General features: G+C 28.4%; 5 protein-coding genes across 7 annotated transcripts; 4 read left to right on the forward strand and 1 right to left on the reverse strand.

Moving 5' to 3' along the window:
- Window positions 1-55457: 55457 nt before the first annotated feature.
- LOC113374949 (ionotropic receptor 75a-like) lies at window positions 55458-63125 on the forward strand. The gene is made up of 11 exons (XM_026614907.1): window positions 55458-55506; window positions 57051-57211; window positions 57287-57419; window positions 57484-57614; window positions 58336-58472; window positions 58638-58808; window positions 58874-59079; window positions 59350-59561; window positions 61810-62016; window positions 62724-62800; window positions 62873-63125. The coding sequence occupies exons 1-11, from the start codon at window positions 55458-55460 to the stop codon at window positions 63123-63125; spliced, it is 1737 nt and encodes a 578-aa protein (XP_026470692.1).
- A 6636-nt stretch (window positions 63126-69761) lies between these two features.
- Window positions 69762-70583, forward strand: LOC113374950 (Wilms tumor protein homolog). Its single transcript, XM_026614908.1, has one exon. It carries the CDS (start codon window positions 69762-69764, stop codon window positions 70581-70583), a length of 822 nt encoding a protein of 273 aa, XP_026470693.1.
- A 4946-nt stretch (window positions 70584-75529) lies between these two features.
- On the forward strand, window positions 75530-82359 carry LOC113374951 (probable ATP-dependent RNA helicase Dbp45A). Its single transcript, XM_026614909.1, has 10 exons — window positions 75530-75650; window positions 75711-75904; window positions 75968-76179; window positions 76289-76424; window positions 76489-76655; window positions 76721-76948; window positions 77034-77164; window positions 77252-77405; window positions 77476-77621; window positions 82214-82359. The coding sequence occupies exons 1-10, from the start codon at window positions 75581-75583 to the stop codon at window positions 82357-82359; spliced, it is 1584 nt and encodes a 527-aa protein (XP_026470694.1). The 5' UTR covers window positions 75530-75580.
- Window positions 82360-88439: 6080 nt separating this feature from the next.
- LOC113374952 (ionotropic receptor 75a-like) lies at window positions 88440-91099 on the forward strand. The gene is made up of 9 exons (XM_026614911.1): window positions 88440-88469; window positions 88563-88695; window positions 88804-88934; window positions 89017-89153; window positions 89328-89498; window positions 89689-89894; window positions 90319-90554; window positions 90752-90958; window positions 91019-91099. The coding sequence occupies exons 1-9, from the start codon at window positions 88440-88442 to the stop codon at window positions 91097-91099; spliced, it is 1332 nt and encodes a 443-aa protein (XP_026470696.1).
- A 6338-nt stretch (window positions 91100-97437) lies between these two features.
- On the reverse strand, window positions 97438-114567 carry LOC113376830 (guanine nucleotide exchange factor DBS-like). Of its 3 annotated transcripts, none has more exons than XM_026616899.1 (17): window positions 114483-114567; window positions 112785-113015; window positions 109753-110009; window positions 108190-108310; window positions 107628-107778; window positions 107347-107504; window positions 107075-107263; window positions 106461-106655; window positions 106058-106300; window positions 105248-105433; window positions 104973-105164; window positions 103336-103461; window positions 102278-102475; window positions 101561-101769; window positions 101117-101345; window positions 99425-99551; window positions 97438-97548 (listed from the first exon to the last, which is right to left on the reverse strand). In XM_026616899.1, the coding sequence occupies exons 1-17, from the start codon at window positions 114555-114557 to the stop codon at window positions 97445-97447; spliced, it is 2991 nt and encodes a 996-aa protein (XP_026472684.1). In that variant the 5' UTR covers window positions 114558-114567; the 3' UTR covers window positions 97438-97444. The 3 variants fall into 3 exon arrangements, with proteins under 3 accessions (XP_026472684.1, XP_026472683.1, XP_026472685.1); XM_026616898.1 differs by having other exon boundaries at window positions 108190-108325; XM_026616900.1 differs by lacking the exon at window positions 99425-99551 and having other exon boundaries at window positions 97466-97548; window positions 108190-108325.
- Window positions 114568-119575: the final 5008 nt, after the last annotated feature.

The raw sequence follows: 119575 nt of genomic DNA on the forward strand, positions 1-119575 counted from the left end.
CTAGCTGATCAAATGAATAATTTAAAAAAGAGCTTCGGAAATTAGGTTCATTCGAAAGTATAAAGATAACTTACTCAATGTTTAATACCTCGATATCTCTTTTGTAGAGGATGTAATTAAAAATAGTAGTGCTAAACATCTAGCAAAAACTTACTGTCACCCTATTGCAACAACTCATTTGCTTGATATTTTGCCTACAAGAAGACTTTACAGGAAACTGCCTATAAACTATGCCTCAAAAATTGTATTCCATAGTCAACTGCATTGGCGCACATCCTACCATTTGTTATTTTGCTTTGTTTTTTTTTTCAGTTATATTTAATGTAGCCCTATAACTTATATAGTTAATGTACATAATAAGGTTGCTTGTATAGTATAGAATAAATAAAACAAAAGATTTTAATAAATTTTTTGTTGGAAGTAGCGTGCAGAAGTGTTTGACAACAGAGAAAAAGAAAACGCAAAGTCGCAAGTCAGGCGAATATACTGGAGCCAAAGCGGCCAATCCCTCTCTGTCTGTCGGACTATAAAGCACATATACCCCATACATTATATTGTAGTGTATCGGTAAGTCAGAACCTGAACCTACATATAATATAATTCACCATATAATTTATTATATATAACACAGAGTGAATCTCAATTTATCAAAAATATGCAAATAATATTTGTTGTATTTGAGCAGCGATCAGAACTAAGGATCTTACAAGCTATTTTGATAATTTACTTAAATACGTCGCTTTTTCAGTAGACAAACCAAACGATCCTATCTCTATTTGATGAATTTTTTATTGCAATTATGTATTACATGACCAATTTATTATTACCGTAGTAAGGCAATTTTCACATATTGCTATCTATATTTTCAACTTAAAACCGATATCACTGTTGCTTGACATCAGATTGTCCGAGGGGTATCCAACCTCCCACTAACACAGATCAACATGAAAGACCGTTTTAAAAATCTAAGTTTCAAATTAGGTGAACTAAAAATCCATAAAAATCACTTGACCATAGTGATTTATCTAAACATGGTTTTCAAATATTTATATAACATATCCGAAATGATGATCATGTTCTTGATGTAAACAGAATATTAACGCCGTTTCATCACAAAAGCTGATTATAATTCTGTCCACAGCTTCTGGGTATCTTTGCCGTCAAGCCGCCAAAGTAAAATAATTGAAGGCACGACAAATTTAAATAAACATGAAGAAGATTTGTTTGTTTGTATTTATTGTTACAAAGCGACACTTAAATTAATTCTCAGAAGTTTGTAATTCGTGGTGTAATCAAAAAGTGCAGAGACTAAAATGTATGTAAGAGATGTATGAGAATTTAGCTATTGCTTTCAACGTATTGATGATTTATTCAATATTTAAACAATATAAGTAAAATGGTTCTTTGCAAAAAAGGATATTTAACCTCAAATTATTACAAGAAGAAAAAGGCTCAAACAAGTCCAATATATGATTATTAAGTTAGTCGACATCAATATACACTGATTCCACACTTGCCGTGATCAATTGGTTTAATTAAATTATCATGGTATTATTAAATGCGATGTGAAGCTAAAGGAAATATGCTTCCAAACTGAATAAAAGATTAAAGAGAGAGATGTAACTTTTCTAATAATACGATCGAGTATTACCGACATAATTGACGCATTGTCAAATAAAATATAACAGTTTCCTTGCCTTGTAATATAGGGGTAGTCAAATGGTTCCTTAGCTAATAGATGAGTAGCCTACTACTCTGTCCGTGAATACATATTTTTTGAATAAAGATTTAAAATTCATTTATAATTAGTAAATATTTAAACAGTTGTTAAATATAAAAATAACTTATATAATGAAGTATGTAAATATATTCGAATTAATATTTTTAAAAAATATTCTAACTCACACGATTATTATGATCCCACGCAAAACCGTGAGGAGTGTTTGTTAATCAGTTAGATACAATGTGTTAATAATATACCTTAGATTCTTGTTACATACTATATTTAATTTCTTTCCAGATAATTCTGAATAATTTATTAGCGCGTGGGTTAAGTGTTTGGAATTGGAATTTTAAATAAGATTACTACATGGCGTTTTCAGTAATTTACTTTTAATGTTTGCGCTTGGATAGCTTTTATTTGACGTTTTACTTATATTCAGGTAACTAGTAATTAATGAATTTATAATGGTAATATAATAATTTAATGTTCGACAACTTATGTCGCGTGTATGTATGATACTTTGAAGAATAGTAATTCAGGAAAGTCATTAAATACAAGTACAATTTGAACTAACGATCTATCAAAAATAGATATTAGTATTATAAATGAATTAATGTCGCATCTGTGTAGAGATAATGATTAAAAATTAAACAATAGAAGACAAAATTAATATAATGTAGTAAACCATGTAATAGTATTGTAATAAACTACGCTGAACGTTTCATGTCGTTCGGACTGAATATGACATAAATAAATATATTAAATTTGTAAAAAAATTGAAAAAATATTACCTTCGTGAACAAAGTTGAAGTTCAAAGTGCTTGAAAATCGTATTAATTACCATAGTATTATATTGCAACGCCAATCCCACTAATAAATGATGTTACTGACAGAGGGCACGGCGCTCAGTCAAATAATTACAAGCAAATATTGCGAAAGTCAACAATTTATAGGCTCAGAAAAGCTAATGAAATAATGAGAAACAATTCAAATATGAAGAAAACAAATTATAAAATATAAAACTTCACTTCTTCAAAATATCAAACGCACTTAAAAATATTGCAAACTAGTAAAAGTTGAACAATTTGCCAAAAAAATCATATAGCTTTTTATTAGCTATGGGAGTGAAAGCAAAACAGAGAAATATAGTTACAAATGGAGTAGAATCTAATATGGAATATGAAAACATTCTACTAATTGTAAGTATCTGAGAAGTCGTTTTTGAATTCATTATTAAATTTTCAACTTTTTATCTGTTTTGTGAACATAGTATTCGCAGTCGTCAATTGTCTTATAATTAGTTCATAAGTTTGGAACATAAAATTAAATATTCGATTGTTGCTATTCTTTATTCTCTTAAAGATGCTGATACCAGTTTTTGTTATTTTTTTATGAATTTTGTATGTATTGGGATAATTATTGCATAATTATATATGCATTGAGATAATTATTTTACAATTATATATTGCTTGTACTTATGTGAAATTTACTCATAACTGTAAAAAACTTTTATAAAAAATTATGATTTATGTATGTATTAAAGAAAATTCTGAAGATCATCTAAACAAGTTTTTTTTTATAAAGCAGTACATGATATCGCAAAATTTACTAATAAATTATTGTTTAGCTAATATTACTCTATTGTAACTAATTTATTGAAGTGTTGTTCTATTACTATTACGTTTACATAAATTTAAAGTATTAAATATTATAGCGAATTTATAAACCACCACCTACATATTTGGTAAATCCTAGAAATAAGCATTACGTAATAACTGATACTGTGGAAGAGTATAAAATATGATTATTAATAGCAATAATAATTACAATATATGCAAAGTCTAACAAAGATGTTAAATGATTACAAATCACTCGCTCAAAAGAACGATGAGTGATTTATTTTCGTCTTTGTTTAGCACAGTCAATAACGTATGCAGAATGAATTATTACAAATTTTGCTCTCAGTCAAAATGTCTATAAATAAATAAAAATAATTAAATAAAAAGTAAAAATTTTAATGAATTTATATTTGAAGAAATTTGTAACCTGTTCATTAGTGTTAAAACTCGTTAATAAGTATTAAATTAACTCGCAAATTTAAAAAAAAATATTACTAATAGATTATACCATATATTTGTCACAATATTGAGACAATTATTCACATCAAATTCAATTCCAATTTTAGAAATAGCAATAATGAATATACTGTTATTCAATTACTTTTCACAGTTTCTCGTATATTAATTTTATTTACATGACGCTATATAATCAGAACTATATGAGTTTACACTTTTTTACTTGCCTAAATATTCGAACTGATGTAGGTGGCTTATTTTGTATGTTTATTTACATGTATATTGTTCGTTGCTATATTTAGAAGTGTTATATTCATACATTTTGAACATAATCGTGATTTTATCATTTAAAAACTTATATATAAACATATATATTTAATAATAATGACGAAGCATAACAAAATTTTTTTCTGAACGTTCATATAAAATGTTCTAATGTGTGAATTCAAATATTAAATCCAAAGACGCAAAACAATTTTTCTATATCAATTATTGAGAAAATTCTATATAAACATTTAACACACGAAAATAAGAAAATAAATACTTTGTTTATATTTTATATGGTAGTCATATTTATAATATTTTTGCGATTGGACAATAGATTCCGAATCAACAAAAAATTTTCCAAATTAAAAATAGTTCAAATTAAAAACGAATAGGTAACAACATCCCTTTCTCTACAAAACTACTATAAAGGATAGTCAGATATGGAATAAAAAGAGCCCGTTCTCAGAGCTCAGCTCCAACAAAGTAAAAAATCTATAGAAAAATTCTAATCATTTAAATATATCAAATAGAAATAGGCAAACCGTTGGGTTGACTTCTGAAAAGCTACTTAGGAGTATCATCACAAAAGTTCATCAAGGTCTAATTGCTCTTCAAATTAATAAAAAAAACTACAATAAAAAATTTCAACCTGACGCAGAGTTGGTATATATAGGCATATCAGTTGTATAAGTACATACTTAAATCATTATATAATATTTGCGTTTCTGTTACATAGTAGTACGATGTGATTAATAAGTATAAGGTCATATCTCATTTTAGGTGATGTCAGAAATACAAATATTGCATGTAATTTTAAATATTTACGCAACCAAACTGATTAAAATTCATTCCAATAACTCAATGTTTATAGTAAAATGCCACGTGATATTGTTACTTCTACGCGACTGTCGAAATAAATACAAAAATAATGAGTTTCCTAAAGATGGATGAGAATCTAATTAAAAATAGAGTTCAAAATAAGTATAGCGAATAGATCTTTTATTATCAGAATGTCGATAATAATATCACATTTCCAATTTTTATACAAAGTTGACTTTCGAATAAGAAAATAAAATAATAAAAAAAAAGAAAGAAAGTAAAAAAGACTACATAGTTCATAAACAAAAATTTGGTCTACAATTTTATTGCATGACTCACGATTAATTCACCATACACTTTGAGAATATTTAAAAAAAAAATCCATTTTATTTTTATACTCATTGTCACCTCTCTGCACATGTGTATATTTACATTTTGTACTTTTAATTATTTTAATTATTAATGGCTTGGTTTTATCCACTAATGTGATAGTATGATGCTCACATATGTTAATTAGTGCAAATCGCTGATTGTGTGTACTAGATTTATTATCAAAACTTTTTCTGTATTATTTAATTAACAATTGTGATTAATTAGATAAAAAGTTTTAGTTATTCACTGAATAATGGTCTCAATGTAGATTTTATGGATGAATAAAGATAGAATTTCTTAACTGGTTTAGATTTCTTTATTTGATGTTTTATCTGAATTAAAAAATTATAAACTTGTATAAAGCTTTAAAATCAACAGAAGAGTAAATAAACTATGTGCATTTATATATAAATTAGATTGTTCTCAATTTTGTATTGCTCAATTAGCTTTGCGGTAACAAGAGCATCTCATCAATAATTGAAAGTGAAGTTGCTACTATTACTCTACACAGACAATGAGCAGCGTTACTACCGTAAATTTTTAATCTAACAGTAAGTACAATGAACTAGAAAATAGTCCATGTCACAGTTATATTAACTCATCACTTATATAACTTGTGTCTCTAAAATTATCATTTAGCTAAAAAATCAGCTATGATATATATTGATCAATGTCATTGCCCAGTTCTTTGACAGTGAATCTAGCAGAATTTTGGCAAAACAAAGCATTCTAACCACATATGCGAGCATTTATATTTCAATGGTTTTCTGTTTTTAAAGTTTATTTTTGGATTCAACAAAACTTGTAGTTTGAATATTAAACTTACATGCAAAATGCTTTTATATACTCTCTGTAGGAAAACAAACATTTACATTATAATTTAAATGATTCAACACATATTAAATCGATATTTATGATTATTTACTTTTAGGTTAATCTCTCTTCTTCGCCACTCTAATACAATAAAATTCTAATTTCTTAACACGTAGTCCATTCGAGAAAAGTGTTAATAATATTTTTAATAGTACACTTTATAATTAAAGTTAAAGCAAAAACTATTCATTATTACTTCATTCATCAAATGCATCATAAACTTAATTACTTAAACCAAAATAAAAGCATTGTTTATTATTTGATATTACATACAATACAATGCTAATTATAGAGAACGGTAGCCTAAAGTATTTATATTATACCCGAAATATATAATATATTATATTATATTATGCCCGACATTAATCCAGATTTAATGTCATCATTTTTAATACTTTCAAATTGCATATTCAAATTACTATGTTATGTTACTAATAAAAACGGCGGGTTGGAGGAGCACGTACCATAATTTTTGGGTATTATATTTATTTTTTTTTTAAATTATTTTAATCTATATTAGCGGCGTAGTCGATAAGGACGTGGGCTAGCTATATCACAATTAGTTAGGCAACCGTGCGGTTGCTTTCTAATAGCGTTCAGAAACTAGCTGTAAGTGGAATTCTGTCTTAAGGCAATTAGGGCATCGTGCCTTAAGGCAAATTGCTGGAACTTCCCGTGCCAAATATTATTATTTTTTTAAAAACGATTAACATTTTTGAAAAAATTTTACTTCGAAAAAATAAGATTTTTGAGAAACTATAAATTGGACAAAAAATTTTTTTTTGAAAAAAAAAATTGAAAAAAAAATGTTTTCTATATTTTGACATATTTTGGAAGATCTGAACTTTTTTTCAAAGCAATCGTACTGCTTTAACTGCATAGAGACAAAATATAAAGCGCGTAAGCGCCGCGTCGCTGTCAAACGGGTAAACATTGGTACGGAACCCATAGGAATGTGAACAAAATTTATACTTATTGTTAAAATCTCTATAAAATATCTAATAATTTGATGTGTATATGTCTAATGATCATATTTGACCGCCAAATGGCATTTTTTTTTACTTTTTTTGTTAGATCTCCGAAACCGCTAGACCTGCCCTTATAAAAATTTGATCAATTCTTCATCTTGTCAATACAAGTAAAATGTTTTTTGAATTATTAAAATCGGACGCTCCGTTCTCTTAAAAACTGAGGTACCGTTTTTGGCACTTTTTGCCCCATATCTTCGGAACGGCTAGAACTACCTCCGCCAAAAACTAATCAGTACGTTTCCTTATCAATACGAATCGAATGTTTTTTAAATTATTCAAATTGCTTCATCCGTGTTCCCGAAATCGTCGACAAAAATTTGTATCCGAACACACACACATACACGCACACACATACATACATCCATTTTTTCTAAAGTATGCCAAAATGTTCAGAAGGTTTTGAAACGTAAAGATATATAAAAATTTTCATGTTTAATTTTTTTGCGATTACTATAACTTGCCCTACGGGAAGTTAAAAATAATGAAAAGTTTAGTTGTAAATAAGCAATAAGTATAGAAGATGTACAAAAAATTGTGTAGAATATGAAAATAAAAAGTTATAGGTGACTAATGCTAAAAAAATCTTCAATAAATAAACAGATAAAAGCAATATACAAATGATATTTCAATTTATTATACTCGAAAGCCCAATCACTGGATTGGCATTCGATTTATCCACTCTAAGTGCTACCAATTTGCTGATGTTCCAAAATGAAACAGGTGCAGATATTGAAAAAAAATCTATTGATTCTTGTTCTCCTTAACGACAATTGAAAAATCTTAATAAAATAAAAGTAAGTTGTTATTACAACTGAAAACAAAACCATTTAAACCATAAAAACAAACATTATTAATGATAAATAAAATAAATTCAATTATGTCAAAGACATCTAAAAATATTCCATTTAATTTCAATGAACTCTTGATGTGTTCAAAGCAGTGAAAGAATTTTTAGTCAAGTCAAATATCAAAGAAAACCAAATTACCGACTTCTATTCGGAGTAGCTAATGACAGGAAAAGCGCAAAACAAAATACATATGTACAATAAATCCCGCAGCAACCTTGCGCGGCTCTTCCACCAGCCGCGGAACGCTCAAAATAATACGAGGCAATTGTCATCAAAGAGTCGCGAATGAACGCGACGTGCCTCTTCTTGATTGCAAAACCTGTTCTTAATTGTTTTGATAAATATACCATGAAAATAGACACCGAACGTAAACAAGTAGGGTGAATGGTATGATAAAATTTACACGATAAGGACGCCAGTTAAATAAACTATGGGTAATGAGCAATGCGTTAATATTACGTGTCAACTGATAAAATTGCATAAATTAAATAATAAATTTGATTTAGTTTATACTGATGTTTTATGAAAAAAAAACATGGGTAAGTCGAAAACCCATTAATTTCATTATCATTTCCTTTGTATCAAACACTATCTCAACTCAAACATATTATTAGATAACAATACGCAGAATCAAGTAAGGGAATGGCAATACGTAGGCCGTTATCGTTTATTATTCGGCTATTATTTTTGTACTTGTACTCTGATTAAATTCGCCAACTTTTGATAAAACTTGCCATCACACATACATTTTTTATAAATAAGGCCCTCTCAATTGTTCAACAAAAAATCTTAATTCTTGAAAACTTGGATCAATTGTGATTTTTTACTGCTAGAAATGTTATACACGGTTACGGTTCCAAAAATTGCCATAATTTCGCCAAAGCTCTAGAAAAGCTCATAATTTTCAAGCAACGAGAATTTTTTTTCCTAATTTTTTAATCTAACAGTTAATATATATATTATACGTTAATATATATATATATATATATATATATATATATATTGTTCCTCAAAACCTATAATTTTCAATAAATGACAAAAATATAATTCTTGACTAATGGTAGTGTGACATAAAATAAAAATTCGCAGAAAAATAAATTCTGTATTTCAATAGCCCTAGAAAGTGTAATCAATAAATGCCTGAAACAGAATTCAGTTTTGAAGAATTTTATCATTGATAATAATCAAATTTAATAAAGTAAAAAAATAACAAAACAAGATCAATATTGCTGGTACCTGATCTACTAAATATTGCTGGTTACCAGTCTACCAAACTACAATATTGTAACCCAAAGGATCAGATATATTTTCGATACAAAAGTTCACATAATTTAGCAAACTAATAATAACTTTTTAAAAAATTATTATTGATAATATATTTTTGGTCCCCATTTAACTATTGTCCCCACAAACTAACAGTCGAATTTCTTGAAAAGTAGATCTGGCGGCAGGGAGAATTAAGGGTATAAAATGTTTATTGCAAAATTATAATAAACGTAATATCTTGGGGATTTTTTGTTCGACATTAAAACATATTGAAATGAATAAAACGTTAAATTTGTACGTTTCGAGACTAGATGTGTCCTATCATTCAGCAGACCAGGAGAAAAAACATATTAATAAAATAATAATAAAAATAACATAAAAAGATGAAAAATTCTACAGATCATCTGTAATTTTTTTCTTGCAATTATTTTTAGCCTATGAACTCATACGTACAGCAATATGATTTGATCATCGTACACATCCATGCAACATAAAAAGTATAGTTCATAGGTAAAAATGCTTCAGGCAATGATAATTTGATTATATCTAAGAACACTTCCTTACATTAATCGTTTGTTTATGACAAAATATATTTACTAATGATATTATTCCAAGTGACTTTTAATGCTAAAAGTAAAAAGCTCATATTGAGAAATTTACAATAATTGGTAAGAGAGGAGCATATAGTAAAAATCGTGCAAAGTAGTAGAATCAGAAACATAAGTATCATATTTGAAAATCTTGCAAGTTTTGTTTACATTGCTTGCAAACACTTATGAATGAAACATAAAACGAGCACAACTTTAAGTGCACACTTTAGTAAGATTTAAGATTTGCTGTGGATATTAATATTTAGACAGAAAAATAAGAAGAAAATAAAATCTTGTACCATTTATTAAATTTGCACAATGAAAGGTGAAAATGAAACATTAAAATATTGAAATCTTAATAGTATAGTTTTATAAAAATTTTATAAACAAATTTGTAAACATATACATATACAAATTCTCATAAAAAATAACAGAACAACATTTATAAAATATTTGACATATAATATATAATTACATCTTTTATCGTTAAGTCATTGTTATTTTTATATGTAACAAAAAATAGTTATAATAAAAATAAATGTTATTTAATTATCGAATACAACAATGCAATATAAAAAATGTAGTTAATATGCAAATAAGTGTCAGGTAATCACCATAATTGCATGCAATATCTAAGAATAAAAACACTTCCTAACATTACTTAATAAAATAACTGTAAGCAGAAACATTCATAATTTTCATCACGAACTTAGCTTAGCTCAAGCTTAATATATATATAAAAAAATCCAAGCCTATCTCACCAAAAAGTTTTTTTTGAAGTTTATTTGGAATTGTGCAAAACCGATAAAAATATAACTTTCATAATATTGTATATAAAATTTCGATTAAATTATGAATTATAAAATATGATTAATTATAAATATTTGACTAGAAAGAAAAGTTTAAAATTGAACATTTACAAACTTCAATTATATTTAGACTAATTAACAATATTCTTAATAGTAAAACGTCCACATCTGAGAGACGGTTGTGACAGGCATAAAAATAGGCTAAAAAACAATAGCTATAAACACCAAAATGTTTCATAACGACTTTTATTTTCAAAAATATGTAACGCGACATAACATAATTATTTAAACAAAGCTTATGAACAAAATAAAATAATATATAACAAAACATAATATTTGAACAAGTAATCTGTCTTTTTTCTTCTATTGTATTTTCCTTTCTCCTACGTAAACTTGTTCGAACAAACATACTTTTGGATCAGTTTTCTCTACTTTCGGTAATTTGATATTTTTTGTTAACTAAACAAGAAGCAAGCGGTATACCGCAATGTATATATATTGCTACAGTTAAGCTATTTCTAAATACATGTTATATTAATAATTGATCATTGATATCAAATAATAATTGATAATTTCAAGAATCATTACTGGCCTATTTCTATCAACAATAAAACACAAAAAGTCACGATTTACCTATCATAAAAGTATTTTTCATGAAATTTTAAAAATTGATTTTTTTAAATTCCTAATTTTGTCTTTTGCCATTTTAAACCTTGTTTTATTATATTTTTTGAATATAATTAAATAATTCAATTAATTAATTAATTTATTAATTGAATTAAGTTATTATTATCAAGTTAAATTTTACTCAAATGGTTATGATGTCTTTGCATGTAGGTATAAAACTATAAATTAAAATATTCGCAACTATTAAAAACTTTTGAAAAAAATAGAAAAGTTTGAAAAGACAAGCCGTTTGTTAAAATGATAAGAAGAAGTTTTAAACATTTTTAGTTATGATAGGAAACCAAAAACAACAAAAATTATGCATATATCTCTATATTTTCATGTGCATATCAATTTTGGACTATCAAACATCAATTTCCTGCTCTTTAGTACAACATCTGATTGCTAATAGCAATGAAATACTTATCTAAAACATAACAGATCACATTCGTGATATCAGACATCAATCAAAAATTTTGAAAAACATTTAAATTAAATATAAAATTAAAACTGCGCAATATTTTTTTATGTTTTCCACATATCTCGACTTATAGTTTGAATTATGAAGAAATAAAAACCAGTATATTACATGAAATTACACCTCCATATGTTTGCAATAAATGATGTCATGATGAATATAGATGTAGTTCACCTACGTATTGTATATAATAGATTTCTTTATAAAATCAATTGCAAGTGTGATGAATATTTTTTACATAATCTATAATTCATGATTAGTAAGAGAATACAAACATAAGTTACTTGACCAGAGAATTGATAAGTTAAATAATTAAGAAATTTACCAGAATATAGAGCAAAATAAATTAACAACAAATTGAACGCATGGTATTTTTCTATATATATCAACATAATGCATAAAAAAGTATATATGGTATTATACCCAAAACTAATTCTACTGCGTCGGAGACCAACTTCACGACAAGAATAATAAAGACATTTCCTGAATAATGACATAAATATGAACCATAATTATGTCTTCGTCTCTACAAATATATTAATTAGCAGAAAACTTCTTAATTATATTATAAAACCAAGTCAAAAATTTATTGACTAGAATTAACATTAGTGCATAATTTATATATACGTTCCGGCGTGAAAGTCTAGTCTTCTAATAAGTTTCATCTCATTAAAGCTATAACACATACATAATAATCTATGATCGTCAACTAGCGAACAAATTTTTGCATAATTGTATTTACTGATTTTAATCGTAAATACATAAAACGATGAAATTTGCATAAAATCTGGTTATCTAGGAATTTGCGATTTAAGCTGCGATACTATAACATAAATTTTATGAATAAAATGCTATTAAGATGATAAGTCAAATATATTATTGAAAAACTTTTTATGAATATAAAATCATTTAATTTAATTCATAGAATGCCTAAAAATCCAAATACACTGTTATTTCGCGGAATATAAACATTCGAAACTTTTGAATATACCATATATTTCATCTCTATAGCAGTTGCAGATTTATGTACAACAGATAATTTAAAAAATAAGATTTCTTAATAGAAAAAGAAATCTATCCAAGTAATATCTTATCAACAAAACCACGCTACTGGTCTTGTATAAAAAATATCTAAAGAACTGTTAATGAAAAAATAAAAAAGATAATTACCGAAAAGTATGTCCTAATGTGCATTTTTATGCAGTGTAATTTGTTCACTTGTTAATTTCCATACATATTCATATTGTGTTATCGGCAAAACAAAGAAAAAATCGAACCAAGGCCACCTATATTACATGAAAGATCTGCTCCAAAAACATTCCTGATTAGATAAGATAATTAGTGCTGCAGATGTGCTTAATTAAGACGTTAATAATATGTGTAAAGAAACTAAGGTAAGTTAATAAACGATTACTAGGCAGAGAAATGGATTGCAAAAAATAGAGAGACGCGGATTGCATAAAGTTCTATTAATAACTAAATTAAATGTAATTGTTACCAAACTATAAACAATTCTAATTATTATTAGATCTTAGATTATAATTTTATCAATGAGAAAAGAACAGTTTAAATGGAAAAACAAAACGAAAGAGGTGTAAAAAATCTACTAAAAAGGTTTTTTTTATTTGGCCTCGCTTACTCTGAGCATTTAGCCACCTACAACATTTTTTATTTATTTACATTCTAATTTTTATATCATTTTCAATCTATATACGTATGCTATTCTATATTCTTCTTATTTTCTTCAATTCTTGCTCATTTTCAAAATCCTAATTCTATTTATCTTCTAGTTTCATTCCATTTTTTTTTTCATTCTTCTTTTTAATTTCAGCTCAGTTGCAATATTTCTCTTCTTACTCCTAATACAATTCAGCTATTCGAACTCTGTTATTCCTATTCTTAATTTTTATTCAAATTCTACTTAACAACACAATTGTTATTTGATTTCAAACTAACTATACATTTTTTTCCTATATTTTAAGTCGTGTGAATCGAACACGCTACCAATGAGCTATGCTCGCCACAAATTAAAAAGGTTAAATTTTCTTTTAATTGCAATTTTTAAGTTTTCGTATAAAGCTCTTATTCGGCTGTTAAGTTCTAAATAGAATTAAGTACAAAACGAGATAAATTAGTTTCTTTATGTATACCCGCATTCAACTGAAAATCAAAAAATACCCTTAAAATTTGACATATTTAAATTAAGGACAAAACTTATATATTCTTAATTTTCTCAATTTAAAATTTTAAAGGTGATGTTTTAAGAATAGTTTACATTTTTGTGTATATTGTTCTGGAACATAAACATTTCCAAAATACAGGATTTCCAAATGATATCAATTTAAATGTTGCGGTTTTTATTCAGATTATAATAATAATACTAAGATACTCTGCTCAATCTAGATTAAAAATATAACCACTGATATTCCATTGCCAATGAGAAACCGCAATGATCAATCTCGTTACAATCAATTAGAAATGTATTTTTGCTCTATATTAAGTAAAAGTTGATATCATTGCGACTTACTACCATAAGCCATTTTAAAGTGATACGAAATCACTGATATATGTATCATTATTATAATTCATACTAATAAAAATTGATTCAAATGATAACTTGCATTGCTTTACAATCTATTGATTCCCTCCAGATTTTTTAATAATAAGAATGTTGGTTTCGATTATAGACTTCATTAATTCGGATATAACTGCAACAGCTGATATACATATTCTAGTGCATAATTTATGGGAAATTCATTTAAATAGAACTCACTTTGTTTAACCAAAATTGTAAGAAACGAGAGAGCTATTTAGAAGAAACTAAGGTAAGTTAATAAACAATTACTAGACAGAGAAATGGATTGCAAAAAATAGAGAGACGCGGGTTGCATAAAGTTCTATTAAAAGCCTAATTAATATTAGATCTTAAATTATTGTTATGATAAAAGTACTATGTATGAATACGACATTTCCTTGGCATTAAAAGCATTATGATTTATCTATCCGAAGATATTTTTATGAGATAGGTAAGGGAAGATACTTCAATGTATCTATCTGCTGAAAAATCAGTGACTGAATAATCTTTTAAATGCTCGTGCATTGTCTGCCACGAATCCCTTGATCGTCTCGGGTGCATCTTATAATAAGATTCAACGCTCTATTCTGGTAAAGTACTTCCTTAACCCGAGACAAATTACCCAGCGAAGCTATTCTCTGCGTTTCGACACGCTTCGCGTTCGATGCAAAATGTTCAGAGTTACGGTATGTTGAAAACAGATTCACCTGGCGTTTTGCATGAGGAATTTTCTAGATAAAAAGGGCTGAAGGAAATTCGAAAAAATTATTCTATAATAATGTAAGCACAATCAAGTGCGCCATAAAAATCAGTAATCTAGTAAATAACTGCCATAAAAGATATCTTAAACATAATATATTGAAATTATAAACTTGAAGTACAAATAAAGTTGCAACATGTAAAAAAATATTTATTTTATTATTGATGATTTCAATATTCCTTCTATTAAGAACGTAATCAGCAGAAGTTTAGAAAACCATCCAAATCATCTTATAGCACCTCTACTTATTATGGCTCCTTATTACCCTAATTATTATGATTATATTATGACTCCTTTAGACCAGACATAACATATTGAACTGTTCATTGGAACAGTTTCACAGTAATTATTTAATTTAGATTATAATTTTACCTTTATTTTTAATTATTGTTATGATTTGTAATTACTATTATTTTTATTTTTATTTTTCTATATTATTTCAATTATAGTTTCCTTTTTATATCAGCTATGTGACTCATAGAGTCTTTTTGACTCTGATTGTTATAATTAAATAAAATTAAAAAAAAAAATTATTATATAATAATTTTTAAACCTATCCTATAAGGGCACCTGCAAAGGTAAGTATTACAAAAATGGCTTTAAAAGTACAAAAACCTAAATGTAAAAAAATATAGTGTGGAAATTAATATCGCCAATTCGGAATTATGGAAATATCGAACAGAATTTATATATTTATATGTTTTTAAGTAGGAATCAGAAATAATAAATTAGTAGATGTATCTATTAACAAATACGTAAAAAAAACCACAACTTTCAAGATGAGCAAATTAGGACTAAATTTAATGGTTCATATTTGGCGCAATTTAGATCTTTCTGTAAGTAGAAGAGACATATCCTTCAAAATGTACTAGAAAAAATGGTTAAAATATAATATATAAACATGTCCCAAAAAATGAATTCAAAAAGGTTAAAAACATAAAACTGATATGAATATAATAATACTAAAGAAAAGCATCTGTAATAAATTTATATGCGAAAAAATGTCTATAAAAATACTGCAAAAATATGAAAATTATAGTTTAAAAATAAATAATTTGATTTGTATTTATTTATTAACAAAACAAAATATATTATGTTTCCGTATGTAGATAATTCAGAATGTAATTACTGATTAATTTAATTTTAGAAGCAATAATTGATAATTTTAAGAATGGAATTATGTTAAAATTCATACTATAATTCCCAATTTAATAATACCAATAAACCAATAATCTACAGTTATTTGAAATATCATACATTTTTATTATGTGATGATTTTAGTATACAATATAATTGTCATGGAAAATAAACGCGCTGAGATAACCTGTTTCATTAGTTAATCTTCAGCCAAAATTGTGATGGATTTAACGCAATTTTGTATTGTATTTAATATGATATGTATATGTATATATATATATATATATATATATATATATATATGTGTGTGTGTGTGTGAGTGTATGTGTGTGTGCGTAATTAAGTTAAAAAATTTAACTACTGGATGATTAAATTTCAAATGCCCGAAAAATCAACAATTAATATCATCCAATCTATATCAACTCATTAAATCTATTAATAAAAATATGAATAATATTCTTCATATTTCAAGTTCAAATATTATAAATAGTCGTAAGAAACATGTCGACAAGTATCAAAGATTACCGTGCAAAAACAATAGCACTTACATAGGTAAAACCAGTTCTGAAGTCTGATTGCTAATCGCATTGTATATTAAAGAAATCATTACATCACATCAAAGAAGTATTTAATATAAATTTCTTGATCGAGCAAATTTTTTATAATGTAAATTAAATGTATAAATTGAAATCCGAAAATTTGGAATAAAAATTGAACAAAATAAATTTAAAAATTACAGAAAAATCACCTTTACTGGATAGCATATACACTAACATTAAACAGTTGACTATATTATAAAACTTGGAACATTAGCCTAATTACTTATATCTTATTAGTGGAAAATTGAAATAAATACTTCAACTACAACTTACAGGAATAGCTAGTAAAGATAATAGCAATGATATTGAGTACACTTTTGCAAATATTTTTTTTAAAGAAAAAGTATAGTATTTTTTATTCATTGGTTAATATATAAAAAGAAAATAATTGCTTATTGCTTTCTTCTTAATAATGGAATTCCGCTATAAATTTCGTCACGGGTCCACGAATTTGTGACCTGTCAACTGAATGCACAAAAGTACAGGTTGCATTGTGAGGTGTAGTTGTGCCAAGGCACCATGACGGACTTCCATTCTATTCCAAATGTAACCCATTATCTAGATTCTCAACTTTTTTTCTCATGGCACCCTAAATTAATATATTGGCAGCCGCAGTCTACTTCCTAATAGAACGTTTTATAAAATGTACATACGGACGAAAGTGCAGCAAAAAATTTAATTATTTAATCAATATGAGGCATTTAATTAAATCGTTAAATCTTGTGTGTTGCAGTCAATATTTTCCTAACTGATTCCATGCCAGAAAATACTTTGATTTATTCTATTGTATAACTTATCCATTTTTGTATTCTTTTGTATTCTTCTCTGATAAAATATAAATCCAATGCATTTTTTATATTTCGTCATATTTTTTTTAACTTCCCGTAGGGCAAGTTATAGTAATCGCAAAAAAATCGAAAATGAAAATTTTTATATATCTTTACGTTTCAGAGGTTTCTGAACATTTTGGCATACCTTAGAAAAAATGGATGTATGTGTGTGTGTGTGTGTGTATGTGTGTGTGTATGTATGTATGTATGTACGTGTGTGTATGTATGTGCGGATACAAGTTTTCGTCGACGATTTCGGGAACACGGGTCAACCGATTTGAATAATTCAAAAAACATTCGATTCGTATTGATAAGGAGACGTGCTGATTAGTTTTTGGCGAAGGCAGGTCTAACCGTTCCGAAGATACGGGGCAAAAAGTGCCGAAAACGGTAACTCAGTTTTTGAGAGAACGGAGCGTCCGATTTGAATAATTCAGAAAACATTTCACTTGTATTGACAAGATGAAGAATCGATAAAATTTTCATAAAGGTAGGTCTAGCGGTTTCGGAGATACGAAGGAAAAAGTAAAAAAAATGAGCCATTTGGCGGTCAAAAATGATCATTAGACATATGCTCATCAAATTATCAGATATTTTATAGAGATTTTAACAATAAGTATACAATTTGTTAACATTTCTATGGGTTCCGTACCAATGCTTATGCGTTAGACAGCGACGCGGCGCTTACGCGCTTTATATTTAGTCCCTATACAGTTAAAGCAGTACGATTGCTTTGAAAAGAAAATTCAGATCTTCCACAATATGTCAAAATAAAAAAAAAAATTTTTTCAAAAAATAAAAACAAAAAAACAAAAATTAAAAAAATTTTTTTTTTTAAAAGAAAAATTTTTTCAAAAAAAAGTAATTTTTTGTCCAATTTATAGTTTCTCAAAAATCTTATTTTTTCAAAGTAATTTTTTTTTTCAAAAATGTTAATCGTTTTTAAAAAAATAATAATTTTTGGTACGGGAAGTTCCAGCAATTTGCCTTAAGGCACGATGCCTTAATTGCCTTAAGACAGAATTCCACTTACAGCTAGTTTTTAATTTTATTTGAACAGCGATCAGAACTTATGGGTTCTATGAGCTGTTGTGATTAATATCTTACAAACTACATTTGTTTTTATTACAGATGGCAACCCAAACAGTTGTCACATCTCTGTATGATAAATTTTTATTACAATCTCTGTAATAGGGCAAGTATGGTGCAACAATGCCGGGTGAGGACTATTTTCACTTGGAAACATATTGCTATCTATATTTCCAAGTGAAAATCGTTGTCAATGTTGCCTGACAACAGACTGCTCGAAATGGGTATCGAACCCGGGACCTCTGAAACAAGTCCCATCGCTTTTAACCGCTTACCTTCGGGCGAGCCACTCGTCATAATTTGACAACTTTAATGACTGACTTTAATTTGACCATTGAGAAAAAAGCGACACCGAGATCAGAAAGCAAAAACCAAATCATAAAGAATGACGTTTTTCGAAATTTATGAATTATGACGCATATTACTTGAGAATTATTAGCTAATTCACCGTAATTTGTGTCAAATAAACAAAACATACGGCGCTTTTTGGTTAACACCCACATAAAATCACTCTGATACATTTGTAATCTGTTTTGATACCTTTATTTGGACTTTGGCTAAACATAAAAGTATGCGAATATTAATTCGAAACTTTTGCGAAAGAATTCACAAGTCCTCAACCCACATATCAAAACATAGTTGAGATTCGATGAAAGATATTATATTAGGTGAGTGGGTTTAACAATGACAATATGCGAATATATACACTTGGAGTGTAAAATAACCTATCAGATACTCGTATGTGACAAATAAGACGCAGTATTCAAGATTGCATAACATTGACAAGAATGAATGGAGTTTATTAATTAGAAACATATCCACATGAAATGCAGTTTATTATATTTATATAATAATCAGTATATCATCATATAGATAAATTTATAAGGAATAAATACTCTAGTAAAATTAAACAAAGAGCTCCTTCCGTAGGTAGGTGGTTATAGCAACGGAATTTGAATCTGAGGTCCTGGGTTCGGTATGTGCTTAGGACAACTTGATGTCAAGCAGTAGTGACATGGATTTTTACTTATATACAGGAAATACAGAAAGCTATATGTTTCCAAGTGATAATATCCCCTACCTGGTATTGCTGCATCAACAAAAAAAATCATCAGTATTACAGAAATTGTAATAATAAAAACAGATCACATAGAGATGAGACAACTCTTTGCTTTGAACATAGAACCCGTAAGATTTAATCGCTGTTCAATGATAACAATAACTAATGGTGCATGGCATCGTGTTTTAAAGCAAATTGCTGGAACTTCCGGTACCGTAATTGAAGAAAAGAAAAATTAGAGTTCTAAGAATTTTGAATTTTTTAAACATTTCTGAAACCTTTGATAAATTTTAGTATTGAAAAAATGAGTCTGTTTTGAAAATTATGAAATTTTTTAAAAATAAAAATTGTTGAAATATTGAAAATTTTGAAAACTTTTTTTGATTTTTTTTTTTGAAAATATTGAAATGTTTTGAAAGTCTGTCGAAAATATCTGATTTTTGAATTTCTAAACTTTTATTTTTAGATCTCCGAAACTGCTGGACCTGCCTTTGCAAAAATTTATTCAATTCTCCATTACGTCAATACAAGTGAAATGTTCTTTGTGTCATTGAAATCGGATGCTCCATTATCTCATAAAATTGATTAACATTTTCTGCACTCTTTGCTCCGTATCTGCGAAACGGCTGGACCAACTTTTGCCAAAAACTAATCAGCACGAATCGAATGAATACGAATCGAATGTTTTTAGAATAATTCAAATCGGTTGATCCGTGTTCCCAAAAACGTGGACAAAAATTATATCCACACAAATAAACGCACAAAAGAAATAAAGTGCAATATTTTCGGTAGATTTTTGTATACTAAATACCAGGACGTCCAAGATGCGAACGGACATTTTTCAAATTTTACTTCATCTTACGTGATCACTAATTATTGGTTTATACAATTTACTGTTGTCGCAAACGAAAACTTTCTGTAAAAAATACTCTCTATGAAATTCTTGTCTGAGTCGCTGTTCTGTAGTTGCAGGAATAGATTCGTTTAGTTTCGTAGGCGACAATACATAAACAAGCAATCACTTTCCGAGCGCTGAGGTACAAAATTTATGGCTTCTGAAAAGTCTTTGTGGCATGATTGCGAAATATTGCAACATCTTGGACACTATAATTGTATAGAACAAGATTTATTAACTACGAAACGATTTATAACGAGAGCATTAATTTTATATTCAAAACAGGCATCACAAATGCATGGGGACCATAGAGACTTCCTTAGTCTCCCATGTTTATTTTCGTTAAAAAATTACTTAACACGATAAAACGATATTAAATTGATTGTTGTTCGTTTCGTTTACCAATTTGTTTCAAAATATATTCGGTTTAAATTTCGGTGTGTTATAGTGGAGCAACTAATTTGAAAAAAATACTCTAAGATTTATTTACGAATGTCATTTCTGAACCTACTGAGTGAGAAAACCATTACAAATTTATTATGTACAGTTGATATTTTTAGCACAAAGTTAAATAAACTCGTAACATATAGATATTATAAAATTATTATTCATAAAGTCACAATCGCGCCCAAGGCTGGAGTCTATTGTATTAAACGTTTTGTTAAATTGAATGCGATAACAAAATTTGCTTTATGTACACAATTGTATGAAATAGTATTCGTGATCTAAGTAAGGTTCATTTCAATTCAAGGAGATATTAGCACAGCTATCAATTTGTCAATAAGATTTAACTCGCTTATGAACACACCTTTTAGTATATAATTTCAATCGTCATTATATACCAATTTCCATTAACACAGAAGTATATATATATTAATTAAAAATATTATAAAATCTTTTATTCATATATATCAAGAGTTTTGTATACAAAAAAGCACAAAATGAGCCCAATGAAATAAGAAAAAACGGTAATCATAAAATTGAATTTTGGGTTAATTCCAAACTAAAATGTGATAAAATAAATAATGTAAAACTGAATGAAATATTTTATATGAAAATGACCCGACTTAATAACTGTATTTAGCAAAATAACCAAAAAATTTAAGTTTAGTATTTGATATATGAAATAGAATTTAAATAAAATTTATATAAACAATCTTCGAAGAAAAATATTCTGATATGCTATTGTTAAAGTTTTTTTTTAATCATATATTTATTAACAGCAATCATAACCCTACGCCCTATAAGCTGTTGGGCTGAAACTTCTTATATCGTGTTTTTTAGATGTTAACCCAACCCAAAAAATCCATATTTGGTTACTTTATTATTGAAATTTATCTAATAGAGTTATAGACTTATTATATTCAATTTGTTGCAGTAATGCCTGGGAAAGCCTAGTTTCATTTGGAGACATATTTAAGATCCACAACCCAAAGTGAGCATTAATATCGTTACTCACGATGTTAGGGTTGTTCGTGACGATTGATAAATAAAATATTAACCCTTTCCACTCGGATGCCGCCGCCGGCATAATACATATGAATCTCGCAAATCGTAAGTGGAAAGGTTTAAAATTTGATTCGATCGTTTGATGAAATTGCATATAAATGTGTGGCAGTAGAAGTTATTGTCAGTACAGGTAACTATCGAAGATAATAAATTTAGAAAATTTTGCGAATCAGAACTAATACTATATAAATATAATCATTGAATCAACTTTTTTACTAATTTTAATTTATTAATAAGAAGCTGAAAAATGAATAAATAGACTACTAAAACGATAAATCCGCAGAAAAGATTTGAAGACAATACTTCAACAGACTATCGAAAAGATTTAAAAATAAGTATTTAGAACACATATAGAGCAATAATAACAATGATTATCATACTTGAAAAAGAATGAAGCTATTAAAGCTATCGATTAATAAAATTTTATTCTCACATAACCTAGATTTCAAGTAAATTGAGTGATACATATAAATACGAACTATTACACGTTACTGAACTAAAAAGTAAATGTCAAACCGTCAATATTATTTAATAATGTTCTGATAAGCGCCGACCGCGGGTTGACCTACCGCCTAAACTTGTTGACCCATTTATCGTCTATATTATTTTACATTTCACATAACTCGGCAAAGTGCTAATTGCAGCTGAACGACCGCCAAAAGAATTATGCGCTTCTCGAAATTCAAACAACTTTGGAGAAAGTTATATTTCGAACGAACTAATAGGTATTATGCAATAATAATGATATTGTATAAATAGATGCATATCTGGTGTATTAATAGATATTGACGATATGACATAATTTTTTTTGTGTTGGTTTTTGAACGGTAATCAGAACTTGAAAGTCCTATGAGTAGTTGGGTTTATGTTTCTTAAATACATAGTGTTTTTAGAACAAAACCTTACATTTGGCCTATCTCTATTTTATATACTTTTATTAATAGAATTTCGATAATTCTAATGATTTTAATTCAACAATCAAGTGAAAGCCGATATCACTGCTGCTTGATATAGATATAGAATGAAGGATCTCATATTTCTATGATTTATAAGCTTTGCAAAATTAAAATTATTTACTTCAAGTATATAAGTGAGCTTTAGAATTTCAGCTAGAATTAAAATTAAAATCCAAATCATTCTCAATATTTAAAAAAAATACAATTTTGAATCATTCAAATCGGATGCTCTGTTCTCTCAAAAACTTAATTGCCATTTTTGCTCTCTTTACTCCGTATCTCCGAAAGGGCTGGGCCAACCTTTGCCAAAAACTAATCAGCACGTCTTCTTACCAATAGGAAACGAATGCTTTTTGAATATTTTTTGAATAGATTTTTGGGCCCAAAATCGTGAATGAAAAAATGTATCCAAAGCATACGCACGCACACATATATCAATTTTTTTCTAAGGTATGCCAAAATGTTCAGGAGGTCTCAAAACGTATAAATATAAAAAATGTTCATTTTAGATTTTTTACGATGATTATAACTTACTCTACAGAAAGTTAATACATATAAAACTTGTGAATTTAAAAATTTGTTATAGAATATGTATAGAAGAATAACAAATTCAAATTACGATAAGAACAACTCAAACGTATTTCATAACTTTACTGTCAATCAGATTATTAGATATCCTATCCTAGAGCTTAAAAAATCACTAGAAGTAGGTAATTATCCCAGCTGAAATAATAATTCTGGAAGTAATTATCACTGAGAAGAAAAGAACTGTATGAGAAGTACTATTGACATACTCTAAGTAATAATTTCACTTGAAAAAAATAATGAAAAAATAAAAATTTATTTATTTAAATGAATGATCATCAATTCATAATTTTCAATTTGCTAAATTATGGACATATTATATTTTATTCTATATAAATTATTTAGTTGTTTCCAAACAAAACTATTTGTTTATTCTTTACCGAACGTATAATTTTGTTAATAATAGTAAACATTAGCTCAATTAACACTAAATATTTTATTGAATGAATCTCTATTTTTAATTTGTCATTAAGTACTTTCATTAGCTATAGTATCAGATCTCTCAATTATTGTAATTACTAGAATTGAACTCGTGAGAAAAAACAAGGTGATTGAATCTTCGAGTCGTCCAGGTAATCCAGGTAATGTTTTCCATACAATTACTATCATAAGCAATATCAAGAATAAAAGTTACGCAATTAGAGGAAGAAGAACCACACCTGACACGTGATGCGCGCATGCAGCCTTGAAAAATGAAACTCTTTACATTTACTGATTTTCTTACAAGCCATATTATATTATTGAATGAACAATACGTTGATCTTGATACCCGTGAACTGGCTCTAACCATGCAATACGATAAATTGCATTCATGCAATTGCATTTGCATACAACATATATTATATTCGTAGGAAAAGAAACAGGAAATCTAGTTTTGTGAGATAATTAATATAACAGCTACTTATAAACAAGTTTTCCCATACTTTATCATAGAATAATTGGAATAAAAATAATTAAACGATAAAATTGAAGGCATAAAACACTTGGTTTTAGAATAATAATTATAGTTTACCCAACATATATATAGTAAAACATATATATTATGAAAATATATTTTTTTAAAATAATCATGAATGTGCTCTATGTAATATTTCTACATATTGCAGTTAAAGAATATTCACTTCGAAAAATAGAGTAAAAGCTCCAAGCATAAAAAAGATCCACGAACAAATTGATGTATATTGCTAACATCTACTAAAAGCTACTGAAGGAGCAAACTGAGTCTCTACTTGCGAAAGAGACTAAAAACATAAAGCGCTATTTCTGAAAAAATGCTCTATACGGATTAGAGACGTGGACTCTAATAAAGGCAGACAAAACCCATCTGGAGAGTTTTGAAATGAGGTGCTGAAAGATCAATGGTGAAGATAAAGTGGACAGATAAAGTAACAAATGAAGAAGTGCTGAGAAGAGTGGGCGAATCATCATTGCGACCATTAAAAGGAAAGAAAATTGGATCGGAACCATTCTGCAAAAAGAGTGCCTTCTACACGACGTCATCGAAAGTAAAATAAAAAAACTTGGGAAGAAGAAGAATGCAGATGATTGATAACTTACGCGAGAAGAGAAAATACAGGGAACTGAAAAACAAAGCACAAGACCAGGAAGTATGTATGCAAGCATATGTATGGAAAAAGAAAGGCATAGAAGTGTATAAAAATGTGATTAATAGCAAGAAAATGGTAATGGCTATAATAAACAAGGGAGGGAAAGGTAATCATTGATTTGTGGTGAATCAAGGAGAGTCTCATACCATGAACCTGTCTTCGGGCAGACCACTGTTTATTATTATTATTAATACCACTATTTATTATTATTATTACTAACATTGAATTTTATCAATTCATTATTTTCTAACAATAAGACGAGATATATTTTAGTCATACATTTATAACAAAAATTTTTATAATAAATTTTATGACGTGCAAATTAGTAATAAAATTCAATATATGTTGTACTACTCATTTATAAAAATTGGGTTTTAATATTTTATTTAAATAAAGAAATACCATCTTATGAATGAATACATACAGATAGAAAATCAAGGAATTTTATAATAAGTCTATTTAATTTTCAAAACATTTATATAAATTAAATAACAAAATTTTATAACAAATTATTTAATTTTCAAAATATTTTTATTAGATATATTTATAAGCAATAGCACTAAAATAAATTAAATAATCAAAACAGAGAGTGATTGCGTGTTTATGAAATGTTCGTACGTGACTTTATACAATGAAAATATTAACACCTATAATGTTTATCGAGTATTTTTTTACCGAAATACACACACCCAAACAAATATATGTATATGTATATATATATATATATATATATATATATATATATATATATTTATATATTTCTGTGTGTGTGCTAGTTTATTAACATTATGACATTGTACGAAAGTTTTTAATATACTTATGTAGCAATAATTTCTTATACGTACTTTTCACATTTAGGTTTTAATATTGCTCAAAAACGAAATGAATGAAACACCAAATTTTCCAAAAAATTCTTCTAAAAACGATTTCGTATTGTTACAGATCTGATGAAAGTAGTTGATTACAATGGAGTCTGCTAGTTAACTAATTTTAAGATCTAAAAAGATTTAAAGTAACTTTCCCACTTCCCACTGATAACTGATAAGAAAGCTCTGAACCGCACCTGATTGATTTATACAATAAATTATTCATCTTAATCAATTACGGCTGATTTAGAATGAGCGTCTTCCTGTTTCACAAACATATTGATTGCTTTTAGTTTTATGTAGATAAAGTAAATGTAGATAAAAAAACATTAAGAAAAAGGTGGAATAAAATTGTTTTTCTAACTTTATTATTATGACCGTGCAACATGAGATATAAAGACAAGTTTATGAAGCAATTGTTCGTTCACCTTGGGCATCGTTACATGTTTATTTATTTATCAACTAATTATGAAACGAAATCAAACAGAGTAACAAAACTCAACTCATAAAACAATACCACTTTATGATCCATTGTTTTATTGTTTATAAAAAGATTTATAAAACAGTATTGCTTTCTATTGATATTTCTATTGTTGATGTTATCATATATTGCATTAATTAATAATAACCTGAAATGTTTATATATATATATATATATGCATTAATCAATAAACTAAAAGTAGTTCCCATAACAAATTTATAAAAATAAATAACTATTATTGAACACATTGTATTTATAACATTGTAATTAATGTACTGTTTAAGATTTCCACACTAAAAGCACTGCCAATTCGAGAAATTGCATTTTCATCCTATTTAAAGTAGACTGTAAATAGCGTAATTATTGACACAAATTGACAATTGACAAATTGAAATTGACATCACAATTATGCAAAATCACATTCAACAGACAATTGAGTGTTGGAATAATTTCTACCATCTTTCCTTTTAGTTATGATATAATCTAATAGAATTACTTATGAAAGATTTAATTATATTATAAGAGCTTTATAACGTACTAACGTATATAGTTTTTACTCGGATTGAATAATTTTATCAATAAAATTATATACATGCTTTGAGAGCTTCATAAAACTGATATAATGAATCCCTTCTTCAGCCCGTAGTATGTCTTATAGAATAATTTTACACATTTTAATCATAAAATGTAATGTATAAAATAATAGCTACATTTTTCAACCAAAAGAAAATATAAATTTCGTGAGTGCATTTTTACAGAGATAACACTGTAAATAACCCTGACTTGGTATTTTGTCAGAAATATTCAGCTGTATGGTTGGAATAACTATTTATTTAATTTGTCTCTTGTAAAATATCTTTTTTCATTAATTTACTTTTTCATTTGCTATTTTTTATTTTTACGCCTTTGCCACGGTAAAAGTTCAGTTGATCCTCTTTACCCCACCCATGCCTAAGCTTTTATAGAAATTATATAAAACAAACTTTTGAATCTAACTTATAATTAATAATACATTTTATATCAATTAAGCAACGTATACGTGAAAATCAAATTGATGGCTGGTTATACATGTTTTTCTCTATACTTTCAAATATTAGTAAAAATTCTTAACTTTACTGGTTTTTGCGATATTGGTGGTAGACCGTACCCACAGAGCTTTAAGCCCCCCAAAATTTTTTTACTGGTATTTGGAATAGGCCTTTGGCCACTATGTTTGAAATTATGAATCAATTTGGTGAAAATGATCAAAATTTTGAGAGAAGTTCAAAAGCAATACATGTTATAAGTGCTTTATCCACATATTGACAAATTCTAAAGGAACACAGAGAAAACACTAACGACATTAGATAAATTTTATGTTATTTTTGAAAGATCATAAAAAAGGCAAACAATATTTTTATCATCCGTTATTTTGAAATTTATTAATTAATATTTTAAGAAAACAGAAAAAAATAAAATAATAAGTCTCAAAAAGTTAGCAGGTGACCATACCCCTGGTTGTTGCCCTCCAAATAATCTGATAAAAAATCGACAAAAAATAAATACAATAATGTCGCATTAGTTCGAGCTACAGACAAATTAAGAAATATTTTTTCACAAAATAGCAACTGTCTCAAACAAAAATTACAACTTTTTTGCTTTATTTGAAATTATGAATCATTTTGGTGAAAATAATCAAAATTTTAAGAGGAGTTCAAGAGCAATACATGTTATATGTGCTTTATCCACATATTGACAAATTCTAAAAGAACGCAGAGAAAACACTAACATATCGGCAAAACACAATGGTATTCCAAAAGATTGGAACACAGCATAATCTAAAATTCTAAATGATCCGTTTTTAGTTTAGTTTAAAATAATCCGATAAACAAATAGACAAAGAAAATTAAAATACAATAATGATGCATTAGTTCAAACTACGGACAAATTAAAAAATATTTTTTCACAAAATAGCAACTGTCTATAACAAAAATTACAACTTTTTTGCTTTCTTTGAAATTATGAATCAATTTGATGAAAATGATCAAAATTTTGAGATGAGTTCAAGAGCAATACATGTTATAAGTGCTTTATGCACATATTGACAAATTCTAAAAAACGCAGAAAAAACACTAACGATATTAGATGCCTTTTTGTCAAAAGGCAAAACACAATGGTTTTCCAAAAGATTGGAAACACAGCATAATCTAAAATTCTAAATGATCCGTTTTTAGTTTAGTTTAAAATTAGTAGACATGCTAACTAAGTTTGAGATCCTCAGCAAGACGTCGTTAGGCCGGAATTATCACCAGTTTTATTACCCTAGGAATTCGTATGTTTCTTACATACCCTTCATTTCTCAATCAAAACATGTGCACTGCAAGTGTAAATTTGATTCGTCTGCATCCTGTCCGTCTCATCGTCGCATTGTATGGTTGATCGTGGTACGTCAACACGCGCGTGACTTACAGAATAATTGTTTAAACATTCAATTTAAACAATAGATGTTTTAACTTTATTAATATACTCAGTGTTAAAAACACATAGAAGTATATGTCTATTGTAAGTGGTACCAGGATAACCGAACATATTTTGTACGCTCTGCATTTATAATTGAAAAGTTTATACGGCTATTGGCTTTGTTAATGACTATTGTTGTCGTGACATGCAATATATGATGCACAAAAATGTAATAAAATAATTAATTCCAAATCATACAAGTATAAATAAAATTAATTTAATTAATGTTTTTTTTAAGAATTCATATGTAGAAAGATTTGGTGTTATATATTTAGGAGTCTGACTTTAGTAGCACTGACTTTGTGCTTTCTGCAGTAATATTTACTCGCATATTCAAAAACAAAACTCATGAGCTTAAGGAGATATTCTAACCTAGAGATGAATTTTATGAAAACTTTGAAAAGCCGTGAAAAATATTTTCACTATCTTGACTACTACTACTATATATAAGTTATTAATTAATGTTTTTAGAATACAGAAAAAAAATTAAAATAAATACAGTCAAAAAAAATTAAGCAGGTGATGGAGAATCAGTAGAGTCATCACAAAAAAAATTAAAGTTAATTAATATAGAATAATGTCGCATTCGTATAAACTACATACAAACAATATTTTTTCACAAAATAGCGACAACTAATAAAAAAATTACAACTTTTTGGGCTATTCTCGATTTTTTTTTAAAAATAGTAAAAATAGGAAAATAATGTAGTTCATACTGATGAGAAGCCTTTAAAGAAGACTGTAAAAGTAAAGAAAACAGAGGAGTGGTCAAACCGTTATATCTCCAAAAATAATTTAAATTCTGAAAAATACTCTTGTATACATATTTCTGAATAGTTAAACTTAGAAAAACTGTTTTTCTATATTTCTTAAAACTTCTAGATTAAAAGAATCTCCTTCAGTAATTGTCGTTATAAAATATGTATAGAACCATGATAACTTCAAACTATAAATTACAAATCTGATGCGATTTATGTTTTTTTTAAATGAAATAGCCCAATCGTTTTAAAGTGGTATGCATTATAGGCAAAAAATGATAAAAATGACTGCTAATATGTTTTTAAATGCTCATTAGACTGGCTGTTATTTCTCAAACTACGTCTACGACTTTTTTATATTTGCCTCATCTAAACCGATTTATTTCGCTAATATCACTATGTTTTTCACGATTTTAAACATATTTTGGAGAATTCACAAAATAAAAGTTCACTAGATAGCGAGGTCTTACTTAATTTAAAAACTGTAATTTAAGCACTGTTAATATTTTATATTTTTAACTAATTTAGATATGTAAACACTTACAAAATTACTTTAAAGTGTCAAGTCAAAAATAGTGAAAGAATTTAATAAAACAATTAATTTTGCAATACAGAATAAATATTTATTTATGAGAAAGCATTTTGAATCTACTACTGAGAAATCCTAATAACCTGAGTAACAAAAGAATGAGTATTAATATTTAAAATTAATACAAAGGTGTTTATTTTATTAAACTAAATATATAAGTAAATGTTTAAAATAAAATGAGTCATACCTTCTCAGAAAACATAATAGTTGAAGAGAAATTACACAAACAACTACGTATTGAACTTTACCGCTAGGAACGTATATGAAAATAAATAGCATAGAATAACAGGCAAATCTATATTTAAATAAGTCAGCGGGAGACTGACTGAGTTGCACTTCCGTCAACTTGACTTAAGAGAGAGGAAACTGTACAGAAATTGCTTGTTCAGGTTAACATTGACATTTGAAATTGACTCTTAGTGTGAAAGATAGATTACAGTCGATGCAATCGATAATATTCGAATGGAAAGCAGAATTTATTTTCTATTATTTATCAACCATTAAAATAACACATTAAAAACATTCATTATAAAAATCAAAGATATAAACACATAATTAGATAATAACATCAAATGTTGATCATTTTTAAATGGCAGTTTTTAAATATTATTTACTAGTTTGTATATTTTTAATATATATATTTATTCAATTATTAAGTTAGTAGTATAGTGGTAGTAGAATTTATCATCTGATGTGAGAAAAGCTATACCATCAAAAGAGTTATAATTTTATACTCTAAAACAAAATACATTAAGCCTACAAAATAGTGCCATTACATTTACTACAAGAACGCCAAGCATCGTATCCAAAAAAAAAACAAAGACCCATAAATAAAAGCATTTATTTCTTCTGTTTAAATAATGAGCTGTGAGATAATCATAAAGTTTAATATAATACTTTCAATGTCATCAGGAGACCTATAAAACTATTAATTTCAATTTCAAAAGAGTGCAAAAATACTGAATAAAATAAAGAAGATACGCATTTGTGCGTGATAGATTTTTAATTTTTTCAGTACAAAAGATATGTATTTTTTCTTCAAAACCAGTATTAACGCTTAGGTAATAGTAACTTACAAAAAATAAAAAGGTTTCTCAGCAAAATTTAATACATGAAGGTCGACATTATATAGAGATCAATAAAGTTCAAATAATTGATCGTAATTGGTTATTATTTTAATGATGTAAATACAAGTTTATGAAAACCACATATATGGTTATGGGATAATGTTTAATAGCAAAAAAACATTAGTGATAAATCTTTATTATTTCTACATTCTAACACTTAACTTACCGCAATGATCGTTTATTGCAAATATGCCAATTTTGGATTCAATATAAACCTATTTATAATTAATTATTGAAGATTTTGAACCATCTCTTTGTGACGTTTGTATTTGTGAATATTGGATTCAACATATTGGCAGTATCTTATAACGCAATGAATTATAAAAACAACAAAATTTGGTCATTATGAACAGAGATTTTTGCTATAGATCATATTATTGTTGTATTTCTATATATAGATATTTCTTATTATAATATTATATGACATTGTGCTAATATCATTTATCTATTACAGTCTTTATTCAGAAATGCTTGTGATTTTTTTAAAGAAATTGCTCTTCAGGTGGCCAATGCAAGTGCTTTTGATACGGTCAAATTTATTGAACCGTTTGGTCCGATTTATATGAACTTTATATAGCACAAAAATTTATCAAAAAAACTATAATAAAAAAACAATTATTGTAATCTTTTATTCTAAATAAAATCATAACTAATCCTAAAATGTATATTCAATTATTATATGCAAACACGTAAGGACAAAATAGCTTGCACCATACCACATTTTCATCATACTCTTAGGTTGAAAATACTCTTGCAGATTATGAGAAAATCTACTATAAAAAACAGAAAGAAAGGCGTCCAGCAAAACAACATGCTGCTTACGAACCCTTTTGAGTGCAATAATAGATTAAACATTCTATTAACTAACAATCGATGATTTCTCAAAAACTGTTGATTAATAAATAAGATCACGAGATTTAACCAGTAACAAAAGAAACATCTACATACTCTATATCAAACTTGAAATTATCTGCAAAAAAATGATGCTATTTTAGACTGTTAGATGTGAAGTGATAATAACTGTCGGAGAAGCTGCGATTATCCTGCCATACCATTAAGTTAGACATGTCTATATTTTTATGATTGTAAAAAATAATCAAATCTCCCCAATTAGCGATGTGCATAAAAATGACACAAAGTCTGGAATGACCGTCGGCTATAGGCCAAGGTCGACCACATATCGACACACGTCGAGGCTGTGACGCAGTCAAATGCAGCAAACTTGTGTAAAGCACATTACACGGCCCACGCAGGTTTTGGCCACACGGAGGCCCATATTGGGAGATATGTTAATCTACGCCTATAGATAATTACTGGTTGTATGTTCTGTAATGCTCACAGATCGCCAAGATAAAGTTTATCTGTGCTTAGATAAATAATTGAGCAAAAAATAAAAGTGTTTATTAATTCATAATGAAATATTGTGTCATGCATATTTTAACACACTCAATACCTATTGAAATAATTTACATTTTTTTTAAACTTTTAGCCTTATGCTTGAATTTAAACAAAATGTCAGATTTTTTACAATTTTTAACTTCCCGTAGGGTGAGTTATAGTAATCGCAAAAAATTGAAATTAAAATTTGTATTTATCTTTACGTTTCAAAGGTTTCTGAACATTTTGACATACCTTAGAAAAAATTGATGTATGTGTGTGTGTGCGGATACAAATTTTCATCGACGATTTCGGGATCACCGATCAACCGATTTGAATAATTCAAAAAAACAGTTGATTTGTATTGATAAGGAGACGTGCTGATGAGATTTTGGCAAAGGCAGGTCTAGCCGTTCCGAAGATACGGGGCAAAAAGTGCCAAAAACGGTAACTCAGTTTTTAAGATAATGGAGCGTCCGATTTTAATAATTCAAAAAACATTTTATTTGTATTGACAAGATGAAGAACTAATTAAATTTTTGCGAAGGCAGATAGCGGTTTCGGAAATCTAGTAAAAAAAGTAAAAAAAATTTGCCATTTGGCGGTCAAAAATGAATATAATACATATGCACATCAAATTATCAGATTTTTTTATGAAGATTTTAATATTTCAATTTTCTTTACATTGCTATAGGTACCGTAAAGTCGTTTGTCCATTAAACGGCGATATTCCGTCTCTATGCAGCTAAAGCAGTGCGATTGCTTTGAAAAAAAAAAAGTTCAAAACTTCCAAAATATTTCAAAATAAAAAAATAAGATTTCTCAAAAATCTAATTTCTTCAAAGTTCCAAAGAAATGTAATCTTTTTTGAAAAAAAAAGTTTGGTACGATCGTTTAAGGCACGATGCCATACACTACTAATTTTTTCGAATTTTACACTAGATGTTGGGCGAGGGAAGAGAATTAATTCTAAATATACGTGGTGATATTTAGAGCACCAAAAAAGATAGAGATACAAAAATTCCTAAAAAATCGCTCAAGTACTTAATGTACGGTCCCCAAAATCAATAAATAGTTCATTAAATTCAGAAAGCATTCTTCAAATGTATAAGATGGGATATCATACAATTGCTTCACGCGTTATAAAATAGATGTTTATATAGTATACTGGCAGAATTGAATTTCTCAAGTAGCTATCTTTAAAGGCTCTTAAAGCATTTACAGATTTTAAAACGAAATCAAGTAACTTTTTGTTAGTTTTATAGCATTTTGCAGAAGATTTTGGTTTATGTTCGCAAAACTAAGCGAATACAAAGTCATCCAAAAGTGAGAGGCCAATGCTCGGATAAAATAATTGTGATATGCCACCGATCTCTTTGATTAAATAGTCGCATGCGTTGTTATTCACGAACTATTAAAAACCTATATCAAACCTAACTAATATATCAAGCGTTTTACACCTTTACTTCTAACTGTATATGTATCTACTTCTGAAAGCTAACCTCCAAATGGAACGATTCATTAGATTAAAAAGCAGAATTCCAGACAACTTGATAAGAGAAATACAAACGGCTGCAAATTTATCGAATACAATTTTAAAGAAAATATTTAGATGATGGACCCTCAAATGCTCTGGTAAAAACAAACTGCAATCATATCTTTAATGTCCTAATAGAAAAACAGTTGTGACGAATAACATAATTTGGGCAATGAAATGGATACTACTTTTTTACATATGCTTTTTTGTTATATCATGAGTTATTTGTAGAGAAGCCCAAATTAAATGCAAGTTTTGACATTGACATACTATACCAATATATTCATCTACAGATGCCAAAATAATAATATGATCGGTAACCTCTTTGACTTTACATATGCTAAAAATCTGTAAAATTCATGAAGTAATATCTATTTCACTACACAAATAATATATATATATATATATATATATATATATATATAATATAAGTAATATCTATTTCACTACACAAATAATATATATATATATATATATATATATATATATATATAAAGTTTTGTAATTTGCAAAAGTCGGTGCAATAACAATAGCATTAAATGCATTTTGAAAAGAAATTATTTTATCTAACTCTAAATATTATAACACTCAATTATATACGTAAATATTTATAAAATTTACAAGGCTTTATTTAACTCTTACGATTTGTGACTAATGTAGTTGACTAATAATTTTGTTTATTGAAGTGAATAACTTTGATAACGATACCTCCGTCAAAAAAAAATAGAAAAGTGATGATAATTAAGAAGTTAATTATAAAGGTTGGATTTCATTAACATTGATCGTCACTGTTCAGCAAAAAATAATTTAATAAATTTTTAAATAGTTTTTTATAAACAACAGACTACTATTCATAATTTCACAATTTGATAGTTTTGTATAAAATATATATTAAATAAATTTGTTTATTGGCGTGAATAATTTTGATAATGACACCACCATAAAAAAATAATTATAATTAGAAAAGTGATGAAAAGCTAGGATTTAATTAACATTAATTAACATGCTGCTATTCATAATTTTAGTCCCAAAATACCTTTAAAAGTTATTTAATTAATAATTTCTCTTTAATGTATGATTTTCTTTTCAAATGTATTTCCAATTATGAAAGTATATAAATTTGATAAATACATAATAAGTTTCCACCATGACTCAGTTATCGATGTATATTTATAATTTTACAGTACGTGATATGGCAATTATTTAGAATCTGAAAACAATTTCTACCGGCCACGTGAACCACGCGAATACACAAATCAATGTAAATGAATATTTGACACCATAAATAAATAAAACTCTTGAAAATTAAAAGTCAAACTGTAAATATATATTTTATGATTTGTGACAATATATTTAAGGAAATGATGCTTAAAAATTTTTTTGCGAATTTAATTTTTAAGAACAACTAAAAAACGCTTAGAAGTTTCATACGATCATTTTCAGCAATTGTCGATAAAATTGCATAAAGTAATAAAATTCATCGTCGCGAGGCGACAATTCTCACAGCTTTCGTTGGAACTTTTATAGGTGTCTACTTTAAATCTGATATAGTTATTTGAATCGAGCATAATTGAACACCCACACTTGTTTATAAGAAAATACGTTCAATACAAGTCAAGATTTATTCTCCCACACTCAATATTAGCGACTCTATATAAGTCAACTTTCTCTGGACAACTCACGCTGCAACAATAAACTTATCACGCAAATTTTACATACTTACAAATATATATATATATATATATATATATATATATATATATATACTAGCAATAAACTTTGACTGAGGAAACAGGACTCTATTATACATAATATTACACTTGATATTCTTTCTCTCCTTTACTTTCAAACAAAGCAGTAGCTTATTGCTAGAATTACATGAAAGCCAAATATATTGTGTATTAGTAAGAATTATTGCATTTTTTCACTGCCAATATTAAGTGATGATACTGAATTCAGAGAATACCTATCAAACGAATTATATTGATGTTGTACATGGTTATTATCGTAAAACACAATTTAATGACACTTTGTCATAAAAAATCCTTCAGTGAAGTTTATATAGTACCTCTGTATTTTTCACTTTCAATTTGAGAGATTATAACAAGTACAAAATTTAATAATTTTACAAAATTTTGAATTTCTATTTCATAGTGCTTAGATTTTAATGGTGATTTTAATAAAAAATTTACTATTGCAAAAAAGTTAAGAAGTTATTAGGCCATTTTGCACTATTTATCAATACTATCAATCAATAAAAACAGTAGGGAAAACTGGGTACGGTTTCAGCAATTATTTTTTATAATTTACCAATTAGCTGGCAGAAAAGTGAATTAAAAGGTAATTTAAACAATGGATCAGTCATAAAATCAAATCATACAAGAAAAAGGACAGTGTCACAACCGTCCACGCCCGAGGGACGGTTGTGACAGGGGTGAAGAAAGAAACAATACCTATAAATACCAAGATGGTTGGTTTATGATGACTTTTATTGACAGAAATATATAAACAACACAAAATAATTATTTAAACAACTTTTCCTTTCCCTTTCTCTTTCATATTTTGTCTTAGATAAGTTAGATTTTTTTTTATCTATTTAAGTTTCACCCAAAAAGGATAAAAAAAAATACATATCACAACATACACATATCACATAAAACAAAATTAATTCCTGATTATTAACTACTAACGTTCAACTTAGAGTAAGATAACAAACAAAGTGGTCTATCTTTATACAAGCAACAGTTATTATTAGAAGAAATCGAACAAAAAAACTTACTTTTGGCTCTTTAAGCGCAATTTGGTCTACAGATCGTATTAAGGTAGATCGTGTAATGTATGAAAACTTGTTTGAACAATCATACTTCATCATTCTCCTTTGGACCCTATTTCAAAATCAGAATAGTTTAGCTATTATGACTACTATCACTACCATAACCTGGCACAACCGTACCCAATCTCCCCTATGTATAAAAAAATGGCCACTAAAAAAGCAGACATTACTGAAACCATTGTAAAAAAGGACCTCTTAATTGTAAGAAATAAGAACTAAAGAACGTGTATCTCGGCTAGAGCGAACACCATCTCTAAGTCGTGATTTCTTTATATTTTTGCCATCTTCCTCTTTTCTTTGAATTGATCTTACACAAAACATTCATAAAAATCATAACGATCATTTAGAAGTTCAATTGCTAACCCACGAACGCAAATATATATGCGCATCTATAAATGCATACTTTATTGTTGTTTCTATAACTAAGCGTTCAACAATAGCACTCGAGAAAATAGCGATAATCATTCGTTATTTATCTCTACGTATATAATAAATGCGATTCAATCTTTAATAATCATATCATAGCTGCGGGTATATAATCGAAGATATCCATAATATTATATGCACCTACTTGCATATAAATAATATAAAATACAGAAATGAAGAAAGTATATCAAAATCGCGTAGATCAATAATAACAATGCATAAAGCAGTGAAAGGTTAAACTGATTAGATAGCCCGCAGCTTTTCAGTGAAGAAATAGTGATTATGCAATAAACTGATGTTACTTGTGTTGTTTCGCTACAATTAACAACAACTAGACAAGCGGGAAGCGTAGTCCAGAACTTGGTGATAATAAGATGCTAATGAACTAGATGTACATTACTGTATTTATTTGTAGTAACATGCCTTCAGGTGTTTCCTTTATCAATTTAAAGAAAGTAATAAAGAAAATACTCGAAACAGTACTTTTCAAAAACTAGTTGCAAGTGGAATATTGCTTAAGAAATGTTGCATGAACTTACCGATGTGTGTGAGGCTTAATCAATAAGAATTCAGATTTAGCAACTTTTAAAATTGTGGCGATAGAAATTTGAAATTTTGAAGCAATCCATTATTCAAATTTTAATGATTTTTTATAATTAAACCACTTTTGTTAAAAACACCAACTCTATCGTCATTAAAAGTTTGAACAAAATCATCAAAAAAATGTGAACTATTACGAATAAATAACCCGGCCAATCTTTAACAAAAATTGATCACCACGATTAGTTGAAGTATTATCTTTCGAACGGTTTATGAATTTCAGAAATTCGTCAGGATTTTTTAGCTGTAACGTGACAATTTTTTTTAGCTAATATTAAAGAAACGGCTTAACTGTTGCAAAAAACTAATGAAAGCGAGTCTTTATCTAGTTTCATCAAATGTCTTAAATTTTCGAAATCAGTGCACCAGTTTTAGAGAAAACTGTCAACAAAATGCCAAATTTCAGCTCATATATGAGCTGCATATACATAGATACTTTTTCCAATTGGAAACAAAATAAACTTCTTTAGAAAGTTAACAATTTGCATACAAACAAATATTTCATAAAATAAAACTATTGTAAATAAATAAATAAGAGTATATTCAGAAATTATCGTTAATATCGCAAAGTTCAATATATATCATATCTAATATATATAGTTATATCTAATATTTTTGAAGTAATTTAGTTGAAAAACTATTTAATCGTATATTTAATTAATTCATTTTTAATAGACCACAGAAAAATAATATTAGAATAGACTGAAAAACTATTTCGTCAAACAATTCTTTTAAGCTTCATCCCTTATATCATATAATTGAAGCCCGAATTATTGAATTAAATGCGTTTTTGTATATTATTAGAATCTAGAAAAACAGATACATTAACCGTAAAACGGACTATTTCCCTCCTTACGAATAAAATTTTCTTAGAAAAGTAATAAATAAATAACTGTTCAATTCAAGATAAGATTAAGGATGACAGTTGCACGATACCATTGAAGGTGATATTGACATCAAATTATTGTAATTACAGATATATCGCAATATTCAGTTAATTTATTTACTTATATTCGCTATATAATAATATAATAATATAAAATAGATGTAAATAATCGTCAACAAGAATTCTTGTTGTCTCTCTTTTCTTAGGTGTGAATTTGCAAGTAACGTTCTTAATCTTCCTATTATCCACAATAAAATTATTTTTACTGTATTTTTTTATTTACTGGACTTACATTACAGTTTATTCCATATTATCATCATTGCAATAATATATAAAATAAATAAAATTTAACTAAAACCTTTTAGCCCTTTCGCGCCATTTCTATTCTATTCTTTGGGAAGAATTATTAGATAAGCATAAAACTTGATAATACATAAAATATAAAGATGAGCTTTCAACTTTTATAAGTTGAAATTATAAAATATTCAACTGTTTGCTACTACTGGAGGAACAAAGCAGATGAACCGTCAGCTGTTGCGGTTTGACGAGGAAACAGGTGAAGGAAAGAAGCATATTATTTTAACATTAGTCAAAAATAAATTGTATCGAGGTGAACAAAAGCGGCGTTTTTATGCAGCTATAAAACTTGTAAAAAAGTCATATGTAAAAAAATTAAAAAAAAATACAATTGGGTTTCAAAATCATGCACACTGACATAAATGCAACTAAGAGCATAAAGATATTTTTAATGCAAAGTATTATTTTTATGTAATGAAAAGCGTTTCAAATGTTATCGTATGTGAAGTTTCTATAAAAATACCTTGGAGAAAAACTAAGAATGCTCAAATCTCTTACATACTAACTTGGATTTCGTGCATTCATGATAATCGTCTTAAAAAGTAGCTAGGTAAAAATATTTTTAACTAAATTGATATTATTTTTATATAATAATCACGTCAAATAATATGATATTTAAGGCTTTGGGAAAACTAACGCTAAGAAGAAAAACTAACAATAAGTATGCTCAAATTCCTCAAATACATATTTAAGATAATTGCCTTAAGAATCAGAAATGTAACTCTTCATATTTGCTTACAATGAGTAAATTACCAATAATAAGTTCCAAACTCTAATGTGCTTTCGCCTAATTTTTCTATGCCAAAGTTCACTTCCCGCCAAAAACGTTCAACAAAAATTTAAAAGATATAATCTTGAAAGATACAATTTTTAAAGATACAATGAACTATTATGAATCTCTAGAATATCATAGTTACTGGCTCTGTACGTGTTGTTTCGTACTACTATAAACAGGGAGTTGTACACTGAGGTTCTGAAACAATTGCGCAATGTTAAACGATGTAAACTCTGCTGCGTTCCTGGTCAAGAGACGGCTGGCTGGCTTATTACCACGGCAACAAGCAAGCGATTCATCGAACCTTATGCAACAGTTTGCCAAAGACAATATTGTTGACCGTCTTATGAACTCGACATGGTTTCCTGCGACTTTTGAAAAATTCCTTAAATAAAAATGGATCTCAAAAAACTCAACTTGATGGCATCAAAAATATTTAGAGTAATGTGATGTGCAAGCTCAAAAACATTTCAAAATCTTCGTTCCAAGGCAACAGTAACCACCATGTTTATTGGATTCACATTTTGCTTGTAAAATTAATCACTAATGACTTTGTAGAACAATTTTCGAAAAATCAGTAAGATAAACAAAAAAACAAGCTTACTTAACACTAAAATAATGGAATATTTAAGTGTCCAAAGACATTCGAATCATATAATATCAAAATAAGAGAATAATAAGTATTATATTTTTTATATACTACTGTATTCCATGAAGTAATGGTTAAAAACACTGCCACGTGTCTACAACCTGACAATCGTACAGTAGTGATGTCCATTTTCACTTAAAAATAATAGATCAAAAATATGTTTACCATTGAAAATAGCCCATTTCGAACACTGCAGTGTGAAATAACAATGAGAAATTTGTCACACTATACTACCCTAAACCAAGTTAGATTTTAACTCAGCTCACGACCCTATGGGAAATTATATCTACACGTGTACAATGGGTATTTTACTTCATTTCAGTTGACAAAACTCATTTTTAATGTGATCTGCATTGCTATAATGTAAATGCAAAGGAATAACTAAAAATCACCACCGATATCTAAAAAACAAGTAAAGTTAAACATTTTTAACAACAATATTTGAAAGTAGAGGGAAAAATATGTATAACCAGCCACTACCTAGATTCCTACGACGTCGCTATAGGTAGATAAACGGCAATGTTGGGAAATTTATAACAAAAGTATTTTCTTTCGTTATTAGTTTTTTTTTGGTTGTTAATACTGTTGTTTAGTTTACGAGACCTTTATATAATTTTTATCTCAGATGTATTGTTAATTTTGAGTTAGATTCAATAGTTTTTTATATAACCACTATAAGCTTACAGTGAGTGGGATAAAAAGTACCAACTGTGAACCTACCCTGCAAAGGTGTAAACAATGAAAAATAGTAAATAAATAAGTAAATTATGTTAAAAAAAGCATTTCTACAAGAGGTAAATTATATATATAGTTATTCCAACTTTGCTGATTATTATATCTGACAAAATACTAGATCAAGGTTATATGTATTGTTATCTCCGTACAAAATGTACCAGTAAAATTTATATTATGCATTGGTTGAATATAGTGTAGCTATTATTTCGAAAAATTATTATTTCGCTCATTATTACTAATGTATTGAGACTTCCTACCACACTTTATCTATAAATTTCCATATTGATTCTTTCTTTTGTAGAATTTTAATTCGTAAAGTTTTGAAACTTTAAACTAATATTCTGCCACAATGCCAAAAAAGCATATATATATTTTACTCTATTCAAAATAATTAGCATAACCGTTGCCTGATAATAAAATGTGTTCATAAATTTGTTCATAATAACGAGTTAAGAATTATGTTTAATTAAAGTTATCGAACTACAATTTCTAAACAATAATTTAGCAGAAAACAATGTTAGTTCCCATTTGCAGTTTGTTTTATAAATGAAACATTGCAAGAATTACAAAATAATAACACTCCTTATGATTTCAAACAAATTACAGATTATTATACATTACTTAATACTGAGGCACGTAGACGAAGAAACCTTTGTTCTAATTGCCACGATTCAGTGAACTTCTAACATGTTTTACAGCTCGCGCAAACACATTCGAAACAACGAATTCACTTACAGCGACATGAAATATTTCAATTCGACTACAAGTGGATTCACACTTCAAATTTAATAATTGGAATTTGATTTAAATCGACAGAAATGAAGTCGAATAAATCTAGATGTATATTATATTTTCTGCAATTGAATTTTTCTTTGGCGATGCAGAGCCAATACTTACAAAACCAATAGAATTGAATCATTTTCATCTTGAACGCATTTATTTACAGTATTTCATATTGGGTGAAACATCATTACTATTATAATTTTCAATGCTTTTGAAATGTCACTTTTATAATCCTTACAATTTGCAATATTGTAAAATGGTATTTTAACTATAACAAATAATTTAAAGTAGATATTTTCTGTAAAATTGATACTTATTTGCTTAATTTTGTCATAATCATTTACGAAGAGTCGCATAATCCATGCCATTTGAAATGGATTATTGTGAAAAATGCTTAGGGTAGGGCAAAGCACAAAGGTCCAATTTGACTTTGAGCTATTATTGTAAAAACCAAACCAATTATATCATAACAAATAACACATATCAAAAAACAACTATCTGACTATGTTCTGTAAAACTCCCAGCTAATTCATTATTGTAGGAAAGTGTTTTTCGCGGATTTTCAAAAATACATCATCTGGTCCTTTTTACCCTATAGGCGGAGTAAAATGAGACGGCCAGGAGATAAACAAGTCCAATGTCTTATTTTTAATTTTGATGGAATTTTACGAAATAATAGCTACACTATTCAACGCAAAATACACTATTCAATGCAAAATATGAATTTCATTGGTACATTTTTTCTGAACAGAGATATTAGTGCATATAACCTTGATCTAATATTTTGTCAGATATAATAATCAGCAAAGTTGGAATAACTATTTATTTAACTTATCTCTATTAAAATGTTTTTTTTTTTAAATAATTTACTTATTTATTTATTATTCTTCATTTTTACACCTTTGAAGGGTAAAGGTTCAGTTGGACCTTTTTATCCCACTCACTGTGAGCTTTCATAAATGTTATATAAAAAAAACTAATGAATCTAACTCACAATTAACAATACATCTGAGATAAAAATTATATTAAGGTCCCGTAAACTAAACAACAGTGCTAACAACAACAAAAAACTAATAATAAAAGAAAATACTTTTGTTATAAATTTTCATTGCTGTTTACCTTCCTATAGGGACGTCGTAGGAATTAAGGTGGTGGTTGGTTATACATCTTTTTCCCTCCACTTTCAAATATTGTTGTTGAAAATGTAACTTTACTTGTTTTTGAGATATCGGTGGTGATTTTTAGTTTTTCTTTTGAATTTACATTATGGCAGTGTAGATCACATTAAAAATAAGTTTTGTCAACTGAAATTAAGTACAATACCCAACGTACACGTGTAGATATAATTACGGCGAGAAAGTGTGAAATATTAAATAATTGAACTGATGTTACAACACGTCGAGCGTTGAAGGTAACGGAAGGTATAACTGTAAGGTACAGCAAGTAATATTCTTTACGAATAAAATAAATAAATTTATTTAAATACGTAAAATACATACATGCATACATACATACATATATATATATATATATATATATATATATATATATATATATATTTATCCATATTAACATGCACACCTAGCCCATGCATGTAGTACATGTTCATAGGTGCGATAGTATAATCGAGATAATCCACCAAAAACCAGAATTCTTATTTTATCGTAGATAAATCTAAAGATTTTGGCAAAAGAATCAAAAACAATTAGAATCGTTCCAGTTAAAAATTAATTAAGAAGAACTTTCTCGTATATATTCAAGTCAAAATTTATACATATATTATGAATTCATTACATAGTCAGCTAATTAATTTATATGTACATCTAGAATATATCGCAAATAAACTGATCTCATATAAATGGATATTATTATGTATAATGAAAAAAAAATCCAAAAATATTTTAACTACAAACTAGAATTTCAACGTTTATTATATTTTTTTTCTTCATTTATCTATTATATAATGAGCAAACTATATTTGTGTTTACCAAATCTATAGGTTACATATTTAGACATCGCATGTTTTTTTCGCACGCGATTATATTCGATCAAACAATTTTATAAATATAAAAACCTAAGAAATAGAATAACTATATTCTAATAGTAGTTCTTTGTAGTTATTTTTAGAAAAAAACTAGTTGTATGTAACAAATTATATTGTTTGCTCCAAATCCAAATCAGTATCAGTATACCTCAATTAAAGTTAGCAATGAAATATAAATCATTTCTTTAGTAGAATGTAAAAAATCTAGAGTTCAATAATTGGTATCATAATTATATTAATGAAACTATAAAACTGCCAAAATGTGAAAAATGTAAAAATAGTGAACCGAATATAGTGTCAATTTTAAAGAGAAGATGAAACAAAATTTAATTAGTAGTAGTCTTTAAAAGAAACCCTGCGCCCAATTTATAATAGACCTCTTCAAAAATTATGTGTATGTTATTGTAAGAATTTATAAGTATGAATATATAATTGCTTTTCGGTTCTTAAAACAATTTCAAAAGATCAAAAACCACATGAAAATTTCGCTTATATATTTTCCAATAAAACAAGTTGAAGATTTAAAAGTTGTGAAGTTAAAATATTTCATCTATCAAATAAAGATTGCTTATATTTGAATTAATTGTGTTTTACAAATAAGCTCATGGTATTTTAAATTAAATTCAAGTCAAGTAAGACTATTTATCTATTTGAGATTCTGTTTTTTATATGCAGAGAGTTAGGCAAGGTAAAATAATTAAATATTCTAGAAACGTAGTAGTGAAACTGAAAATGTAAACAAATTCTAAACTTTAAAATGAAGTATTGGATATATATATATATATATATATATATATATATATATATATATATATATATATACATAACACTAGCAATAAAAATAATGAATAGTAATAAAAACGACTGATCGTATATTATTTTCAATGCCTCTTGGCGCATCTTACATGAGAAATCCAACAAGATTATTACTTGACGGTAACTATTATATATTAATTAAGTCTCGTTAAGAATTTTTCCGATGTTTCTTTATAGCTCTGAGTTGTGCATGTGTTTTTTTTATTTCACAAGTAAATGAATATAACATTAATTAATATAACATTATTTTTGAAGAACCATAGATGTTATTGAAATACAAATATGATATATATTCCAAGTTTGTATTATATAATTTGGTGGTTGTTATATTTTTTGATATCTCTATAATTTCTTGTAAATTTAACAAAGTTATCAAAATTAGTAATTAAAATCATGTTTAGTTAATGTTGCGAATATTTCAAATATATCCAATTGTATATATGATATGAAATTACATAAAAAAAACTTGCAGAGTTGAAAATTAACCCTTTCCACTCGTATGCCGCCGCGGAAAAATTCATATAAATCTCGGAATTAGTAAGTGGAAATGGTTAAAAAATAAATTTCTGATTTCTGCAGTTGTCTGATGCAATTGAAACAAATTTCAAATTATCACGAAAACATTTCTGTTAATAGAAATAGAATTTGATATGAATTACTTCTAAAGCAAAAACCTAACAGAGTTTAATTATTTCCTAACAATATTTCCTTGTAAGTATTTTCAATAACCGCATGATTTTCACATAAATAAATAAATAAAATGCAACTTAACACAACAAACATAATGTTTGATTTGGTATGGAAATAACAATTTCAAAAAGGACCTATAAAAATAGTAACGTTTGGTTCTCTGCCACATTGTTTTGATTCTAATTAATTTATCCTACTTTTTTCCGAAAGTAAGAATTAAATTATATATATATATATATATATATATATATATATAATTTAATCTTACAGGAAAACATTACCTTAGAACAAGAAAACATTACCTCGTATAAGCTTGCCGTATGTAATATATACGAAAAAAAAATTAAATAGAAAAATTAATAGTATGTAATAGAAAGAAGTGAGAAACATGTAAACATGTAATCTAAAACTTCTGAGAACTCTAAAAATAAGATCGTTGTACAAATTACCCTTACCGAAACTGTTAATACAACATATGTGCGGAATATTGACAGTACCTAAATAACCTTCCCAGGTAGCAATTGCACAAAACAGGTAAAAGTTTCCTTACAAAATTATATCGTAAGTTGAAAGGTTCTAAAATATACTGGGTAAAAGCATTTAAGACTTTTTTGCACAAGTAATAAATTTTATGGAATGCACTAAAAATAATAATCGTTATTTCGTTTTATAGTTTGCGCTTCAAAAATTCTTAACTTTCACTGGAATTAGACATAAATTTTTGTAATGCATCTTCAATAAAATTGTTGATTTCGCAGCATTGAAATGGTATATTAACGAATATTAGTATAACAAATTAGTATAACAAATTGGAGCCAATACTGATAAATAAACAATAAATCGATGAAAAAGAAATCGAGCATATTAATGCATTTAAGTAACTAATAAAAAATGAATTTGCATTTTACAATTTAAAATATAAAGCTCAGTGAAAAATATCTAATAAAATTTTACTGATATATTAAATATTTATTATTAATTAGTATTACGAGTATGTAATTTTTATACTTTGAGAAATAATAAAAAATAGCGGTTTAAGGACTTCCTTTGTTTCTCAAAAATTAAATTTATAAAATTGATAATTATCTTTGAACTTACCTCACAGCTACTCTAACACAACTATCCTCGTCTCCCATTTTGAATCTGAAAGAAATAATTTTGTTCATTAAAAAATAGATAAAAATATTTTTAACCAACATACCAGAAATTCTTATAAACAATTTTATAAAGAATGTTGATTGAAAATAACTATAAAATAAATTGACAAAATATTGTATTTCCAAAATAAGTTAATTGTTCGTTATTTCATTCAATATATCGATCGCCTATGTATTAATCGTTGATGCAGTCAGCGTAAGATGATAAAAATATTAATCTATTAATAAACTGATAACGAATTACGCTCGATAATTTTTATTATGGTTTTGCACACAATGCTGATATGATTATAAATACAATTATTGATGTACATAGGTGATTGATAATCTTCAATAAATCCATCTTTTAAGAACAATGATATTTTTTATTTCTTTTTTGAAACAAACTATCATCAAAATTAAATTAAAATACTTTTCTCTAATTTGTTAATATCACTAAATGTAAATAGAGACTCAAAAACAAACTAAAAAAATAAAAAATAACAAATGTTTATTAAACTTCCTGTAGGGTAAGTTATAGTAATCGCAGAAAACGTTAAAAAAGAAATTTTTTATATATCTTTACGTTTCAAAGTCTTCTGAACGTTTTGGCATATATTAGAAAAAATTGATGTATGAGAGTGTATATGTTTATATGTGTGTGCGGATACAATTTTTCGCTGACGATTTGGGAACAAGGATCAACCGATTTGAATGATTCAAAAAACATTCGATTCATATTGATGTGATGACGTGCTGATTAGTTTTTGGCCAAGATAGGTTTAGCCATTTCGAAGATACGGGGCAAAAAGTGTAAAAAATGGTAATTTAGTTTTTGAGAGAACGGAGCATCCGATTGGAATGATTCAAAAAGCATTTAAAATGAAAGTCTGATTAAATTTTTAGGAAGGCAAGTCCACCGGTTTCGGAGATCCAATAAAAATAAAAAAGCGCTCTTTAGCGGTTCAAAATAATCGTTAGACATATGCACATCAAATTACCAAATTTTATAGAGATTTCAATAAGTACAAATTTTGTTTACAATTCTATGTAAATTTATAATATTTTTTTAATTCTATGTAATTTAATAATATTGTTACATTCTGTACAATGCAATTTTGTGTTTTTAAGTGCAATATGTATTATGCTATATAGTGTAAATTATCCATATTATGTACAATAATTATATTTTTAAGTCCTCTTGGAACTATCCTGTGGGCTATATGTTTACAATAAAATAAAAATAAATAGATAAATTCTATTGGTACCGTACCAATGTTCATCCATTAGACTGCAAAGCGGCGCTTACGCGCTTCGATATTTCGTCTCTAAAACGGCTACGCAGCGCGATTGCTTTGAAAAAAAGTTCAAAATTTTCGAAAAATTTCAGAATATAAAAAAAATTTCAAATTTTTAAAAAGTATAATATTTTCAAAAATTTCAAAATGATCAAGAATCTAATTGTTTCAAAATTATCAAAAAAAAAAATTGAAGCTTTTTTAAAAAAAAAATTGTTTCGGTACGGAAAGTTCCAGTAATTTTCCTTAATGCACGATGCACTGCACCACTGCAGTTTTAGTTTTTATTTCGTCAGTTAAGGGTAGAAAATGTAAACCTATGGGAAGAACGACAACTCTATAGAAGGGTAGACACACATGTTTACTTATCTATGGGTAGACAGACAAAAATGAAAAGGTGAACACATTGACAAAAGAACAAGTCGAAATCCCCTTCGGGACAATTTTCAAGCACATTATTAATGAATTTACTGCCAATTTTAAATTTTAAATTTTTGTTTCAAATGAATTATTTATATAATTTGTTTTGTAAGTGTGCAAGTTATAAACTAAATATAATATGAGAAAATTAGAGTATTTAAAAAATCATAAACAGCTTTTAAAATATAATATAACCTACAAGTATATAGCATAAAATAAAAACTAATAATATTAAATATTTAACAAAATATAAATCACTAATTTAATCTTTTTTTCATTGCTACGCTTTTAATGTTAATTTATCAGCTATTTGTGGAATAATTCTAAAATATAGTTGATTTTTGATTTGTTAATAATTTCAATAAATGTATCTTGTAATTAAAATGCAATAAATTTAATTAAAAATATGTATTCCAAACAATTAGTGAAATTTACGTTTGCAATTTCATTGTATTTATTATATTGATAAGTATGGATACATGTAATAATCATTTTTATGTTTATATATTGTGGGATATGTTATTTGCAGTAACATCTTAAAGTCAATTAAGAAAATACTATTTTATCGGTATAATTTTAAGTTTAGATTTTTTTAACATTTTATTGTAACACATTTTTCTTCTAAATATACTTCACGTCTATAAATTGCAGATCAAAAAATTAAAAACAGAGTAAATCTTGATCTTTTATATTTTTTTCTTCTAAATTATGTATGAAACAATGTTCAATTTCTATAAAATTATCAATAATTATATTTATTTGAATATTCAACTGACAAACCATTTGAAATCCGCGAAACTATTATAATTTTAATTTACAGACGCGAAGCATGTTTAGAAGAAAATATGCAGCTTTTTTTACGAAACTTATAAGAAAAAGCTTATAAATTATTATTTTGAGGTTGATTGTAAATGAAATTACATGATTTGTTAATAATTTATCCGGTCTGTTGATTTTTGCGCAAATAATTTCCGAAAAATCAATAAGTTTGCGAAAGATTAAACGCTACTGCAAACCGCACCATGCGACTATTGTTCTCCCAAAATAGTCATTATTTTACTGTTTCTTTTACTGACAGCTGTCAAAATAAAAATCACATAACGACCTACCTTAGTTGCACAAAATAAAATCCTTTTTATAAAACACAGTAAAATAATTTCACTTTTTCAGCACACATAATTTCCTTTACATAACCCGTACCCCCGAAAATTCACGAAAAAAATTTACACATGTCATTCGGTCCGAACGATCTTCCACCCAAAACAAATGTCTGACAATGAATTTTTAAAATAAAATTTAAAACACAAACAATTTACATAGTTTTTAAACGATATGGACCATTTTCGTGAGTTGTGTCTTTGACAGACGCGCAGCGTCTAAACACAACTTTGAACATATGATCACTGTGCTGGCCGCAGTGGGGTATCGCACTGCAGGGAAACAGTCAGGCAGGGATAAGGTGACGGACTTCACTAGCATAACTAATACAGCTCGTGCTGTATAGATGGCTGCCTGCATTTATCGGCGGCGGTTTTGAAATTAGTTTTGAACATGCTAATAGCATTGACAGAAAAAATATCACAGCAAATACCATGTAAACTAGCTGTAAGTAGAATTCTGTCTTGAGACAATTATGGCATCGTGCCTTAAGGCAAATTGCTGGAACTTCCGTACCGTAACAAAATGTTTGAGGAATACTGAATGTTTTCAAATAGATTATTATAAATATTGTAACATTGTCTAATATTTATAAGAATTATATAAACTGAATTGCAAAGTTGAAATTATTTGTAAAGTATATTAGAACTATAGTCAGAATTGAAACTAAAATCTGAATTATTTTCGATATACAAAAAATTAAAAAAAAAAAAAATATTGGATTTTTTTTTCCCAAAATCAATTATTTTGTTAAGACAAGCAGAAAGTTCTTTGAATCATTTAAATCGGACGCTTAGTTCTCTCAAAAACTGCCATTTTTTACATATTTCGCTCCGTATCTTCGAAATGGCTGGGCCTGCCTTTGCCAAAAACTAATAAACACTTCTCCCAACCATTACTAATTGAATGTTTTTTAGATCATTCAAATCGGATACTCCGTTCTCTCAAAAAGTCGATTTCTATTTTCTGCATTCTTTGCTCCGTATCTCCGAAACGGCTGGACCTGCCTTTGCCAAAAAGTAATCAGCTCTTTTCCCTATGAATAGGAATCGAATGTTTTTTAAACCATTCAAATCGTTTGATCCGTGCGCCCGAAAACGTGACACATCCATTTTTTCTGAGGTATGCCAAAATGTTCAGAAACCTTCAAAACGTTTCAAACCTTTAAACGAGAAATGTAAAAATTTTCAATTCCGATTTTCGGCCCATTACAATAACTTACCCTACGAGAAGTTAATAATATTCTTAGGGTAAAAGCCATCATACCCAACATAATGCAATAAAAGATTTCAAACTGTATGAGCATGAAGTAAGAAGAAAAGTAAGATTAGAATTCAAAAAGATCAGATTTAAAAGAGAAAATAAGAATGAAGAATCAGTTGTAAAGCGCGGAAAAATTGGATATAATACGATACAAATAAAAGATAGTATAGAATAGACTATACATATAAGATAGTGTACAATATATAAAGTTAGTAATAGAATATATATAGAGATAGTATAGAACAGGGGTCGGCAACCTTTTAACTGTGGTGTGCCAAGCCACTGTACCAATATGATTCAGAGTGCCGCCTTAATTCTGAACAAGGACGTAGCGTGCATTGGCGGGGCCCCGTATCAAAATTTTTTTGGGGATAAAGTTTCTGCTTCTATGAACAATAATGATCTGAGTGCTGTTTGTGTATCATAGAAGTATTTAACTTCCTGAAAGAAATGTTTAAATTTTTTTGCCAGAAAATGTTTGTTTACAACGATAGGCTGAGCCGATTTCTCGAAATTAGGAGAAGAGTGCTAAAATTTTCGCCCTCGTTTCAAAATCAAGAACTGTTCGGATTATATCCCCGGACCTCTTTTTCTTTTAAAAAATCAAAAAATTTGGAATAAATCTAAATTCTTATTGATTGTGTCGATTATTTACACATATCGGGAAATACAAGCAAAGTTTCCTAAGACTTACAACTAATTAGCCAATTTTGTATCAGTTTTATTTTTGAAAAACTTTTCAGCATTTGCGGTTGAAACTGGGTAAATTGTATGCAAAAATTTTCGGGAAAATTTTAAGCAAAAGTATTGAATTTTGACAGCGATATAATAAATATTGAATTTCATATTTTAGACATATTTTTCGAGTGTTTACAATTGGTTATAAAAATTAACAGAGATGATCTTACTGTATTTAGACGAAAGTTTAATGAAGACAGGTGTTTTTGCCAAATTACTCAAGTTGTAATTATTCGAACATACTAATTGAGTCGAAGTCTCTGATCTTCGTTTAATTTCAGAAATTAATATGTATATTTAGCAATAGTATTAGCGATTTTCCTAATTCCTTTGTAGCGTGCCATTCAGAATCCCTTCGCGTGCCAAGCCTGGCACGCGTGCCGTAGGTTGCCGATGCCTGGTATAGAATATAAAAATGAAATGTAGGTGGCGAAATGCTCTAAGTAAGCCAAGCCAATAAAAATAAACTAGTGAGATGTATGGCATCGTGCCTTAACGCAAATTGCTGGAACTTCCCGTACCGTAACGAAATGTTCAAGGAATACTGAATGTTTTCAAATAGATTATTATTAATATTGTAACATTGTCTAATATTTATAAGCATTATATAAACTGAATTGCAAAGATGAAATTATTTGTTGAAAGTATATTAGAACTATAGTCAAAATTAAAAATAAAATCTGAATTATTTTCGGTATACAAAAAATTGAAAAAAAAATTGAAACAATTTTTTTTTCCAATATCAATTATTTTGTTAGGACAAGCAGAAAGTTCTTTGAATCATATAAATCGGACGCTTAGTTCTCGCAAAAACTGCCATTTTTTACACATTTAGCTCCGTATCTTCGAAATGGCTGGGCTTGCCTTTGCCAAAAACTAATAAACACTTCTCCCAATCATTACTAATTGAATGTTTTTAGATCATTCAAATCGGATGCTCCGTTCTCTCAAAAACTCGATTTTAATTTTCTGCACTCTTTGCTCTTTATCTCCGTAATTGCTGGACCTGCCTTTGTCAAAAACTAATCAGCACATCTCCCTATCAATAAAAATCGAATGTTTTTTGAACCATTCAAATCGGTTGATCCGTGTGCCCGAAAACGTGACTGTATACTATATATTTGTATCCATACATACATACATACACACACACATCCATTTTTCTGAGGTATGCCAAAATGTTCAGAAACCTTCAAAACATCGAGAAATGTAAAAATTTTCAATTTCGATTTTCGGCCCATTACAATAACTTACCCTACGAGAAGTTAATAAAAAACTAGTGGTGTATTTTTAAAGCAATCGTGCTGCGTGGTTGTTTTAGAGAAAAAATATCGAAGCGCGTAAGTGCCTCATCGCTGTCTAACGGATAAACATTGACACGGAACCCATAGAAACATCAACAAAATTCATACTTATTATTAAAATCTCTATAAAATATCTGATATTTTGATGTGCATATGTCTAATGATTATTTATAACCGTCAAATTGCATTTTTTTTACTTTTTTCACTCAATCTCTGAAACCGCTAGACCTGCCTTCCCAAATGTATACCGTACTTCATATTTTCAATACAAATAAAATGTTTTTTGAATTATTTGAATCGGACGCTCCTTTCTCTCAAAAATTGAATTACGATTTTTGGCTCTTTTTGTCCTGTATCTTCGAAACGTCTCCTTATCAATACAAATCGAATGTTTTTTGAATTATTCAAATCGGTTGATCCGTGTAAGATCCGTAAGATATATAAAAAAATTATTTCCGATTTTTTTGCAAAGACTATCACCCTACGGGAAGTTAATTATAATTTTTTACTTTCCGAAGAAAAAAAAAATTTCGGCATAAAATCCAACTTGCTAATTTTGTGTAAGGTTCTGACTTTAAGTAATTATACAATCCATACCAAATTAAGAACACATAACATATATCAAACAAGCAACTATCGTACTATATTTAGTAAAGTTCCCAGTTAATTCGTAATTATAGAAATGTGTTATTTCACTATTTTTCTAAAACTTGTCCCTTTTTACCCCTCTAAAACTTTTAGGGTAAAGGTTCAGTTGGTCCTTTTTATCCCACCCACATGTGAGCTATTATAGAGTTTATATAAAAACATCTAGTGAACCTAACTTAAAATTAACAATACATTTTATAAAACAATTAAATAACGTATACTTAAAAATTATATAAAGGTCCCGTAAATTAAACAACAGTGCTCACAACTAAAAAAAACTAACAACGAAAGAAAATACTTTTGTCATAGCATTTTCAAACATGGCGACATTTCCTGATAGCGACGTTGCTTGATTTGAGGCGATGGCAGATTACACATTGATCTATTTTCTTCTACTTTCAAATATTACATATTACGCTATATAGCAGATAGAACTAAATAATACATGTTGCCTGTCAATATTATCAAGTACAAACATGTCCATGAATATTTAAATCAACTATAAATCAAATTATTCTGCAAATTCTCTGTACGTTTATGTTCATTAATATTATAAATACTAATATTTTTCTATTCTACTTGTAAAAAAATAATAAAAATAGCCTGAAGGCCAATTGCTGGAACTTCTCGTATCATAAACAACTGTAGAATATATATTAGATTTTTAATTAAACTACATTTTGTTGTTCTTGGACTCTTATTCATAATTTTAAATTTTATAAAAGTTTTGAAAAATATTGACAAATATACAATCATTTGAAGTTGTCATTTGCAATAATGAAAATCAAATGACAAAAATATTGAACTTGTTATATCAAGTCACAATAAAGTATAATAAAGATTAAAAATCTTCTAATTTTAAAAATCTATTATGTCCATTTTTTATTATACACTGTTTTTGATAACTAACAATTCAAAACTTTTATGAGTCTTCTAGTGAGTCTTATACAAGTATTTTGACCATTATTGTTTCTTGTATTTAATAATATAAAATTTGTGTGCTGGTAAATTTTAAAACAAATATTTTTCAAGCAAACATGCGTGTAAAAAATAGGTGATAGTTCTGTCTATACCCTTTTAGTTCAGATACCAAAAAATGCAGTGTACGATGAAAATTTTCCCAATTCGTAGCATCACATGTATGTAAACAAATACTTTATTAAAAATTCATGATTCAGCTACAAAGAGATAATTATAGTAAAATCGACATACGTAGAAATATTGGAATAAAAAACAATTACCATCATGGCTCATGACATGCTTCCAAATTATCTGTCATCAGATATCGCAATTGGTCAAAATATTATGGCAGTTAACATGCAGTTTTAGTCATAGATTTTCCGTACAATCAATTGCATAATATTAGTGCATTTGGAAAAGTTTTTTTACTAGATGTTGAAAAACTACAGTTGTATAAAAGATTATAAACATAATTTTTATAAATAATAATTTCTATATGTATATATAGAAAGTACGCAAGATCGTAGATATAATTACATACAAAACAATCTGATGACAGAGAGACGTATAGGGTTTTATAAATAGAAAACATTCCACTATTAATAAATACAAACAAAAATTTACGCATAAAACTAGAAAACGATTTGTATATAAATCACTCCTGCAGTAGATTAACAACTGAGAAGATGCAAGTTCATAGCTTTGTAATAATTATACTAATATTTACACAAAATGCATTCGCATCTGATAAAGATTTCATAATTGATGTATTCACAAAATATAAAAACGTTTCATCACTGGTGGCAGTCGGAATTTGCTGGCAAAAATATGGTTAGATTAAAAAAATATTATAAAATGCAATTAATTAAATAGCATTAAGAAATAACATTTTTAGACTCATTAGTGCAAGAAATATGTACTTCAAATCAGTTCTGATAGCATTTATCGTGGTATTGTAAAATTGTGATTGTCAAAATTAAAGGACTATAACAGTGAGAGACAACTTTCACTAAAAACAAACTAATGCGATATTCAATGAATATTTTAATTCGTGTTTTAAAAATGCATTTTATTCAAATGTAGATGTCAACGGTTACAGTTGATTCTTATATTTCAACTGCAATTCAAGGCCTATAATATGATAGTACGGACTATAAAATCTCTCGTCAGCAAAGTTTCACCAAAACCGTCAAAAATTTTTTTTTCAATAAACTAATTACGAAAAAACGGCCAAATTAAAATTTAAGGCCGATCTTTACCAAAAATTGATCAGCAATTTTCCCAGCTAATATTTTTCAAATGGTTTTTAAATTTTCAAATCGGTTGATTTCAAATCAGTCTGCAAAAGCGTAGACGAAATATTTTGCACTTTTCTGCAAGTTCTAAAAAAACGCCTGGACTGATCGTTTTGCAAAATTCATCAACAGTAGTCCTTATCGAGTATCATCAATTGTTTTCAAAAATTTTAAAATTGGTGCAACAGTTTTTAAGAAAACGTCGACAACGGGTAAAAGCCGAATCACACACACACACACCCTCATACATACACATATTTTTTGTTTCAAATTTAAGATCAAACCATTCAAAATCACTCAAAACATCGAAAAAACATATAATTAGAAAATGGGATTTTTTGGCAAAAACAAATTCTTCGGAAAGTTTATCAATTTACATTTCGCGTATTTTGAACCCAGAAATGATTTTTTCACCAGCTATACTGCTTATTTATTAGTATCGCTAATTTTTCTGTGTCATATTCTCTCAAATTCCGAATTTCCGAAATATTATGTTATTTTTCGCATTAATTATTAAAAAAACATTATATAGCAATACATTTAGAGATATTAAAATTAATAATCGATTATTTACACTATTTAGAAATAGTTGATATAATAAGATCCTTGAGTGCTGCTAAAATTCGTACATCATTTCCTTCGGACAATACAGATCCTTTAATTAGTTTACAAGTTCCAGACTCTGGTGGAATAGGAGTGTTGACACAGAGCGATTGTCCACAAAGTAAAATCTATCTTCAGAAGGTATGTAATAAAAAATTCATTATTATTGCTTCATTACTCATTACTACTTAATCATTTTTTGCCTATTTAATGCAGATATCCGACCTAATGTTATTCAATAGAACTTATAAATGGTTAATACTCGCTGAGAATGAAACTGATCCACATATTATTTTTGAACATTTGAAAATACGTATAGATGCCGACATAACATTAGCAACAAAATTAGGTAAATGAGGCACTAATTTTAATTACTCATTTAATCTTAAAAATATTTACTAATTTCTTTTTAGACAAAACAATCAATTTATATGATGTATATGGTTATTTAGCGAGAAAAGATCAACCTCTAGTAGTAAACTTTACTGGAAATTATACAATATCTGATGGTCTCTATATTCAACCTCAAGGCATTAAATATAGAGTCAGAAATAATTTTCATAAGTTTCCAATTATCGTCGGGACAGTAGTGAGTTCAAATAGATTATAGATATAATATATATATATGTGTGTGTGTGTGTGTGTCAGTGGCGGATCCAGCTTTGACGCCAGGGGGGGGTCACATAATTAAATTATGTATAGAACATATATTTGCAATACGATTAGAAAATCGTTTGTCTATAATAAATTACATTGAAGTTATAAAATGTGTTTGGTAACAAAATACATAAATAAAATCTATGAAGTAATTTTATTGCTGAATTAGTGTTCTATCTGAATCTTAAACAAGCTCAGGGGAGGGGTCATGGCCCCCGTGACCCACCCCTGGATCCGCCACTGGTGTGTGTATAAATCTGTGTGTATGTGTGTCTAAATTAATTTATATAGAAAAGTATCAATGCACAAAAAATAATCTCTACATGCAAATTTTTTTATTAGGATTATAATTTTTATTACCTGTGAGTAATTAGTTTTGGATATTTTGCCTCCCATAAAGTAGTGCAGAAAGTGCTACTTTTTCAAAAAGAGTCCGATCTAATTTCCTGTTCTTCTCAAAATCATATCTAGTAGAATTCTGTTCCCACCACTCTTTGCAGTATGGAGGCAACTGCATATTTAATTAATAATAATTATAAATTATATTATTATCTCCTGAAAAAAAACAGAACAAATTCTAAGTAATTTATTTAGTCATTCCATTGTAGATTACAAGAAATTTTAGTGAAATTAAAGGACATGTTAGTGAGTTATTAATATCTAGAAAACCAACGGATGGCATCGCCTCTTTGACCAAATATCACAATGACTTGCTTATTATCGCTAAAGAAATGTTTAATTTCAGGTAAGTAAAATGAATTCTGCTATTATTCTCTTGATTTGCTAGTTTATTAGACTAAGTTTAGCTCATTCTTTATAAAAAAAATCATATCACAATAAAATCATAATATTTAACCAACGTGTGGTAATTAAAAAAAGTAATTCAAGTATTTTCTGTTATTTATTTCAGTATAATTTATGATGTGAATCAAGCATGGGCAGGAAATGCTCCAAATGGTACCCCGGTAGGTGTCTTAGGATACCTTATAAGAAGAGAAGTTGATGTTTTGGCAACTGGCATATACATCACAAGAGATCGACCTGATAAAATGGACATGATACCAAGTTACTGGATATTCGAGTAAATAAATTCAAATATATATATTGCTAAAATTAATAATTTAGTTATAAGTAATGTTATTTCAGAACAGCACTTCTGTACAGAGTGTCAGGTTTGCCAGGAGCATTAGAAGGCAGTTTAACTGAACCTTTCAGAAATGAGGTTTGGTTAATAACTGTAGTTTTGGCTGTTTTGATGTTCCTTTTTCTTAAATTTTCAGCGGATAAATCTAATGTATTTCGTAGCTGGAGCTTATCATCACTTTCCACACTAGCAGCATTTTGTCAACAAGGTATATTAATTGATGTAATAACAAGGTGTAATTGAACAAAGTATAAGTTGCTTTAAAAATTTAAAATTTTCAAAAAAATATCTTTAACACTTAATACCAACTAATTGAACTAGATTAAATGAATTTTACCAAAAATCACGGTTTAGCAAGAAAAACTATTTTTCTCGAAAACAGATAACGGAAAATTATACGTTGTTAATTTCGACAAAACTGGATCAACTGATATTTCAACAGAAATAGTATTAAAAATAATTAAAACCAATTTTTAAGGAATGGAGCCATGTCCAACCCATGTGTCACAGAGGACATTAACGTTAACACTATACGTAGCTACGTTACTTTTATATAATTATTATACATCTAGTATTGTGGGATATTTGTTGAGTGTAAATCCTGAAGGTTTAGACACCATTGAGCAAATGGCCGATAGTCCATTAACCGTAGTTTTTGAAAATATTGGATATGGCCAAGTACTTGTCCAGGTAGGTATAATTAAATTTCTTCAATTTATTACTATTTCAGACTGATATGATCCTTTGAAATAGAAGAAAATATTTAAATTCAGTGCTGCAGCATTGCTAAGTAGTAATTAATGGAAAATTAGTCAGTAAATATTTCTTACATTAAAATGAAAATCGTATTCAGCAGTTATTTTTTCTTTATATTTCAGGATATTATGAAGACTCGACTATTTTAACTAATTTAAAGTTTCATAAATACATTTTTATACATTTTATCAAGGGGGTTGTTCTTTTTTTTGTTACAAAACATGCAAGGTATTTGTTTATGTTTTTCTCGAAATGTATTTATGATAAAGACATGCGGTTTTTTTTTTCAAACAAAAATTACAAAATCATAGAATATTAAGAAATTTTTTATTTTATTTTTTTCGACGTCATTTTTTAACCAGGGGGCGCCAAAGTGGGTATTGCAAAATCGATCTCGTTTGCGGTGCCACAGATAAATCCGTTGCGCATCGCCTGAAACAAAAAAAAAACGAAACTACGTTGAAGAAGAAGTTTGAATTCAGTCTCCCTACCAAAATGAAAGAAAAAAAGCAAGAAGGAAAAAAATGGCATCTATTTAAAAAAAAGTGTCCAAAAAGTCCTTTGTTTTGGGACGAGAAGGTTCGCAAAATTTTTTTGTGTAATGTTATCAAGTTGTTTGAGGTAGGGGAACTAGTTATTGCAGTGGTGAACAAATTAAAAAAAAATGCAAGTCGATCCGACTTGTAGTTTTTTTTTAATTTGTGGCACCGCATTGAAAAAAGTCAATTTGAGAAAAACGTATTTAAAGTTTTTAATATAATGTACTAAATACACCATTTAATTTAATGTACGAAATACACCATGGTGTTCAAAGATGTTGACACATTAAAAAGGTCATGTGCATGAGGTATTATAATGAAAAAGAGGCAGCTGGCATACAATAGCTCGCGGAACGATAAAAAAACGCTTTCAGAGGATCATACGTATATATATATATATATATATATATATATATATATATATATATATATCTATAACTTCGTCAAAAAAATAGATATTGAGATGATTTTTAACTTCCCGTAGGGTAAGTTATAGTAATCGCAAAAAAATCAAAAATGAAAATTTTTATATATCTTTACGTTTCAGAGGTTTCTGAATATTTTGGCATACTTTAGAAAAAATGGATGTATGTGTGTGTGTGTGTGTGTGTATGTATGTATGTATGTATGTATGTATGTATGTATGTACGTGTGTGTATGTATGTGCGGATACAAATTTTCGTCGACGATTTCGCGAACACGGATCAACCGATTTGAATAATTCAAAAAACATTCGATTCGTATTGATAAGGAGACGTGCTGATTAGTTTTTGGCAAAGGCAGGTCTAGCCGTTCCGAAGATACGGGGCAAAAAGTGCCGAAAACGGTAACTCAGTTTTTAAGAGAACGGAGCGTTCGATTTGAATAATTCAAAAAACATTTCACTTGTATTGACAAGATGAAGAATCGATAAAATTTTCATGATGGTAGGTCTAGCGGTTTCGGAGATATGGAGGAAAAAGTAAAAAAATGAGCCATTTGGCGGTCAAAAATGATCATTAGACATATGCACATCAAATTATCAGATATTTTATAGAGATTTTAACAATCAGTATACATTTTGTTAACATTCCTATGGGTTCCGTACCAATGCTTATGCGTTAGACAGCGACGCGGCGCTTACGCGTTTTATATTTTGTCCCTATGCAGTTAAAGCAGTACGATTGCTTTAAAAAAAAAGTTCAGTAATATGTCAAAATAAAGAAAAACAATTTTTTTTCAAAAAAAAAAAATAAAAAAAAAAATTTAAAAAAATTTTTTTTTTTTTTTTCAAAAAAAAAAGTAATTTTTTGTCCAATTTATAGTTTCTCAAAAATCTTATTTTTTCAAAGTAATTTTTTTTCAAAAATGGTAATCGTTTTTAAAAAAATAATAATTTTTGGTACGGGAAGTTCCAGCAATTTGCCTTAAGGCACGATGCTTTAATTGCCTTAAGACAGAATTCCACTTACAGCTAGTTTTTTTTAAATAATTCTAAGGTTTTTAGCTTTCATAATATCAAAAAATCTCAAAACCGAAACCAAAAAATATAAAAAAGAACAACCCCCTTAAATTAAAAGTCTTATAATAGATCACATATGAATTATCACATAAACTAAATCATAAAATTGCTTTATCCAAAATAATACAGAAAACTTTTCCAGCAAAGACAATTCAAAGGAATGGAAGAATTGTATCATAAAAAATTAAAGGCACCTAGAAGTTCAAATGAACCACAACTTTTTGTAAATAAGGAAGAAGGAATACAACTGATAAAAAACAAAAGAGTAGCCTATCACACAGAACCACAATCTGCGTATTCTGAAATTGCTAATACGTTTAATGAACAAGAAATATGCGAACTTCGGCAGGTAAATTTCTTACATTGTGAATTCTTACCATCTACTTTTATAATTTCAAAACAATATTCATATTTCATAATATTCCAACCCCGATATCAAGCAATAACAATTTTTACTTGGAAATATTTATCTTAAATATGTTTTCAAATGAAAATGCCTTCCCAGACATTGCTGCATCAAATTGAATAATCAACCCCATCAGATAAATTTTAATAATAAAATAATTAAATATGAATGGATCCGTTGGGTTTCTATCTAAAAATACGTCGTGAGAAGAATTTTCAGCCCGACAGCTCTAGGACATAAGGTTGTGATTGCTATAAATGAGTATAAAAAAAATTAAAACAAGCGTATCGTAAATGGCAAAAATAAATATTACGAGGTTGAAAAGTCTGAGAAATAGCCAAAAAGTTTCCTATTTTTTTTTAACCAAGAGTCCAAATACTTTTCAAATGCTTATGTTCATGTACACATTGAATATACAACTTGATTTTAGCTCAAAAGTTAATATTTCCTATTTCTATTTTACTACTGTATTTCTACATTAGTAATCAAAAATTCAACTGGTAAAAGTTGCGTCTACCACTTGGAATATTTTGCAGCAAATATGTTACCAATAAAGTTGTCTTCGTATTTATAAAAACAACATTACTTAACAAACATTTTAATTATGAGAAATTGTATAGAACAAATGGAGCAAAATATTTTTTTTACAGGTAAATATTTATCAAAAGGATACTTTATACACGGTGCTGCCGAAAAGATCACCTTTAACAAAAATGCTAACTGTTGGGTAAATAATAAAACAATCAAAATTTATTATTTATGACAAATAAACTAATATCCTATACAAATATATTTTCAGATTACTCAAGGCTAAAGAAAACGGACTTTCGCCCAGATTTCTCAAAATGAGGTATTCTCAAAAACCAGAATGCACAGCAAATTTTGTCAGCCCAGTTTCATGGCACGGTGTTGCCGCTGCTTTTAAATTATTAGGCATAGGGTTCGGCATCAGTTTGATCATTCTTATAATAGAAAAAATTTTAAGGATAAAATATTCTCATAGTATAGAAAATTTGGATGAACAATCATACAAATGTGATTATTACAATTGAATACAATTAGCACTTACAATAAGTTAGTATATTTAACAAAAAATATTAAAACTAGAATTAAAACCTTAATTGAAAAGCTGTTTTCATTTCAGCAAGTCAATGTGCTTTAAAGATTTTGTTAAAAAAAACATGTTAAAAAGTAGATTAAAATAACAAAATATATGAGAGCACTAAAATATCATTATAATGCGTATCAACAATCAAAGTAATACTTTACTCTAGTTGGAAAAATCAAAATGTTGACTGATAGGTGTTTTAAAATAACACATATCTCATATACAGTGATACCTCGACTTACAATAATCGACTTAAGAGTGTTTCGAGATACGAGCCGCCAAAAAGAGATTCGTTTCTTCGACATACGAGCAAAATTCGAGTAAGAGTTTTTTAGAAAAATGTTAACGGCATAATGAAAATATGAAAAATTTCGTCAGATGTAGGAATGATTTTTTTACCATAGAAATATTTTGGCTGTTTTATGATAGTAAATTATTTTCTATTTAAAAATTTTGATTATATATTCATATCAATTTTGTAGTAAACCACGCGAATATATCAAGGATTATTTTAACATTGAAATTTTAACTACACATACATTAATAGTGATTGTACGGTTATATATGTTGAGTTCGCGTTTTTTTTGGTTTTTGTACATTTACAAAATATTATGCACTTTTATAATAGTGGGTTCAAAGAAAGAGCCATGTGTCTTGAATTGAAATGTGAAATTATTGAATAATATGATGATGACGAGGATGTACCACCATAGATATGTACAGTGTTTAAACATAAGGAGTTGATAAAGGGTCTAACTCCAGTTGAGGGCCTTACAATAATTTATAAACAGCTTTCTGGGCTCTAAAAGTTTGTGTATAAAAATCGCCTTAAAAAAGCTGCAAGAGTTGGAACATGAGAGTTGTTCAATGAAAGATGTCTAACTCATTTCCGCAATATCATCTCTGAACAGAAAAAAACAATTAAATTAATATATAGTAAATTTATTTTTAAAATTCAAAAACTTAACAAAAACCACAGTTCAGGAACGAATTGGCATTTCAATGTATTTACATGGGAAAAAGTGCTTCAGATACGAGCGTGGTTACGGAACAAATTATACTCGTATGTCGAGGTACCACTGTACTTATTACTATAAGGATAAATTACTACTACAGTATAAATATCTTGTAATTATAGGTTAATAAATTTATATGCAATTATGAGTTGATAATCTATAATTGGTGTGCATTTTTTTCGTATGAATAAATGATTCCTTTATTCTATGATCAAAAAAGATTTATCAGTGCAATTTCTTAAGGCGTTAAATTTAATTCGAATAATTCATGTTTTTCCAGTACAAATTTATGGATGTTAAAATTATCAAAATATAAACAACTCATCTAATAGTAATATAATAAGAAACAAACTTTATATCACGAAAATGATGAGTTAGATTAAATTCATTTAAGGCTTCGAAAGTGACATAGCACAACGAGTTATTAAAAGAACTCGAACATGAAAACTTACTTTTGGCTCTTTAAAAGCAATGCGGTCTACAGATCATGTTAATGAGCGCTGAATACAATAATGGAAACTTGTTCGAACAAACATACTATATCTTTCTTCCTTTAGACCCTATCTCAAAATCAGTCATCAATCATGAATGATAACTAATTTATTTTTATGTAATACGTTTATTTAGCAATCAGAAAAATTACAATATTTCTATAAGCTAAAGTGAGAACTAAGTAAGTGTTAAAATAAGACAGGATCCACTGATCTATCTTACAGTATGTTGCTTGAAATATATATCTTTAATGATAATTAAATTGAAGATTAAGTATTTAAGTGTTAACTATAAGAAAAGTTTTTGAATTTTTGTGCATCCATATAATTTGTTTTGAAGCAACAACCTCAACGTTGACAAGTATAAACACAGTTTAAAAAACAATAGCTATTAACAAAATGGTTTAAAATGACTTTCATTGTCAGAAATATGTAACAGATCACAACATAATCATTTGAACAATCAGAATATGAAAACAAAGTTAACAATAATTATCTTACATATTTTGTCTTAGTTAAGTTAGATTTTTCTTTATCTGTTTAAATGTCACACAAATGTTCAACTAACATCAAAATAATAAACAAAGTGATCTATCTGTATACAAGCAACAGTCAAAAAACTTACTTTTGACTTTTTAAAAGCAACGCGGTCTGCAGATTATGTTTATGTAGGGCGCAAACTTGATGCAATAATGGAAACTTGTTCGAACAAACATACTTCATCTTTCTCGTTTTTCTCACTATTTGATTGTGCCCTGGCACAATCGCGCCCAGACCTCTACTACAAAACTATAGGAGATGTGAACTATAAATCGATAAGATTGAAGTACAAACGTTATTTGACTACTGTGATTTCTAATAAAATATAGTTATTTTTTATAATCCAACAAATATAAATTTTCGCTTCAGAATCATCATTCTATTAATACTAGACTAATAAGTTATAAAGCATGGCAAAAAATAACGGCAGCATTAAATTCCGAGAAAAAATCCCTTATTCCGATCAAAAACATGACAACAGAACAAGTGAATGAATGATATGTGAGAATTTATTCGTGATTAGACAAACATTCACAATCACTTGTCTGATTTTACAATGTATAAAATTATCTAAATTTTTGGCCAACATTCAGGCGCCTCGTACTATTAAAATGCGTCAATAAATATATTTAACATAATGTGACATTCGATCCAGCTTTTGATTTAGTAAACTGTTGAATGTAAAATTCGTGATAACCATTATACAATCCCAAGAGACGAAATAAAAATTCAGTGAGATATACCAGACCAGATTAAAACCATGCATTTGACCATATTATTCCCGTAATCATTTAGTCACGTTTTCAGTTTTAAATGTACGTTCGAATCGTATGTTTCTTATTAATAAAAATCATTTTTTTAAATATAATTTTCATCATTTTAATAAATACAGATGAAAGAGAAATTTCCAGTTTGTGGGTATCATTAGTGATTTATGTACAAGTGAGTACAGTGTTAATAGTGAAAACAATAATAATAAATATATCCAATTAAATTATTTGACAAATTTTGATAAAATCTAATGTAAAAAATAATATATCATATATCCAATTTTTATATTCAAGAACAAAAGGGTTTCTATTCATTGGTTAACTTGGTTATTAGTAAACACAAAGGTTAGCTAAATAATAATTTCAAAACTCTGGAAGAAATTAAGTAGTACCAAATAATGAATTAAAAAACTACGTAACAATTATGTTAACAAAATACTAGGTAAAACATATATTCCAAATATTATTGTTGCACAATTTGAAACTTAATTACCCGTTTTTCGAACGACAAATAGTCCAGTCATTTGGTGCAAAAAAAGGCTGTTGCCGGTACAGTACTCCGGGAATTCTGAAAATTGGTAATCTTATAGATTTCGAGGTGCTCTTTACGAAAATCAACTTTGCCACCTCAAATTTGAACGGCAAGTTGCCGCCATATTGAAAAAATGGCGTCAAAAAACAGCTTTTTTAAAATATCTCCTTTCTGGCTCAATCTACGATAAAAGTATGTACGAATTAAACTAGATAAAATTTCCTACAATTCCTTAGAAAACCATTTTTTTGTAAAATTGATAGTTTGAGAGTACGGCCGCCTCAAAGTCTTTGCTGCTCTCGCCGTAGTATCAAATCTGTCCATATATGACAGCACTTCGAACTTGACCACATTCTCTCTAATAATTAATATTTTCAATGTTAAATTAAGCGAATAAGATCTTAAGCGATCTAATTCAAATATTTTTCGTTGTTTTTGTTAATTTTTTAACACTTCAATGGCAAAGTAGCTGTAAATATACTTATAGCTTGAGTAGCACCTTATAGCTTCAAGTAGCTTGAAGCGTCAAAAAATCAGCAAAAAAACAGAAAAATATTTGAATTATTTTATTTCTAGATCTTATTCGCTCAATTTAATATTGAAAATATTAATTATTAGAGAGAATGTGGTCAAGTACGAAGTGCTGTCATATATGGACAGATTTGATACTACGGCGAGAGCAGCAAAGTTTTTGAGGCGGCCGTACTCTCAAACTATCAATTTTACAAAAAAACGGTTTTCTAAGGAATTGTAGGAAATTTTCTCTAGTTTAATTCGTACATAGATACTTTTATCGTAGATTGAGCCAGAAAGTAGATATTTTAAAAAAGCTGTTTTTTGACGCCATTTTTTCAATATGGCGGCAACTTGCCGTTCAAATTTGAGGTGGCAAAGTTGATTTCCGTAAAGAGCACCTCGAAATCTATAAGATTACCAATTTTCAGAATTCCCGGAGTACTGTACCGGCAAAACGACCAAATGACTGGACTAAAACACATCGCGTTATGGTTTTGCTCTAAACGTAAGTTTTATTATTATATTGACACCGATCATATTATTTTAAGAATTAAGTATAAAATCATACATTTTAACAACAAAATATCGCAAAGTCTTACAATCTAATGATTTCCTCTAGATTATTATGATCATAAACATTTTTAATCTTTTTTCTAATTTTTGCAATATGAATTCGACTAATATGAACTGAAACAACGACGTCGATAATTATAAAACGTCTTCGTATTATTTTAATAGTTCCTGAATATTTTTTACCAAAATAGATTCAGAAACGCAAAAACCAATTATCCGTACCTAACATTTGCTATGAAAATACACTGAAATGTGTACGGCTTAATAAAATTTTATATTTCTTGTTTAAGATAATTCTTGTCTTAAATATAAACTAATTGTAAGTCTTTCAAGAGGATTTTCATTTTGTAATGCCCAAGAAGCAACTGATTCCAGCCATTTCATTCCTGGTCAAATCAATGATGTTAAAAATCTATTATATTTATCACGTGTCAAAAACATATATTAAAAAAATAATATTTAGACAACCCGTGTTATACCAAACAAAGAACTAGTACAAAAATGTAAAAAAAACATTCTATATGTTAAAATTTCATAATAAAGACTAAGAACTTTCCGTACCAATAATTATTTTTTTTAAAAGATAAACATTTTTCAAAAAAAATTACTTTGAAAAAATTAGATTTTTGAGAAACTATGAATTTTTGAAAAAGAATTATTTTTTTTGAAAAAAGACTTTTTGAAAAAAAATGTTTTCTTTGTTCAGCTCAGTTGTTTATCTTGTCAATACAAGTAAAATGTTTTTTGAAGTATTAAAATCGGACACTCCGTTCTCTTAAAAACTGAGTTACCGTTTGTGGCACTTTTTGCCCCGTATCTTTGAAACGGCTAGACCTGCCTTCGCCAAAAACTAATCATCACCTCCTAATCAAAAACTAATCAGTCTCCTTATCAACAACAATCGAATGTTTTTTGAATAATTGAAATCGGTTGAACCGTGTTCCCGAAATCGTCGACGAAAATTTGTATCCGCACACACACACATCCATTTTTACTAAGGTATGCCAAAATGTTCAGAAACCTCTGAAACGTAAAGATATATAGAAATTTTCATTTTCGATTTTTTTGCGATTACTATAACTTACACTGCGGGAAGATAATTAATATGTTTATTAAATTTTATTAAGAATTAATACATAACAAATGAATTAAATGGCATTTTCTTTGTCACAACTAACAAGTAAATACTATCCAACGCAAGCGATTTAAGCTGTTTTTCAAAAATTTGTCACCTAGCCTTTTTTACCCCACAGACGAAGTAAAATGAAACAGGAAGCAAAGAGATCTAATATCTTATTTTTAATTTTAAAGAAATTTTACGAAATAATAGCTACATTATTCAGTCAACGCAAAATTTAAACTTCATGAGTATCTTTTTTACAGAGATAACACTGTATATTACCTTGATCTGGTATTTCGTTAAAAATATTCTTCAGCAAAGTTGGAATAACTATTTGATTAACTTCTCTCTTGTAAAATTTTAACTTAAATTACTTTAATTGTTAATTTAATTTACTATTTTTTATTGTTTACACCTTTGCCAGGGTAAAGGCTCACATGATCTTTTTCACCCCCTTAAATCTAAGCTTTTATAAAGATTATATAAAAAAACTGTTGAATCTAACTTTAAATAACAATATATCTTATAAAACATTAAGATACAAACGTAAACTATACATACCATATAGCGTAAACTTAAAAATTTTATTAAGATCTTGTAAACTAACAACTAACAAAACAACAACAAAAATTTATGCTAATTTTATTTGAAAAATCTTCTTTTAAAAAATATGCATATGTTCCATGGATAACTGTTGGGGTAAGACTAATCCTTTTGGTCTAATAATGTAAGCGGTCGAATGAAAAATGTTTAATAAGCTATCTTTCTCACTGGTATTATCATCTTTATTGAGCTGTTGTATGGTGATAACTTTAAATTAGATTAAATTTAGAGTTTTGCTCAATTCTCGAACCGTGTTAGAGCAAATCCTTGATATACGGAGGTTACCTGTATATAAATATATGCATATACGTATTAAATAAGGTGTAAATAGTGCATGCTTAAAATATAATATATTTTAAATTCTTTAATTTTAAAATTTACTTTATTTTTAGTTAGTTTACAAAATTATACTCGCAACGATGAAGGAAGATTTGACTGGCGAAAATTCTATAGATGATTTTGGCACCATTTTCAGTAATTGGATGATAGACTCATCAGAGCTACTTGCTTACAAAGAAGATTTATATGAATATACTGAGCCTGATTATGACATAAATTACGATTTTCGTAACTTCGAAGTGCTCGACACACCCAAAGAATCTAAGATAGAAATGCCTGTGCTACAGCAAGTTGGAAGTTCAGAAATATTTTTGACAAATCAATCAGGGTGTGTTCACAATACTCCGTTTTGTGATGAATCATGCTTGTTTCTAAAAACTCCGTTATGCAACGATAATTATGAACAAGTTATTAATTGTGAGAATATGTTCTCGCCCGACTTAAATTTTATTGACGAATTCACTTTAGATCCAGTTACAGATAGTATTTACAACATACACGAAACTATGAACATTGACGAGTTAAATGTTGATGGCAAATTGCCGCAGTTGTCTCAAATCGCTGTGAAGAAAGATGACGAGGAAAAAACTTTCCAATGTACCTACAAATCTTGCAACAAATGGTATGCAAAATCTTCGCACTTGAAGGCTCATTTGAGAAGACATACTGGTGAGAAGCCGTTCCGGTGTACCTGGCCAGGTTGCTGTTGGAGGTTCTCGAGATCAGATGAATTATCACGACACCGAAGATCGCATTTCGGGATTAAGCCATACAACTGCTGCTACTGCCCAAAAGCCTTCTCCAGGTCAGATCATCTTGCAAAACACAAAAAAGTGCACGAACGCCGAATGGGACAATACTCGAAAATCGGAAATTGCAAGGCAGCACTTAAAATCAATTGAACTTCACTGAATACTATAGCACAATAATAATATATTATTAGTTATTTAATTTCAAATAAATTTATACTATACCTATTGATAATAGAATACCCTAAAACAAAAAACTTTAATTGTTATAGAGATTAATATGTACTCCAATTGTACCTAAAGTATATTCTATGCTAATGTATATGAATTATATTGTAATATTTTTCTGTGTGCGTTTTACTCTGCATAAATATTTGAACTATTAATCAAATTAGTCCTTATGACGTCACCACGTGACATTTGAAATTTAAAGTAACAAAATGCCTTATAATTTTGATTTTTTTTAACTTCCACAAGAAAAAGTTTGTTTTCGACAAAAAATCAGATTTACTAATTTTATGTTTCCTCGACGTTTCAAGCTATTCTGAATCGAATGAAACCAAGTTTGAAAAAAGTATGTGTTGAAAAAAGATTTTTGACCCTTCGTCGGCGTTTTCTCAAAAATGGTTGAGTCAATTTCAAAAATTTAAAAACCATTCGATGAAACTTGATAAGCACTCACGTTGGTTAGATTTTGACACGATCGGCTGAGCCGTTTCTTTGTAATTAGCAGAAAAGTGGAATATTTTTCGTCTACGTTTTAGCCAAAAACCCTGAATCGATTTTAAAAATTCAAAAACTTTACCAAAGAAACTTTATTTTCGAAATAAACAGTTGAAAATTTTATCTAAATATCTAAATCTCAATTTCGCTTGAGTTAATGTAACTTGATTAAAGCTAAATGCCACTTTCAACTAGCTTAAATTGTGGATTGAACAAATTTTTCTTTATGTCGATATTAAGTTTTAAATAATTTTAATATCTTTCAGATCAATTTTTCGTAGTAGTGATCACATCAAAATTAAAAAAAAATAAAAACAGGAAATTTCAAATATTTTGTTTAATTGCCAAACGTTTTTGAAAAGTATGGGTTGAAATTAAAACTTAGCTATTTCTTTACAACAACCATTAAATATTTGAAAATGATATGCTTGAATGAACAGAAAATTGTCGAATGCAAAAATCTAAAGATGTGTTAAGGGAGGAGCCTGCTTTAGAGGCTTAAAAAAGTCGATTTTTTTGCAAAAATGTCTTCCAAACTAGCCAAGAATGTATCCCTACAATTTCAGAAAAAAAATCAAAATATTTTGGGAGTTAAATAAGAAATAGTGGGCATTTATACGAGCGGAACGGAAACTCGATGCGTGATTTCTCAATTGTTCATTTTTTTCGATTTTGAACGTCCTATAGAAAAGAGACAAAATTGATTGTATTTAGAATAGAACATTTTTTCGTCCACGTTTTCGGACGCACGAATCAACCGATTTGAATGATTTAAACAACAATCGATCCTATTTATAAGGAGATGTGCTCTTTAGTTTTTGGCAAAAGCATGTCCAGCCGTTACGGAGATAAAGAGCAAAGAGAGCAGAAAATAGAAATCGAGATTTTGAGAGAACGGATTGTCCGATTTAAATGATCCAAAAAACATTTAATTTGTAATGATTGGAAAAAGTGGTGTTTAGTTTTTGGCAAAACCGAGCTAATTGTGCAAAAATGGCAGTTTTTGAGAGAACTAAGCATCCGATTTTTCTCGCCTGCACCAAATGCTTGTACCCGGCATATTATTTCATATTATGTCATATATTTTAAAAAAAAATTGAGAAGAATGCTGAAATATATTACAATAAAACCTGAAAGTTTCGTTTCAATTAAATATTTATTTCCTTCCTTAAAAATTCCTCAAAAAAGGACGTTTTTGAAGCCTCTAAAGCAGACTTCTCCCTTAAAATAGCTTCTAACATTAATTATTTCGAACCTCCATTTTCAAATTTACAAAAGGCAGCAAAAAATGAGGAAAACGAATTTTCTGACAGTCTTTGAAAAATAGTTTGGACAAGTGGAAATATTCCCGACTTGTAATAGACACAAAATCGTTTAAACGATATTTTCCCACAGTTTTACTTATACACATTGAAGAGATATTAATTACTGGTTTTCTTCTTGATATGTAAATACAAACACTTTTTAATTCCCGCTCAATAATAATCAGTTTTACCTGATTCGACCCTTATTGTCGGATAAGGGTCGATTTATAAAAGTTTTATATAAATGGTACCAATTCACATCATGAAATTACAAACTTATCTTAATGAAGATGTGATGAACATAAAATATTATAATAAATGCATAATAGTTCTTAACAATATACACGTATTGTTATCTATGTATTTTTTTATTAAATTTAATTAATTATTATGATGTTTCTCAGAATTTTATACAATGCTTAACACTATATATAACAAAAATATAAAACAGTTTTGTACTAACAATTGTTAATACTTAACAATTGATAGTAATTCTGATAAAAATTCAAAAAAATATTCTTTCAAAAAAAATGATTGTTATTGTATCCTTAAATAGTATTTGATTGTAAAATAATAGTTAAGTTACTTACTTATTAGTTAACATAAAAAGCCTCCCTCTGTTCCGGATTAGGACACAATTTGTTTGTTCAATTAATAAGAGAGAAGTGTAAACATAATACATGGTGTCATGATGCATTACACATAACTTCGACTTCACAAAACCGTTTATTAACTTCCCGTAGGGCATCCGTAGGGTAAGTTATTGTAATCGTCCAAAAATCGAAATCGAAAATTTTTACATTTCTCGACGTTTTGAAGGTTTCTAAACATTTTGGCATACTTCTAAAAAAATGGATGTGTGTGTGTGTGTATGTATGGATACAATTTTTCGTCCATGTTTTCGGGCGCATGATTCAACTGATTTGAATGGTTCAAAAAACATTCGATTCTTATAGATAGGGAGAAGTGCTAATTAGTTTTTGGCAAAGGCAGGTCCAGTCGTTTCGGAGATACGAAGCAAAGAATGCAGAAAATAGAAATCGCGTTTTTAGGAGATCGGAGCATCGGATTTGAATGATCCAAAAAACATTCAATTCGTAGTGACGGGGAAAAGTAGTGATTAGTTTTTGACAAAGACAAGTCCAGCGGTTTCGAAGATACAGAGCTAAATGTGCAAAAAATGACAGTTATTGAGAGAACTAAGCGTCCGATTTGAATGATTCAAAGGACTTTCTGCTTGTTTTAACAAAATAATTGCTTTTGGGGAAAAAAATTGACTCAATTTTTTTTTTCAATTTTTAACTTCCCGTAGGGTAAGTTATAGTAATCGCAAAAAAATCGAAAATGAAAATTTTTATATATCTTTACGTTTCAGAGGTTTCTGAACATTTTGGCATACCTTAGAAAAAATGGATGTAATGTGTGTGTGTGTGTGTGTGTATGTATGTGTGTGTATGTATGTGCGGATACAAATTTTCGTCGACGATTTCGGGAACACGGATCAACCGATTTGAAGAATTCAAAAAGCATTCGATTCGTATTGATAAGGAGACGTGCTGATTAGTTTTTGGCAAAAGCAGGTCTAGCCGTTCCGAAGATACGGGGCAAAAAGCGCCGAAAACGGTAACTCAGTTTTTAAGAGAACGGAGCGTCCGATTTTAATAATTCAAAAAACATTTTACTTGTATTGACAAGGTGAAGAATTGATCAAATTATCATGAAGGCAGGTCTAGCGGTTTCGGAGATCTAACGAAAAAAGTAAAAAAAAATGCCATTTCGCGGTCAAAAATGATCATTAGACATATGCACATCAAATTATCAGATATTTTATAGAGATTTTAACAATAAGTATGAATTTTGTTTACATTCCTATGGGTTCCGTACCAATGTTTATCCGTTAGACAGCGACGCGGCGCTTACGCGCTTTATATTTTGTTTCTATGCAGTTGCGGCAGTACGATTGCTTTGAAAAAAAGTTCAGATCTTCCAAAATATGTCAAAATAAAGAAAACATTTTTTTTTCAAAAAAAAAAAAATTAAAAAAAAAATTTTTTTTAGAATTTTTTTTTTTTTAAAAATTTTTTTTTCAAGAAAAAGTAATTCTTTGTCCAATTTATAGTTTCTTAAAAATCTTATTTTTTTTAATTAATTTTTTTTCAAAAATGTTAATCGTTTTTAAAAAAATAATAATTTTTGGTACGGGAAGTTCCAGCAATTTGCCTTAAGGCACGATGCCCTAATTGCCTTAAGACAGAATTCCACTTACAGCTAGTTTTTTTGTATATCGACTTAAGTTCTAATATACTTTAAACAAATATTTTCAACTTTGCAATTCAGTTTATCTAATTCTTATAAATATTAGACAATTTTACAGTATTTATTTATAATAATATATTTGAAAACATTTAATATTCCTTGAACATTTCGTTGCGGTACGGGAAGTTCCAGCAATTTGCCTTAAGGCGCGATGCCATGCACCCCACTAGTTATCTATGTATTTTTCACTACACCTTATTATTATGATACATAATAGAGTTCAGAATTTTATATAATGCTACACTATGATGCTAAATACTATAATTATTTATAACAAAAATATAAAACAGTTTTGTACTAACAACGGTAGTAATTCTAATAAATATTTAAAAAATATTCACTCAAAAAAAATAATTGTTATTGTATCCTTTAATAGTATTTTGTACATAAAATAATATGTAAGTACTTACTTATTAGTAAGCATGAAAAATACTCCACCGGTCCTGATTAGCATAGCACAATTTGTTAAAGTATAAGAAACATCATAATACATGGTGTTATGATGTATAACCCATAACTTCAACTTCACAATATTATTAATATACTAAAACGTTTATTATTTTTTAAAACTGATTTAGAAACGCTTTATATTATTCATTGAACTAACTAAAATAATTTATATGTCAAAACTTAAATCGGTTACACCACGACTAGTTCCATTTTAATATTTAACGTAAGCGAACGTCAAGTATAGTTCCTCTGACGATCTTGCCCGTCATAGATGGCAGCACCATCTTCATTGTCTGTTTGACAGAATGAAATTAACCTTATAGCACATGGCTGCTTCGTAATTTTATCTCACTAATTATGGAAGAAATAAATGAATTCAATCAATTAAATCTAAAGCAATGGCTCCTAAATCAATGCGAAAAACTAGGTATGTAAAATATTTACAAAACAATTACATGGTATCTACAACTTTAATTCTTTGCATTAGGAATCAAAAAGCCAACTCCAATCCAGCAACATTGTATAAAACCGATTTTGGAAGGGCAGGACTGTATAGGAGCTGCTAAAACTGGTTCAGGAAAAACTTTTGCATTTGCTTTACCAATTCTTCAAAAATTGTCAGATGATCCTTATGGCATATTTGCTTTGGTTCTTACACCGACCCATGAATTGGCTTATCAAGTACTACATATTGAATATCAAAAAGTATTAATTGTACTAAAATTAATATTTCATTTGTATTAGATTGCAGACCAGTTTTCGGTTCTCGGTCAACCTCTTGGTGTCAAAGTGTGTGTAGTAGCTGGTGGCACAGATCAATTATATGAGTCACAAAGATTAGCAAAAAGACCCCACATAGTTGTTGCTATGCCAGGTCGATTGTCTGACCATATATCAGGTTGTGATACATTCAGTTTGAAAAAAATCAAGTTTTTAGTACTTGATGAAGCTGACAGGTAATTCCATTATCAATACTGAACATTTTATTTATATATTCAATGGATTTACTTATATATCCAAGTTAAGACTCATAAATCAAATTTTCATATTTAATTTTATTTACAGAATGCTAAGTGGACATTTTGATGAAAGTTTAAAAGTAATAGCTTCTGCTTTACCACCATCACCACAAACTCTTTTATTTTCGGCAACACTTAATGATCAAATAATGAATTCCAAAATTTTTAATATATCACAAAATGTAAGTGAAATTAAATATTATCTATCATTTCATCAAACTTACTTTTTTTATTATATTGGCATAGGCATTTCGATGGACAAATTCCTCCGAAGTGGCAACAGTAGATACGTTGGACCAGAGGTACTTACTATGTGCAGATTATGATCGTGAGGTTATGCTAGTTCAATTAATAAGAGAGATCAGAGAATCTACTGACGTTGGAAATATTATTATATTCACTAATACTAAAAAGTAATTATTTTGAAAAATAGATTAAATATAATGAATGGAATTGAAACTAAATGTACTATTTATAGGGATTGCCAATTACTTTCTATTACACTAAATAAGATTGGAATGGAAAATGTATGCCTCCATGGTTTTATGAAACAAAGAGAACGTTTGGCTGCTCTTGCACAATTTAGATCAAAAACAATAACTAATCTAATTGCAACAGATGTTGCTAGCAGAGGGCTTGACATATCTTGTGTTGATTTGGTCATAAATCACAAACTGCCTAAGGAACCCAAAGAATATATACATAGGTAAATGCAGATAAATATATATTAATACGATCTGTAGTCCATTATGTTATAAAATATACTTCTATTAATTGTGCTTCTTCATTAGAGTGGGACGTACAGCTAGAGCAGGAAGGAAGGGTTTAGCGATATCAATATTCAGGTTTCCTAGAGATTTACCATTTTTAGGGGAAATTGAGAAGGTTATAAATACAAAAATAACTGAATATAAAATAAATGGTAAGTGTTCACTTTCAAACAAATAATGTTTTAACGAATTAATTAATATTCCAAATTATTTGAGAGTTATTTTACTCAATATTACAGAAAGAGCTGCAGATAAAATATTTTTACAAGTCAGTGTTACAAAACGAGAAGCTGAAATAAGTCTAGATAATAATGATTTCAATGAGAGAGCATGGAATTATCGAAGGAAAAAATGGATAGAACAAGGACTAGATCCCGATGTCATGGAGCAAGAGTAAATATTTTATATATGAACTTAAATCTATTTTAAATGTGAAAATAAGTCACCATTTAATTTATTTTAGAATGATCAAGTCTTTCAAGAAACAAAGAAAAGAGAGATTAAAAGCTCAAAAATTGGAAAATGAAAAAAATAAAGCCCTCGCTGATGCAGTTCAGCAGGATGAAAGATTTAAAGACGTACCTAAAAAGAAACAAAAATTGAACAAATCTAGCATGTCAAAAAAATAATTAATAATAATAAAAATGTAAATAATACTATTTGTTTTAATAACCAAATTATTATTAATTTTTTTGGATTTGTGAAGTATTCATTTTATTCTAACAGGATATTTATTATTTATTATTAAATTATATTTTATATTTCATCGCCATTAAAGGATTAACATAGAATATATTGGTAATTTAAAGAAATTGCTATAAAACAAAACATTTGCGTCGAAAACTTTCTGTGTTGATCTTTTTTAGAGTATTATATATGGTGAATCTAATATTTAAAGTGTACACAGAAATATAATATAATAATAAGATAAGAAAGATACATTAAAAAACTTAAATATAAGTTGTATCGTGATTGGGAAAGCCGGATGTCAAATAAAATATGAAGTGAAGGATAAAAAAAGCTCATAAAAATAGTACTTTGCTTAGCAATTATAATAAATTCTAGCGGATATCTATATCAAAAAATGTTTTAATTTTTTCTCGAAATAATATATTTCATTCTAAACTGTAATTTGTAAACCTTCCGCTTAAGGCCTTTGTAATTTTTAATCATATACAATCAAATCCAGGCACTGTTATACAAAAACAGTTACCATTTACACATAATAAATTTTATTCTTAAATATAATTAACAATTTAAACCATTCGTTCTACATTGTTCGGGACAGTCCTAATAATCTCTTCCTTGCGGTCCCAAATTTTTCACTAACACTATTTGTCTCGGAATCAGTTTTTCAGATTACCAATTTTGGAAAATATCTACTTTGGAATATATATTGCAATCACAATTATTATTACAAAATTGGAACCAAAAAAATGTGCATATCAAAATACGCGACACGATGTAAACGTGCATTCAAAGGTGTGTTGGAATGATAATAAATTTACAAAAATTCGAGTTCTTTTTCTGCCTGCCTGAAAGGCTTCTACGGAAAAAATATTTTCTTTAATAGCTTTATTATTAAAAACTTTCGCTACGAGCGTCGTCTATAGACGACATCCGGTAGAAAATACAAGGAATTGAAAGACGAGACACAGGACGCAAAAGCATGGAATTGGACGATCGGACGTTCGGAAAGTAAGAGGTGATATATATGATAGTAAGAGAGGAAATATAGCACCTAAAATATAAACTAGTGGGGTGTATGGCATCGTGCCTTAAGGCAAATTGCTGGAACTTCCCGTACCGTAACGAAATGTTCGAGGAATACTGAATGTTTTCAAATAGATAATTATTATTGTAACATTGTCTAATATTTATAAGAATTATATAAACTGAATTGCAAAGTTGAAATTATTTGTTTAAAGAATATTAGAACTATAGTCAGAATTAAAAATAAAATATGAATTATTTTCGCTACACAAAAAAAATTTTTTTTGAAAAAAAAAAGTTGGAACAATTTTTTTCCAAAATCAATTATTTTGTTAAGACAAGCAGAAAATTCTTTGAATTATTTAAATCGGACGCTTGCCTTCTCTCAAAAACTGCCATTTTTTACATATTTAGCTCCGTATCTTCGAAATGGCTGGGCCTGCCTTTACCAAAAACTAATAAACACTTTTCCGAATCATTACTAATTGAATGTTTTTTAAATCATTCAAATCGGATACTCCGTTCTCTCAAAAACTCGATTTCTATTTTCTGCACTCTCGCTCCGTATCTCCGAAACGGCTGAACCTGCCTTTGCCAAAAACTAATCAGCTCTTCTCCCTATCAATAGGAATCGAATGTTTTTTTAACCTTTCAAATCGGTTGATCCGTGCGCCCTAAAACGTGACTGGAAATTTGTATCCATAAATACATACACACACACACATCCATTTTTTCTGAGGTATGCCAAAATGTTCAGAAACCTTCAAAACGTCGAGAAATGTGAAAATTTTCAATTTCGATTTTCGGCCCATTACAATAACTTACCATACGGGAAGTTAACTAGTGGCGCATGGCATCTTGCCTTTAGGCAGATTGTTGGGGCTTTCCGCACTTTCCGCTTTAAATTTTTTTGAAAACTGAAAAAAATATATTTTTAAGAACTATGATATTTTTTTAAAAAAATGATTTTTTTTAATACATATTTCAAATTGATTTGAAAAGTTTGAACTTTTTTTTAAAGCAATCGCCGTGCGTAGCTGTTTTAGATACGATATATCGAAATAAAAAATTAATTACATTTTTGTGAGGTTTTCACAGTAGAGATAATAAAGTGATAAATAATATTAGGTATCCAGAAAAATTTGAAATATGTATTAAAAACACATGTAATAAAAGGGAACGTTACATAAATATATGCAACAAAAAACAATATTATTTATTTAATAAAAAATTATTTGGTGTTTCAGAATTCCATCTGTGTAAGTTCAGGAGTAAAACATCCATGATAGTAAGGTGATGATAATATCATTCTATGACTTTTAATCACAAAACTGATATAAATAAAAAATCTATGCCTTAATACTAATAAAAAATGTACGATTTTTGGCCTTCTTAATTATTCATGTCAATTGTATGTAGTTTAGTTTTCTGATCGCACTGAATAAAAAGAACGCAATGAAATATGCGTATCAATAGAAAGATCTAATACAAGTTCCGAAATATGTTCTTTTAGTCTAAATCATTTATATCATGTGGTTAAAATTAAAACTTGCACGAATTGTAGATCATATCGATCATTAAACAGAAAATGTGAAAAAGAGCTGAATTGGATACCATCAGTATAAAAATCGCCAGAAAAGTTCTAATACATCATTGAGAACATATAAGATCGTAAACAAGTTAACTCTAAATATTGACTTTTATTCGGCTCATTATTTTCCTATTAAAGAGACTTTTGTAAATAATGTCGATTGTATTGCTGTAGGAGGAAAGTAATTAAAACTTTTTAATGGTGGAAGAATAAAGTCAAACCTGTAAAATTTCCAAGAACGCTTTAATATTTTATGAAATTTTATAATGGATAGATGTCATTTCAAAACAAAGACATCTTGGTATCAGTGCCAATCAATCAACTTCAGTAGGAATTCTAATCAAATATTTAGAATCAAATGCAGAAGTAATCTGTAATAAGGAAAAGTTCTATACAACACGGAACCAAATAAACCATTCGATAAATAACCATTTATCGAATAACCATTCTATAAATTTATTTTAGGGTACACACATAATATTCCGTATTTTCGTATATTTAAAGAACAATATAAAACGAAAGCGTACTTTGTTATTATAAGAGATTTCATAATACAAAAATGAATATTTTAAATTTCACAATAATGTTATTAGTCGGTTTTCCAACATCGGAGACGATACAAGTTTACAAGAATTTTATCGCCGATTTATACACAAAGTTCAAACCAGTTTCGTTCGTCGTTGGAGTTGGAATGTGTTGGAAAAATTCTGGTATGTTTTTAAATTTATTTGTACAACTTTAGTATATTTTATACTATATATATATATATATATATATATATATATATACATATTAATATATATATAGTAATAAATATATTATATATATATATATATTATATATTATGTATATAATATACATAATATATATATATATATATATAATATATATATTATATATATATATATATATATATATACTTATACGTATATTATTATATTTTTTATTCGATTTAGAAACTACAAATCTAATGAGATCGTTAAGTTCCGTTGGAATACGTTCAGCATTTCCAATGGAAAATTACACTTTGTTCCAAAGTTTGAGACTTTATGACGCCGGAATTTACGGAGTGATCATAAATAGTGATTGTGCGAGAAGCAGATCGTTTCTTGAAGAGGTATATCATAAAACCTAATTTATCCTTACATTGTGCAATAACTAATTTATATAGTGCACATGTAGTCTTACTAAATGGCGTAGCGGACATACAACTGTGTGTAATATGTAACAGATGATCAGTAATAACTTGATTCGAATCCGATTTTGGTCGAAAAAATAACAAAAATTGAAAAACACAAGCTATGAGCACGACCAAAACTATTTACTGTTTATATAAATAGTTAACAATAATCTTTGCGTATTAGTCATAAGTACCAAAACTACTAGAAAGTTTTAAAAACAGATAAAAATGTTTTCATTAAAAGTCTTCTCGGAGGCGTGGGTTCGAATTCCATCGCTGCCACCAAATTAATTTAGGTACCACCGATGACAGCAAAATACCACTGACAATGCCAAACATGTGTGTAGGTTCTTCCTACTGCTAAACAAAGCTGTTACCAATCTGTAAAGGCTGATCAGTAAAACAGATGAAGACGTTCAATGTATTCGCTTATTTCATGACTTCTTGTACACTTTTCATTTAATTTAACATAACAACTAAACCTGAATACGACTTCATTGATAACTAAAGTAATTTTGACTCATGTTGATCTGCACTTTTATGAAAACTAAATGACGACTGACTTATATTGATCTGTACTTTATAAAAACTAAATGACGACTGACTTATATTGATCTGTACTTTATAAAAACTAAATGACGACTGACTGGAAATACGTCATTGCAAATTTGCAAGTCTTTTTATTAGCTCACCCTCATTATGATATTGCAATCTTAGATAACATTTTCTTACGACTTGTTCAATGTCATTCCATAGTGCAACTCAATGCTTCATTTAGTTGTTGCGTCGTTTGTGGTTTGGAAAGGAATTTTATCAACGCTTGGTGGGCTTGCCAAGGATATCTCGAGCATACAATGCAGTAGATTAGTAATTCACTACAACTGCGAAATTTGTGTATTCTGACCGTAACATTTATAATATTTATTTATAATTATTACGAATGGGTGCATACCCCTTATTCAGTGGCGTACCTAGAATTTTTGCCGCCCGGGGCGATCTCCACATTACCGCCCTTTCTATTACAAATAGTGGTTTTTATAAATTAATATAAATAAACTAGTGGTACATGGCATCGTGCATTAAGGCAAATTGCTGGAACTTTCCATACCGAAACATAAAATTTTTAAAAAAGATTAAAATTTTTTTGAAAACTTTGAAAAAAAAAAATATTTTTGATAATTTTGAAAATTTAGGAAAAAATTGACTTTTTTGAAAAATCTGTTTTTTTATATTTTGATTTTTTTTGAAAATTTGTAACTTTTTGTCAAAACAATCGCGCTGCGTAGCTGTTTTGGAGACGAAATATCGAAGCGCGTAAGCGTCGCGTTGATAGACATTGCTAGGGAACCCATAGAAATGCAAATTAATTCTTATCATTAAAATCTCTAGAAAATATCAGATAATTTGACGTGCATATCTACAATATCTAATGATCATTTTGAACCGCCAAATGTCGTTTTTTTACCTTTTCTTATTGAATCTCTGTAACCGCTAGACCTGTCTTCCCAAAAACAGTGTTCGTTTAGTCAATACAATGAATTGAATTGAATTATTTAAATCGGACGCTGCGTTTTCTCAATAACTAAATTACATTCTTTAGCTTCTTTGTCCAGTATGTTTGAAACGGCTTAACCTGCCATTACCAAAAACTAATTAGCACCTCTTATCAGTAGGAATCGAGTGTTTGGTCCAAATCGGTTGATGCGTGTAATTACAATTATCGACGAAAATTTGTACCTAAAAACATCCATTTTTTCTAAGGTATGCCAAAATTCAGAAACCTATGAAACGTAAAGATATATGAAAATTTTCACTTTCGATTTTTTTGCGATTACTGTAGTCTATAACTTACCCTACGGAAAGTTAATAAATTATTAAGTTATTTAATCAATATTAATTAATTAATACTCAGAGTAATTTTTTTTAGAAAAATTTATATGCACTCGTTAACATATTTATACTAGTGGAGCGCATGGCATCGTGCCTTAAGGCAAATTGCTGGAACTTCCCGTACCGTAATTAAAAATTTGAGGAATGAAAATAATTAATAATTGTTTTGAATAATTTCAAATAGATTATTATTACATACTGTAAACTTTTAAATGCTTTTTAAATTGGGCGACGAGCGTATTTTATGAACAACTTATGTGCACGTTTACAAGAGTCCATTTTTTGGAATTTGAAAAAAACTTTTTTTCTAAATATTTTAAGAATTTGGAAATTTTTGAAAATAATCGATTTTTTTTTATCGAAATATTCTCAAATTATTGTAAGAAATCATTTTTTTATTTTTTCAAAATTTAGTATATTTTTTTTTGAAAATGATAAATTTCGAAAATTGAACTTTTTTGAAAACTTTGATTTTTTTTTTAAATTTCCAAAATTATTAAATGTTCTGTAAATGCATTTTTGCACACTGTCTACTCAAGCAAAATGTTTTCTGAATTAATCTAATCGGATGATCCGTTCTCTCAAAAACTGCATAACCGTTTTTACACTCCGAAACGGCAAAATTGCCTTCTGCAAAAACGCTTCGCGATCGAGTACGAACCGAATAATTTTTCAATTTTCTAAATCGGATATTTCATACTGTCGAAATTGTTGAGAACATTTGTCTAAACCGTATAAATAAACTTCAAAATTAAAAATCTTGGTACGGAACCCAAAAAAATTACACAAAATGTGTACACAATATTAAAATCTCTATAAAATATCTGATAATTTGATGTGTACATATGTCTAATAAACATTTCGATCGCCAAATGACACTTTTTTAACTTATTTTTATTGAGAGTCCGACCTGCCTTCTCAAAAATATAATCAGTTCTTCATCTTGTCAATACAAGTAAAATTTTTTTGAATTATTAAATCGGACGCTCCGTTTTCTTAAAAACTGAGTTACCAATTTTGGCACGTTTCGAACGGCTAGACCTGCCTTTGAAAAAAACTAATCAGCACGTCTCCTTAGCAATACGAATCGAATGTTTTTTGAATTATTCAAATCGGATGCTTAGTTCTCTCAAAGACAAATATTTTTTGCACATTTTGCTCGGTATCTCCGAAACGATTGGACCTGCCTTTACCAAAAACTAATCAGCACCATACATCTTCCTATCATTAGGAATCGAATGTTTTTTTAACCATTCGAATCGATTGATCCGTGCGCCCGAAAACGTGAACGAAAAAATGCGAACACACACATGCATTTTTGAGGTATGCTAAAATGTTCAGAAACCTTCAAAACGTGAAATGAATTAGTTGCTTTTTACAAGTGTAAGTAAATTAAAAAATGCCGCCCCAAAAAAATGCCGAAAATAATATGTATATATATATATATATATATATATATATATATATCATTAGTTAATATATAATATTTGAAATACCGGTCATTCGTAGAAGTCAGAATAGATAGATGTCCCTGCAACAATGTTTCAACATCTATGAAGTTGGCCATGTTTTTAGAGTAATTGTTTATCTAATGCCATGATATTGTGCAAATGTCATAAAAATTAAGATATTAAAAAAACTGAAATCCGCGTTTATTGTTAGTACGAAATATTTATATTTTACCATGGAATATAATATTAATAGAATGTGTTATAAATGTGGGGGTGGGTCATTTTGCCTGCATTGCAAGGCAAAAGTAGGCGAAGGTATGGAAATCCGCGAGCGACAGAAATGCTCCCGTTGCAATAAAGCTATTGACTTTGCTGTAGAGTGCAAAAAGAAGGTGTCCGATACAACGTCCCAAAACACAATGCAAGGAAGTGCCCTGGAAATGGTGGTTATGACTCCCAGAGAAGGTCCGATAAGGCCTGCTTTAATTGCAAAGAAATTGGCCATACCTATCGTTACTGCCCGTATGATGAAACCTTCTGCGTGCTTTGTGCCAATTTTGGTCACTTAGGCCGTGACTGTGACAAAAAAACAGCATGTTATAACTGCGGCAGAAAAGATCATAAAATTCGTAACTGCCCAGAAGAATCGATATACTGCCTTCTCTGTGGCGATTATGGTCACATAAGCCGCAAATGTGATCTAAATGTGTGATCTAAAATATGTGAATATGTCAATGAAGTTTGGTTTATGTCATGCATCGATGCAACGAATTTAAATTTATTTAATAAACAGTAGTATTTTATTTTCGTATGAATTGAACAGTTAACCATTTTGTTACTATAAAATAAACAATGAATTTTTTATTCATTCTCGTTGGCTTATGTTATAACATTTAGGAGATATTTAATATAATTAGTTTAACTATTGATACTATTGATATAAACATATTGTTATGATGCAGTTGATTGTTTAAACTTAAAAAACTTATCTATTAATTGTTAGCTTATTCATATATTTACAAAAATAAAATATGTGTTTGAGAGAAATTAGTAGTTTTATATCCTATCATATATAATATCATATTGTCCAAAAAATAACGTTTTGATAGTAAGAGTTGTAATTATTTTGAATTCATTGTGATTTTTTGTTTCGTAGTTTGAAATTAAATACATTAAAGAACATTTCTCATCCCCGAAATATCAAAAAGTTAGTAAACATTACACCTAGCTTTCATTGACATTCTAAATAAAACGCTCCTGCAGGCTAGACAAGAACCCTGAACGCTGATTGGTCAGATCAGTTTGACATTGCACGTATCGTACGCTGTATGACGGCGACACACCCATAAAGCTCACGCGTCAGGGTACACACTGAATATATAACTTAGCGAACAAAAGAATAAGTTTTATTGAAAATTCGACGCTCTACAAAACAAATTATAAACTAGTGGGGTGGGTGGCATCGTGCCTTAAGGCAAATTGCTGGAACTTCCCGTACCGTAACGAAATGTTCGAGGAATACTGAATGTTTTCAATAGATAATTATTAATATTGTAACATTGTCTAATATTTAACGTTATATAACTGAATTGCAAGTTGAAATTATTTGTAAAGTATATTAGAACTATAGTCAGAATTAAAAATAAATATTTTCGATATACAAAAAATTAAAAAAAAAAAAAAAAATGGAACAAATTTTTTTTTTCCAAAATCAATTATTTTGTTAAAACAAGCAGAAAGTTCTTTGAATCATTCAAATCGGACGCTTAGTTCTCTCAAAAACTGCCATTTTTTACATATTTAGCTCCGTATCTTCAAAATGGCTGGGCCTGCCTTTGCCAAAAACTAATAAAACTTCTCCCAATCATTTCTAATTGAATGTTTTTAGATCATTCAAATCGGATACTCCGTTCTCTCAAAAATACGATTTCTATTTTCTGCACTCTTTGCTCCGTATCTCCGAAACGGCTGGTCCTGCCTTTGCCAAAAACTAATCAGCTCTTTTCCCTATCAATAGGAATCGGATGTTTTTTGAACCATTGAAATCGGTTGATCCGTGCGCCCTAAAACGTGACTGGAAATTTGTATCCATACATACATACACACACACACACACACACATCCATTTTTTCTGAGGTATGCCAAAACGTTCAGAAACCTTCAAAACGTCGAGAAATGTAAAAATTTTCAATTCCGATTTTCGGCCCATTACAATAACTTACCCTACGGGAAGTTAAAAAACCTGTTTTGTAAAGCGTCGAATTTTCAATAAAACATGACATAAATAGTCACTTTTGATTCACTTATCGCTAAGTTATATCTAAAAAATATTTTTAATTTTTTTTAAATATTTCCATGCTAATTCCATACGAAACTTTGATTGAATTGCGCTCTATCTAAATGTTAATATTAAGAGCTAAAACTTCTATATATATATAATAGAAAACGTTATTTAGCCATAAAAATCTTTTTAATTTCAATATGGTAAGCATGCTTATTTATCTATGGTGGTAAGTATGTAGTATATAAGTGAAAGAGCAAATAACACAAATAATATGGATAATTTACGCACTGTGTACTATGTTACAAATGTTGATGAAACATATTAATAGTAATAAGTAATAATTAAGTGCCATTGAATTACTGAAATAATAACGTTCATGTTTCGATTATGCTGTTGCATGTCTAGCGAATTTAGTGAGATTTTAAAAACTCTGTAGAAAAATTTACAGCTGTGTCATAATTTGTATTGTTCCCCTTTCTTTCCTCATTAAAAACTGTTGAATCTTCAGATTTTAATATTGAACCCTTACATTTTACTGTTTCTGCAAAATTTATACATTATTATTGGAAATAAAGCATTTGTCACTGGTAACACTAACTAGAATGAGCTGTCTTTAATGAAAATAAATTATTGTTGCAGAAAAAATTGGCTTTTACGCAAGTCTAGGAATATCTCAATTGAAATACATTGAGATCCATCCACTGAAACAAATTGCTGGAACTTCCCGTATCGAAAATTAAATTCTTTAAAATAACTTTAAACTTCGAAAACAAAAATAGATGTTTGAGAATCCATTTTTTCTATTTGAGAAACCTCTGAAACGTAAAAATATATAAAAAAAATCATTTTAGATAAATTTATTAATTTTCTTTAAAACATTGGCATATTATGTTTATTTTGATCATAAGTACATACATCAAAACAGAAATTTCAATTTATTGCTATATTGTCCTGACACTGTCGGAAGTATAATTGATCATACAGAGACCATCATAAGAATAAATGATTATTAAATTTTCTATAAGTCAGATAAATCTAAAAGAAAGAAAATAATACCTTTCTACGAGTAATATGAGGGTTTATATTAAACATTGAAACTGGACAGAAGTGAGATGAATAATCCATTATCTTGGTTTACTGCAGCCAATTATTTCTGGTAAATTTTTACAGATTATGATGATGAAATTTCGAAAAAAAAACTTTCAATTTTGGAAGTGAATAATCTCTTTCAACTCTCAATTAAATACTCAACTTATTTCTTTCATAAATAATCTAAAGTTTTCTAGCAAGTTGAGAACTCCATTTCACAAGAGAGACCATGTGTTTAACAGTACAGATTCAGTTCTTTGTATGTAGCTCACTTACAGAAATCAAACTAACAAACAATATTAATTCTTATATTTCACCATAGTGAAAACAACTTGCACTATTTTTTTTTCAGGCATCAGCTCTTCGATTGTATAATAGAACGTACAAGTGGCTAGTTTTGGCAGAAAGCAATCCTGATCCTGACATAATATTTCAAAATTTGAGTTTATATATCAACGCAGAAATCATACTAGCAACCAAAAATGGTAAAAGTAGTTCTATTTGAAAGTAAAATCTGCTTGTTATATTAACAATAAAATAATTTTTAGACAGTTCATTCTATTTATATGATATTTATGGTTACACTGGCAGAGAGAATCAACGTCTAGAAGCAAATTACACAGGGTTTTATAAAAATGACACAGGATTAGTTCTTAAGCCACAAGATCCAAAATATAGCGTTAGGAATAATTTTCACAAATATGACCTTAGAGTCGCCACAGTGGTAAAAATAATTTTAATAAATAATAAATATTATTTTTAGTAAATAACATTTTATAAAATAAATTTTTCGCACAATTTTATAGGTGTCGCGAGATCTTGATGATAACGAAGATGATTTAATTGAAATGTTAAGTACAAGACACCCTGTCAGGGGTATTGTTGGGTTAACAAAGTACCATAATGATATAGTAACTGTGGTACGAGACTTGCTTAATTATTCGTAAGTTTATGGAAACAGAAAAGACAGAGTGATTATCATTTATGCATTAAATGATGCAATCGTTATTTTTTTAATTTTCTTTTATTTATGCATTAAATGATGCAATCGTTAATTTTTTTTAAATATTCCTGATATAAAGCATTTTAAAAACTTCGTCCTTACATAATATTACAGCATCGAATACTACCCAAATAAAGATTGGGCAGGTGAAGCCCCAAATGGAACTCATTTGGGGGTAGTGGGTTGGCTTAGATCTCGAGAGGTTGATATTTCTGGAACCGGATTTTATATGTCGGGAAATAGACCGGAGTATATGGACTTTATAAACGGATTTTGGATGTTTGAGTAAGTAATTTAATTATTATTGTCCGCAACTAAAAGTATTTTAGATACACGAAATCCAATTTAGTGAATATTATTTCAGCAAACATCACAGCTTTTTACTTAACCAAATTTTATAAGTATCTAGTTCTATAAAAATATGGAATTGTACATTATATTACAGCTGTAATAAAATTTTTCAATTACTATCTAGAACTGGATTCATGTACAGAGTATCAGGATTATCGGGAGCACAAGAAGGATCACTTTCCAAACCTTTCAGAGATGAAGTTTGGATAGTTACAGCAGTGATGGCCATCGTTATATTTTTATTTTTCAAATGCTCGTCGGCAAATGAGAATGTATTTAAAAGTTGGAGTTTCTCTGCATTGTCAATTTTAGCTGCATTTTGTCAACAAGGTAAACATGTAAAAAATTTAGTAAAACAATTTTAAAATAATAATAATAATAATAAATGGTTATCTGCCCGATAACAGATTCATAGTGTCTGCATTCTTTTGATTGCCTATTATACCTTCGACAACGTCGTGCAGGATGCACTCTTTTTGCAGAATGGGTCCGGATCCAGCCTCCTTTTTATTTGCTTGATCGTGCTCAGTAGAGTTTTTTCTTCCAGCACTTCATTCGTTATAATATCTGTCTTTATTACTTACTTTTTTTTCTCTAGCACCATATTTTATAACTCTGCATTAGTTAACTAATTCAAAATAACAAGAATTCTTGTCAGCTTTCCCTAGAGTCCATGTCTACAGTCCGTACTTTAAACATAACAATTTATGTGATGAGTTTATACTATTTATTAAATTGGTTATCCTTATCTAAGAGTATAATAAAACTGATGATTCAGGTATGGAGCCAAGTCCTTCACACGTCGCGCAGAGAATAGCATGCTTGGTGCTATACGTCGCAACATTACTTCTGTATAATTACTACACATCAAGTATTGTTGGTTTCTTGCTAAGTGTGCAGCCTGAAGGTTTAAAAACCATTGAACAGATAGCTTCCAGTTCTTTAACTGTGGTCTTCGAAGACGTTTCCTATGGCAGAGTCTTGGTCGAGGTCGGTATTCAATAAGATAGACTAAAAAGTGAACGTTAGTAAATAATATTAATACATGTCTTTCATTTCATGTGATACACTCCTGTATATAATAAATAAACCTAATATCATTTTATAAAATGTTCCAATTTGCGTTTTTTATTAATTACAAGTAAGAAGTGTGTAATTAAATGACTTTATATTTTTATATTTTGTAGGAACGATTCATACCAGGACTGGAAGTGTTGTATGAAAAAAAACTGAAGCCGCCTCGCAAACAGAACCAACCAGGTGTATTCGTCGTAGACAAGGAAGGCATCGGCCTGCTGCAGAAAGGCGGCTACGCGTACCACACCGAAATCCAGAGCGCCTACGCTAGCATAGGAAAAACATTCGACCAGCAGGAGATATGTGAATTGAGATCGGTATATCGGATGATATAATTTATTTAAATTTTATAATTCTGCAATAATCATTCACTTTAGGTTATGGTGTATCAGAAGGCTCCGCTCTACATAGGAATGCCAAAAAAATCGCCTTTAGGAGAGATATTTTCCATCGCGTAAGATATTTTAAATTATTAAGTTGAAATATTCTTCTAAACCTGCGCATTCAAACATATACACCCAGAAATGTCTTTTGCAGCTTTTTGAGGCTCAAAGAAAACGGCATTGCTCAAAGATTCCGCAAATGGCGAGCTAACGATAGGCCTCCTTGCAATTCCAATTTTGTAGATGCAGTGTCTTGGTATGGTGTTGCAGTTGCTTTTAAACTATTGGGAATAGGTGTTGGAGTCAGCTTGCTTCTTCTACTTCTAGAAAGGCATTTAAATATATTTTATAACAATTTATACTTATAATTATTTATATTAGCCAATATATTATTATATTCAGGGCCGGATTTAGAAATTTGGCGCCCCGGGGCAATGACAAAAATGCCGCCCCATCCCTGAAATTTTACAAACTTTCAACCTTTTTTAAGGCAATCGCGGTGCTTCAGTAACAAATTATAGAAGCGCGTAAGCGCCGCGTTGCGATCTAACGGATAAACAATGATACAGAACGCATATAAATGTAAACAAAATTTATACTTATTATTATAAATATCTTTAAAATATCTGATATTTTAATGAGAATATGTCTTATGATCACTTTCGTCCGCCAAATGTTTCTTTTTCAAATTTTTTTATTGGATCATCGAAACCGCTAAACCTGCCCCCACAAATTTAAGCAGGTATTTATTCTGTAATTTTTTTGAATGGTATTGGACGCCTTTTTTTTCTCAAAAACTGAATTACATTTTTGGCATCTTGGCCCGTATCTTCAAAACAGTTGGACCTGCCTTGGCCAATAACTAATCAGCACGTCTCCTTACCAATAGGAATTGAATCATTTAAATGGGTTGATCGGTGTTCTCGAAATCGACTTGAATAATGAAAAAATATTAGATTTGTATTGATGGGGAGACGTGCTGATTAGCTTTTGACACAGGCAATTACGAAAAATGGTAAATAAGTTTCGATATTTCCTCGCTGAAACAGCTACGCAGCGCGATTGCTTTGCAAAAAGTTCATAATTTTCGAAAAATTTCAAAATACAAAAAATGTGTTTTTGAGTCTCTTTGTTTTTTCATTTTTCAAAAAAATTTAAAGCTCTTTATAAAATGTAATTTTATATACGGAATGTTTCAGGTTAATTTTTCTTCAACGCTGTAAGCTTGCACAAATTCGTCATTTTAAGAGAACTCGAGAACTGAAGAATATATTTTTCTTAAACTTTCAGCTTGTTTACGGTTCTTTATATTAGTCAAATTGCCAAATTGATAACTTATTAACCAATTTGATAATTTACGTTCGGAGAGGAGAAGGAGGCAAGGCAAAATAATAAATTTTAGTTATCGGTTATTTCAACCCAAATTTTGCAATCGTATTATGTTTTGTTAATTATATTTCTTAAAATAAAAAATGTTGTTGAAAAAAAGTTGATTATATTGTATAGAATTTTTTTCTCACTATTCAAATTTTGCCGCCCCCCAAAATTTGCCGCCCTGGGCAGTAGCCCCGATTGCCCCTACTGTAAATCCAGCACTGATTATATTAACAATATATAATTTCAGGCAATGAACCATGTAACGCAACTACAACTAGGCAAGAAACAAATAATTGCTGATAAGTGTCAGGACGAGATTGTAGTTAAAGGAATATCATTTTTAAAATAATCATGACATAGATACAGAAAAATTAAAGAAGATCTTAATTATTATTATTATACACATAACCTAACCGTGGCGCACTCATCAAACAGTGTGTCGTCAGAATCGAGCCATGACGAATATATTCCTCAATCACAAAATTAGTTGTGATGGTAAGATATATTAAATGAAGAATTGGATTTATTTTACGAAATTATAAATTTTAATTTCACATTTTAAGTTAACAAGATATATTAAATAGGTATTGAACTAAAAACGCAATAAGTGCAATTAAATATTATAAAAATACGAACTGAAATTTTTGTTGTGAAGTGATAGGAATATCATAAAATATTATAGGTCTAGTTTAATTATAAAAAATCATTAAAGTTTGGAATTAGTACTCTTATTACATGCACTGTATAGATAACGAAATATCGATACAAAACAGGACATTTTGTGCAGAACATTTTGAATGAAATGTGTTATTAAAATTAAATTAAATGAATACAACTACTAAAACTTTGACTAAATTTTAGATCAGACTTTCATCAGAATTTATGAAAAAGCTTCAATTTTATTAAAAAAGCAATTTATTTTTATCATGGCTTGTACACGTAATTTTTTTAAGCGAAATGGAAAACTAAACACAACTCCGAATTTTCATTATTTTATAATAGTCATTTTAGTAGTCCAATCATTTTTATATAGCTCAGTAATCAATCAATTAACTATTATCGCTTTTTTGTGAACGTTTTTAACTGAAATTCAATCAAGATTTTTCTGAGCTTATTAATATTTATACATTCATATTTATATTTTCTGTAGCTAAACGTTTGCGGCCCGCCATAAAATTTGAAAATTTAAATTGGCCCGCGGGTTAAAAAGGTTGCTCGCCCTTGAGTTAACTGGTTAATATTTTATTCAGAAACACATTTTAATTTATTCAGAACACTTAATAAAAATCATTTTCAAACAATTATGTGTATTTAAACAACGAACATAGCGTTGTACAATATTTTTTCAATATTATTGTTATAATAGGTATCAAGAACAACAACTTTTATATATTAAAGTTCGATATTAGGTAGTAATTAAGCTAAGTCTACAACTTTTCAACTGGCAAGCTTATTTCTCAATCAAAAACATTCTTTGGACATAACGTTTCATAAACTTAAATCTTAAATAATATTTAATAAACATAGTAAAAATAATATATGCTATTATTATTAATATTAACCTTAAAGCTTTGCTAAGTACCAATAATAAAATATAATTGAAAGCTGATAATTCATGGAATAATCTATTAGTAAAATCTTCGTTTCAAAACAAAATCAATAAAAAGTTTAATTACAAATTATTTATAACACTTCTTTAGAATTAGATATCACAAAGTAAACAAAACAAATTAGAATATTATTGCTTTGTAGTTACAAAATATTGATATGTGTTGCAACAATGTATACTGCATAAATAGCTAAACAAACTTGTTAAAATAGAAAAATAAAGATCATTATATTAACTAATTGACTTATTTAAGAAAGTTCATAAATACAAAAAATCAATTTATAAAAAATATTTCATTGTATCGTATTAGAATAAATTCCTTAAATGATTTTTCCAAAACGTACAGCATTTATACTTATCATAATTACAAAGTAATTCAATACACACTAGCCCAATATAAGTCTTTTTAGAAAAAGGCATTATAAAATAAATTAAACGTAGAAGCAATATCCTACTGCGTTATATAATACATAAGTTACTTCCAATGACTTAATTTCAGTTTATTCAAATATTTGAGCATCAAAATTGAACATGCAAAAAAAAAATCTTGCAAATAATGAATAAAATACTTTTGTCTTTTCAACAATCGATCCCGAATTTTTTTGATAATTTTCTCATAGTACGCATGGTATATATATAATTATATTAAAATCTAGGCACAGGGTATCTACATCATCTAAGCGGGAAACAAATTTGCAAAACAACCAACATTTTGCTTGAAAAATTGACATTTCGATTTTTTAATATTGACTATTCCAATACCTGAATGAAATATAGGATCATTTCTTTCAATTTTTTTTATTTGTCAAACAAACTGCAGAAATTCAATGAAAATAATTCATTTGTACTTGTGAATTAAAAAACACAGGAAAGATTTTAAAAATGTTTTGAAAATATTTAGAAACTCGTATTAAAATTAAAAAGCAAAAGATTATTCATATTATACAATATTATATAAACAAATATCTTGATATAACATCTTCATACGATTAAAACTTATGGGCTTTGATTTTTGATTTTCGGCTTTGAATTTTTAACAAAAATATAAAATAAGTATGCGGTAGTGATTACGCTTCTATTGTATTGTAATCATGGATCTCGATAAAAAATATTTTAATGTAATGTATTTTATTTAATAGTATTCAACTTAAGTAATAATTAATAATCTATTTTATGATGAAATACTAGGGTTTGAAGAGAAGCTTGAAAATTGCAATTTCTTAGTTTAGTGAAAACCAAAAGAATAGGTCCGTATAAAAGCTTCTTTAAAAAGATGTGAGTAATACAAACATGCAAACATTTCGGTATTAATTTTATCATATTTTCAGATACATTATTATTTTTTCATTATGATCATGATCATTTGTTAAATGGAGTCATTAATTTGCTTTATAAATTATGAATTTTCAAATAATACATATTGCGAATTTTATTGTTAATCAAAGCTAGGAACAAAAGTACATGTAGGTGCAATAGAGGCAATCATAAAGAATATTTGTTTCGAATTTAGGTATAGACAAACCTTTATCTTTTTAATTACTACTTTTATACCTGGTAACTTCATAATGTCAAAATTGTATAATTCAATTATAATTCTATACTATTCCTGTATCAAAAAATTGTAAAAATAACGTACATTTATTACAAAATTGATTTATTGATATCAAAAATTTTAATTCATTAAAAAATTTTACTCTGTCAAGCAGAATTGAGCTCTATCGCACCCACTTGAGTTTATTCTAGAATTGGTTAAATAAGTCCTAATTCGGAATTCTAAAAACCCTAACAAACATTTCACAAAAAGGTTCTAACTACGTAACTATATGAACTACAATTGGCATTGATTATTGTTTATTGTAAATTTTCAAAACTTATTACTAGTTTGCATAAACTTTGTGTTTTATGTTATTGACAATAAGTTCATGCAACTCAAGAAGTTCAACACAAGATATTTCATAACATTCAATCATATTTTTTTTAATCTTAAACTTACATAAATAAATAAATGGCGATACAAGACAGTAAATAAAAATAAATTATTTATCGACTAGGTGACTTAACATATTTCAACGCATTACAAAAAATTTACAATTCATACTTATATACAATTTGTACAAACATAGTAATAACTTCACTTATTCCGATATAAACAAATTCAGCCTTTTAAGTACAACTATTTGAATGTCAAACGTTCCAAGGAATTTAAATATCTACTAACTTTAGCTATATGCTACTTGTTGTATGGAATCACTTATATGTACAAAAGAAACTTAATAGCATAATACCTTAACAATATATATATATATATATATATATATATATATATATATATATATATATATATGATTAAGACCATATTTTCGCAATGTCTATTTCGACAGCTGTAAAGCAGAGTTGGTCTTCTCGTAATAATATTTTATAAAGATATACGTGAGATAACGATATAAAGAAATACGTGAAATTTATTGACATTTTTGATTATTATGGCCTAAACTACACCATAAATTTATTAATTCAACTAATATTTAGCTGCTATATGAAATAATAACTGTGACAAAAACTATGACAAAATGGAACTGGGTCAGCATCCAAAACTGATTTTTGTTTAAAATAAAGATAAATATATTTGAATAAATATAAATTTAAATAAATCAGATCAGTTTATAGATCCTAATCGATAATGGAATTAATAAATCTGTCAAAAATGTAAAATCTAATTGATTAACATAAGAAAAAAGGTTTATGCGAATATCTTATAAATAAAGAGAATATTAACAAAAAAAAATCAACTGTTTAAACTGACTTGATATCTGAGGCCCATATAAAGAACATAGATTTTTCATACTTTCAAAAAAAGAACGAAATAAAATAAAGAAAATTCAATATTTAAGATAGTTTCAATTTAAATTCAAATTAATAAACAACGCAAAATTTCATTTCAAACTAAAAGACTAAAATCTTTAAGAAGATTGAGGTTGGTCGACAATTTTTCGATTTACGGTCACTAATTCAGAATTATGATTTCATATAGCCGCACCAAATTGCGATTTGTTTCACATATTTTCTGATGTACAGGAGTTATCAGCGCTTGGAATATTGCTTTTTTTCAATTCATCAAAATAATTTATGTTGAATTCAAAAAATGGAATGATTCATTCACTAGAGGTAATATTAGTAATTGAAAAACTAATTCCAAAATGTAACGAAAATTAGGAAATCAACCTTTCTTGATCAAAGCATCGATTATTTAATTCTGCATAAATTTCTAACAAAATAGCATAAAATTATAAAGTTCACCAACAAAATTCTAAATTAACCTAAGAAGAGTTTAGTATGAAGGGCAATCGGCAGAAGTAATATTTAGGTACAGTATAATATGAAGTTTAGCACATGAAAAAAACGTCGAACTATCTTCCGTACTCATATTCAACGAATTATTCGTTACCGTTAATTTTTTCCCTACTATGGTTCGAGCATTTCGATTTGCGTCCGAGCGATTCCAAGTAAGCAGCCGGAGCCCAGCCATCTACACCGCTTCCTAAAAATTACATAACTTAATTTATATTGTTTTTAATTTCAATCAGATGAATGTAAAAATTTTGACCTTCAATAAGCAAAAGCAAAATTTCAAAAACTATGTCGATCAAAATACAATAATTAAGCAAGCACAATAAAACAACAATATAGCATACATGCATTGTTGTAACATACAATTTATGTATTAGTAAGGATAGTGTTTTATGGATGACCAAAATATGTTAGTACATTGATAACAAAGTAATTATAAATGTATAATGGCTGTGGCATGACATCTGTTATAAAAATACATGTTCAATAAAATTTTGAACATTAAACGTAAAATTGCCCTTTACCTTAGAATTATATTTAATATAAAATTGTCGTTATCATGTTATACATATGGCAACAACTTGAAACTTCTATCAAGCGATAAATTTTGCGGAATATAAATATACTGATACCAGAACCAAAAGCTACTATGAAGTTATAGGTCTAAGCATACACAAACAACACCATAAATTAATAAGAAAAATGGAAGTTTCTTAAGTTTAAATAACTTTATATCATAATATTCAAAAAGGACTATTTAATGCCGATGGTAAATCGCCAATATTTTTATTATTGCTCCTAGATTATACAAAATAATAATCGATTGGTTCTAATCTTGTGGCTTAAGTAATCCGAAGAAATCATACAAAATTCTGTTAAAAATTGAGCCACTCGATGTAAATTGTTGAGGCTGATTCGGTTAGAAATTACAAACTTAATCAATTATTGTATTTTCAGAATGCTTAGGCAGGTTCAGAGGCTATAGCCATTCAAATTCTCAACATAATATTGCCAAATATATAATCGTCTTATTATATGGATTTACTATTATTGAGATAAAAAGGAAAAATCTGATGATAAATAGAGATAGTTTACAACTAACGATATTCCGTTGATAAAGGTTGAATTAAAAGTAATAAGTAGTATACTACTTATAAATGATCTTTATAAAGATCATTCCTTAACGTCAGAATTGGAGGTAAAATGGTTATAAGGTATAATTTCATTTACGACTATTTATTATATACCGGCACAAATCTAAAAATATTTTAAACATCTTGAAATTTAAGTATATAATTTTTCTTATCTTTTCAAAAATGGCATATTTAATAAGTCAATAGTCAATACACAAAATTCTGTGACTACTCTATGTCGAGTATATTCGCTAATCACAATTAACTGGTTAAACTGTTGGCCAATTAGATTAAAACTACTTTCCAAACGAACGAACACATTCCACTCGACGAGTTTCCTAAATAGTAGGCATATAAAAATGAGCAAAGTATTTTGTGATAATAATAATAAATATCCATTACAAGAGAATATTGGAATACATATATACATTTTTATTTAGTCCTTGGTAAAGCCTTTGCCGTTAACGAATTAAGCAATAATACTTGAGAACTAATACAGTTTGATAGCTTAGAACTTCTTCAAAATATTAAACGGAAGGAAACCCATAACCATTTTTACAAGCTCATTTTTATTCATAAAGCTGCAGATAAATATTACCGAAATATATCCTCTACAAAAGGCAAAATATAGAAAATTTTATTTAGTCCAAAGTGAATCCTTTGAGGTCAACATATTAAATGATATGAGTACTAATACCGTTTGATGGCATTGTAGCTATTAAATCTATTGAATTAGAAGTAAACCAATAATGCAATAATCATATACCACAACCCGATTTTTTCTAAAATAATTTGAAAAGTAATACAATGGTCTTAAAAACAAACACGTTCATAATTGATTAAATATAAACATCAACCAAACCTAACATACCAAATCAAAAAATAGAAAAACATGCACAAAATTTGGTGGCGGTCATTTTCGTCGTTACATACCTATTAATTTAACAAACCACCAACCAGCGCAACCGACTTTAAGTAATTCAACGGTTTCGCCTTCTTTCATTGAGACTTGGCTGTGACCTACAGCGCAGTAATCAGCCAAAACGACATAACGCCCGGACTAGAAACAAATAATTTACCATTTTCTTTTAACTGGCCATTGAAAAAATACGTTATATGTAGGTACTTTGAAACTTAAACCAATATATTACTCCAACGCTCATCTGCAGAATCTCTTAACAACAATCCTTTTTTTTTACAGTTGAAATAAATATAATTCAAGAAATTTTTCACCACCATATCCCAAAAACCTAATGAGCTATACCAAATTCAAATTTTACAATTTAATAAAAAACATTTAAATCGATTTATCTCGCTATTCAGTAACTTATCAAACTCAATCAGCCTTAACTTTCGGCAATAAAATCTGAAATGGTGTAAAATGAAAAATGATATGAAGTATCTTATGACAGGTTAATATGACTATGATTATTGTAAGTTTACACTTAAAAATTAATACTACAATTATACTATAAACATGTTAAACAACAATATGGAATATAGACAAAAATCGAATGGTGTCATTACTGTGTTTTTTTTTAAATATTTATAATCAAGGTATAGTAAGCAAGGGTATTTATTTTAACTAAATCCTAGTTCTAGTGTTACTTTAACAGGGTCAAGAAGTATTCCGTTTTGCAGCTGGCTCATTTTATTAGATGGCAGTTTTTTATGAGATAAGTCAAAATTGTTTCTTTAAAAAATTATTTATTCAGCATATTTGTGAACGAAATTATAAAATATGCTATGCAAATCTCAAAATGTCGCATCATTCGTTATAAAAATATTTATAAATTCGAACGTGAATAAAATGCGTAATATGCAGTCTCCACACAAGTAATTAAATTCCTAAATCTGTTGTAAACAAAATACCATAAATTGAATACCATAACTGTTAAAAATAACTAAAGCTTTTGCAATACTCTTCGCTAAAATAGAACAAAACAAACTAACTGGCTTTTGCAACTTGAACTGTGTATAAAAATGGTAGTAGAAAATTATATCTTCATAAACAAAGTATTTATTTAAAAAAGCAAGTTCAAAAATTTCGATAAACATAACATAAATTCCGATAGGTACTAAAGCTTTTCTGAACATTTTAATATTGATACATCTCGATTGATCTCAAAGTTAATGGTCTTTAACTCATTTTAATGAAAATGGGATTTCTAAGGTTTCCTGATGATGTTGTTATTAACAATTTTCTTAATGCTCCAATGAAGCTACAAATACTGAATACTTTACTATACTGAATACTACAACATTCAACAAATATAATAATAAAAATAAAATTTAGATCGCTTATAAATTAAATAAAATATAAACATAAATTATAAGCGATAACTGATAAATAAAATAACACTAAATAATTTGAAATAAACATATAGCTTTTTTGCAATACTAACTATAGTTATTATTTTATTATTAATTATTATAAAAAAATTATATGATATTAAAATTTTGAATCTATCTAAGAAATTTAATTTTTGTTAGAACTATATGATATACCAGAAAGAAAATGTATGTTAGAACTTGCGTAAAATACGCATATGAATTTTAACCATTTTTTTTTCAAATTGACGTTTCTATCTATAATGCATATAATGAATTATATGAATCGCTTACCGGTGGTTGATTTTTATCGCCGTCTTCCTCTTCACTGTTAGAGTATTCTGAAGAGGAAAGTCCTAAATCCAAGCCTTCCTGATCTTCCTTTTCGGAACTGCTGACGGAATGTGAACCAGACGTGCCAACGGCGTTGTTACAGAAACTGCCTTCGCAACTCATTGTACGCAGAGCTACATTCTGCGAATTCTGCACCGAGGTCTCCCAGGAACTGACCTGCCTAAGCATTCTGAAAATAAGATAAGTAATTAAGTTGGTAATTTTTAACCGAATTAATTAAATTACAAGATTAAAAACTTCTTCAATGATTTAAAGAGCACTGTTGGTGAAGCACTAGAGAAGGATAATCACTGAGCATATCTTCCACTTTGAAAAAATATAAATTTATTTACTCAATCTTGAAATAAAAACTAAGCATTTAATTAATTTAAAAATTGAACTTGCTTGTGGTTCATAGCAGAATACTCTTTAATTTTTTCTCCTTTGAGTTCTTGCAATTGATTTAATAGAACCCTTTTAATTTCAGCCACCCATATTTGCTTCTGCTCCATTGTCGCAGCCATTATGGTATGAACTTCTTGTCTTCCTTGGAGCCAGACTTCAAACTTCCTTGGATCTCCTTTAACAGATTCCGTTAGACCAATTTCAGACATCTTAAAAAGAAGATTGACATGATTTCATTATTTCTGATAAAAAATATTGTTTTACTGAAATAAAGTAACATCGACTAAAAGCAGAATTCTAAAATCAGAAAAAAATCAGGATTCTAAATCAATTTCTTGGGTGCATGATCCATTAAAATTTCACATGCTCGGCATAGTAAAATGTAGATATATTATCATTTTGTCAAATTCAAAATATTAAATTTTGAGCTACACAAGATTGTCATGTACAATATACTTCAGGATAAAACCATTGTTTTCTTCATATTTTCAACAAAGGCACCAAAATATAAATAATTACAACTCTCAATCGTCTACAATAAATTTACATTGATATATATGCTAAATGATTATTACATCACCTCATTTTGGAAAATGAGATGTCCATCTAGTTTGATATTGTATTACTTAATAAAGAACAAAATAGAAAATCATCCAATTACTTTATTGCTTTCTGTATATCTGAATCATAAAAATATCCATCATGGTTAATTATTACCTTCAAATCATGCTTATAATGATAAGTGGTCTTGCTATGTGATCCCTTTGTAGCTTCTTTACAAAATAACATGACATTATGGTAAAGAAAGATATGTCTCTGCTGCGTTTTTAACCGCAACCGAATATCTTTCTTGCTGTCCGTCCAAACTGAGAATGAACCATGAAGAAGAAGTTCTCCTTGTTTGGTAAGATCCATCTAGTAAGAATAAAATATGCATGATAATACAGATTGATTAGGAGAGACTAAGTATATAATATTTTAACTAAAATATATGAGAAATAGAAATAATTAATTAATTATTAAATTAATTATTAGCAAAAGTATGAAACATGCCAACTGCATTATATTTTGACATACAATTTATTAATTTAACATATCTCAAAACATTTTCTAGTGTTTGATTTTCCATTCAAATATCAAATCATCAATAAATAAAGATCATTATATACAAAACTTCCTTATTATAATTTTTAAATTATTTTATCATTTAAAACGATCATTTTAACAATCAAATATTTATCACCATGTCCAAAACTTGTTTACAAATATGTATTATTAAATTATTTTAAAATTACTGAATAAATGATTCAAAATAAGTTTGAACGCATAAAAAGACAAACTAGAACCAGTTAAGTGTTCACTCGTCATGCGTATAAATCATTGACCATCGGCTGTTTAAACTCCAATTTTTTAACAAAAACAATATTCTCAAATTTCAAGATATTTAGAATATTTTGAAGTCAAGCTGGTTTAAAATAAATAGTTGAAAGTTGCATTTTATTTCGAATCTGACGACCCAAAACAGTGCTCGCAGTTCAATGAGAGCGTGAATATTTAATAAGAAAAATAAAATAACGAAAAACTGTCATAATAAAAACACAATAAAACTAGTAATGTAATTTACAATCCACCGCAATGTCATTAAAAAAATACATCACAAAAATAAAACTTCTACAAAATTTAAATTAGATATATTGATTAAATGAAACTGTCTTTTAATTTAAAAAATAAAAAAAAATTACGCGTTATGATTTTTAATTAATCATGTAACTTACTGGAAATCCTGTGATAGCAATCTGCAACATACTGTCGTTAACGCACTTAAGAACTATTAGCATACAGTCTAATGCCTCTTTCAATTCTTTACTGCAAGAATCACTTTGGCTTGTTCTTAGTAAATCCTGAAATTAATGAGTCATGCATATTGAATTCTTTGTCAAAGAATGCAATAATATTTATGAAAGATACATCTTACTAATTATAAGAATGAAAATAAAACAATATTTATTTAAAATAATTATTTGATACACACATACACATACACATATACACATTTATATCAGAATAAAAAAAATTAAATAGGTATGATATAGATATAAAAGAAAATTACAACAGAAAAAGTAATAAATTTAATTAAAAATATAAGCTATTTCCTTTTTTAACGTTTTTGACAGTATAAGTGCGATGTTTTCGTCAAATTATCCTCAAAAAATATGATTTCGAATATTACAAAATTATAATAGAACCGATCAAAAGGTTATTTATAGGTAGCAATCAATTGTTGGCAACAAAATGACGGTTTTTGGCTTTTATCTGCGTATCTCCGAAACAATTAGCTTAACCAAAAACCATTGGGTTCTGCGCGTTAAAATTACAAGGTTCAGTAGTTCTTTCCAAAATGAAATAGCAGGGTCATATTTTTCTAACAAATATTTAGAAAATATTGCAAAGTAAAGATATAAAGATATATAAAGATATATATATATATATATATATATATATATATACAGTAGAACCTCGATTATCCGGGCTAATTGTTGTCGATGGCATACAAATGATTAGAAAATATTGCAAAGTAAAGATATAAAGATATATATATATATATATATATATATATATATATATACAGTAGAACCTCGATTATCCGGGCTAATTGTTGTCGATGGGCATCCGGATAATCGAAAATCCGGATAATCCAAATTATGCGAATATCGTTTTGTTTATCGAAAATAACAAATACATACATAGATATCAACAAAAATCAATCCACTACTTGCCACAAACGATTCATCGCTGCCTAATTTTTCATTTAACTGTGATGCCTTTTCACAGAGCAAAGGTCTAGATATCGGTTGTGCTGTTGATCGTTTTTGTAAAAACCAACAATATAGAGCTTTATCTAAGAGTTCATTCTTCGGTCTTTTCATTCCATTCATCATTTTCCGATTTTCACTCCCCTCTTGAAAGTGTACGACAAAATGGAATCGGCATTCTTTTTAATATCGCTTATAGTGGATGTACCTACACCATACCTATCAGCTAACTTATGGCCTTAGGGCTGGTTTCACTTTTTTTAATGATTCTATAATATTTATTTTATCTTCAAGAGATAACACCACCCTTTTACGCTTTGGCATGTTTGAAAATGTATATATGCACGTCAAAACAGAGAATGTATTAATGTGTATATGCAAGTCAGAACACAGTCACAATTGCAAACGAACAACATAAAGCGATAACGCCGCGCGGGCGGAATATGCAAGTTCTGACGCGATTATGTCCGGATAATCGCAAATCCGAGGTCCGGATAATCGAGGTTCTACTGTCTATATATATATATAGGATATATATAGATATATATTATATAGGAGTTTCTAAAAAAAAACTTATTTAAAGAAATAAATCACAATACCTTTAATAATAGTTGGTACTTAGTAATCCTTTGTACAGGTTTTAATAAATATGCGGCAAGCGGTAATTTATGACCTAATTTTTGCTGGCAGACTTGTAAAAATGAATTTGCTTCGCCTAAATTTTCTCGTAGTTGTTCCGATCTTGGTATATTTTGGCAGTAGAAGCTATAAAGTTTGAAAAATGTATCTTTCTGCAATCAAAAAGGGTTTTACATAATTACACATATTTACACATATTTAAAAAAAAAAAAAAAACAATTCAAATCAATAATACCTTCTCCACAAAACACATGGCAACTAATTCCGTAGTTGAAATGCAATTTTCAAGGTCCTTCAGAAATACATCCTTATGGAAAGTGTGTAGTTCATCCAAATTTCCAAATAATATATCACATTTCGTTTGTAATATTTGGGGTACTAATGGATTCAAATTTACGGATAATATTTCATCTCTGTAGCCCTGAAAACAAGATTTTATATGTATATAAAGATATGATCAAATAAAAATAAATAAGAATCAATTGTGTTACTATGAATTATTCTATTCTAATATTTTTCGTCGTCAACCAATACTTATTGTATACATTATTACTCACATTCCAATTAAAATTCACTGATTTTATTCGTAATTTGTTTTTTTTTACAAATATGTCATGTTCAAATATGAACGCTAATAAAGGTTTTTATGTTTGTTAAATATTTTGAAAGAAACGTATTTGCTATGAAATACCGCAAATCGGTTTCGCATGAAAGTGTAAGCCACTCCGGTACCAAAATTTTATTTGGTTTATTAGGTTGGATTCAATAATTATTGAAAATTACATAGTCAAAGTAGAATACATAAAAATATATTCAACGCAAAGCAGAAAATTAGTTCCGCAAACGTTGCTGCAGGATTTGAAAAATATGAAAATTGCTTCAAATGCGACATTCAAAGATCGATCAGTCATGATCAAAAATCAATTCCCTCTTATACTATTAGTATATATGAATTAAGTTTAAATTTAAATATGATTCAATATAGGCATTGTTTACGACTATCTATTGTCTATGGCATTGTAATGACTATCTTGAGCTATTTTACCTTCAATATTGATCCAATTTCATTAACATAAACTCGTTCAGTTTCCAGTAATTCAGAAATAACGTGATCCTGTTGCACTTTATATGCTTTTTTACTAGGTTCTGAAGTTTGACTTGAAGATGAAGATGAATTATAAGTTCTCGTAGAAATCTCACTGTCAGATGAATATTCAGTTTGTACGGAACCCCAATATTCAGCCGAACATTCACCAGACTGCGGCCGTTGTTTCCTTTCATGCCCCATCTTAATAACAAGAACATTTCAACTAACTAATAAATATTTATTATAATTATATTGGAAAAAATCGTTTCGTATATTGATCAAGTATATTACATCTTTTGTTGGTAAAAAAGTGCCAAAAAAGAAATAAATTTTAATTAACCTGAAACAGTAAAAAAATTACCTCTTTGGAAGTAGACTTCTTTCTAACCGGTCGTGTTCTGATTGGATAATGTGGAGCACCTCCAGATGGCTGGATAGGAACTGCAGGTTCTGGTATGACAGTTTGAACTGGCCTCAAAGGTTTCACACATAATTTTTGCAAGGTCGTTATTCTTTTATCGCACATTAGTGACACATCGTTTATACGTTTAAGTACCTGCAACGAAAGATAGACTTAATGAAATAAAATCAAACATATTTATGAATTATTAATCAATTAATAACACTTTCAGTGTTATTAAACGAACTTAGGGACCTCACAAAAACATAAGAACAAGAATAAGAATCTAAAACAAGAAAGAAGATCAATTCGATTTAGATAAAAACGCTGAAGAAAAATTGAAGCAAAATATTAACCAACTGGCACTGTCTACTAAAATACAGAAAAATCACCAATAATATAGCCCAAAATTATGATTTATTGGAATAGCAGCTTAGAAAGAGAAGAAAAATCGACTAAGAAAGTGAGTGGAAGTGTTTAAAATATCAAAAGTATAAAATATCTTTAGACTAACGAAAACTATATAGAAAATTTATTATTATACATGTATTAGTTATTATTAATAAGAAACTTACTTGTTTCACTAATGGTTTTGACTCCAATGTACTCGATTCTTGTAAACAACTTTGAAATTCGGTTGCTTTAGACTGTTTAAAATCTTGAATTTCGTGCAAAGATTGCTCTGCAAGCTCAAGTGATGATGAACATTTTTCTATATGTTGAGAGGTTAACAACTCTACACCTTTCGCACACCACTGGTTTGCCTGATCAAATAAAAAGTTTTGTTAATAAAATTGTAGAAAACGAGTAGGTAATAATCATGTAACAAAAATTCAAATTGAATTACTCTCTCGACTTGTTCCATTAGTTCCCTCCATTTATGCAATGTTTCTAAACGTTTTGTAATTTTATCGTGTAACGCTGTTCGTACTCTATTCAGTTCTGTACATTTCGGTTCCACACACTCATGAGGCACGGTACTAGATTTGACTAACAATTTTTTTCCTACAAAACAAAAATTATAAATTCATTTTCTAATATGTATTTAACATTAAAGTTTCATTAATTGTTTAATATATAATATATATATATATATATATATATATATATATATAATGCTTTCTTTACCTAAATTTATCACAATGTCAGCCCTTTCTATATCACTTCTGCATGAGTGTTGAAATTCCTGCGCTTGCTGGATAAGCTCGTCCACGTGACTCACAGTTTCTCCGACCTCGATCATTTCCTCTATCACCCGTAAATGAGCATCAAAATTACTCTGAAAATTTTAATTATTGTTAGTCATATGAATTGTGCAAAAATAAATTCATGGAAAAAGCAGTTCGAAACAAAAATGTATATGTAAAAATCACTGGTAAGCACCGGCAAGAGTTAGCGAGACCCCTCCCTCAAACGATAAATTATTACATAATGAGAATTACAGCTAAAAAATGTACGAGTAATTGAAATTTTTTGCTAAAACTTATGCCAAAAATTACACAAATTTTAAATAATAAAAAACATTGCGAGAACCCCCCAAGTGCAACATTTTTTATCTGAAATAGTATATATTTTAGTAAATTAGAACATAAAAATTATTGAATGGGTTTAATATGCTTTGATATTGACATATAATTCGTGTGCAAAATATAAAAAAATATGATACAAAACAATGATATAAAAAATATACCTGTAACTCTCGAAAATCCTGCTCGAACCTCCTTAGTTTTAAGCATTGAATCAATTTCGTAGAATGTGCGTTCCAAAACTCATCGAATCTTTTCTCAGTCTCTTCCAACTGCACCAAGAGTCTAGAAATCCCACATCTATAATTCCCACAAAGCAACAAAAAAATTCTTTAAACAACATTTGCCGTGGGAATCGTGAGCGACGTATTCAATTATAAAAATTCAATTAAACATCTATATACATACATTGACGCCAAGCCAAATAAACCAAAATAGTATTGATTTTACCCAAAAAAATATAACCGAACTATGGTGGATGTATGTACATGGTGTATGACCATCAGCCAAATGCCTTGTGTATTGTTCACATGTGCAAAAAAATCTATGAATTGAAGAACTATAATATAAACATAATTACAGTAAAATTATAATAACATCTATGCATCATCTCCAGAACTCAAGTTGTTATACCATTATGGGACCAAAATAAAATTAAAGAAGCAATTTGAACTTTTTACATAATAATTGGATTCGCTAAGCATATTCCACTAAGCTAATTTAGATGTCCATGCACATCAACATTATTAAACTTTGTGCACATATTGATCAAGTTAAATTTCTAGTAATTATAAAAACAGTCTATGAGAAGTAACATAATAATAAACACATTCAGGCAACATTTTTATCTTAAACAAAATTTAAACATTCGATAAAAAGTTAAATACAATTTTCTTCTTTTGTTTGAAAAATCTTCGTTGAAAAATGTATTTTTTGAATATATACATATATAATTATAGATCTATATTTTGATTTTTTTTAATTTTGATTTCCATTTTTGTAAAATTATAGAGAGAATATTTTTATAAATAAAAAACCTATAACCCATTATCAATTTAGTAATTAGTAATAGTTCCGCAGATATAGAGTAAGTTATAGTAATCTGTTGTTAAACAATATGTATGTGTAATTATTATTTTTTACATAATTTAAATTAGTGCTTCCAAATATATTTTTATCGTCGCGAATCAATATGAAACTTGATTGCCTCATTGAACAAAATGTAACACCTAGAATAAACACCTCGGAGTACGAAATTTAAGAGCAATATGAATAGAACTCACATATATTACTTTGATACAATTTGAGCTATAAAGTTTTATTGATAATATAGTTGTAAAAAGTAGTCAAATATAGAATACCGTTGTCGTTAATAATTATTGGATTCTTAAAACAATAGAATTTGCGGTTGCTCAATATAGAATATAATTAACGATCACTAATCATTTCGTCTAAAAATCATTTACCATTTAACAATTAAGATCACATCGAGCCTATTCTATATTTGGCGAGATTGAATAATGTATGTGAGAATAACATTGGTATTTTTAATAACATGTGTGAGCCTAAGAACTTTTAATCTCTGATTTCAAACAATTTCGATTTTCGCGCGCGTTTATTCAAACGTCGCCCAGTAAATTATGTTAGCCTTCCCACGATATATGTTAATTATAAGCACCCATTTAAAATAGAATTTTCAAAACAATCGTATAAAAGATGCAACTGACCTTTCCACAGCAGATACATTGCCTATCCGATCGATGTGTTTACCGCCAGGCTCTCTTATACTTTGCAATAATTCATAACCGTGTTTCGTAGTTCCCATAATGTCTTCCTTCAGAATATTGTATTTTTCTCCTTGGACTTGTAACAATCGTTCTGTGGCTTCTGCGCTATTTGGAAACATGGTTTCATGGATTTGTCTCATAAATTGATCAAGCGACACCGAGATCTCTTGAGTCATCATGGAAAATTTTTCTAAGGACTGGAATAAATAAGAAAAAAAATTAACACCCAGATCATTTCAATTATATGTTATTTTCCTGCAGATTTCGCAGAATACTTTTGAGAAACTAAACGTTAAATTTCCAGAGAAAAATTGTGAACTTTAAATCGGTATTTCTGAATACAAGTTTAAAAAACAAATTGCGACTCACTCTCCATTTGTATTTATTTTTTACCTGAATTAAAAAAAAATCTAACTGTTTCAAAAAAAAAATTCAAAGGTTTTACGATTTTTTCTATGAACTAAAAATACTCGTAATGTTGGATTGTAAAGGATCCTAATTTTAAATATCGCCGTATATCATCAAGGGGGGAAACGGTCCAAAAATCCTTATAAATCGATCACGTGATTGATGGACGAGGCGTTATACGATTTTTGGCTTAGTCTATCGACTTATACTCTGTTTCTGTCATATTTCATTTTTTGGAGATATGAGGATAAAATACCTATCCTATGATTATGTTCATTTCGAAGATTTTTGTAGTAATAGCTCAAAATAATTGCTTCTCCAGCTGACTTCGAGTAATAATAATTAAATCTTTTCATAAAAATATAAAAAAAAGTCACCAGAAATCATTTTTTGATGAAGAATGATACCGAATCTGAACTACGTTATTTAGTTCCGTTTTTCTGTCTAAATACAATTTCATAACTTTTTTAAATATATTTTTTAAAATTGTCAATCTAAATTAAATATATGAAATATGTGATCTTTCATCATGAGCAATTGCTACTTATAAAAGAAAACATGTGAAGGTTGATAAAGTATCAAAAACAAGCAATTCGTGCTAATTCAAATTCAAATCTTCAAACTAATACAAATGTGTATAATATGAAAGTTCAAAGATAGTATAATAAAGCACACTGTTTATGCTAAAAATATGATTTTGAATAATAGATCCTTGCTTGACAGATGTTTAATAAAATGTAGCCGTTAAGCTTATATCATATCCAAATAACAAAACTACGATCCAAACATTTTGATTGTGTTTTTTTTTTCACAGATCTAATACTTGTATATTCTAATAGTGTTGATATTTTTTTAACTAATTGCAGCAATGTTGGGAAGAGGTACAGGAAACATTGATCTAGTAATATGTTGAAAAAAAAATTACAAAAAGAAAGAAATTTGTTAAGTTATTTAGTTAAACAAGTCCCAATACATTTTTTAGTTCGCAAAAAGTATAGGTACGCATTTATGCATGCATATATTAATAATATTGATTCTAATAATGTATATGAATATGTATTGTGTAGATAAACTCATGTGCGCATAATTATATGTTATATCACAAGATATATAGATTACAAATAGTATCGCCAAAACAGACTTATAATCATTATCTTTTAGTTTTGTATCATGAATTTATTTAAAATACTCATATTATCTCTATAAATTCTATAAACCATGAAACTATGTAAGAAAAGCACCGCTTTATATAATTCGTATGAAAGAGAATAATATCAAACCGTATATCATAAGAGATAAAGAAAACAATAATCTTTCATGTGTTTGAAAAAACATGTTTCGATACGCATTAAATAAATCATTATAATAAATCGTATTGTGTATTAATATTCTCACACAGCAAGTAGTTGGTACTAATATTGGTATATCGTATAATAATAAAACGGTATAGCAACATTATGGTAGTTACATATCTACTTAAAAAAAACTTTTGTTAAACAATTTTATTAGTATTGTCAATTCAACAGAATAGATTGTGTTACGCATACATGCAATGAGTAAGTTTTTAACTCATATATATATATATATATATATATATATATATATATATATATATATATCACCATTTTATCAGTTTCCGTTCCTAAATGATAATGTGTGCAAAATGCAGCGGATGAAATTTTCAAAATAAGTTTTGATAGTGGAAAATTGCAAAGTAGTAAAAAATCATCTCAATCTCAAAATGTGTCCAAGTAAAAATAGCTCTTATAACGCATTGCTACAACAAATCATCAGTATTAGAGAAGTTCGAATAATAAAATATTAAAAATCGTGATAGCAACCGTTGGGTTGCTTTCAAAAGTCTACGTTAAGAAATGTGATTGCAATGGGAACCTAAAAAAGCCGAAATAAAAAATAATACGAATATTAATGAGAAAATAACGCTCAACCTTTGATATTTTAAATATTGTTAAAAAAACAATTTTGGTGAAATTGAACAAAACAAAGTGGGTGCAGAAACACGCTATTTCTAAATAACTTTAACAAATCAATATTAATTTACTAACATAATTTGTTCCAGAACTGTACTCACGCAACCTGAAATAGTAATTTTGCAAAACGGCAAACATTTGCACAATTTAGGTTTGGAACCGTTTTTAATACGGCGTTTCACTTCTCAATTCGATAAGAGTAATGCCACTTATTAAGCAAAACATTTTTTTACAAATGCTTTTGCAAGTTCTGCACTTTAATCGATATGAAATGAATAAAATCACACACAAAATATGATTTAATTTTAATTTGTAATTTCTAACCATTTTCCTCAGAACCAACATTGTTCCTTAATTGCTATAATTGATATTTAAATTTCATTTATTTTTCAACATTCCATGGATGGATATTTCAGTATCTTTCAATTGCCTAGCAAATGGGAGCGTGCTACACATAAAATGATCAACTTTCATAAGTAATTTTTATAATGTGTTTTTTTACAATAATCTTAAATTAAAAAAACCTATGCAGTCTCACCAGTATGTAAGCATATAATTTATTATCTTACGTACAATTCTTTGTTGTATCCACTCGATGTGTGAATATTTCAAATCACCCCCCAAATCGCTTGTCAGCTGTGACTTATCAATGAATTCGTGAAGTTCTTCTAAACAGGAACAAACTTCAACTCGAAACCGAAACTCTTCCTTGAATAATTTATTACTGACTTCAGATATCGCCTTCTGGAAAAATCCGGCCGGTCGCAAGACATATGCCACATTTATCACACCCGGAAAGAATATCTGAAAAAATAAAAAACAATGATTTAATATATTTAAAATATAGTAGAAATGGAACATATAATATTGTATTAGTCTAAAAATTGTTTATCTAATCGTCACGCGATATTATAATAGTTACTTCTCAATACTAGATATTCAGAAAAAAAATGTCAATGGGGCACAATGGTCCAATTTGAAGTTAAGCAATTGTATATAACCATGATCTGGTATTTCGTCAGAAATATATATCAGTAGAGTTGGTGTCTTATTGAATCGCCTTTTCAACTTAGTTCACCTTTTTATTTACTATTTGTTATTGTTTACACCTTTGGCAGGGTAAAGGTTCAGTTGGTCCTTTTTACCCCACCCACGTGTAAGATTTTAAAGAGGTTATATAAAAAAAACTGTTGAATATAACTTAAAATTGATAATACATCTTATAGATTACCGCCGTAGCCCAACATCAGGCAACTTTGATGTCAAATTTCCACTTGGAGTTATAGATCACAATATAACTTCAAGTGGAAATCGTCCTTCGTGGACCTAGTTGCATCATTCAGTCATATGTAAACTATTAGACCTAAGAGCTAATATATAAAAAATCCCACACATAGGAGAATGGTGAACCGATGGGTTGCCTCCTCTCATAATAATACCTTAGATTTAGAACATAAGTCTTGAACCAAGCAGCTTATAGAACATATAAATAGTAAGAGTTCTGAATGCTGTAGTAACAATAAAAAAAAATCTTATAGGTTGCTCTTGTTATGGATTTTCAAACATTGCCGTCTATCTCCCAATAGCGACGTCGTAAGAATCAAGGTGATGGTTGATCATACATGTTTTGCCCTATGCTTTCAAATATTGTTGAAAAAATTCTTAAATCTACTTGTTTTTGAAAAATCTGCGGTGGGCCTTAGTGCACCTTTAAGCCCGGCTCTACTCTCTTTCTCTCTCTCTCTCTTTCTCTCTCTCTCTCTTTCTCTCTCTCTCTCTCGCTCTATGTATATACCATAATATATATATATACATATATATATATATATATATATATATATAATTATAATCTGTCTAAATTTAGAAAACTAAAATATATTTATAACAGCATTTTTATGCTACTACTATCATTGTGTAGTTTATGTAGTCTGATACAAGATTTACAGCTAATGCTTTTATTAGTACAATTTAATCGTTTATTCGAACAACATTGCAATCATTACTAAACCGCTTCTGTAGGAATCATAAAAAACGGCCATGCAATTCCATTCAGCTAGAGAAACACCTGTGACCAATAAATAATTGATTTTTAACGCTTTTATTATTCTTTCTAACAAAGTGCCACTCGTTCTACATGTGGTATAAAAATAAAAAATATAATAGTAATTAGTAGTTTATACTCGATATAAATATGCATATTTTATGACACAAGATATATAGAAATAACTGCATTTATTATTGTGAGAAGTATAAAATAAAATAATATATTACCGAAATCTTCATTAGCACTGCCTTAACGGAACTCCATTTGTCCTCTCTTCGATCTATAATCAGGTGAAATCCCATATCCGCTTCTTGTAATCTGAAAGAATATTAATATAATTATTTTATAGTTCATAATAGTGCATAATTTTGAATAAAAATAAAATTAATCAATACATTTTTTTTTCATATTTAAAGTAACCGCGCAAAGAATGAGATCGTAATTTCAGATAGCTGGGTTTTATAAAGAAAACACTATAAATAATAATCATTGATTAATATTTATTTTATATCCATTCGTTAAAGTAATTTGTGAATTTAAATTCACTACTTAGCAAGTTTGTTTACTTCGGTGTGAGCATTTCCTTATATCTTATATTTTTCAGTTAATTATGGAGACTCTAATTAAGGACATACTGATTACTCTACAATGTATCTCATATTTACAATCAACATAAATACAAATACAAAAAAATAAAATTAAATAACTATGGAATTGGTGGCGAAACCACAAGGTTTTGAATTTAAATCCCGATAGTAGTAATATTCATTTTCGCTTATCGATAGAAATACTATCATAAATATATTTCCAAGCAAAAATAGCCTTCGGACATTGGTGCGAAAAAGTTTAAAATATCATCACAATTAGAAAAGACCAATTGAGTTGCCTTCTGATGATAAATTATATAAAAAAAATAATAAAATAACCATTGCGTTGACTTCTAATAACCATACAAGTAAAAAAAAAACTAATAACAAAAAATAACTCATCATAATAGATTGTAGGATCCCAAATTCGGCAACATATTTGATGCATCAGTGCATTGTTAACATAATCGTTTAAAATTTTGTCTACATTATATTGTGTTATTTTTAGTCATTTATTACTTAATATTTTTCATATTTGTGTTACTAAAATACTTGATTTGATATAAAAAACTATATAATTAGAAGTCAATAATATATAATGACTAAGCTATATTTGTTTTGATCAACAACAACGCTGAATATAAAATTAAAACGTGGACACAATAGAATTGATCCAAAACCACCAATTAATAACATAACGCATGAATCACGATCTAAATAGACAATTGCGTTTGACAAGCTGCCTGGAAGTTTCTAATTAAATATGTTGCATATGCAAGAGCATTCGAACAACAAAAATATGACAACAGTAAAACCCCGTTAAGACGATTTTCCAGAGACCAAGAGAGAAACGTTTCTTATACTAAAAATCAAATTAAGCGGGATAGAAACAATATATTTTAAAGTGCAGGAACCGGCGTGAAATGTCGTATTATGCGAGATATCGTATTAAGCATGATTGTCTTAACGGGGTTTTACTAAAAATGCAAATTATCAATAGAAAATTTTATCAATAAAAATATATGATTAATACACGCTATATTAATATGCTTCATGAAAATATTTGTTAAATAAAATGAACTAGTGGTGTATGGCATCATGCCTCAAGGCGAATTGCAGAAACTTCCCACAACAAAAATTAGATTTTTGAGAAATTTAAAATTTTTGAGAAAAAATTACTTTTTGGAAAAAAATGTTTTATTTATTTCAAAATATTTTGGAAACTTTGAACTTTTTTTCAAAGCAATCGCGCTGCTTTAGCTGCGTAGAGACGAAATATCGAAGCGCGTAAGCGCCGCGTCGCCATCTAACGGACAAACGATGTTCCGGAACCCATAGAAATATAAACAAAATTTATACGTATTATTACAATCTCCATAAAATATCTGATAATTTGGCGTGCATATGTCTAATGATCATTTTTGACCGCCAAATGGCATCTTTTTACTTTTTTTTTACTAGATCTCCAAAACCACTAAACCTGCGAAACCACTAAACCTGCCTTCCCAAAAATTAATCAGTTCTTCATCTTGTCAATACAAGTAAAATGTTTTTTTGAATTATGAAAATCGGACGCTCCGTTCTCTTAAAAACTGAGTTACCATTTTTGGCACTTTTTGCCTCGTATCTGAATACAATGTGTAACTATAAAATGGAGAGCAAACCGATTTACAAAAAAAAAAAAAATAATTTATTTTTTAAATTTTGGATTTATTTTCATAATTTACAAAATTCTTTCAATAAAAAAATAATATTAATTTCTAACAATTTTCAAACTAATGTTTTACTGAAAATTTCATTGGCTAAAATTTATTATATATAATGTACAGAAACCTAGGTAATATGGTATAAGGTTATAGACAAATGTCTAAAAACTTTGTTATCTATTATTTAATACAACTATTTTCAATTTAATATTAACGAAGAAATTCTCATATTTTAATAAGAAATGCATATGAAGTAAAAATACATACTTATTAAATTAATCAACTAGAATGAAAATTCTCATTCTAATAGGTGAAATGTTTGCTTTGATCGAATGTTACTATTTTTCAGAGAAAGCCTCAAGATATTCTCATTTATTGGCACAAATCTAAAAAATTGGATTCGTATAAAAACAATAAATATATATTAAAAAGATACATCAATTTGTATTAGTAAATCTTAAATTTACTAAAAATTAAATTAAAATTAGTAATTATCTACATGTGCTGTAAAGTTTTTAAATGATTTAGAAATACCAACTAATTTATTACGCATTTTTATCCTAAGCAATAATAATTGCTTAATAACTCATTAAAGAAAACTAGGCTATGTGCATTATATACCATTGTGGTTGTATTATTTGAATGATAACAGATTTAAACATTAAAAAGTGTCTTCCCCACAGAATATTTTTCGAAATTTATATGTATGTTTCTACATGTTCTACATATCTCAAAATTGAGAACACTATTTTTTATGTTTAGAAAGAAAACTAAAGTATGCAAATGAAATCTCAACAACACATATAAAATCGGGCACTGATACTGCAATATCTTGTTACGCAGAACTCATTGCAATCAGTGTTTAATGATGGCATTTCCTATTTGTTTTTTTTCACTACTTTCCGGATGAGTAATGTATGACAAACACACATCATATGTAGAATATCATGTTACTTATTAAAAACGCAAAAAATCATGGCATTTTTTCAAAGATGCAAATTAATAGTACGAATAAATTAATAGTCTTTGTAAACTGTTGATAATGATAAGGCAATCTAGTGTCTTACATGAAATGTTACATGTAGAAGTAAAAGTGTGCAGATGAACTGAAACATGCTCTGTATAATTGACACCAAAAACATAGAAAGTTTAAGGAAGGATAAATCTAATTCAATTAAACTAAAAAAATAGTATTTAACCCAAACGATTAATAACTGCGAATATATTTAATATATTGCGACGAGGAGGGTTGAAGCCCCCTTCTTGGGGTTAGCAATGGCTGCCAAATATTATATTTTAGCCTTGCAACCCCGTTACGAAGGGGTTACTTCAACCCTCCAATCGCCCGCTAAAATACCTGTAATTACCTGTGGGGGTTAGTAGCTACTATACGAATGAAACCAAGATTACTTTCATAACTAAATCTATTAAAATAATTAAAATACATTCCGCATGTATTTGTGGAACATGACCGTACTTGCATACGGTCATGTTCCCTAACTAATACCACTTATTCTTATATCATGGTATATATGCTTATATGGAGATGTGAGGGGAGAATAGCTACAGCTTATAATCTACATTATCTGACCTTTAAGCTGGACCTGTCCTGTTGCACAACACACACACAACTCACACTAACGTATCCCAAGGCGTTCGCCTATGGGATCGTCTTCGTTGGCTCTAACTTTCTTAATTGCCAGGATCTCCGGAGCGTCCTCTCTGATGGACCCCAAGAACCAATAGGTAGTTAGGGGCAGTGGTAGGGATGGTCCCGTACCCTGGGGTTGACGACTATCAGGCGACAATAATTATCAATACGACGATAATTATGATTATCGTCACACGCCCCCCCTGTCACACCAGAGCCGCCCTCGGCTCTAAAAATTGTTGCTACTTCCAACGATGTTTGAGGTCCCCGTAGCGGTATCCATAATTGTTGGGTGTAAGTCCAGAGCCTGGTTGACTAAATGTGAATTTGAACGTAGACTGTGTGTGGGTGTGGGCCAATAAACCTTCAGTAATTGTGCTTTCGGTCAGATATATGTCGTCTTGTATTCTTAAGAGCTATTCCCCCATTTATTAATAAGAAGTTGATACACAACAAACAAAAAAAATTGATTAAACAACGTAACAAGTAATCAATAAAAAAAAATCTAAATCGACAACCATAATCTTAAAAACAAATATCAAACTAAATTTATATATGGGTGTCAATTTGACCTTCAACTTGAAACTGAACTTAATTAATTTTGTTTTCCAAGAGCTCGTGTTTGAAAAAAACTGTACCTATTGAACTTCAAATCGCGATGTTATTTAATTAGACACAAAAGAGAAACTACCATTATAAATAATCTACAATACAAAAAGAAAAATTACACGTGGTAAGATTAAGATGTTACTAAAAAGAGAACGTTTTCTGTACAATTTTTTTTCGGAACACGCTATCTTGAAAACAAACCTAACCTATGTGTGTGTGCTGTTCCCTGTTTTTTGGTTGTAGTATTAGTTATTATGAAATAAACGTAACCCGAAATCTAAATTAGTCGCCAGAATCGATTAGCCCGATAATATGGACAATATGGAGTAACGCGTGGAAAAACATAAAAAAAAAATAACTAATGTGACGATAAACAATGAAGAATTTTTTACCTTTACGTTAAACTGAATCAATTCCGTAAATAACTAAATGACTAACGAACGCGACATTTACAGTAATTCAGCCTCTACTGGTGTGATTGCCCCCCAAACACAAGACCACAGATGGGGGCTAAGATCTAGTTATCCTTCTGCTCCCCCGCAGCGCCCCAACCATAATAACACTAGACCGACCGCTTATGCCCACCAAAAACAATGGCACTTACAATCACCTTTGTAAGCGGGACCACCCAGAGTTCCCCAGCTCGGCACAAGGCCCTCAAAGGTTGTCCCCTTCGCGGGAAATGGCGACGTGCGACCTATGGCGCCATTCCAGTCTCACTGAAGGTACCTTCTTAAAAATTTTTCCAAATAACTCATATAATACTC

Source organism: Ctenocephalides felis, unplaced genomic scaffold, assembly GCF_003426905.1.
Source record: "Ctenocephalides felis isolate EL2017-DRISC unplaced genomic scaffold, ASM342690v1 CF-g0.4_SCAFFOLD_01886, whole genome shotgun sequence".
Lineage (NCBI taxonomy): Eukaryota > Metazoa > Arthropoda > Insecta > Siphonaptera > Pulicidae > Ctenocephalides > Ctenocephalides felis.

Coding starts and splice junctions, on each gene's coding strand:
- LOC113374950 (XM_026614908.1), top strand. CDS start 69,762: ATGAAGGAAGATTTGACTGGCGAAAATTCTATAGATGATTTTGGCACC.
- LOC113374951 (XM_026614909.1), top strand. CDS start 75,581: ATGGAAGAAATAAATGAATTCAATCAATTAAATCTAAAGCAATGGCTC. Junction 77,165..77,251: donor AACTGAATATAAAATAAATG/GTAAGTGTTCAC, acceptor TCAATATTACAG/AAAGAGCTGCAGATAAAATA. Junction 77,406..77,475: donor CCCGATGTCATGGAGCAAGA/GTAAATATTTTA, acceptor AATTTATTTTAG/AATGATCAAGTCTTTCAAGA.
- LOC113374952 (XM_026614911.1), top strand. CDS start 88,440: ATGTGTTTAACAGTACAGATTCAGTTCTTT. Junction 89,154..89,327: donor CGAGACTTGCTTAATTATTC/GTAAGTTTATGG, acceptor ATAATATTACAG/CATCGAATACTACCCAAATA. Junction 90,959..91,018: donor AGATATGTGAATTGAGATCG/GTATATCGGATG, acceptor CATTCACTTTAG/GTTATGGTGTATCAGAAGGC.
- LOC113376830 (XM_026616898.1), bottom strand. CDS start 114,557: ATGGGATTTCACCTGATTATAGATCGAAGAGAGGACAAATGGAGTTCC. Junction 110,010..112,784: donor AGTGGATACAACAAAGAATT/GTACGTAAGATA, acceptor TATTTATTCCAG/TCCTTAGAAAAATTTTCCAT. Junction 103,462..104,972: donor AGTACCAACTATTATTAAAG/GTATTGTGATTT, acceptor CATTAATTTCAG/GATTTACTAAGAACAAGCCA.
- LOC113374949 (XM_026614907.1), top strand. CDS start 55,458: ATGGCTCATGACATGCTTCCAAATTATCTGTCATCAGATATCGCAATT. Junction 62,017..62,723: donor AAATATGCGAACTTCGGCAG/GTAAATTTCTTA, acceptor TTTTTTTTACAG/GTAAATATTTATCAAAAGGA. Junction 62,801..62,872: donor ACAAAAATGCTAACTGTTGG/GTAAATAATAAA, acceptor ATATATTTTCAG/ATTACTCAAGGCTAAAGAAA.